At 41.1% G+C, this 138,179-nt stretch overlaps 12 protein-coding genes across 21 annotated transcripts; 6 read left to right on the top strand and 6 right to left on the bottom strand.

The window, feature by feature from the left end:
• Positions 1 to 3,320: 3,320 nt before the first annotated feature.
• Positions 3,321 to 17,713, top strand: ap1g2 (adaptor related protein complex 1 subunit gamma 2). Its single transcript, XM_085253540.1, has 22 exons — positions 3,321 to 3,489; positions 4,105 to 4,307; positions 4,773 to 4,897; positions 5,055 to 5,196; positions 5,582 to 5,678; positions 5,776 to 5,852; positions 5,950 to 6,045; positions 6,269 to 6,349; positions 7,142 to 7,240; positions 7,340 to 7,395; positions 8,141 to 8,254; positions 9,002 to 9,142; positions 10,432 to 10,486; positions 10,880 to 11,002; positions 11,581 to 11,670; positions 12,864 to 12,991; positions 13,084 to 13,188; positions 13,345 to 13,471; positions 14,064 to 14,226; positions 14,470 to 14,621; positions 14,988 to 15,086; positions 16,455 to 17,713. The coding sequence occupies exons 2-22, from the start codon at positions 4,107 to 4,109 to the stop codon at positions 16,551 to 16,553; spliced, it is 2,370 nt and encodes a 789-aa protein (XP_085109666.1). The 5' UTR covers positions 3,321 to 3,489; positions 4,105 to 4,106; the 3' UTR covers positions 16,554 to 17,713.
• A 73-nt stretch (positions 17,714 to 17,786) lies between these two features.
• On the bottom strand, positions 17,787 to 19,452 carry nedd8l (NEDD8 ubiquitin like modifier, like). The gene is made up of 4 exons (XM_085253541.1): positions 19,295 to 19,452; positions 18,470 to 18,517; positions 18,305 to 18,387; positions 17,787 to 18,211 (listed from the first exon to the last, which is right to left on the bottom strand). Exons 1-4 carry the CDS (start codon positions 19,310 to 19,312, stop codon positions 18,088 to 18,090), a joined length of 273 nt encoding a protein of 90 aa, XP_085109667.1. The 5' UTR covers positions 19,313 to 19,452; the 3' UTR covers positions 17,787 to 18,087.
• Positions 19,453 to 21,085: 1,633 nt separating this feature from the next.
• On the top strand, positions 21,086 to 23,488 carry LOC146554143 (zona pellucida sperm-binding protein 3-like). The gene is made up of 9 exons (XM_085253853.1): positions 21,086 to 21,235; positions 21,346 to 21,530; positions 21,619 to 21,722; positions 21,811 to 21,902; positions 21,974 to 22,154; positions 22,239 to 22,341; positions 22,413 to 22,501; positions 22,807 to 22,898; positions 23,025 to 23,488. Exons 1-9 carry the CDS (start codon positions 21,100 to 21,102, stop codon positions 23,144 to 23,146), a joined length of 1,104 nt encoding a protein of 367 aa, XP_085109979.1. The 5' UTR covers positions 21,086 to 21,099; the 3' UTR covers positions 23,147 to 23,488.
• Positions 23,489 to 26,012: 2,524 nt separating this feature from the next.
• LOC146554142 (zona pellucida sperm-binding protein 3-like) lies at positions 26,013 to 27,901 on the top strand. Its single transcript, XM_085253764.1, has 9 exons — positions 26,013 to 26,116; positions 26,213 to 26,379; positions 26,456 to 26,559; positions 26,653 to 26,741; positions 26,819 to 26,999; positions 27,083 to 27,188; positions 27,271 to 27,356; positions 27,487 to 27,578; positions 27,646 to 27,901. Exons 1-9 carry the CDS (start codon positions 26,053 to 26,055, stop codon positions 27,699 to 27,701), a joined length of 945 nt encoding a protein of 314 aa, XP_085109890.1. The 5' UTR covers positions 26,013 to 26,052; the 3' UTR covers positions 27,702 to 27,901.
• Positions 27,902 to 29,349: 1,448 nt separating this feature from the next.
• Positions 29,350 to 41,975, top strand: LOC146554140 (E3 ubiquitin-protein ligase RNF212B-like). Of its 6 annotated transcripts, none has more exons than XR_014889433.1 (13): positions 29,350 to 29,432; positions 30,442 to 30,554; positions 30,677 to 30,726; positions 30,820 to 30,894; positions 31,565 to 31,671; positions 31,763 to 31,865; positions 31,944 to 31,972; positions 32,053 to 32,093; positions 32,206 to 32,230; positions 32,311 to 32,374; positions 35,581 to 35,632; positions 41,203 to 41,457; positions 41,550 to 41,972. XR_014889433.1 is itself a non-coding variant. In XM_085253978.1 (13 exons), exons 2-13 carry the CDS (start codon positions 30,455 to 30,457, stop codon positions 35,977 to 35,979), a joined length of 726 nt encoding a protein of 241 aa, XP_085110104.1. In that variant the 5' UTR covers positions 29,350 to 29,432; positions 30,442 to 30,454; the 3' UTR covers positions 35,980 to 36,172. The 6 variants fall into 6 exon arrangements, 5 of the variants coding, with proteins under 5 accessions (XP_085110104.1, XP_085110103.1, XP_085110105.1 ...); XM_085253978.1 differs by lacking the exons at positions 41,203 to 41,457; positions 41,550 to 41,972 and adding exons at positions 35,766 to 35,796; positions 35,916 to 36,172 and having other exon boundaries at positions 31,580 to 31,671; XM_085253977.1 differs by lacking the exons at positions 41,203 to 41,457; positions 41,550 to 41,972 and adding exons at positions 35,766 to 35,796; positions 35,916 to 36,171.
• On the bottom strand, positions 36,229 to 41,272 carry homeza (homeobox and leucine zipper encoding a). Its single transcript, XM_085253975.1, has 2 exons — positions 40,810 to 41,272; positions 36,229 to 39,612 (listed from the first exon to the last, which is right to left on the bottom strand). The coding sequence occupies exon 2, from the start codon at positions 39,583 to 39,585 to the stop codon at positions 37,633 to 37,635; it is 1,953 nt and encodes a 650-aa protein (XP_085110101.1). The 5' UTR covers positions 39,586 to 39,612; positions 40,810 to 41,272; the 3' UTR covers positions 36,229 to 37,632.
• Positions 41,976 to 42,517: 542 nt separating the features above from the next.
• On the bottom strand, positions 42,518 to 46,890 carry dhrs1 (dehydrogenase/reductase (SDR family) member 1). Its single transcript, XM_085253976.1, has 9 exons — positions 46,738 to 46,890; positions 46,014 to 46,166; positions 45,668 to 45,811; positions 45,462 to 45,541; positions 44,349 to 44,481; positions 44,125 to 44,256; positions 43,964 to 44,033; positions 43,673 to 43,753; positions 42,518 to 43,118 (listed from the first exon to the last, which is right to left on the bottom strand). The coding sequence occupies exons 2-9, from the start codon at positions 46,155 to 46,157 to the stop codon at positions 42,982 to 42,984; spliced, it is 921 nt and encodes a 306-aa protein (XP_085110102.1). The 5' UTR covers positions 46,158 to 46,166; positions 46,738 to 46,890; the 3' UTR covers positions 42,518 to 42,981.
• A 6,402-nt stretch (positions 46,891 to 53,292) lies between these two features.
• Positions 53,293 to 80,674, top strand: LOC146554138 (uncharacterized). The gene is made up of 75 exons (XM_085254603.1): positions 53,293 to 53,430; positions 53,543 to 53,604; positions 53,703 to 53,741; positions 54,087 to 54,111; positions 56,100 to 56,168; positions 56,247 to 56,336; positions 56,420 to 56,488; positions 56,614 to 56,709; positions 56,854 to 56,940; positions 57,067 to 57,168; positions 58,554 to 58,619; positions 58,725 to 58,814; positions 58,902 to 58,988; positions 59,071 to 59,160; positions 59,291 to 59,380; positions 59,490 to 59,552; positions 59,688 to 59,741; positions 59,847 to 59,909; positions 59,990 to 60,058; positions 60,171 to 60,254; positions 60,450 to 60,536; positions 61,247 to 61,330; positions 61,401 to 61,469; positions 61,551 to 61,625; positions 61,708 to 61,824; positions 61,917 to 62,006; positions 62,174 to 62,236; positions 62,331 to 62,393; positions 62,469 to 62,537; positions 62,650 to 62,733; positions 62,833 to 62,919; positions 63,344 to 63,427; positions 63,518 to 63,586; positions 63,727 to 63,816; positions 64,069 to 64,158; positions 64,242 to 64,331; positions 64,415 to 64,477; positions 64,860 to 64,919; positions 65,007 to 65,075; positions 68,262 to 68,345; positions 68,506 to 68,592; positions 68,674 to 68,757; positions 68,861 to 68,929; positions 69,001 to 69,090; positions 69,171 to 69,221; positions 69,315 to 69,404; positions 69,494 to 69,583; positions 69,675 to 69,746; positions 69,880 to 69,942; positions 71,065 to 71,127; positions 71,216 to 71,284; positions 71,395 to 71,478; positions 71,578 to 71,664; positions 72,745 to 72,828; positions 72,919 to 72,987; positions 73,128 to 73,217; positions 73,470 to 73,559; positions 73,643 to 73,732; positions 73,816 to 73,878; positions 74,261 to 74,320; positions 74,408 to 74,476; positions 75,324 to 75,407; positions 75,556 to 75,642; positions 75,724 to 75,807; positions 75,918 to 75,986; positions 76,233 to 76,322; positions 76,414 to 76,503; positions 76,589 to 76,678; positions 76,770 to 76,859; positions 76,951 to 77,019; positions 77,141 to 77,203; positions 78,945 to 79,007; positions 79,100 to 79,246; positions 79,476 to 79,523; positions 79,777 to 80,674. Exons 1-75 carry the CDS (start codon positions 53,355 to 53,357, stop codon positions 80,331 to 80,333), a joined length of 6,303 nt encoding a protein of 2,100 aa, XP_085110729.1. The 5' UTR covers positions 53,293 to 53,354; the 3' UTR covers positions 80,334 to 80,674.
• A 267-nt stretch (positions 80,675 to 80,941) lies between these two features.
• lg18h14orf119 (linkage group 18 C14orf119 homolog) lies at positions 80,942 to 81,901 on the bottom strand. Its single transcript, XM_085254605.1, has 2 exons — positions 81,260 to 81,901; positions 80,942 to 81,175 (listed from the first exon to the last, which is right to left on the bottom strand). Exons 1-2 carry the CDS (start codon positions 81,647 to 81,649, stop codon positions 81,002 to 81,004), a joined length of 564 nt encoding a protein of 187 aa, XP_085110731.1. The 5' UTR covers positions 81,650 to 81,901; the 3' UTR covers positions 80,942 to 81,001.
• A 235-nt stretch (positions 81,902 to 82,136) lies between these two features.
• acin1a (apoptotic chromatin condensation inducer 1a) lies at positions 82,137 to 103,493 on the top strand. The gene is made up of 18 exons (XM_085254604.1): positions 82,137 to 82,305; positions 83,711 to 83,776; positions 83,958 to 84,069; positions 84,160 to 84,215; positions 84,325 to 87,021; positions 91,168 to 91,314; positions 91,465 to 91,550; positions 96,676 to 96,733; positions 99,258 to 99,297; positions 99,594 to 99,736; positions 99,857 to 100,000; positions 100,135 to 100,330; positions 100,681 to 100,826; positions 101,215 to 101,322; positions 101,431 to 101,538; positions 101,629 to 101,923; positions 102,009 to 102,109; positions 102,196 to 103,493. Exons 1-18 carry the CDS (start codon positions 82,168 to 82,170, stop codon positions 102,511 to 102,513), a joined length of 4,959 nt encoding a protein of 1,652 aa, XP_085110730.1. The 5' UTR covers positions 82,137 to 82,167; the 3' UTR covers positions 102,514 to 103,493.
• An 11,815-nt stretch (positions 103,494 to 115,308) lies between these two features.
• Positions 115,309 to 126,931, bottom strand: mmp14b (matrix metallopeptidase 14b (membrane-inserted)). Its single transcript, XM_085253889.1, has 10 exons — positions 126,389 to 126,931; positions 119,922 to 120,070; positions 119,717 to 119,839; positions 119,313 to 119,620; positions 118,717 to 118,878; positions 118,360 to 118,520; positions 118,099 to 118,237; positions 117,852 to 118,002; positions 116,847 to 116,962; positions 115,309 to 116,735 (listed from the first exon to the last, which is right to left on the bottom strand). Exons 1-10 carry the CDS (start codon positions 126,485 to 126,487, stop codon positions 116,245 to 116,247), a joined length of 1,899 nt encoding a protein of 632 aa, XP_085110015.1. The 5' UTR covers positions 126,488 to 126,931; the 3' UTR covers positions 115,309 to 116,244.
• A 1,651-nt stretch (positions 126,932 to 128,582) lies between these two features.
• sall2 (spalt-like transcription factor 2) lies at positions 128,583 to 137,803 on the bottom strand. 5 transcript variants are annotated; one of them, XM_085254689.1, is made up of 5 exons: positions 137,357 to 137,803; positions 135,681 to 135,827; positions 134,364 to 134,417; positions 130,271 to 134,136; positions 128,583 to 129,945 (listed from the first exon to the last, which is right to left on the bottom strand). In XM_085254689.1, exons 2-5 carry the CDS (start codon positions 135,754 to 135,756, stop codon positions 129,643 to 129,645), a joined length of 4,299 nt encoding a protein of 1,432 aa, XP_085110815.1. In that variant the 5' UTR covers positions 135,757 to 135,827; positions 137,357 to 137,803; the 3' UTR covers positions 128,583 to 129,642. The 5 variants fall into 5 exon arrangements, with proteins under 5 accessions (XP_085110815.1, XP_085110816.1, XP_085110817.1 ...); XM_085254690.1 differs by lacking the exon at positions 137,357 to 137,803 and adding an exon at positions 136,913 to 137,347; XM_085254691.1 differs by lacking the exon at positions 134,364 to 134,417 and having other exon boundaries at positions 137,357 to 137,802.
• Between the last annotated feature and the right edge of the window lie 376 nt (positions 137,804 to 138,179).

The raw sequence follows: 138,179 nt of genomic DNA, 5'->3' as shown, positions 1-138,179 counted from the left end.
TAGTTGCAGCATCTCTGCCGACAGTTTGTTTAGTTCATTTATGTTCGTGTTCCTCACAAGGCTGTGGCTGCTTTTTGTTTTTTATATTTTTGTCTTACAGCCTTTTAAAGCTGAGGTAGGATCGGTGCCAGTGGCATTACCAGTGGAGTTACCAACTGACTGTTTTACTGGTAATAAAACATTTTATAAGCCATTCTCAGACCGTCAGTTTGTAAATTATTTTTGTAAACGCCTGATGCTAAAATAGAGAAATGCTGTTTTTGAAGGCACCGCCGTTATTTAGTCCCCTTGTTTCTCACAAGATTTATTATCCTAGCAAGCATGAAAGAGGGATTACAGTCCCTCATAGCTCTTCATCCCACTTCTAATCCACATCCACGCACTGGCCAATCCAACAAACCAACTCATTCATGTTAATGCCCCTTAATGCTTTGTGTGGGATGAAAGACTAATTTGTCTCTTTTTGTCCAGAGTTATTGTGAACTGGCTTTGATTAATACTGACTATTTATGAGAATGTTAAGGCTTTGATGGTTAACAGGAACGTATTAATTATCTGACATCAGTGAAGTGTTTATGTGGGAGTCTGTAAAATAAGAAACTTTCATAGGCTATTGTGGCATATATTCATATATAGTTTTTTATTTTAAAAAATGTAAATGAAAAACTAAATGTCAAACTGATGAACAGATGTCTATTACAAAAAATGAGTTGTAAACAAAATCGATACTCAAATAGTAGCAGCAAGGTTGTGTTTGTCTGCTGCCCTCTACTGGCCTGGGATGTCATGGCAGTGGTGGTCTGGTTTCGTGTGTGGTTCAAAAAGCATGATGTAATTAGTAGTTTGGTGATATCTGAGTATATAATCACAATGCTTCTAATCTTTCTTTGAGACACTTGGAAGAAAATTACTGTGAGTATTGCCAATCTCTGTGGATTTCTCCACCTACGTAGGGGTCAGCGTCTCTGCCTTCACAGTGTCGCAGTCAGTTTGCCCCCCTCCGTTTCCTGCCTGTTTCATTATAGCTGGAATTGCTGTGCTTTAATTCATATTTTTCCATGATGATTTTGGATCAATATCTGTGGATTCTGCACAAAAAACCAGGGTGCAAATAAGAAGCTAAGCTTTATTTTTTGAGTCAAATGGAGAAGACCTGAAATCTATGATTATATTTGTTTACAAGAACGTCTTACTCTGGTATAATGGCCTGTGGTGCTCTGTGATTACTTTCTTTACTTGGTCTTGTTGTACTCCATTTTCTGAACTGTTCCTCCAGTGGTAAGTCCACATGTTAAGCAAACACCATCTGCTCCTGTTCCCAGGATGTTATGTCTTTGGTTCTGCTTTCAGGCTGTGTTTTGCCAGTGCAACAGAAGCCCGTCTACCACGCCTGCTGCCTTTATTTATTGCTTTTGGCCTGTGTGCTCACCACAACCTTTTCCCATCACCACACACTCAGATGGTTGCATTTCCTCTAAAATGAACCGATAAACTGACTGAATAAACTGATTCTTACAGTGAATCTTTTCATGTTTGGCATTTCACCTCTGAGATGCCTGAAAGCACAAACAACATGTAAGGCTTGTGTGGTAGAGTATTAAATACAGGGGTCAAGAGGTGACAACAAATGTTATTATATTAATACTGGTCTGGTTTTTCCTCACAATTTGTTCCAGGAAAATGACTAATCTGTTGTAAAAACGTGGTGGCATACCCGCTAATGAAGGAGAACCTGGGGCTACAAAAGAATTAACACCTGATGAAATGTGTTTTTAATCAACTTTGTTCCCCTAAGTTTTTCTTTATTTGCCAATGAAATCCTTGTGGTTATTCATCACTAGAAACTATTTTTATGTAGAAACACATAAAAAGAGTCACAAACACAAATTGTGTCCTAACTTTTTGACACGACTGTAAACACATTGGTGTGAAGAAATCATTCCTGGAAGATAATTCCTAGAAAGAGGAAACACCTCATAGTGTTCTGCACTGCTGGCGTCAAAAGGCTTAGTCCAGAGCTCTTTTGCTACACTGAATGGCGCAATATCATCTTTATGCATATTCAGTGCCATTTTTTTTTTTTTACCTTAACATTTTTAAACTTCTCCCTTGTGTCCCTGTGAGGGTGTGTGAAACAATGTATTGTTTATAGCATTATGTGCTGGCACTATCACCCCACTATAGTAACAAAAACAAGTCTTTGCACTTTATAATTATTTTATTACATGTATATATTTTTTGCCACATTATAGACGATTTTCCTTTTTTTTCATCTTGTAAATTTGATGTATGTTAATAAAACTTGAATAATTATCACATTTTGATGGTGCTTGAAAATGGGATGTGCTGATGTCTTCATAAAGTCTCTGTTAAGTCTTTATAGCACACGCTGCACGCCATTTGTATTGCTCTGCCTGCTGCACATTCTCATCAATGTTTCATCCACCTGTTGAAACGCCTGACGTAGACTAGGTGGAGTCCACCCACAATGACTGATCAAATTGCGGAAGTAGTGGACAGGTACGGTAAGCTGAGGTGGGTCAAATGTCACATCATCGAAGCTAAAGAGGAAAAGTACTTCTGCCTTCACAATAAAAGCTTGATCCCATGCCCCATTCAAATACTGCATGCCTTTTGTTTGTTTGTTTGTTTGTTTGTTTGTTTGTTTGTTTGTTTTTGTTTGATTTTTTTTGATGAGCCAGAAGCTGACATATGTTATTATTCGCGTGTAATTTTCAGCTTGACTGTCTTTTATCCAGACCTAGATCCAGTCTACAGCTTTTTGGTGACCTGTGCCTGCATGTAAGTCAGTGGCGTACTTGGTGTATTTGGCAGTCTGACATTTGTGTTATAAACTGGCTGTTTGCTAAAGTTTGCATGTTGTAACCGGATCCTGTGTGTCGTTTGTAACATTGCGAATTTTGGGACTTTCTTTAAAAATACAAAAAAAAAAACAAAAACAAAAAAACAACCCCAAAAAACAAAACGGTGAAAAACAAAACCCTTTTAAATAGAATTGATGGTTGATGATGAGACTGCATATGTTCTCGAGGTGATTTATACTTTTATGGAGATTTATATAGAGATAAACAGAGATATATAGAGGTAAAATCTCTATTGTATGTCACGTGTGCGTGTGAGTTTGTGCTAGAAAATAGTTTTATTTTTTTTTTAATTGATTAAAAGTTCAAATATACAATAGCTTTAAGACATTCTTCTCACTTCATTACTGATAGGATTATTAAATATGTATTTATTTAACTGTGTTTCAAGTGCTATTTAATTTTCACTGTTTTTGTTATAACTATCAAATTGACCTTTAATTTGAAAGTTGTGACAGGAAATACAATGTTAACTCCTGCTATTTTAACGCTAACTGTATGGATACAGTAATTGGGTTTCCAACCAACTGACTGCCGACGTGTATTGGAGGGGCGTCGGTTGAACGGCTTTACTTTTCAAAACCTGGCAACTCTGTGAACTGTAGAGGTATGTTGTTATTTTGGCGCTTTAAAACACATACACAAGCAGACTGTTATGCTAGCGTGGCTAGCTCAGTAGCTCGACTCTTTCCTCCATGCCAGGCTTGACAGCATCTGCAAGGTTAGCTCGGATCGGTCAGTGCGCTAGCCTCTGGCTCGTTTCTCTGACATGCATTACCGACCACGGAAGAGTCATGCTAATTTTGTTAGTTAGCCTGTTCATTTAAGTATATTTCCCCAAGTCTAATTCATAAAAGTATTGGTAGATGACAGTAACTTTCTGTTTATTTGTGCTCCATCAGCCTGTCACCAAAGAAAAAAAGAAAGGAAAACACTAGCTGTTGTTTAAGTTGTTTTTGAATTAGCCCATCTGAGTGTTTTTTACTACGTCCTGCGGTGTAGTGACGGCTTTAATAAACGCCTGGAGATGTTGTTACAGGAAATGAAATCATATGTAGTGTTGTGACACTCTTGTTTTCTGTTAATAACATATCATGCTCTTTCCTTCACAAAACAACGCATACTAACACATCTCACCATTCACCCCCACCCACCTACCCTCCCACACACCCACCCACACACACACACACACACACACACACACACACACACACACACACAGCCATGTCTCCATCAGTGCCCCTGCAGGAGATGATCCGGGCCATCAGGTCAGCCAGGACGCAGTGTGAGGAGCGGGGGGTCATTCAGAGGGAGTGCGCAGCCATCCGGGCACAGTTCAGACAAGCCGACAACGGAGGGCGATCGCACAACCTGGCCAAGCTGCTCTACGTGCACATGCTGGGCTACCCAGCTCACTTTGGTCAGGTGAGGGGATTTGGCTAATGCCTGTCATGGGGTTTCTTCGGGTTAAATGAGCCAGGGGAGGTGAGAAGCCGTCACAGTAGCTGGAGGGTCTGGGCTCACTTCGTCACACCATATCAGCCGTGAAGTCGTAATGTCCAGCACGTGCATCTTACAAGGAATGAGCACACAGTGAAGTTAGGCACGGAAATGCTCCCTTGTATTGCTAGCAATGTTGCTGGTATGTGCTTTGTTAAGCTTGTACTTTTACCGTTACTAGAGCACTGTGAATTGTTGTTAATGCCCTCAAGCAAAGTCTGCGAAAGCCCTCGTGTCTACGAGGGTGGACACTGGAACTGGGCCACTGAGGCCCTCCCTGCTGCTCTGGAGCTGAGACTGACCTCCAGTTGAGTGGTTAAATGGTAGGGAACTTTCCCGGGGGCATTACTTCCCTTTCACTTTTAAAAGAGCTTTTGCTGTTCATACTAGATGGAGTGCGTTCGGATGATTGCTAGCCCGCGCTACAGTGAAAAACGCGTAGGATACCTGGGAGCCATGATGCTGCTGGATGAGAAGCAGGACGCCAGCCTGCTCATCACCAACTCTATTAAGAAGTAAGAATAACCCAAACTCGATGCTGTTGTCATTCATATAAGGTGGTGCAGTTAATGACAGATTCCTTAATGTGTAATTGTACATCTTGGAAGGTTTACTGAAATAATGATGATTTAAATAAAACACTGAATATTTTTATCTTTTTGTGTTTTTCAGTGATCTGTCAAACAGTAACCAGTACATACAGTCTCTAGCTCTCTGCACACTAGCCTGCATGGGGTCAGCTGAGATGTGCAGGGATCTGGCGCCAGAGATTGACAGGCTGCTCCGAGCTTCCAACTCCTACATTAAAAAGAAGGTGAGGACTTCTGCGAGGAATCAATTATTCATCCAGCAGCTTTTACCAATATTAATATTACTACCAGTGAGGTGGCAGTTTAAAAGCAAATCTGTATTGTGTTGTGTGTGATTTGGCAAGCTGTATGTTATACTCAAAACACTGACCTAAGCATGTTAATGTCAGGGATAATGTATTATGTATGTAGGATCCATTTGTGCAGGTTGATTGTTAAATATTCATCATAATCATCTAGTGTGACGTAGTACAACTTTTTAGGATGCGTACTGTTCCCTATAGGACTTCAAATCCTTCATGAGCTGTAAAACTTGTAACATCCCACCGTCATGTGCTTAGTGGACGTGTGATGTAACGCTGCTGATGACTTGTTCCGCTGTTCTTTCAGGCTGCTTTGTGCGCTGTTCACATCGTGAGAAAAGTCCACGATCTGGGAGAGCTCTTTACCAAAGCCGCTCGCTCGCTGCTCACTGAGAAGAACCACGGTTAATATACTTTTATGATGTACACAGTGAACTCGTCATGCTGTGAATACTATTTTCAGTTTATTTCTTATTGTTTTTGGTTTTCATTTGTCTTCAGGCGTCGTACACGGCGCTGTGGTGCTCATTACTGAGCTGTGTGAGCGGAACTCAGAAACACTTGAGCGCTTCAGGAAGGTATGAGGGACACACACACACACAGATTACTCTTGATCAGATGTTGTCTGTATTCCTACATGTGTGTTGCAATGTGGTTGTGCTGTGTGTATTCCAGACGGTACCAGATCTGGTTCAGATCATGAAAGGTCTCGTCATTTCGGGTTATTCTCCAGACCACGATGTGGCAGGAATCAGCGATCCCTTCCTACAGGTCGGATTTCATTCCACTAACCCCTTGCACATCCCAGCTACACTTTGTGTAAAGTCAGAGTCGGCTAGCAGGACTTATTTTTACTACTATGTGCTGCTTCATGGCTCGAAATCTTCAATTAATGTAGTTTAATTCTGTGTTACTAATACAAACACTAGATTATTGTCACCTCCCAAAATCACCTCCCATCCACGTGTTCCTTCTGTCGCGTCTCCAAACACAGGTACGCATCTTAAGGTTGCTGAGAATCCTTGGTCGCAACAATGAAGCAGCGAGCGATGCCATGAACGACCTCCTAGCTCAGGTATAGTGTTCACGTTCACCAAAAAAAGCTTTTCTTTGGCTCAGTTCACATCAGTCAGATCTGAAAAAGTTTCCACATGTCAGCCATTTCAGAATGAGCAAACATTTCATTTGACCAGTCACCCGTCTCCTGTTGTTTACATGACCCTGAAAGTTTACCTGAAATGCATTTTTATGATACATGAGAGCCAGCCAGAAAGTTCTTCTCAAAACTGAAACTGTTTCTCATAGAGATAGAGTTGAAGCATGTGTAACTATCTTATTTATTAATATCTATGGTTTCCTGTGGCAAATGGCATTAGTCACTCACTCATGTTGCATGTGTGACTAATTCTTGAGAAAAGCTGCAACCCAAAATCTGGCCTTTCTGCAGAGCAGTTTTTTTTAACTCTTTCCTCCATAAAGACAGCGCCCGTTGACGCCTCCTCTACCTTTATTAATGAATTTGGTACCCCCGTATATATCAGTAAAGACGTGGTTTGATAAGCATTAGAGTAGTTTCTAGTGTTTTTTCAAAGGTAGCTGCGTAGGCAGAGACCACCCTCACTAACGTCTGATGCAAACTCAGTCATTTTGTTCTATAAGTCGGTCGGAAACTTGACAGAAACTGCTCAGTTCAGCTTCACAGGGTGAAGAGTTAAAGAGCTACCAGTGCAGACACGTTTTCAGATATGTAGCTGTCGTCTTTGTTTATCTGATAATTGTAGTTAAAAATACCCTAGTTTTTAACTATACTCTTATCTAATTGGCACTGTACTAGCTGTGTGTCTGCCTGTTTGTGTTTACCATACAGGTGGCGACCAACACAGACAGTACAAAGACTGTGGGCAATGCTGTGTTGTATGAGACTGTTCTCACTGTGCTGGACATCAAGTCAGAGAGTGGCCTCAGAGTAAGAGACTGTGTTTAGTGATGTGAATACATTGAACATATTGCTGACTGATCAAATTATTAATTCATAGACATACACTTCCCTTTACTCATGCTGCAGGTTCTGGCCGTGAACATTCTGGGAAGATTTCTTCTGAACAATGACAGAAACATTCGGTTAGTTCTATTTTCCTCAGATCTTTGTTCCTCTTCCCTGTCTAATCCTCCCCTGTATGCATTCCTTCTCCCTTTCTTATCTCTCAGGGTGATTTCACCTTTTCAGGCTAATGGAAAACTCACTACAGCCAAAGAGCGAAATCTCCCAACAGGCTCTTATCGTCTGAGCTGACTAATTACTTTCTCTAGAGCCATTACTCTACAGCCACACCAGAAGGTCACGCTGCTCACTGCTCAAGCTGAGCTCTCAATTTCAGACCATGTTATTTTCCAGCAGGCGCTGCTGCGGTTTCCTGAGGGTTTTATTGTGTTACAATCTTTTTCTGGGTTCGTCCCCATAAGGGCCCTGTGGGCAGACAGGTCTGTCTAGTTTCTACCCTCAGGTCCTCTGAATCTCTCTGTTGCAGAGTGACAGGTTTATTCCTGCAAGACCTGCCTGACTAGGTAGCGTCTCTCCTGCGTCCACATAAATACTTGATCAGTCCATGAGTTATTTGAAGTGAAGTGATGAATTATTCATGCTTGCAAGCTGAGAAAATTAAGATTTTCTTTTGTTGTTGATCTTTATTGTCAGGTTGAACATTTTTTGAAATCACATTTTAATAATTTATCCACTGGATGCGTTTCCACACACAGTCACTTTAGATGACCTTGGTGTAGCGAATTCGGCTTCATTATAATAGAGAATGATACTTAAAACTTTCAAAACATTCATTATTTTTGGCTTTCGTGTATGTCTGTTTAGCTATATCGCCATGACCTCTCTTCAGAAGATTGTTGGGACAGACCACAATGCAGTGCAGCGCCACCGAGGGACTATAGTAGACTGCCTGAAAGACCAGGATGCTTCTGTTAAGCGGTGATTTTCTTTTTTTCTTTTTGCCTAGCACAGCTGTTCAACATCTGTAGATGTTCTGTTAAAATGATTCTAGAAGTATTTGATTTCCTGTTATGTTTTTGATACTTTTTAATTGGCTCACATTAAGTAGTGATTGATTTTTATAGATGAAATAACAATAAAACGACGTAACAGTGCCACTGACCTGGCAACATTAACATTCTGTATTTTTGGCAGGTGTAGCTTCCCACTGTGCTACTCACTAACAGTCTGAACCTCACACTAAAGCTTGATGCTAACTACCATCTCTAGTTTCATCATGTAGCCAAACAGATTTTATTGTGCTGTAAGAAAAACAAAATAATTAATATATATGTTCATATACAATTAATATTAATATATTGCAAACTAGTATATAGTAGTTAAAAAAAGCATATTTTGCTGACTAATATCAGAAAAGTTTGCACATCCAGTCTGTATACTCAAAACTGTAATGCTGCTCTGGGACTATTTCTCCTTGGTGATATGTTTTCTAGTTGAAGAGTTCCTCCATGTATTTTGATCCAACCAGTGAGTTGTGTTACAGACAGATCAGAGTGTTGCTAAAGGGATTTTCAGCAAACTTGTAAATGTTGATGGACACGGAGAGTTTGAGCAAGCAAACATCTTATCAGCTCAGAACGTTTTGACCTGAGCTGTAACAGCACAGAAGGATCAGCTTGTATATCCAGCATTATCAGCGTTGTTTCTCTTTTCCGATCCATCCAGCCGTGCTTTGGAGCTTTCTTTGGCTCTGGTGTCAGCCTCCAACATCCGCTCTATGATGAAGGAACTGCTCAGCTTCCTCTCCTCCTGCCCCCCCGAGCTCAGGTCTCAAACTGCCAGCGGTATATTCAATGCTGCTGAAAGGTAGGTGAAATGCTGCAGAGAAGACAGTGTAATATACTTCATACACAAAGTGTATCTGCAGCGCTGCTTCAAGGTTTGTGAACCCTTTAGAAGTTTGTATATTTCAAATGAGACAACAATATAATATCTGGTCACTCTGGGGTCAGAAAAATTGTTATTAAATGTCCGTTTTAGCTGCTTCCTTTATACAAAACAGCTTCAACTCTGGATTGTTGATGGTTTACTTATGAACTGGTCACTTCAGCTCCAGCTTTTCTTTTAGATTGTGTTCAGGACTTTGACTTGGCTGTTTAAAAAACATTAACAATATTATTTAACCATTCTATGGTTGAACTACTTGTGTGCTGAGGGTTATTGTGCTGCTGCATGACCTAATAGCATTTTACAAACAAAAGTTCTGACAGTTTTTCTTTGCAAACCACCCACAATTAAAGGCTAGTCCTACCAAGACCAGCCCAAACCATGATGCTACCACCACCATAGCATACCTGCAGCCTTCTCATTTGTCTTGGTGATCTGTAGTACACTGCAGATGTGCAGCAGGGACTTTTTGTCCTTGCTGCCTTGCGTCCTGACTATTACAGGCCTCATTTTGAGCGAGCACTGATTTTTAATTTCCTCTTTTTGTCTGTCTGTTGATTGGTGGAGTTAGAAGTCATCCCAGAGTCCTTTGTTTGTGCTTTGAGTGTGAACATCAGAGTGTGAGGGATCTCCAATCTTTAAATATAAACAGAACACCCACTCACAAGTCACTGTACTCCCACTAAATGAAAGCTTCTTATTCACCTTCATTTCATCTCAATAAGTTCATAACCAGATATGATCATTTCTTACCTGTGTCATGCGTTTTCTTCATCTTTCTTTTAAAAACCTGATGATTTTTTATGTCACATTTAGCCAGAGTTATAAAAAAAAATCTGATGGATTCACAGGCTTTTCATCACCACTGCATGCATGCGAGCACATACACTGTATATTCATGCGTATGACAAAATGCGGTGATGCAGCTGTGTAAGCCTTGAAGCTGTAACAAGAAAAGTGCCTGTGTCTACGCTGTATGCACCCATCTCTCTCTCAGTGTCCGTCTCCACACACACTGATATTCCTGTCTAAGTGGCACCGCGACTGAATAGCCTGCAGCGTTTCTACTGTGTATCATTCAACAACTTGAGGCACTTCTCTTTTTCGATGTGTGCTAGATGCAGTAGCGTGTGTGTGTGCGTGTGTGCGTGTGTGTGTGTGCGTGTGTGTACCACTGAGTTAGCTGTGTGTGTCTCTGTCTCTGTCAGGTATGCTCCCTCCCAGCGCTGGCACATTGACACCATCCTGCATGTCCTCACCACGGTAAATGCTGCCTCTTTTACAGGGTCCTCTTTCATAACTCTTTGTGAATGCATTATGATTGTGTTAAAATATGTTTTTAATACATTAGACTTCTAGATTGTGTGTACCTCATCTCTCAAGCTTTTAGATAACAAAGCTTTAAATGTTACACCGATCTAAGAGAATAGTTAAGTGTAAACTAGTCCTGTGCAGACAAAATGATGCAGGATAGAAAAAGTGCTTGGAAGAGCATAACTAGGAAGAATTAAAGGTTCATAATGTGTATTTATTGCTATGAAAATCTCCCCATAAGGGAGGTTGTTGTCTCTGAAGGAATAATGTAGGTTACCCCCAAATTAGCTGTTTTGTTTATTTTCTAGTATGGTGTTTTGTGTTTGATACCCATTCTGCCAGGCAGGGGGCGACGTGAGAGACGAAACGGTGCCCAACCTGATTCAGCTCATTACCAACACTTCAGAGCTCCACTGTTACACCGTTCACAAGCTCTACCGGGCTCTGCTCAGTGACATCTCGCAGGTCTGTGAGTCTGGATGGTTTCTGTTCTCAGAAGATCATTTCAGAATTCTGAGAATTCAAACACGGAAATTGGTCTCCTGTTTGATATATAATATAAAATCGTTACGGTCTGAGCGTATCAAACAATAAACTCGTGAAAAAAAAGCAGCTCTGACTGCAGATGTGGTGTCGTTAAACATGAGGATAATGATCAGACTTGAGTCAGTGAAAGTGGGTCTCAGTCCACAGCCTCACTGATGAGAGATGGTCATAATTTTGTGTGTTCATAGAGTTTAAAGTTAATTAGAATTTTTTGATAAATTTCCCTCTTAAGAGAAAGGGCTGTAATAGTCCTGAGTCAGACAGAGCTGCTTTGGCTTTACTGCTTTGCTTTCAGTTTGAAATTGGCTGATGCAGACGGCTTTATTTTCAGATCCAAGCTGGATGAGTATTTACGTATCTGCAGCCCAGCACTGTTTCCTATTTTTCCAGCATCTGGGGAAAATGGCTATGATATTTCAAACCGCAATGCAGGCCAGTCTGGCAACATCACATATTTTATGTGCTCTGTAATATTTATGTAATATTTGTATGTGCAGCAACCTCTGGTCCAGGTGGCGTGCTGGTGTATCGGAGAGTATGGAGACCTGCTGCTGACAGGAGAATGTCAGGAGACCGAACCTGTGCAGGTACACAGAGCACAGCAAACACTGGTTTAGGTTTTTATTTAATTCATGCTTGTTGCTCTCTGCTGCTCACTGCTGCAATAAATTAGCAATCCAAATTTTTTGTCAGATGATGTCATTTTAAATACACGTTATCTTTTAGGTTTTTCCATGTAAAAATTCTCCGGCACAAAGATAACAGTGTAATTTGCAGTCACAGCTACAGCTCTGAGCTGGGAATAAATAGGTAGTCGGCACGAGCAGGGAAGAAGGAAGGAGCAGCATTAGCAGAAATTCAAATTTGAAATTCTTCTGAAAATTAGCAATGGTGATAATGACAGGAGCCTTTTTTTTTTTTTGTTCAAATCTCATTAAATATTCATCCCCTGAATATTTTAGTAGTTCATGTCATTGGATTGTCTTCAAAATAGATCTCCTTGATCAAATGCTTCATAAACCCATAATTACACACATTCCAACATGCAGAAAAAAAGCTGATAAAGTCCATTGATTTTTTTAATGAAGCACTTTTCACTGTAAAACTGCATTGTTGTGCACTGTTGCATGGACGTAGCCACAGTGACATCAAGTGGCTTGTGAATTTTCAAATAAAAGCCTGAAGATCGGCGTTTTCAGTGCTTTAAAACCAGACGTGACGAGTAAAGGATGGATCTGACTGAAAAGTCTCACGCTCACTGAACAACTTGTCAATTGCACCATATTAGCCAATGAGCACAAGCATTTTTTTACTCAAAGGATACTTTGAATGAACAAAATTTACAAAATGGGCTTCATATTTCATTCATTTTGTCCCAAAATAAGTGATTTCCCTCATAAACTCATCAGTAAAGTGGTTACAGAGGTCAACCTATCAGGTGACATTTGACTCTGGCTAATGCTTGAGTCAGTCAGCCAGTACGGGGACACATATGCCGACATGTGTCTCTCTGATGATCTGTTTTGTAACACGTCTCTATTGTATAGCAATAAAACAAGTGACCACAACTTTTTCAGTAGCAAGTGTAACATCGCTGATCTAAAAAGACTGAAAAAAGTGTTAGTACAACATTACTTAGTTACTGACTGTGTCTTCTGATAATCTTCTCTGTTTGCTAAATAAATAAATTCAGCTGAAATTACGAGCACTGCGTTTCTTTTTTAGATTAAAAAATGTGCTGCCAGCTGTCAAACCTTGCACTTACATGTCTGTTGTTCAGGTCACAGAGGACTACGTCCTGGACGTCTTGGAAACAGTGCTACAGTCCCACATGTCGTCCCCGTCAACAAGGGGCTTTGCTCTGACCGCTACAATGAAACTCAGCACGCGCATCACTGAGAATGTGGAGTAAGAAACTCTTGTGTAGCAGCAAACAGTGACTGTGACCCTGTGAATCCCCTAACTGCGCCTCTTTCTCTTCATAACTCTACTCCCGACAGTCGAATCAGAAGCATCGTCAGCATCTACGGCAGCTGTATAGACGTGGAGCTCCAGCAGAGGGCAGTTGAATACAACGCTCTTTTCAAAAAATATGACCACATGAGGTACTGAAGGGAGTGGTTAGGTCAACATTTTCTAGAAAATGAGATGTGGAGCTGTTTTAGGCCTTTTATATATTGTCATTATAACCACTGAGGAATTTACTGAATAAAAATGTTTTTTTCTGACCAAAAGAGCTGAAATAGTCCTTCTTTTCACAGGGCAGCAGTGCTTGAGAGGATGCCTGTGATTGAAAAGAATTCACAGGGTCACACCAACGGGGAGACCATCAAGGAGAGTCAAACAGTCAAAGTCAAGCCAGGAGAGCCACAGCAGCCTGCTAACCAGGTACAAGGTGATGGGAAAAATTCAGTTAGGGTCACACTTTAGCCTGTTGAATAGATCAATCCCAGTGTCTGGGTCTGACCTCCTTTTTAGAGAGATCGCCCCTCTGGAGAATTTATTGTTTTAGTTTAGATTTCAAACTTAAGTTAATACTTGACCAAAGCAATAAGCTAACATAAAATTGCACATGTGATAGGGTAGGCTTTACTTCATTTTAGCTTGTCATTCTGTAATGGGCTGTGATTAAAAATATTGGTTTCACATTAACTCCACAACGCTTTATGAACATTAGTGGTTGTGTTCTCAGATCCTTTGCTATATTGGTATGTTTGCGGGCTTTTCTCTTGTCTGTTTTATTATGCAAATCAAATTCCAGTAAAGCTAAGTTTAACAGCTGTGGTCGGGTGTTAAGAATAAGGATTGAAACAAAATGGGTGGGTCTTATTCATTCAGCCACTTTCATTTTTATCGTAGTATTTTGGACATTTTTCCAGAGCTGTTTTTAGATAAAGTTTATTCTGTTAAGCTGTCTTTTGCATATAATAATAATGTGCAGTCAGCTGGATTATCTCCTCCCCTCTGTGGTGTCTCTCAGGTGTGTGATCTGTTGGACCTGCTGGGTGGCTCTGAGCAGCCTCTGCAGCCCAGCCCGGCATTAGGCAGCGCAGCTCCTCCCATTCCTGTCAGCACACCCAACACTGTTGGAGGAGACCTCCTGGATCTGCTTGGAGGGTTAGAGCCCACTCCCATCACGCCAGGTCTGACCTTCACATATACACACAACGAACTACAGAAACAGGAAACAGGGCGTGATTTTTAGGCACACAGCTAGAGAATTGGTTGAATCGGGTCACTGGATAATCTCTGGAATGTCACGATAATTAGAAGAAACCAGGTGGATAGGGTTGAATTGAAGTTTGCTCTTTAAGGGACTGATGCACTCTCCGTGGCTAAATACTGATTTTAAGCTAATGCAGCCTTCTACACTGTATTTTCCATAGTTGCCACAGTGACTGTGTATGAGAAGGACGGTGTGACTGTAACACTGAGTTGTGAGAAACAGTCCGATTCAGGCCTGACCGTCACACTCACCGCCTCCAACTCCACTGAGTCAGACATCAGAGGCTTCACCCTGCAGGCTGCAGTGCCCAAGGTTTGTATCAGTACCAGCAATAAAATCCTGCTAATCATTCACTGATAGATGATTAAACTGCTGTTCAAGAGCCACCGTCTGCCACACATTTAACCAGTATGTGCGGATTATAGCAGGAGCGCAGTGGCTGCTGTGAGATTACTGTTTCTGAGGCTCTGAGATTTTTTTTGTGCAGCTTGTTTAGTAAAACCTTTAGAAGCAGGACCTCTGCATTTCTAATGTCCTGCCCTACAGCCCTACTGATAGGTGTCACTTTTAGCCCCTGTCACGTCTCATTGGTAAACACCAGTGCAGCAAATGGATTTGAACAACGTGTGTGGGTTTGGGTGCTTTCAACTTCAAAGCTTCATTTGATCCTCCTTCCAGAGTGTCCAGTTACACATGAAGGCCCCCAGCGGGGACTCTCTTCCTGCAAGAGGCACAGCTAAAGTGACCCAGATGGTGGTCCTCAACAACCCCAATAAGGTGGTGTAAACACACACACAAATAAAGCTGGTATTCACCTTCGGCTCCCAAAATATCTGAGGGTTTGTACTGCTTGCTTCAAATCACCTGTAACATTTCAACATGATTCAAATGTGGAATTTCTATCTTGCCTAAGCTGCTACAATTCCTCTTCCTGAGGCAGTCCTTAGTGACTTTGCCAGTGTGCTTGGGCTCATCATGTTAAAAACGTTCACGGCTTTTAGACAGAGGCTCAGATTTGCTTTAATCAGCCTTGAACATCAAAGGACTAAACAGGCCCGGCCTTGCTTAGCTTCCAATCAGTTTAGATCAAGTGTGCTTGGTGCGAACCTTTTTGATTCTCAGTGGGCAGCACCTGTAATGTCACGTGACAACACAGCCATCTTGGGTTTGAATCCACTGGCCAGCTAGGCTGTGTGGGGTTTGCATGTTCTCCCTGTGTTTGTGTGGATTTTCTCCGGGTTCCTCCCACAGGCCAAAGACATGCAGTTGGTGAGTGTAAATTGGCCGGTATGAGTGTGAATGCTAGTGTGATTGGTTGTTTGTTCCTTTGTATTAACCCTGAAACAGACTGGCAACCAGTCCAGGGTGCACCTTACTTCCCAGTCTTTGACAGCAGGTATAGTTCCAACCCCCTCTGACCTTGAATTGGATAATCAGAAGAGAATGGATGGATGGTGTGTGCAAGAAGACAGGAACCAGAAGCAAAAACTCCAAACCATAACATTTCCAGCACCCTGTTTCAACTTTCTCTCCATTCATTGGACTTCAAATTGGGGTTTACTCGCATCTATGCCATTTGTACATGAGTTTCCTTATAGTCATGTGATTTATTTCAAAGAATCTCCTATGCTCTTATACTCATGCTCACTTTCAAGGACAAAGAGAAAACCAGAGCCGACATGTCAGAGGTTTACGAAACAAAGGTTTCACCTGTGACTTCCTAAAGAGAAACCAGTTACTGGCAACTCATCTGGAAATACTGGGTCATATTCATTTTTTTCACATTTTAGGTGTGATTAATGCAGAGGTGTATTTACTGAAGGTGTTTTTCATTTAAATCATGAGCACGACAACAAAAATGTGTTTTTATATCAGGCACTTTTTAAAGAGATCCAAATTTTTGCTTCCTAAATTCTGTCAAAAAGCCAACAGGTTCAGTGGTTGCACTTACTTTTTGCATGACTGTATCTGCAATCTTTCTGTGTCAATGCTAAAATACGAGGTGTTTTCTCATCTTGAACAAATATCTTGTATTTGACATGATCATTGCAATATGTGCCCCACGTCAGGCTTATTGTATTCTAATCACAGGAGACGTAGTGCTCAGTGTAGTAGTGTGTATCTAAGTCCTGCTTCTCCTTTCAGGTCAATCTAAAAATGAGGCTCCGCATCTCTTACACCAGCCAAGGATCAGCTGTTCAGGATACGGTCCAGATCGACTCCTTCCCTGGACTCGGTCAGTGATCTCAGCCAATCAATGCAACAGGACTGAGACACCTGTCTGTGGGTGAATGAGCGGGCGTCGTTTCTCTCTGACGCAGCCTTTCTACTGACACACCCTACACACTGCCGGTCCTCGGTTACCCTGATCTCTTGTTTCTATGTGTAAGAAACACGGTTCTCTCAGAAGCCTCGTGTATGGAGTTGCATCTGTCCATTCCTCAGGAATAGATCAAGGAGATTATTGGAGTGGACACTGGAATATGCAGGTACAAAATGGAAAAACATAAAATACTTTTTTTAAATGTTGCATCGACAACTGTCTATTAGATATCATTCAGGGTTTTTGTTTACAAGCTGCTACAGCTGATTGTATTCAGTGTTTCACTCCACAGTAATATAAACTTTGAGGGGCTTCTGTCAGTCATCCACCAGATCAACACACACACACACACAGCAGTTTATGCATGCTTTTAATAAATTTGTCTTTACACTGATTGAGAGGAGGCAAACACTAATTAATGAGCTACTACAACTAATTTATTATATCAGATACACATCATTTTATTAGGAAACGCAAATATATGAAATTTGGATGAAAGGAAGCTTTTAAACACAACCTTGAGTCCTTCATCTTTTTTTTCCCCCTTTATTCACCTGATCAGCAATATCCATGTCCTGAACCATTCCTGTGCCTTTCATCCTCTCTTAAAATGTAATATTTCGCTTTTGAGGCCAAGATTATTTAACTTTGAGTTGTTTTGTTTTTTTAATCACTCCCATACAAGGATTTTCCTTAATGCTATTCTTTGTCTGTTGTTTACCAAAATGAGTTATTTTCTGATGTAAGTGTATGGTGACGCAAAAGGAAAAACACGCATGATGCTGTCTGGAAAATCTATATTTTAGATATTCAAAGTATAAGCACAAGAGTTTTATGACTGTAAACAAAGCCAGCATATGACTTTGATAACTCATCTTAACCCCTTTTAAAACCACTCCGCGTACTGGATGTCAGCAACGGTGCTCTACATGGATTTCACTGGAGTCTTTACCAGACTGTTTGTATCACTACCTTAACTAAATTATAGACACAGAAGGAATCATTTGACAGCAGTTTGGATTGTCTTTCAATCTTCAATTTCATGTCATTTTCTAATTAAAAACTGTTTCCAGAATCCTCAGCTGTGACTTGATTTCAGTGTGTGTGTGTATATATATATATATGTGTATATATATCAGAGGACAACACTTAGATCAACTTCATCATTTATTCACAAGCAAAAAGACCACAGTGTTGTCAAACTGTCTCTTCATGGGTGCCTGCATTAACTGGTCAAACTCAGAAAGCCAGTGTGGGATTTCAAAAACAAGTACAAAGGAATTAGAACGTCCTTTTTTCTTTTTAATGTTTCCGGTTGATTTTTGTTTTGTTTTGTTTTCTCGTTTCCGTCGGCCTGGAAACGGAGGATTTCAGATTTCTGCGTTGAAACATGGTTAGACGATGACAGACACCTAAAGCGTTGGCACTCGGCCGGCTTCCCATGATGACAGCGACTCATGACGTGGAGGACAGGGGTAAGCAGCAACTGTGGTTTGTTGATCCTCCTCTTAGCGCCAACACAAGATGGAGCACTGAGCCTCCCTGGATCTTGTAGTCTGCTGCCGTCTTCTCATCATTCCTGAGGTTCACAAGACAACACAGGAGATGATTAGAGTTCGCAGGAGAACACCTGGAGATCATATGCAGATAGCTGCAGAGCAAAATGCCTCACATCTGTTTTCCACTGTAGATAAGTCTCTGTTGCTGCGGTGGGATCCCTTCCTTCTCTTCCACTCTTTCTTTAATCCGCTCCACCTTGATTTGAGCAAAAACAAGAGATTAAGCAACAAAATCTAGCAGCTGCATATAACAAGGACTATTTATCACAAGATGTTACCTTATCTGTGGGCTCTATGTCAATCTCTATTTCTTTTCCAGTGAGAGTCTGAAACATAACAAAACGATTATAGAAACACTGAACTTTCACAATCCTAAATGGTTAAGAAGAAGGAGGAATTCACCAAGGATTTTCTCTGGGCTCGAGCCAAGCTGCCAGGGAATTTCAGCTACTATACTATTGTACATAAACACTGTCACACAGTTACGGTTAAAATAAATGTCTTGGGACTTTTTTGGAAATTTTTGATCCAAAATTTGATGTAATTTTGCCAGATGATTTGAACTCTGGATTTGCATACAGCGGTTTCGAAAAGGATGCCCGTGCCGGTTAATGGAAAAACTGATTATTTTCACTACTAGCCAAGTCGCCATATCTCTGTTTATAGACTCTGTTAAACTTTAGAAACACGTCAACATTTCGGTCGCAAGTACACAATGAAGTCTCGTGGCATCGGTAGCGTAAACCCTAAACATTTTTTGCCCTTTTTGCTTTGTCACAACTATAAAGTATTCACTGGTTGTAGTACAGCACGGGCTAACCTGTTTTCAGTCACCAAAACTAGATGTTAGCAACGATGAGTGTTAGCAAACGTCAAACAATAGCAACTTAGTGAAGAAAGAGCAGTTTCGCTTGAATGATCGGGTGCTTAACACTGATCTGTTTCACAGCATGTCGGGTGTAAGTTGGGTTTTCTGTTGCCCCAGGCCCTGAAATAAATGAGCGAACCGGCTCTGTGATATTAGCGGGATATCGAGAAACAGAGACGGGACTGAACACCACCCATGGAGCCCGGGCTAGAATCAAAGAAAGTAATGTTCTTACCTTGACTTTGATCAACATGCTGAATGAAGAAAATAATACTAACAAATTTTATGAACAGCTTGGTGAACTAAACAGCAAATTGCCGAATAACAATCTACTTCTTCTGCTAACCGGACTTTACTTCCTGTGTCACGGGCTAACATTCCGGACATGACGCCGTCACAACACACCAGCATTTTTGTTCCTCTCTGACGTATTAACTTCTAAATACAAGATCAGTTATTTCAATATATCTGTTATTTCAATACATCTATTTCTAAAGTCGCAGGCAGATTTCACGTGAACAAAAGAATGTACTTTTGTACGGCTTGAATTATACCCCATATGTACAAAAGTTTTGGTAAGTAAAATCATGGCAGCTAAATAAAAGCAAACTTCCAAAAAGCTATACCATTATAGATTTATGTAATCGATTTTCAGTAGTGATGCAACATCATATAAAAATATTGCCTCCGACAGCTGAATTGTACTCATCTATACTTTATTTTGAACTGCAAAAAGAACAAATATAAACAGTAGTCCTTATGTGCAAAAGTCTTGAATCACTCGTCATTTCCGCATAATTTCCCAGGAAAATGTGATTTATTGAAGCACACAAAATACACATAAATGCAGAATATAAGGCAAAAACAGTTTGTACAATTCTAATGAGCTTGAAAGTTAATATTTGGTATGACCATCTTTATTCTTTATCACAGTCTGAACTCTCTTAGGCGGCTTTTTTGTCATTTCTTCAGGTAGCCTTTAAGTTGAAGAACAGTCAAAGCTCTTCTCTGGATGTCGCCTGCCTTTTGTCCCATTCTCTGTCATGGTGATCCCACACTGCTTCACATATGCTCTTACTGCATTGTCAGCGTGTGTGTTGAAAAATAAAACTGTTGCCATTCAGATGTTTTCCCATGGTGGATTAAAGTCTGATGGCACTTTTCTGCATTAATGGTTTTGTCAGGATCCCCAACAGCAGTGGCTGAAATACTGACCCAAACAATGACAGAGCCTCCACCATATAGACACTCACTATTTCACCTCTCTCCTAACCTCCTCCATACATACAGACCATAATTCCAGTCAGAATGACTCATCACTCCAAGACCTGTTTCATTGATTTTCAGTCCAGTTGTTGAGCAATTTGGTATACCTCACCCCTTTCTTCCTTCCTTAAGAATGGCTTGTTGACGGCCACCCTTCCTAAGGAAATGACTTTCAGGTACTGAATACCAGCTGTAGATAATCTTTTAGTCCTCCCCCTTCTTCTCTTGTGCTCTAGCTGTTCATTAAGGACACTGCCCACTGTGCTAAAACTTTTCAGCTTTCTTTGGGAATTATGTTGTTGGTGCAAAAATAAAATTTTAGACAACTGCCAACTAAACGTGCACATGTAAGTTTACCTGATTTATGCTTTCTAGGATATTTCTTCCAAGTCTTGCATGCATGTCAACAAAAGTAAACTCAAATAAGCTTGTCAAGTTACTGATCCACATAGAGTTTGTAAGCTTTATGGAAAGTAATACTCTAAGTTTCAGTGGCCTATGATATGACACGTGTCACTTTCTTCTAAGACTGGGCATTTCCAAAGATAACTAGAAAAAACAAGTCTAACATTAATCTTTTCTCATGATGAAGAAAGATGCTGATTAAGAGGAAGGAAATGCGTTAAACTTAAATTCTGTCAAGCAAATGTAGTAAGAAAAAGAAATGTAAAAGTAAAGATACCACTCATTCAAGGTCCACCCGATCACACAGTGATGAGCTCATAGAGCACTCTGAGTCTGTGATTCGTGGGCTCTGCTTTCACACAGGTGTTGATGGTTGAGGTCATTAAGCAAGAAGTTCATAAAGCATGTTGGTCCCAATGTGTACAGGATTGTTTAGTCATGGGGACTCATCTCTACCTAGATTTGCTTATCCTGGCTGTTTTTGCAATGACTGTTGCCAATGCAGGTATATATATTCTTTTTGGGGGAGGATTTCAGACGTATAGACACAAATGCATATTTTTAAGTGTTTCTGTCCACATAAAAGATGACTGTGATTTTGTTTTATTTTTCCAGACATCAATGTGGTCTGTGCAAACAACTCCGTGAGGGTGACATGGAAGGTGAATGCGGAGCTGGTGCCGTATGCAGCTCGACTGTTTCTTGGAAACTGCATGGCATCTCAGTGGAAGGTTCTGCCCTCTGGAGAGGGGGAAGCACAGTTTAACTATATGTTTTCCGAGTGCAAGTTTACTAAAATGGTACTGTACTCTGAGAGATGCAACTTCAGTAGCTTCCACTCACTTGTGAGCTCTAATTTAATCACTTGTTTGCTTTCCCGTCTTGCAGGTAAAGGGAAAACGCATATTCTATCAGAATGAAATGAGCTACAGGCCACAGACAAAGCCAAACCCTCCAGATTTTGTGCATCCCATTGAATGTGTTTACAGAAGGTTTGTGACACTTGTATTTTTTTCTCAAACTGAAATTGTATGAAATGTAGAATCTTGCCATTCTTAATATTTTTTTTTTTTATTTCAGACCCAAGGATTGGATTCCCCGATTCGTGAACCCTGGATATGTGGTTTCCGAGGGTCACGGCAGGCTGGTCTTCCACATGGCACTTCTCAATGGTAACTTCTCACCATGCCAAATTACAAGCACGTGTTAAAACGCACACTACTTAGCATTTACTTTTCCACAGAGGAGCTATCAAGCATAGCAAAGACGAACATCATTCCTCTGGGCTCCCCCATGCCAATATGGGCAGCAGTGGAGCAGAAGTCTCATCAGCCACTGCTGTTGCTCATGGAGGAATGTGTCGCAGCCCCCACAGCTGAGCTGCGGCCCGGCAGCCAGGTTTACCCAATCATTGGAAACAAGGGGTAGGGTTCCAGTACTGTTCAGACTTTGTACTCAGTGTAGTGGAAACGATGCGTATTGGTAATCTGACTTACCAATTTCTCCAGGTGTCTTTTAGAAAGCAAAAAAGAAAATTCGATGTTTCTGCCTCGGTACCACTCGTCTTCAATCATCCTCTACCTCCAGTCCTTCAACTTTGGTTTTAGAGAGGTGAGAACAGGTTAAATTATTTCAAGAATAAATATTTAAAGGAACTTTAATTCGAGCCCTGTGTTCCTCAGGTGTACATCCACTGTAAACTGGCTGTGTGGGATCCTCAAAATTTTGCCGAAAGCAAGAAGGCCTGTCATTATATAAAGGGAACTAACAGGTGATTATTGAGTTCAACAACTTGTACTTCACAAGTCTTTTACCTTTTTTCCTCAGTCTCTGGATAAATGGAAATGACATTACTGTTACACTCATTTAATAAGCTTTTTAGCATCGGAACTCTTAAAAAAGAGATTTACTTAAAGTGTTCAAGTGTTCTTGAGCAAAATTGTACTTAACTGTATTTCATACTGCTGAACTACAGGGTTTTGTGTTTTAATTCTTCATTTAACAGGCTGAACACTGCTTGCTGAATATGGAAGTTATGCTCCACATGACTGCTTTTCTTTTTGTCCCCATCTCCAGATGGGAGCTGCTTGATGACCCATCCCGAAGCTCCCTCTGTAACTGCTGTGACTTGAGCTGCAAGTCTCGGTCCAGGAGGGGTGTTGAATGGGGTAACCTCATGTGTCTTTAATGTGACTGCATGCTATCAGACCTGTACTTTCAAAGGGATTCAAATGACATCTGATTTAAAGAAGCGGGCTGTGCTTCACCACTCATGAATTCAACTCTCCTTGCAGCATCAGACGGTCCGAGTCACAATTCTGTGTTGGGACCCCTAATCATTGTGGACCGATCTGACTTGAGGGACAGTGACACAATGATGGAGTCTGCCACTACAGCTGACCCACAGCTCAAATAAGCTGTGCGACGAAGCTTGGTCAAAACGGATATCGACTGCAGTATGACTGAAGGATCTGATGGCGGATAACCTCCGAGGACGTCACGATTGTGTGATTTTTGTTTTGCGTATTCATTATTCTGGGGTTTTTGCTGTAAAATGATACTTGTTCTTGATATAACTAAAACATTGTAAACTCTTACTTGTTCTGTCAAACACCAGCCATTTTTATGTGATACTGCTGCTTTTCAGAGATGCTGTGCATCAGTAGGAAGGTGGGCCCTACTGTCAAATGCCTTCTAAATGTAAAAGTCACATTTCTGGAATTGCATTTGAATCCAATAAATGACTATTCTGTATAAACTGACAGTGTGTGCTCTTCAGATACTTGTATTTTCAAAACCTCATTTGGTGTATCACTATTGCCTCGGAGCAAGAAGGTCCTTGGGTCAAAACAATAAGCTGGGGCTTTACTGGGGTCCGTTCTTCGTACCTCGCTTACTACATCCAAGATCAAATCATCGCGCTAACTTTGAGCGAACACACCTGTTGACGATTAGTACAGCTGGATGAAGTAATGATCACTGGGTGGCTTAACAGGGGCTACGCATCGATAGTAGAAACATTGATCGGCAACCCTTTGGTCGCGAAAATGTCGAAGGAGCGCGCTCAGTATTTTTCGGCAGCAGAGCAAGAACTCTTGATTGAGGGATTTCAGGAGTTTCAGAGTTTAATTAAAACGCAAGGGAACACTGCAAAGGCTGCAAAAGCAAGGAGAGAGGGCTGGCAGAAAGTTGCTGACAAATTAAACTAGTAAGTCATTTAATAATAATAAAAATAATAATGGATTGGATTTATATAGCGCTTTTCAAGGCACCCAAAGCGCTTTACAATGCCACTATTCATTCTCTCACATTCACACACTGGTGGAAGCAGCTACAGTTGTAGCCACAGCTGCCCTGGGGCAGACTGACAGAAGCGAGGCTGCCATATCGCGCCATCGGCCCCTCTGGCCAACACCAGTAGGCGGTAGGGTAAATTTATTATATTACACTATATTATATTATATTACATTATATCCTCTTTCACATTAGAGCCACGACAGGACCCACTAGAACATGGGAACAAGTAAAAGTGAAATATAATATTCTACAGAATGGTAATATTTATCACTTGTATTGCTTTTAGTCTCTTGAAAAGAGACCCTGAAATAATCTGTTTGTTTATAACAGCAACCAAGAAAAGGGCAGAGCAAAAAAAGACAGGTGGTGGTCCTGCACCCCCTCGTCAACAAGTTGGTTAAGTAAATAATACCCTCACGGGAAAATCGATATCTCTCAATGAGCACACTGTCGCGCTGAGCTAAAGGATCCTGTCTGTCCCGCAATATACGCTGAATTCTGAGAACTCTCCTTATCAATCTTGCACCTTCCGCAATGGGCTGCTCGCGTATACGGACAGGACATGGCTGCGACAGACTTCCCAAATCCACCTTCGCTTTTATAGCCGTGGTCTCATCTTGATTACACGAAGTAATTTACAATTACAACTCTAAAATATGAATTACATCTGAAATAATCAAATACATGAAATAGAATGATTAATAGTACATTTCCCTTTTTTTAGGAAATGACCTGTATGTATCTGTATGGAATCAATAAAAGAATCAAATCCATTATCTTTAGTTACATTGATAATATTTATTTATGGAAAAACAGTGGTTAAATATCGCTGTTGCTTTCTTATACATGAAGCGGACATACCTGAGTGGCCGCGATCTAATCCTGTTTACATAAAGTGAGCCTGCTCCCGAGCAGGTTTACGCTTACGGATCTGTTGCTATGACAGCAAGTCCCGGATGAGCTTCGGAGATCACGCGAAATCGTCAACAATCAAATCCAGCTAACTTACTTAGCGAGGTACGAAGAACGGACCCCTGAAGTTGACTTGCATGTGTTCAGTTTCCTTGTGGATATTCTTGCTTCTTCCCACACTTCAAATGTGTGAGCGTTAACAGGTGTGAATAGTTGTCTTTCTCTATTAGCTCTGACTGGCTCAGCCCCTCTACAACCATGAATTAAACTGGATGGATGTTTTTCTGAGCTTGGTGATCAGTCTTGGTATAATATTTGACTGTATATGCGCACACACCCCCACCCCTCTGCTCCATATTGGAAAATTAAGGCTTTTCCATCTGAGAGGCATCCCTCTCATTTGGACTACACTGCAATTGACTTTACTGTCTCTTGCTTGTGCAGCTTTTCCTTGGGTCCTCACAGCCACCTGTTTTAGCTTCTCTCTGAGATTCAGAATTGATTTCAAAATCCTCCTGTTTGTTTAGTCATTCATGGTTTAACTCCTTCCTACATCTCTGACCTCTTAGAGCCCTGTGATGCTCCAGGTCCCTCCAATCAGACCGTCAGATGTTTCAGACTGTCCCTCAATCTAGAGTTAAACTCAGACATTTTTTGCCCCCACACTGTGGAACAGCATTCCAACATTAAAACTAGATTTAAAACTTATTTTTATTCCCTGGCATTTGACTCTGTCTGAGTTTAATACTAAAGCTCTCTGTGAGATGACGTGAAACAAGCCGGCTGTAAATGTTCCGGTTTTGTTTTCTGAATTTGACTGTCTAGATCTGAAATTGCCACATACTGATATAACATCTCGTTACCTTCTCAGACTACAGTACTACTGCTTTCATGATCGTAATGTGATGTGAAACTGACTAAACTGGACAAATATTAAGATTTGCATCATGTGACTCACATCACATCAAAATCAACTGAACTCTTTATTGCAAACACCTTGTTGCTGCTGCACCTGTAGCTGCGAACACACAGCAGGTGAACCTGGTTTTGTTGATTAGCCTGTAGTAAGAGAATAAAAACACCAGTGGCACCAGCACCAAGTGTTCAGTCATCATGGCCTCCCTTTGGTATTGTGTAGCTGTTTTGGGCCTGGTGGCAAGAGGTTCAGTAAATGCAGGTAATGTCTAAATGAGAAATAGCTTCTTTTTTAGAATTTAAGGGTAAGAATTTTATGTTTTTAATTATCCCCTTTGCTGCCTCCCTCTCTACTTAGACATGAAACTGGATTGTAAAGGTGGTTTTGTGACACTGGTGTGGACAGACGGTAGATCTCAGATGGACACTTCACTGCTCCGTCTGGGCAGCTGCTTTCCCACAAGCCTCACAGACAGGGAAGCTGTTTTCACTGTGGACTTCAATGACTGTAACTTCAGGAGGCTTGTGAGTAGCCCAGAACTATGTGCATGAAAGAACAGTCTATCCCTACAGGTTGGTGACTCATCTTTCCTCCCCACAGGTTACTGGCAAACGACTAATCTACGCCAATGACCTGACGTACATTACCCCACCTAATTCTGTCATCCCTTCGTACATTGACTTGATTGTCTGTGAATTTGAGAGGCAAGTGGACATGTTGTAACATGGAATGCTGAACAAAAAAGCAAATGTATGTTTAATAAAAAAAAATGCAACCTTTTAACCTGTTTCATGCAGGCCCAGAGATTGGTACCCCCTGGTTTATGAGCCAGTGTTTAGTACCTATGGTTTAGAAGAACTAGTATTTCATATTGGACTCATGAATGGTGGGTATCTGAAAGTGCCTGAAAATAGAAGCAGTCCTAAACATTCCTGCGACTCACCTTGTTCTGTGTAAATCTAGCTAACTTTTCAGGCCCTGCTGAATCTACAAGATTCCCTCTGGGCTCAATCATCGCCATCATGGCTAGCGTGGAGCAGCAGACCCATCAGCCATTGCTGCTACTCATTGATGAATGTGTCGCTGCCACCACACCGGAGTTGCAGCCTGAAAGTTCTCTATACCCATTAATCACCAACAAGGGGTAAACTTGTGCTATCAAGAAGCACTGACTTGGGTATTCTTGTTGACTAGACCTTGAAATAATCTGTTTCTCTTGAACCTCAGATGTCTTGTCGACAGTAAGAAATCGCGCTCAAAATTTGAACCCAGGCAAAAGACTTCAGAGATCCGGCTATCCCTTCAAGCCTTCAAGTTTGCTGTGGGAGGAGAGGTAAATGTCTTTAACTGCAAGAACTGAATGTAGGAAACGAAGCAGATTGTTGGTTAATCGTGGAATACTATACATCCTGCAGGTGTTTATTCATTGCAGCCTTGTGGCTTGGGATCCCAACGGACTTGGCAATACTAAGAAGGCCTGCCACTACATCAAAGATTATGGGTAAAACGCATACTTGACTCTGTAGTTTGTAGTACTGGATATGTTGTAGTTCAGCTTGAATGCTGAGCTATGACTAAATTGTCCTGGAATCGGCAGAAGCTCAGTGATTATTTCTTCCTGCCTACTTCAGTTGGGAGTTGCTTGACGACCCTTCACACAGCAGTCTATGTGACTGCTGTGAGTCCAGCTGCAAGGCCAGAAAGACGAGGGATCTAGTGACAGGTATACATTTCTACACTTTTATAACTGTGCTCTTGCTGTACAGGACTCAACACTGTTTTTTCCACAGGGAAGCATGGTGCAGTACAAAACGTAGTCCTTGGTCCACTCACTATCACAGATTAGAATGAGTCACTAAGGCAAGCTTCTCCTTGAAATAGTGGTACAGACATCCTCTTCTCGGACGGCTCTCAAGAATGGCTCCATCCATGTGACTTCAGGCTCAACTGAGGTTTTTAACTTCCAGGCTGTCGGTGCTTCTTTGCATTTCAGATCTGTGCAATTGTATCAAAGCTGCGTAAATAAATGACTTTCCTTTAAGTATTCATGGGTGTCTTTTAATTCAGTTATTCAAAAATGTACTGAGCGATCAATGTTCAAATACAAACTAGCAAAATCCAAAGGCATGCATTTTGCAACTAATGGGACAACTAATTCTAAGAAAGCTGTAGGGGAGTTGACTAAAGACTCCAGTACATGGAATAAAAGTGACTATAAACGAGGCTTGTAAAATTTTATTTTTAAATATGCTATATGAATTCTAGGCAATACCACCAGCATACTTGAACTGCTGTCCACGCAAGAAGCAACACTGACAGTCAATTTCACATGCTGTTGTGCAAATGGAATGGGCGAAAGGTGGGAAATAGGCAATTAGCAAGACCTAGGTTCTGCAGGTGGTGACAGCAGACCACTTCTCAGTACCTATGCTTTGGTCACTTTTGAATGCTGGAGGTGATTTCACTCTAGTGGTAGCATGAGATGGCGTCTACAACCCACACAAGTGGCTCAGGTAGTGTGTGTGTGTGTCTGCTCAAACAATCAGAAACGGACTCCATGTGCTCGCCAGAGGTAGCCTGACTGCCATTGGGTACAGAGAGGAGATCATCAGAACACTTTGGAGACCATATGCTGGTGCAGTTGGCCCTGGGTTCCTCCTAATGTGAGACAATGCTAGACCTCATGTGGCTGGAGTGTCAGCAGTTCCTGCAAGAAAAAGGCATTGGTGCTATGGACTGGCATGCTCGTTCCCAGACCTGAATCCAATTGAGCACTCTTGGACACGTCTTGCTCCATCCACCAACGCGACGTTGCACCACAGACTGTCCATGAGTTGGCAGGAACTTTAGCCCAGGTCTGGGGAATTCCTCAGGAGATCATCTGCCAGCTCATCAGGAGCATGCCCAAGCGATGTAGGGAGGTCATACAGGCAAGTGGAGGCCACACACACTGAGCCTCATTTTGACTTGTTTTAAGGACATTACATTAAAGTTGCATCAGCCTGTAGTGTGTTTTTCCACTTTCATACTGAGTGTGACTCCAAATCCAAACCTCCATGGGTTGCTAAATATGATTTCCATTGAAAATTTTTGTGATTTTGTTGTCAGCATATTCAACGGTGTAAAGAACAAAGTATTTAATAAGAATATTTCATTTATTCAGATCTAGGATGTCTTATTTTTGTGTTCCCGTTATTTTTTGAGCAGTGTATTTCTAGAGAGATTCCTGGGAACAGAGGGCACTTACAAGCTTCACAGCGTCCTCGTGTTCCTCACGTCTTATGTTAATCGGACAGGAAATTCTTCCGAATATTTATAGCCAAACAGTGATTAAACTGGAGATGGTAGGCATGATATCCTTGACTGCTGTTTGAGAAGCAGAACTTGTGTATAGTAAATCCTAGCACGGTTATTCTAAACGTTTCCACTTCGGATCTTGGTTTTAAGAGAAAGTGTACGTAATACAGACTTCACGTACGTCACCATTCATTAGCCAATCACAACACAGACCGGGTTCCCGAGGCGGGGACTGCTGAGCTAACTGCTCCTGTGTCAAAGCAGCGGCTCCGTGTAGCAGGTAAGGTTAGAAAGACACCTAAAAAAAAAAAAGGAAGCCAATATGAGGGTCCTTTCTTTTTAGTGTTTTGCCAGTGTCCAGTGTTTCCAGTTGTTTGGCTGACTGAGCGCCGTTTTCTACAACTTAAGCTAATTAGCTAGCAAGCTAATACTTTGTGACAGTTTGAGTTTAACTTAGTTTTCAGTGAGTAAAGCCATTTTTTTTAGCTTAATGTCAGAGTCACCTTTGTAGTGAGTAATTGAGGAAACTGAGAGGGATTCATTGAGAATATATTTTTAAATTACTTCTGTTCAGTATTATTTTTTAAATGAAGGGATACAAATTGATAAGTTAATATAAAGACTGAAATGTGCATTGTTAAGCTCGAATAAAATCCTGACGTCTCTCGTGAAAGCCTCTGCAGACTGAGTATTTTGATTAATAAAGTTTTAAAAAAAAAAGATTCCACTGTACACGCAGGAATGACGTTAAAGCATACACAGAAGGAAATAAAAAATCCCCTCAAAATGTTTTGTTAACCAACCACTCCCAGAAGAAAAACATGCTCTACCACAGTTGGACATGTTTCATCTGAAATTACTATTCTTGGGCTTCCTCTTCTCATGCTACTCCTTTTCCATCACCTTTTATCCTTCCTACCTTTGAACTCTGGTTTGGCTTTTATGTAATTATTTCATGTGAGTAATGTTGAGTTGTGTGCAAGACAACACATAAGTTCTGTTTCTAAGTTGGACTACCTGCAGCTACCAGTGTGTAATATGAGGACGGAAAAAAAAAAGCTGTACAAAAAGAGTGTGGTATAAAATTTTGCACTGATGGGGGTCTTGCAGATAATAAGATCGCAGCTGTTTTTTTAAGAGTCCCATGAAACTATTAAAGACAGGTGCGTGTGCAACAGTTTATTCTGGCTCAAAAAGAAGGGGAGGTAAATAAGGGCCAGTTCTTCTGCAGTAAACTGGGCAATAACCTTGTGTCTGTTTGATTGTTTTGTGTGCATGTGTGTGTTTAGGAAACACACAAAAATGGTCTGGTTCCACTGTAACCAGTGCTTCAAAAGAAGAGGATCCACGTTTGCCGCGTCCAGCTGTGGCCACATTTTCTGTGAAGCATGCGTTAAATCAAGTGAGAGAGTTCATTTGCTTCTGAGCTGTAACTAGACTTCCTCATGAGTATGTCTCCACTGTGATGCAGTGCAACTCAAAGTTTGAGGCTGCTAAACCCCCCCCCCTCCCCATCTGCTTTAGATCCGTGCACTGTATGTGGGGCCAGCTGCAGCTATCTGGCTATCAATGAGGTTGGTGAGTCTGACGTAATCAGAGCAGCTTACTGTTTGACTTTAATTCAGACATCCAACATTCTTTGTCATGTGGATGTATTTCTGCTTCAGATGAAGCCGCAGGAAAAAATGTTTTTCAACGACCCAGTGAAGCTCATCCAATCACGGCTAGAGCACATGTGTCAGGTCTGTCCCTGCCAGGCAGCATGCACTTCAAGGGATGATCTGATATTGTCGTGTTGGTGTTGTTCCCACATCATCATAATAAATGTTGTTTCAGGTTCAACATTGCAAGTGACCAATCACATTGTTGTGACGTAATACTTTTGCAAGCCAAGCCATTCATTCATTTATGAAATTCCAATGTTGCAAGGACAATATGTATAATGCTTACCGTTTATTAAAGAACAGCATCCTGAAATGCAAAGAATTCAAATTGCTGGATCGGCGGACAGAGGCGGTTTCTCGCAAGTTATGTAGATTTTTATTTACAGTGTTTTTTCCAAACCCGCAAAAGTATTACGTCACAACAATGTGATTGGTCACTTGCAATGTTGAACCTGGAACAACATTTATTATGATGATGTGGGAACAACACCAACACGACGATATCAGATCGTGCCACTTCAAGCCCCATTGCCTCTTTGCCTTTTAATTGTTATAGCGGGTTGTTAAATACCTGTGTATGCAGTCAATTACTATTAACTTGGTATGTCATTAGCTACAGATTGAAAAATGAAATGCATCTCTCTGCTATGATTATTTGGGAAACTCGGAGCTATTACCCACTAGTCAAACTTGATTTGTTCATTTTTCACAGAATTATCATTTAGTAACAATGTCTTCATGTTCCCAGATTGTCATCTTTCAGCAGATGCAGATGGAGAGAGTCATGGCACAATTCAAGCACAAGTCTGCTGAATTGGAAAGACGCCTTAAAGAAGTCACCGAGCAGAGTTACAGGTGATTTTAATGTCTGCTATTATTTCCTCTGTGGCAGTGTAAATAAAACCATCCAACTGCAGTGATTTTCTTCTTCTTCTGTTATTTCAAGGCAACTCTCAGACCTGCAAAGAGAGAATGCTGACTTAAAAAAGCAGCTTTTAGAGGTGAAGAAAGAAACTATGGAATTTAAAAAGCCACTTTCACAATGGAGGGTAAGTCTTCAAAAGCCTAATTTTTAAAACAAGAGTACCAAAAAGATTCATCTGAATGAATCTTCTTCTGCTCTGCAGCTCTCTCCAGGACAATTTCAAACTGAAGGGTAAAAGTTCTTTTTCATTTTAACATGTTCACTTCATTTGTAGTTTTTAAATGAAGCAGTAATAACCCATTCATTTACAGAACTCAGAGGATGTCCCTCCCTGTGGCTGTCACCTCCCCAGGTAACCCCAGTGATTTGTGTTGATTGAAGTGTTACAGTTTAACCGCTGATGCTTAGTTTAATCATTTCTGGTTCATGTTCATGTTGAGCTTGTGTTTTTCTTTTTTTTCTAGTTACGCCTCGTTCAAGAACCACGAGGTAAGCATCTTATTGTCATGTTGTAGTTGATTTCTTTCTTTGTATCATGTGACTGTTCAAATATGATATATGTGTGTCAGTCATATAGGCTCAGCAGAGTCCCAGAGGTGGAACATGCACAGAGGTCCTAGTCTCTCCCTCAATGTAAGTCTCCAGTTTTACCCAGTGTATTATTTTATTGAACCTAAATTTAATGACCAAATATATCAGACTAAAATTTCATATAAATGTGTGCTCGCAGTGCACTTGTGAAGGAAATACAGATCAAAAGTGAAAATATATCAAGACATGTTTGTCTTAAAAAATAACTGTAAGGTAAAAAGTATTAGATTGAGTTTGACAACTATGATTATATTATAATAATAATAAACCTATATAATACAACTATTATTATATTATATTTATTATTTTATAATTATTTGCTCTCCTATGAAAATTGACAATTTTTTAAAAATAATTTCCCAAGTGCTGTTAAACAAAGAAATGCATTTCTATCACAGCTTATTCAAACTTTCTAATTTTATTTAGGATCCCTACATTATTTTACTTTGCACACAGAAACACAATTACATCACAGACACCAAAAACTACCAGATCAGCATTATTACCTCTCCTTATAATAGCTAATAGTCAGTTACTCAGATAAATTGTATTTTATTTATATGGTACCAAATCACAAAAGTCACCTTGAGGCACTTTATATGCCGCGACTGATTGGAAATAAGGGGAGAAGGACGGGGCAAAAATTGCGCTGTGGAAGAGAGCCAGAGAGGAATAATGACTAATAATTAAATGCAGAGTGGTGTGCAAACACATAGTGAGGGGGAAAGGTGAGTGACGAAGAAACACTCAGCCCATCATGGGAAGCCCACCAGTGCAGCATAACGAAGGGAGGATTCTGGGTCACCTAATCCAGCCCTTACTATAAACTATCAAAAAGGAAAGTTTCAAGCCTTTAAAAAGGATTCTCAGAAAAAGTTACTTTAAGCTCCTAAGACCCAAACTCTTTCATGGCATGCATTTTTAATATCTCTTTCCGATTTGGGCTGATTGGCACCTGATGAATGTAAAAATAAAGAATTGTCTTTTTACCTGATGTCGTTTCTGATAAAAATGATAAGAGGACATTCGTTTTAAATTTCAATAGAACAGTGGCAGTATAATGTCCTTGTAAGTGGATATCAGGCCCTTGTAGAGCAAAATTTAGTATTGTGGTCTAGACCAGTGGTTCTCAAACTGTGGTACGCGTACCACTAGTGGTACTTGGGCTCTCTCTGGTGGTATGTGGGAAATCTCCCAGTTTTTTAAAGATTAAATAATATACCATTGTAGAGGTATGCAAAGACGACACGAAAGTTCCCGAGGCTCTTCTGGGAGCCGGAGCCAGAAGAGCCTTGAGAGCGGTGTATTTCGCTTGGGTGGGCGGATCCTGGAGGAGGGTCATCACACAGCGGGTAGACAGCGAGGCCACCACATGATGCTATTTCGTGTCGTCGGCTGAAACGCCACGAAGAGCAAAGTGAGCTTTGACGTGCACGAACCACGAAGGAGGTTCAGCAGCTTAACCGCCACAGCAAAAATTAAGACATACAGCTCTGCTATCACTTCCGACATAAATGAAGACAGAAAACTAAACAGCAGTGGTGTTTGTAAGGTTACTGAAGTTGGGCTAGCTGGTATATAATGATGTGTGGGCTACACCGCTATGGTTAGCATAATATAAACACAGTAATACTGGAGGATGAACTCCAGTAAATGGACCAAACTTCAGACAGGAGAACAACTGCAATATAAGGCTAGTCATTAATATACTGCTGCATGGGCTGGGCTGTTGTTACATCGTAAGGTTTTTTAAAACTGAGCTTTAAAATGAATAGTGATGATAAAAACTGAGAGAGGCCAACAGTGATAACTTTTTTTATGGGCTTGTTCAGATTAAATAGAACAAGATACAAAGCATTAAAACATGTTAAAAACACAGCAGACATAATAAATGAAGAGTAGTTTGGACCCGGAAGCAGGTTTCATCAGGTCTTCACTTAAAGATTGGACATCCCACCTGCTGTGAATGTTTTAATACAGTACAGTTGTTATTATTATCACTCGTCACATCCTGTTTATGACAGTTAAAATAAATAACATTCATATAAGAAATAAAATTGTCTTGTGTAAACTGTATGTGGTGTTAAATAGGCCTATACTACTGTACTTCAATTTCGGCCGTAAGGGTGGTACTTCAAGAGCCATATATTTTATGAAGTGGTACTCACTGTGAAAAGTTTGAGAACCACTGGTCTAGACACCCCAAAATGTGATGTCTATATATGTGGATGCCAGGTCCTAGTAGGTTAAATTTCATAGGAGAGCTAATAATTTGTTCTCATCTGTTTCGTAAATAATGTTGAATGCAGTCAGCTTTGTGAGCATTTTCAGGCTCCAGCTTTAACTGCCAAGCAGCAGTTTCTGTTCTCAAGGCATAAACTTACCATCTTCATCATCAACGTCATCTTTAGGGTTTACACAAGTGTATTTCAAGCCCAGCTGGGCTTAAATTAACCCCCTTCCTTGGTTTAAACATCACGGATTTGAGCTACAACTGTTAATAAACCTAATGTGTCGTCTCATCTACTGTCACCACACAAATAAGAGCTGCCTGGAAGGGTTAGTTGAACTATGAAGCTAAAAGGCACAGCTTAAAAGCGGGTTTTCTACTTTCTGTGTCCCTGAGTCCAAGGACGCTTAGGTGTCTGTGACATACAGTAAGCACGAGGGTCCACATGCCTGTCTGTTTTTTGAGGGGGGTTTCTGTGTCTGTGGAGACTCATCTGTGGAGAATTTACATTACTATGCACCAGGCACACATGTGCCCAGATGTAAAGCAGGAATGTCTAATCGGCTGTCGTTTCTCCAGCTGTCTGTGCCCACAGCCGACTATAAACCAGGCAGTCACACTTAATGATCTAAATGTTTTTGCTTGTTTGTTTGTTGTTGAATTGTTTTGGGGTTTGTTTGTTTTTTTTGGGGGGGGGGATTATGTGTTTGAAATTACTAAAGATTTGACTAAACCTGTAAACATATAAGTCTGTCTATGGACCTGTACGCAATTGTTGAAGTGGCTGAGTTGCTGATAAAATAAGGGAATGGTGTTTTCCTTCATGGTACCTCCATGATAAAAAAACGAGCTTCCATGAGATATAAAACCTGAAAGTTTTTTTCACTCATTACCAAAAATCAGCTTTAACAAGTACATCAAGTATTTTGCTATTAAAACTACTGAAGGTTCCATTTAGAATGTTGAAGTTACAAAATTAAAAACCAAAGGAAACTTTCTTGTGCTTGTGTTTTGTCAGACTCCTGGATCAGCTGCTTCAGTTTCCAGCCATAGTTCTCTTCATGAATACAGTAAGTGTGGCTGCAAACACACTCTTTTAGCTCTGCCATGGATGCTGTGATCAAACTGGAAAATGTGCTGTATCAAATTGGATACTGTGCGCCTCCAATCCCCAATCAAAATCTTTCTCTTTGTTTTAAAAAGGAACACCTACATCATTAAGCACACCTACCAGGTGAGGGAAAAGTTACCTGGCAGCTACTTACAAATTCTAACTTTTATCAAACATTGTAGCAGATTTATAAAAGCTTTTGATATTTTCACGTTACTGAGTCAGTTCATTTTCATCCCCAGAACCCAGACTCCTGGTCTTTTACAGTTCATAAGTGGATTATCAGTTCAGTCACCTAGGCACTGATTAAATGTCTATTTACACCCCTGGATGCGTTCATTAGTTGAGATTTGTGCATTAGGACTATGAAATTGTTGTGTGGTTTTGCCCTGATAACAAAAAGGCATGTATAAATTGTTTTACTTTTAATGGAAGTTGATATTACTATGTTGTTCTGTTAAGGAATTAAACTGACAACTTAGTTGGAGTCATCGTAATCTTTCTGCAAGTACACTGCTGATGCATTAATTTCACGTGGTTCACACTCACAACAAAACTTAACATGGATTAAAAATAAATAGTCAGATATATTCATAGAGTACATTGAACAACAAAAAACTTTGCACACAGTTATAAAGGTCAATGCTTTACTGGTTTCCAGTGACACAAATGTGCAAATAAGAAGTTTTCCAACAAGGGGGGGGGGAAAAAAAAAGAGAACATCAACCAAGGAGGACACTACATGTTATGAACATTTCCCCAAAGTATGACACATTAGCTTTTTCCTGACTAACAGGATGACAAAACAAAGTGATGCACACTGCTTCGTAACATTTCCAGCCTTTGTCCAGGCATTTCTAAGAAACTAAACGGACTCTGTTTAAAGCCCACTTCATTCTTGGTATGTCAACTAAAACATTTTTCATCTCTCAAACACAGCCATGAAGGAAATAACTAATAAATACATAAACTGATAAGACAATTTGATAATGCTTGGGTTATGAATCATAATGTTATCTGAAAAACAAAACTTCTTTGGATTACACAGTACTGTTTTTGTCTATATTATAAACCTGAAAGTTAACTACTAAGACAGAATAGGGGTGGGGGGGGGGAACCAAAGAAAAAAACAAAAAAAACCCAAAACTGAATCAATGAGTGGGTTGGTGTTTGTATGCCATGGATGTGTCTGCTGCTTCTTAGTACTGTTGACTGTTACTGTCACAAAGGTGCACTTGTATGCAAGCTATTTATTTACTAAGAATTACAGCAGAGAGACTAAATGGATATTGAGGAATGTGTTTCAAAAATACGCTGTAGCTATTAAATTTAGCTGTATTTTCTGTAACTTAAAAAGAAAAGTGAGGAGTTTAAAAGTATCAAGAACAACACTGTACAATTAGGAATTTATGTTCTGTGAAATAATTGGATTTAATTAACATAACGGCAGCAGGATCATAAACCAAAGTGCAAGACATCAATTTAAAGTGTACATGTCCAGTGTGCTTTTCATGATGAGGACTTGTTGGCTATAAAGGAATGGTTACACACAGTGATCAGTCAACAAATTTGTCAATGTAGACATTTTATGGAGCAGTAGGTTGTTTGCTACAGTCAGGTACCAAATGTACAACCAATTTAAATTATAAAACTACATAATATACTAGAAATTCTGTAGTGATATCTAAACAAAAATAATAAGCTCAAAAAATAAAGCAAACCAGTGTACAAGTTGCTGCGCTATTTACAGTAATGTAGGCAGCACAATGGTATTTCAAGTCCAAATATATTAGGGAAAGCAGGGAATGCAGCACATATAAAACACAAACCTCACTTTGGGCTTGTAGTGGGAAGACTGAATGTTACAAACCTGCTCAGTTAAAGCAATATTAACCAAAGTAATATTTATGCTTCATGGTGCAAATTATTTGAAGAGCACCTCAACTTGTAGAAATGTTATTAAGTAACAACAATAGATTCCTGCTCAGTTTCCCCAACGTCCTGAGCTGCAAACCAATCCCGCACCTGCTGGTAGCTCATTCTCGATTTCTTGCATAGAGAATCAAGGTCTTTTTCATGTAGTGTGCCATTTGAAAGGTAATAGTTAACCAACGGCTGGATATCTGGGGAATCTGCACTCCTTCCATTTGCTTGAGATTTTCGTTTACGGCTACCCCCGGGCCGAGAGGATGTTCCACTTCCGTTTGTTAAACCGCAGCTGCTTTGCTGGGAAGCCAGCTCTGCCAAGAACTGATCACGGACCCCCTTTACCCAGCGCAGCTGGCCATTTTTGACAGCATAGCGTGTGTCCCCAAACCACTGAATAACATCTGCCCGTGGCAAACCAGTAAGCTTAACAAGTTCAGTGTAGTCTTCACTCTTAGGCCATTGGCAACGCAAGAAATGCTGCTTTAACACATCCAACTGCTCCTTGGTCTTTCTTGGTCGCCCAGCAGGAGTGAGGGCAGGGGATGTAGATGTGGAGGGACTGGTTTTGGCTGACTGGCCTAGCTTCTTTGATGTGGTGATTTTATTTGAAAATGGTTTGTTAGGTGAGACAGACAATGGTGGGCTGTCTGAGGGGGAAGAATAAGGAGAGTATTTGGATATACTTAATGGTTCCAGGGGAACATCTGGCTCAATCTTGCAAGTCTTTGTCAACTGTAAGGGTCGTTCATCACACTGTTCCTCATCTTTGAAAGTGTCTCCTTCCCCTGAAAGATCCTCAATAACATCGTGCCCTTGTGCCTCAAGAACCCTTTCCCCAAATGCCTCCAGGCTATTTGACAAAAAGGTCTGGAAGAAGTGTGAATTTCTAATCCCATTGCTACGTGCTGGCTCATGGCCTTTCGCCCCATTCAGCTGACGAGACTTTTGAGTAATAAGTGGAAGAGGCTGAGACTGTTGATCATGTTTACTTCCCACAGCAGCTTGCTGAGAAAAGTTCTGGGCTGCTGCCAGGCTTCCTCGACCGACGCGCAGCTGGTAACGACTGTCACTGAACCATTTACGAATGTCGTTACGGCTCAGCCCCGTTTCTTCCTGCAAGCGTCTAAGCTCTGCCTCTGCAGGCCAGTTCTCTCTTAGAAAACTTTTGCGAAGGGCAGCAAGCTGAGCTTTAGACTTTTTGTAGCGTCCATGGCGGTGCTGTCGTGGAGAAGAGTCTGAAAGGTCAAAGGAAACATCGGCTGCTGGCGTGTCTGCTGGTGGGTGGTAGAAGTACGAATCCTGAGGCGGTGGGAGGGTTGAGCTGAAACATGGTGTGCTGGATTTGGCTGGCTTGTATGAATCTAGTGACTCACACTTTGGGCCGTTTGTCTGAGGTGGGTAGTTAGAAAGAGCACTCTCCTCTTCTTCACTATCCTTGTCTTCAATTATCAATTCCTCATAACTTGTGTTGTTTTTCATTTTGTCTTCCTCATTTGTTTCAATTGAGTCATCACAAAGCTCCGGCACTGCCAGCTTTCGCCGTGTCTCCTCAATTTCTTCCGAGGACCAGCTAATTCCATATTTAATTCTCTGCACCATAAACCACACTTTAACTTTGTCCAGTGGCAAGGCACAGACCCGGGCTAGAGCGCTAACCTCCCGAGACGACGGGTAGGGAAATAAGTTGAAGGCTTTGACCAGCTCTGGGATGGTGTCGAGTTCACGGGTCTGATCAGACTGTGTCCATACCAGTTTCAGTCCCTCTGACACTAGAGGCAGGCACACAACAGAGTTGTGGTTGGTGGTGAAACTAGCCACCCCACTTGTGTTGCTTTCAGCTGAGCAGGGAGAGTCACGCAAATCCTTGGATGAGCATTTGGATTCAAGGTTTTCTTCACATTCTGTCTTTACTTTTTCTTCTAGCATCTCCTTCATGTCCAAAGGTAGTCCATGTCTGCCGTTATGTTCAGTGTATGTAGCCATCTGGGCTATCAAAATGTGTGCTTTCACCTAGAAAAGAATCAGAAACCATAATTTAGTATTGTGCTTTTCCCAGCTGCCAAACTGTTTAAACTAAAGACAAGATTATCGCAAAAGGAAGGCCTACGTCCTCTCAAGAGTACAGACTCAGATGTTTTAAGATCGCCATGTTCTCATTCATTCTCAAAGTCAATTATGGGACAGCTGCCACCCCCACCCTGCTCTCCTTATTCTGAACTCTCAATGAAACTAGTGGTACACTCTATCCAGACTGGGTCTCCCCTCCCCCAGAGTGTGATGGCTGACTTTTGTTTTGTATGAGTGGGGGGACTGGCTGCAAAGGGTGGGGGCAGAATGAGCAATCCATCACAGTCTGCTTTCTCGCCCCTTCCCACTCAGGCTTTGTTCCACTTCCAAGTTCTCAGTTCGAAGAGATAAGTGTAGCCTCTTCACAAAGGCAGCCACCAAAACATTTGCATCGTCGTACTCGAGTCTAAGTCCAGACACACTATTAACAATCAAATATTCCTAGTTAAAGTAGTTCTAAGGTGATTAATACCATTATTATCAAATTGCTTTTAAGCAACAGGTGTTGCTTCCAACTATTCACAAAAGCTTCTATTACATACATGAAAGAGTGATTCAGTATAAGTGCTAGACCACTGTTTGACATTTTGTCCCACTGCAGTCTTTATTCAATTATATCAGTCAGGGGTGGAGACACCTCACAACGTACAGTTTCATAATATGAAGGCTACTCTTAATTTGGAAGGCTCTAATCTTCATTTGGAAGAGCAATAGTTGCGCATTTAGTTGCGAGGTTAAGCCACTGCCGGCGATTAGGTCGCCTGAACCACAAAAGAAATGCTGAAGTGTAACACAAACATTAGCTAACAATTATGAAATCACTGAATTACTCATTGGTGGTAGACTAAACCCACGGGGATGAGATCATGTGGCGACCCCCACAATCTTTTTTTTTTTTTTAAATATATATTTCATGTCTTACTCATCCCCCTACCCGCTAAACCGTTGGGAGTTTAGACACCATGTTTTTGTTTTCGCGGAAGAAAAAGCTCCAAAAGTTCAAAAATGTTGACCGTGTCAGCTACAATAGCAGTCCAGCGTCTCCCCCCCTCTTTATGGCGTACTAACTAAAACGCTTCACACTGCACAGGCGCACTTCGTCGTCAGACACGCTTCAGTGAAACATAAAAATAAACTTACCAAAAAATGCCAAACAAGCCCTTTTTTTTTTTATTCCCGAGGTCCGTTTGAGCGAAAGGAAAAGCGAAGAAAATCAGGTTTCCCCCCTGGCACCTCGCTTTATATGGCCGAAGTTTAAAGGCAGAGCTGGGAAACGATACCGTCCGTCCGTTTGTTTGACCCTTGTCTTATTTATCAAGCACCTCGACGGATTACGGTCAGGATACAAAGATCCGAGGCGACCAAGTTTGTCGCGTTTTCTAGGAGTTCAGTCGTCGGCTAATTCCTGCCGAAGACGGCACAAAGCTCCAATCCGTGAGACTCTCAATCCGAGCCGCCGTTATTTCGTGCCACTCGGTCCTCCCGTTGTTGCTTTTGTTCTTTAACTGTGAAGTGGTTCCCCTGTCCGGCCAGATCGAGGCGAGGCGGAGCTGAGGACCAGGAAGACCAGAAGGCCCAACTGACTCTCCAACAGTGACGGCGGGGTGTGGGTGTGCCAGTCCATGAAAAGCAGGCCTTGGATTGGAGGGAGGAAGCGCCTGTATAATATATCACTAACAGTAGGCTAAACAGTTTCACGTCAACCACCCATCAGAGCTCCCCTCCGCCCTCCCGCTGTCCTAAGCGGCCGACAAAAATTTGATGTGATTTCCGACTACAGTCATGTTGGTAAATTTGATCATTTGGTCATCCATCAACTCTCCCCGCCTGACTTGGAGTACTTCTCGTCAGCATCTTTTTTTGTTTGTTTTCTCTTCCAGGAACTCCCGTTAGGAACCGGCTCTTTGATCCTGGTTTTACAAACTATTTAGGATCCTTACCTTTGGCCATCTGTGGGTTTACAAGTTAACGAAACACAGAGAAATGAAGTAGAACAGTTCACTGAATATTTAATATTTAGTAAACACAACAATTCGCATTGCACAGACTTGATTTCGGTATATATATTTTTAAAGTGGCTCTGTGTGAACTCGCAAACTAACAACAGAAGTAAGGGTTTATCTTACTGGTGTACACGTGTTTGAAGTTCTTGAGTTCATGGTCTACACTTATCTCTGAACAGCTGTCACGTTTCACACCTCTCATGTTTTGTGACTTCACCTTGTAACACTGTTGTGTTAATAAAGTCTGTCCACAGATGAAATTCACAGAAACACTGTTCAACATTCTCAAAACCATCTTTGTGATACTTGCAACTGCAGACAAGTTGGAAGTACACAGCTCTGTGGTATCAGTCCTTGCTTAGGGAAGTCCTGCTGTGAAATCTCAAGCTGTGCATTTCTAGGCATCATGAGCACAGGATGGATCTGACTGTGAAATTTAGGGAGATTGTTTGTTCTTTGGCTAATGACGAGTCAATCACATTTTAAAAACTAGCTTGTCCTGCTCTGTGATTCTACTGGGGACCATGAGAGTGTTGACATAGGCACAGAGCAAGGGAAATAATGGCTGTATTACCATAGAATATCACAGGAGGTCTTGTTTTTCTACATGTAACAGTTGCCCCCTCTTGGTTATTAGAAAGAAAGGCATTTCCACATTGGCTTCACTTGTCAGACCTGGAAGCATGAATATTATAAAAGATGGGCATAGCTGCTAGATCGGACAAGTAAAGCCAAGATAACTTAAGCCTTCATTCTTTTAAATGTCTGCAAATAAAAAAATCTTCAATTTAGATTTTTTTCAATTTTGATATTTTGAAAAAACAAAACAAAACAAATAAACAGCAACAGGTTAGCACTCATTTATTTAACTGGTTGTTATTTAGCCAGCCAGGTGCAGTATTAGCAGTACTGTGTGTCCAGAATACGTAATACAGTTTTTATAAAATGCAAAAATAAGTGCAAAATACACTTGTGTTTCTGAAATATCATTCGTAGCTTCGTAATATATAAGAAAACCATAATATGTAGTTATAATAAGACATTCAGGTTTTCACATTGTGTCTTCATCTGAGGAAAATTATACAGGGACATCCTTTGTGTTTACTTCATTTACCTCCACCACCACAGAATCACAGTCATTAAGTACTTACACAGGGGTGTGTGTTTGTGTGTGTGCACATATGTAAAATGATAAACATTCCTTTAAAAAAAAGTGCTCATCTTAAGTCTTTCGTCACCCTTCAACTGTTAGTAAACAAAATGGCGACTGTAGACAACACTGCCATTAGAGAGTTTATGTAGGAAATCTTTAGAACCGGCTGAATGCCAGGGTCATCACAAAGCGTGGCACACGTACGAATGAGGGCACGGCAACCGACAGCCAGGACAGGTACGGGACCTGGGACAGGAGGTATTTAATCGAAGTGTAATCAGCTACACTTCGCCCTGTGGGTAAGCAGACAATAAGTTCAGAGTACGGTTCTTAATAAACTTTATTAGACCACCAATATTTAAAAGTCTGTCTAAAACTTGCTTAAAACAAATAAATTATGGTATCTATTAAGAAAATAACAAAATAATTCACGTGTTTATTCCCAAATTTGAGCCGCTACACTGGGTTTCTCTGAGAAATGAATCAAGCATAACATTCAACCACTAAAACTAATTTTCCCGTTTAAGGATGTTAGTAAATAACTGTAATTTGGCCTGTTAATCAAAAAATAATAATGTGCTTTACATTTTTTTCTGATTTTTGTAAAACAGTACACTTGAAAGTTAATGGACAACAACAATAATTATATTTTAGCATTACAAATATAATTTCGATTAAAGAGCTTGTGCACACTGGTGGATTGACCATACATTCAAAATTATTTTGCTTATTACCAGTACTGATATGTTAGAGCAACTGGGACATAAAGCTTGCGTAATAGATTTGTTAAGCGCCAAGTAGTGAGGTTTAAGATATTCAAATCTTAAAAAAGAAATCACAAATTTACCATCGACATCTTTTATTCCATAGCGTCTTGCCAGATCAGAAGTCATGAGTATTTTCCCAGTCAGTGACATCAGATTTTTATCTGTCGGCCAAAAAGGAAATCAAAATATGGTTTCTTTGCGTGCACTTAAAAAAGCATTTTCAAAATACTCTTGAGAATTCCTCAGCATTTAAGGTATCTGTTTCTTAGGAACAATAACTCCCAGAAAGACATTTTAATGTCCATCAGGGGGGTGTTGGTGTCTATTTAACAGTCTCACTGTGAGGTGAGCACCAATTTCTGAAGTTGTACCTTTTGCCATGTTAACAATGCACTTCCCGCTCAGTTCTGTGGTTTCTCCATCAGCAAAAACGTTTTTAAACTGTTGGGGAGAAAAAAAAGCAAAAAACACAAGTTTAGCTTACAATTGAAGCAGCAACCAGAAAAAGGAGTTTTCATTACAGGGAATCTACCTTAGACGGTGACTCTTTCGCCAGTATCAACTGAGACACCAGTTCTGTTTTTACCGCTCCTGGCCACAGGCTGACAGAAGCTACACCTCTGCGGCGTAGCTCGATAGCCATGTCTGATGCCAGTCTGTCGCACTGGGAACAAACCACAAAAAATAAAGGCCTTTAAAACAATCAGAAAGTAATATCAGTAACACATGTTATACTTGATCAAGAAGACAACTTACAGCAGCTTTACCAACACCATATGGCACATTGAAGAGGTACCGCATCCCTCCAAAAGAAGAAATGGTCACTATCAAACCCCGACCTTGAGCCACCATCAACCGGGCTGCGTAAACTGAGAAAAAATAGTGCCCCCTGCCAGATGTCGAAAAACTTAAGTAAGTCATATAATATTTCTACCATTTACTTTATTTCAAAACATTTCTAGGTTGGATTGTGTGCATCATGTGATCTCCTGCTGAATTTGTAAGTTTGCTCACTTCCAAAGAGTTGAACAGTATGGTAGTGGATCATGTAGTGGATCATCTCAAAAGACACCAAGAACACCAATGGTAACACACTATGCTGTAATGAATTGAAATCTGCCCTTCTCAAGAATGCACATGAACAGGCCCTTAATGAGTCTAATAAAGCTTGGAGGAAGTACTGTAGTCAGATGAAACCAAAACTTAAGGTCTCGTTGTGTTTGGAGGAAGAAATATAAGGAATATGACCCAAAGAGATGGTGACCAATGGTCAAAAACACAGAGGTGGAAACATTATGTTTTGAGGCTGTTGTTCTGCTAAACATGCAACACAATTTCACTGCAATGAGGGGCCAATGGACACGACCGTGGACTTTAAAATCCTGAATGAGAACCTCCTTCCCTCAGACAGAACACTGGAGATGGGTCATGAAGGGTCTTCCAGCATGACAATGATCCAAATACCACCAAGCCAACAAAGGAGCGGCTAAATAAGAAGCTCATTAAGGTCATGTAGTGGCTTAGCTAGTCGCCAGATCTCTAAGCTGAAGCTCTGAGTTGCCAAACAGAAGTCATTTGTGTAAAGAGAAGTGGGCCACAATCCCTCCTGAGATGCATGTATACCTGGTGTTTGCCTACAAGAAACATCCTACTGCTGTGCATGCCAACGAGGATATCTCCACCAAGTACTCAAGTTTTGTTTGAGGATCAAATACTTATTTCATTTAATGACCTGCAAATATTATTAATAATATTAATATATAACTTTTTTTTCTAGCATCTGTGTATTGGCCAGTTGTTACATGATAGGATGCCGTTTGCTCACAATGAGTGAGTTATCTCATGATTAAACATCCAAGCACACAGTACCTGAGGCCTGCGTTGTTGATGGAATCCCAAATAGAAGGCTCAGTTTCCCAGAACTTCTTACCCATGTTCTCAAAGATATCCTGAAACAATACCACGTGTTTTGTTAAAGTAAAGCACATATGTCATTTCATTCACGCAGATTTACTCCATATTAGGTGCTTCTGAAATAATTCTACCAGGAAATGATAAAGCATTAGTGATCCAACCTGTACTCCAGAATAGGCATTATTAACCAGTATATCCAGTCTGCCGTTATGTTCCTGTCTAATTCGCTCAAACAGTCCTTGAATGTCGGTCTCCTTTGAGGAATCGCAGATAACTGGTACACAGTTCCCACCCCTTTCCGTCACCTGTGTCAACAGTGAAAAAATAATAACATAGCAGAACGAGCCAACACTTTAGCTGCAACACTGATATGGGACATGAGGGGAGGATCTGCTTTACTTCAGAACTTACTCCACTAATCACAAATGAAAGCCACGATACAATAAGCTGCATTTAAAAATGCCTCCCTGTCTAATTATTAGAAGACTCCAAGTGTTAAAAGCCCACCTGTGCAGCAGTTTGCTTCAGAGTCTTCTCCTGGCGTCCTGTGATGTAGACTGTGGCTCCTGCTTCAGACAGCTGTAGAGCTATTCCTCTGCCAATGCCCCGGGAGGCACCAGTTACTACGCATACCCAGCCAGACAGGGACATCTTCAGTGTCTGGAGGAGCAGTAATAACACCATATACAATCAGCAGTGAGATCCATTACACCATGTGAGCAAAATACCCAACATGAAGGGTTACATGTGATCAAAAGTCAGCTGGAACTTTAAAAGGCGTTGCAACATGATTGCATAATAGAACCATTGTCCAGAGTTTATCTGGAAGTAAGAGCAGTGACATCATTCCTTACATGAGTGTTTTAGGTCCAGTCAGTGTTACACAGCATTTTGCATAAGAAGTTTACAACCAACACTGATGATCATAATAGATAATCACTCTGATATATCTGCAATAAGTTAAAAGACTATTTACACAAGGATTACATGAACTTTACCCTGATAGCACAATAAAAATCTAACAACGAAGCTGATGTTGATTTTACCAGAGGAAAGTTCAACACGATGTCAAAGCGCTTCTAACTGACGTGCATTAACATTATATGTAACGCGCTCGCTGTCACGCTATCTCAAATCATAATGAGTGTCAGTCCTGTGCAGTTATTTAGCAGGGCACATAGTTAAAAATAATAATAATAATAATAATAATAAATAAACCGAAGCCGCTCACCTGTACAAAATGATACCGTCCAACACAGCACGCGGAGGATCTGGTTTGTCAGGTCTCAATAACAACAGGACAAGGAAATGTATGAGCGATAGTACCGCAGCTCGTCGGCACTGCTTTTTTATGTTGCCGTAGAGACTCAACTCTGCAATAACCAGAGTCAGTCTACTGTAATATCGCGAGAAGATGACAGACGAAAAAACGAATGCAAGAGGATTCACTGGTACTAACTTCCGCCTTCGTTCGAATAGCATCGTCCAGGTTCCCCAGAATACGCTCACCGCGCACTACTTTAGTATATTTAGTACATATGACGGGACAGTACGTAAAATATTTGTCATATTAGTGTTTTGATATGCCAAGGAGAGTGCAATATTAGGTCTGCAATTTTTAAAAACTCCGTGAGCCTATCTGATTGTTGTGATGAGCAACAACACTCACAAAACACTTATGACGATATACATACAACAAAACACATAAATAGAGTCAAACTCACAGAAACTCATACCCACATAGGAGATGGAATAAAGAAAGAATAAATTAAGTTGTTGAATTTTATGCAGATCCTTCACGATTTAATTCTGTTCATGATAGAAACATGAAATTCTTTTGTTCAAATTACAAGTTAGGCTCTTGTAAATGTAACAGTCACCCATTTTGGCCTCTGGTCGCTTCTCTGGGAAGCGCCCGTATCAGTGAACCACATCGATGGAAGCAATAACCTCAAACGATGTTTGTCTCTTTCACAGATGCAGTTTTGCAGATTTCTTTTACTTTGGTGTGAATGTTCATATCCGTTTATCTCTGCCGTGCTGTACTGCTGCAGATTCCATTCCATTCATTTTCAGATCCTTACAATAATCCTGTAAGTAATCAAAGTAATCCGTACTTTGATCCATACTTTGATTTATTTTGTTAATTTTGAACGTGTTGACTAAGACACAGATTATGTTATCTTCAACCTCACACAGAGACAGTTCACTAGTGGTTTCTTTGGTTTATCTGGTTTACCACTCTAGATCAGTGTGCTGGAGAAGTCCCTCAGTGGTTAGACCCACAAGAGCTAGAATGATTCATACTAATGTTTCATTTTGTTTTCTCTTGATAATTCAATTTGCATGTTTGCTGTTAAGTCATCGACAATGGAAGTTTGCCTTTACCTTCCATGCTATGATGGAAGTTCACAAAAGTTAGCTCCAAGACACATTGCAAGGAAAGGAGTTTTCTGCAGGAAATGCTGCTGGTAGCTGTAAACACCATACCATACCATACCATACCATACCATACCATACCACCTTTATTTATAAAGCACTTTAACATAAAACCAGAGTTCACAAAGTGCTGTACATGCTAAAAGCATAAGTAAAGAAAATTAAAATGAATTAATGAATTAAATAACTAAGGTAACACTTAAAACTGCATATCTGAAACATAAAAAGGCCACGCTGCAGCTCACTCTAGCGCCATTGTGGTCAAATAATAGATTTGTAGATTTCTGGTTTAGTTGGTGACAGTTTACTTGGTGATAGATCAGACAGGGTGAATGTTCTTCTTACCGCACAACACCACACCATGGCGCCCTCGTCTCCTAAAACTTACACCATCCAATTTCTGAGTTGACAAAGCTAAAAGACATTCTGAACAGCGGTATTGTTAGCACAAATATATTCAAATAGAAACGAGTGCTCATTAATCAAAACTGTGTCATTAAAGGACTTTTGCTATCGAAATTGTTTGTGTCCTTTTAAAAGGAGAAATATTGGTGTCTGTGTACAATTGATTGTCAGCCTCATTGAGATGATATTAATTTGTTATCAAATCATGGTAATCATCTCTGTAGTTGCTGCTCTTTTCATGAGCCAGCATTTTTCAGCTTTCTTTATGTCTTTTACTTAAACTTTCCTTGGTGTTGATTCCAGTGTACGTATAAACTCACAAGCTTTCAGAGTTCGTATACGTTCTCATTTCTGCATCACCAAATACATTTACAGTAGCTAAACTGTAAAAAGATCTCTCTGGATTGGTTTTTAATTTCAAAGTTGTTTTTTGGACTAGATGACACTGTTTGCACTTAGTTTCTGAATGTTTGCTAAGTGTTGTCAGTTCACTTAAAATGACCTTGGTTAAAACAGATCTAGTAAATCATTGTCAGAACCTGTCAGTTCCCAGCATATCTTCACCAAGAACCAGTTATTTTCAGTTAATAGTTTGTAGTAAAAAGAGCAACATCGTCACAAACACTATCAATAACACTTTACACTTTGTAGTATTATGGAATATTTTCTCATGTTGAACTGGGTTACTTTTATCAAACTGTTTGCAGCGTTGCCAAAATTCTAATTACTTGTAGAGTCTTTGTTTATTTCACATTGCAGCTTCTGAAATATGCACAGCAGGTAAGTACTTATTGAACATGTCAACAATTGTGTAAGTAAATATATTTCTAAAAGTCCTCTTGACATGAAATTCTCACCAGATGTTGGTAACAGCCCATCCAATCCACACATGCAAATTAATCAAAGAATAGATGTTCATGAATTAAGTTTTGTGTAATAGTGAGAAATGACACAGGAACAAAAGTATTGAACGCACTTATTGAAATTAACTTTGTACAAGGTCGTCTTTGTTGGTGACAGCTTGAAGACGCCTCCCGCATATAGACTAGTGGCATGCGTTGCTCAGGTGTGATTTTTGTCCATTCTTCCTCACAGTCGTGAAATCCTGAAGGTTGTGTGGGTCCCTCCTACAAACTCTGAGCTTTACTTCTTTTCAAACCCATCTGGCATAGCTTTTCATCATGACCTTCAGACTGCCCACTGGAATCATCAGGGGCATCATTAAAAACTTGCCATCTAACAAGAATGGGGGAAACATTCTGTTGAACTCTGTATTTCCCAAATACTCACAGTGTTTCCTACAGAAACACAAGTTTTCTCTTTTCATTGCAAACATGGTTGTACAACATATCATCCTGAACTCACTCGCACAGGTCGACATGGTCACAAGTTACGTCTAGCTTTGCTCTTTTTGTCACTTGGTAGTGGGGCATGAACCCAGTGATTCTTGATTACTGGCATTATTACGAAAGCTGAGCGGAAGAGATAACCAAACTCAGACTGGAAGTTGTATTTAATCAGCCAAACTATTCTCATCAGTGGGCCGTGCTTTGATAGTGCCTCAGGGCAAATGTCGCAAGCTTCTATTGTCTTCCATTCCTCATTCTACGTGTGCATTTAGGAGAAAATCCTGATAGATGTCTACATTGCAGAAATTAATCCTAATAAACTGCAAACCTGCCACATTTGGTATGATGTTTGAGTTTAATTCTTCCCTCAGTGTTCTTTCTGTTCCCTTGTGCCAAGTCTCCTGTATTAAGTTCATCCATTATTTAGTTGTTGCACCTTCTGCTTTATTTCTAAAAGAGTTAGCCTTCCCTTTGATTTGCTTTTAGTGTTTGCTTCCCTTGTCTCGTTGTCTGTATATATAGTTGCTGTCTCCCCTTGTTCTTTAGATCATTTTAGTGAGTCTCCAAGTTTTAGGTTTCCCTTTTTGTGTTGCTCGCCTAAATAAACAGCTTGTTTTCAGTTCAATGCTGTAAGTTTTCATGCTTCTGCTTTTGGATCCTCAGAGTGGTCAGTTGGATCTACTGACCTTAGAAGGTGAACCTTTGGGATTAGTTGTTCAGCTTCCAGGCCTCTCTTATGTGGATCCAGCTCTCACTTTGGATTTGGGAGAGAGGCATCCTCTCTACTTTTAAATTTAGCCATAAAACTTTCCTTTTTGATAAAGGACTGGATCAGGTGACCCTGAATTCTCCCTTAGTTACACTGCGATAGGCCTAGGCTGCTGGGAGATTCCCACATTGCACTGTTTGTTCTTCACTCACCTTTTTCTACTTTCTATGTTTTTACACACCAATCTGCATTTAATTATTAGTCATTATTAATCCCGGACTCTTTTCCATAGTGCATCTTGTTCTGTCTTCCACCCCTCACCTCATATGATTGTTGGGGTTTTCTGTTTTCTTTGTATTAAATTAAATTAAACATGTTAATATGAAGACGAACTCCCAGTCTAGTGCTTTCAGCGATGACAGATGTGAGAGTGAGTGTCTTGTTTTTATTTAAAGAAGATTTCTCAGTGTCTGATCTACACGATGCATGTTTGTGAAAGTGAATCATGGCATGAACAAAGGTTATTTCTGAGTTGCTGATCTTCACCATAAAGCAGCGGTCCCCAACCCCCGGGCCACGGGCCGGTGCCGGTCCGTGTGTCGTTTGGTACCGGGCCGCGAGAGTTGAAGCTCGGGTGTGAAGTTTAGCGGTTTTAAGGGTTCTTATCATTAACTCGGTTTCCCTGGGTCTTTTCCTGTGTTTTAGTTGTGTGTCTTATTTTGAAAGAAATATTTATGCGTTACCATAGTGACCAGAGAGCATTAAGGGACATTTAAGAAGTACGCTGCCAATAAAGTTACACAATTACACAATGAATTTGCGTTTATTATTATATTTACAAAATACACAGTTTTTGTCTTGGTCGTATCATTTTATTTTTTTGTATTTATCCGCGACACCTTAAAGGCCGGTCTGTGAAAATATCGTCTGACATTAAATTGGTCCGTGGCGCAAAAAAGGTTGGGGACCGCTGCCATAAAGGGTTATAGAAGCATCTTGTAGGACTTGGGTCACTTAAGACTTACCCAATCCAGAGGAAAGTGAAGTATGCTGACTCTTCTGTGGTCATTTTTTAAAATTTAGGAATTTTACCTTTGAGGGAGGGAAGTATGTTAAACTCTGGGATGAGCAGATTTATCTGGGTTTAATCTTCACAGCACGTTTTGGTCAGAAGTGCATTATGGCACAAAAACACAAGACTCCTGAAAACTTCACACTTTAGCATTTTTGATTCTCATCAGGCTGGAAAAGGTCACAAGGTTAACACATTTGGACTACACCAATATACAGTCAGGTTGCATAGATAATAGAGGAAGTTTTTTCAAACTTCCTTGTCAACCACTTCCCAAGAAAGACTAGGGAGTCAACCACTCCTAGGGAGTCAACTAATACCCAGAATTTTTGGGGGGGTAAGTGGTTGACCAAGAACGTTCACTCAAACTGTAAGGAGTGTTGCAGTTCAGGAGGTCACAAACATTCATTACCAATGTCAGGCCATTTGGAAATATAGCAACATTTTCATAACAAAAATGTCAGCACATTTTGTATCTCAATATAAGAGGAAGCGAGTCTTGCACCTTACATAACACATGTTGTTTTTCTACCAAGGAAAGGTCAAATAGTCACAGTCAGGTTAATGTTTTGGATTGACCCAGTCATTTGGTTCACCTTGATCCATGAAATGTTGGTGATGAACCTGATGCATAGTTCATATGAAGAATCCCACCAAAGTACGCAGGAACAGAGTCAGTTTCTCCAAGAGGTCATCTGCCTGTGCAGTTCAATAAAGATCAAGCCAGAAGACTGTTAGAACAATGTCTTGTGGAGGGATGAGAGCAAAATCTGACTTTTAACTTCAAATGAGTTGAGAGAAAGGAAAGCATTTCATTCCAGCATTACGGTGCCAGGTTAGGCCGGATGTCTTACTGTTATTGATGGAACAATAAATCCTGCATTCCACCACAAATGTAATTTTAAAAAATCACATCATCTGTCATTTCAGCATAGACCAGAGACACACCTCAATGCTTCACCCTGCACCTTCACCGTGTTGGTGGTCATAAAAGTAGCTCCAACTGAACCTACAGGCGTTTCTGCTTTAGAAACAAATGCGTAAAATCCATTACACAGAATCTTGTTTTTTTTGTTTTTTTTGAAAGGCCAAGTCAACGTCCTGAACTTCCAATTCAAATGTTGGGGAAGGATCTGAAAGCGACCAGTTCATATGAGGAAACCGAGCCCAGAGTTACACTTAAATGTGTAATTGCAGAAACACATGAATGAGAGGAGCCTATAGAGCGTTTGCAGCGCTAATCTCGGAAAAGCAAAATGTGTCTGATTGCAAAAGCTCCCTGACAAGACAGGGTGGAAAAAAAGAAAAAAAGATCATTTTAATTATGTTTGCAAATGCAAAAATAAAGCAAAGGTTCCTCTATTTTCTTTACTTGCACATATGCATTACTCATTTCCTCAAACAAAGATGATGACGTTTGTATGTTTATCTATTTAGGTTTAATAAGTTTATCTTTTATCTTCGGGAGGGGGGGTTGTAAGCTAAGAGTGGAAATTGAAAAAAATCCAAAGCAATTCACAGACTTTGAGGCATTGTATGTGATTAAAAGTTCTCGTACTGGTACTTTGAACGTGATTGATTTTTATTTGAGCTTTAGCGCAATGTTTGTTTGAGACAAATAAAAATGTCAAAATAAATCAGACAATAAGGTTTCTCCTTTTTGGCAAGGAATTTAGACACGGTTGCTTATTTGTTATTATTTGTGTGCACAGTTGGCTGTGTTTAACTTTTGCCATTTACAGCAAATTAAGTCATTTATTTATTCCGCCTCTTCTGGGAAGTCATCACTACCCCTGGACATTGATCAGTCAGAGTCTTATAAAAGGCCCGCTGACTGCTGCTGACAGCAGAGGAAGGTTTTGGAAGGAAAAACCATGGCTGGTGGTTCTCAATTCATTTGGATTCCGCTCCTCTTCACCTGTGTACTCTGCACTTCTGATCCCAGAGCTGGTAGGGGGAAATAATATCGTCCTTTTTATTGTCAGTTAATAGGGGTTGAATTAAACAAATACCTGTAACAACAACAAAAAAGTAAATATTTATGTTTTCTCGTTTATTTCAGGCCACAACAGGTTGGTCAGAACTGGGAATCCCGACTTGGACGCAATCCTTTCCAGGATCCTTGTAAGTCCCAGAAAATGTGACTTAGCAAATGTTTAGAGATGAGCAGAAGTTTGGCTGCTACTACTAATGATACATTTCTTCTTGTGCATTTACCTTAGCTATCCACTGACTTTCAAAACAGCCCTGTAAATGTGACGGTAAGTAGTAATTATTAAATAGTTATTACATCATGTGATTTATCTCTATAAATATTGTGATCAATAAAAGTTTTAGTATATCTGTATCTCCCACTGAGCATAAGATCTCTGTGCTCAGTAGCTTCTTTCAAAAAACAACTAAAAACACATCTTTTTAGAATTGCTGTTTGTTAACTGTCATCTGTTTTGTTTTATGCTTTGTTATCCTTGTGTGAAGCACTTTGTGATCTTTTATCTAGAAAGGTGCTATATAAATAAAGTTTTACTTACTTACTTACTTACGATAGATATAAGAAACTTGTTATATTATCTTCATCTGATCTAAGATCAAATGTTTTATTACAGTCAATTGTCATCAAAACTTGCACCGGTAAGTGATTTTTATTTTTTATTTTTTTTACATCTATTTTATTTAACAATACACTACAATCCAAAAACATGTTCCCAGTAAGCTGCTTCTGCTAATCTGGAATGTTTTATTCACTCATCCAAGCGACGTCCAAATCACTCGGATAAGTGATGTAAAAAATGTTTCCCACTGAATATGCTGCATCCACATGAACAGAACCAAGTTTCTGGGATTTAATAACTGGATTATTGAGCGTGCATTGCACAGATTCAAAATGTGATGCCAGTATTTAGCTGAGCGAGTGTCTTAGTGTTGTCTCTACATTATTAGTCAGATAAATAAAGATTTGAAAAACTAAATCTAAAATCTTACATTTAAATGTTTACCTCCTGTCACATTTGACCTCTAACCCCAACTTTAAGGTCAATAGATTGACTTGATAATATTCCTATATAGAGCTCTTTAAAACTAGGTTTCTTACTACTTACTACTTTCTATAGGCGTGTAGGAAATGATATACAGTATGGTAAATGGCCTGCATTTGTATAGTGCTTTACTCAGTCCCTAAGGACCCCAAAGCGCTTTACACTACATTCAGTCATTCACACACACATTCACGCACTGGTGACGGCAAGCTACATTGTAGCCACAGCTGCCCTGGGGCGCACTGACAGAGGCGAGGCTGCCGGACACTGGCGCCACGGGGCCCTCTGACCACCACCAGTAGGCAAACACGGGGTTAGTATCTTGCCCAAGGATATTTGGCATGCAGCCAGGAGGCAGCCTGGGATCGAACCACCGACCTTCTGGTTAGTGGCTGACCTGCTCTGCCACCTGAGCTACAGCCACCCCAGTATGGGGATTTTTAACAGGTTATAACCATTTGAATACAAGTACAATGTTCCCGAATACTTTTTTGAAAACAAAATCAACTCGTGTGCAAAAGCTCTTTTCCACTTGATATTTATTTACTAAATATTTAAACAAATTTTACTGAAATTAATGTTGCACACATGCTATAGCCACATAAAAAAATAATTATAAGTAACTATATATAATATATAATTGTGTAAAACTAATTATAAACAGAATCATGTCGAGTATATTAAAATGGGTTTCAGCAGGGCGAATAACAAAAGGCTGCACGTTGCTCTTGTTTTTACTGCGCTACTAACTTCTTAAAGTACATTTAAAAAGTACAAAGAAATTAAATATATATAAAATACAATACAATTTCCCTTAAGAGTAAATACTGCACAGAAAGTGAGCTGCCTTGGCAGATGTCTGCTTATTATTATTATTATTATTGTTGTTGTTGTTGTTGTTGTTGTTGTTATATTACCTCTGCAACTTTTAAGGATATTGGATGAACTTCTTAAATTTACATAAAAAATTTGTGTTTGATTCAATCAATCAATACATACATATTTAATACATTAAACATGGTCAAAGTAAGAAAAAAAAAAAGAGGTCAGGTTATAGAGAAGTTATTTCAAATGAGCCAAAAACTTCAGACTGCTCTAAGCCCTCTGTTTTAGCCAGTTGCCCACATTTGGCCTTCTCAGGTGGAGCTCTGGCTGTGAGCAGACATGCGCTACTTACCTTCTGTTCAAATCTTCTGTTTGCAAAGCGCAGCCAGTCAGAAGAAATTAGTCTTAAAGAGACAGGAGGGGAGGAGCTGAAATACTTAGTTTCAAACAGTGGGTGAGCAGTGAGACTGTTTATCTTGCTGCTTTAATATGTGGCATTGCTAACAGTGGCAGGGTGGGGTTTGTGGCTCAGCTGCAGGGGAGGGGTGGAGCAGTGGGTTCAGGTTACGGTGTCAGGGGAGGCTGACACACACCTGAGCTCCATCATCTGATCATGTCTCCCCTATAAAAGATGGTGGGGTGTTGTGTGTGGGTGGCAGCTGCAAAGCTGGGACAGTGTTGGTGAAAAGTACCGAACAATTAAGGTGAAAGCTGTGTGTGTGGGTCCTCATTCGTGTCACCCTAACATTTCCTTATCAGGTATGAAAGAAACTTTGGAGGTGTTACAAAGGAAACTTCAGCAGGCGAATCACCGTTACAACCAACTCGGTGAGCATACATCCAGCGAAGAGTTTAAGTAGGCCTACTTTTGCTTTGGTTTGTTGCAACCTGTACACTTTCTTACAGGTGACGAGGCCTTTGGGCTGAGGACAGAGGTCATACAGCTGAAAGTGGAACTTGCTGCATGCATGTCAACAGCATCGTCTACATCTGGCAGTAAGCCTTTCCTTGCACATATGTAACAGTTGGAAACAATTTATATCAGCAAAAGTTAAAATGCATGTGTGATTTCCTGACAGCGTACCAACCCAATCTGCAGCTCAAAATGAAGCAGGTGCTGGAGAAGCTTGATGGTGACACACTTCTCCGTAAGTTTTTTGGAAATACAGTAAAATCTCTCGCACAGGTCACGATTTAATCATAATTAATTAAATTTTAATCATATGACGCTGCACAGTTCAGCTTTTATGTAAAAGTGTTTTCTTTCTTTCAGTTTTTAAAATAATGACACTCACCGGGGAGGTGAGCACTTTGCAGGAGAAGATCAAGCTTGCTACTAATTCTAACAGAACTGCAGACGAAATCGCAGGTGAGCTATTTTATCGTTAGCATGATGTGCTTATCTTGCAGTACTGAGAAATGTTTGAATTTGCCTCCACTTGAGCGCTATTCTTCTGGTTGGAGCCACAGAAACTGAATGAAGATGTTTCATTTCTAAACTGGTTTCCTGCAGAGCTGCAGAAAGAGCTGGACAAGACGACGGCTGAACTCAAAGATCAGATACAGGAAGCTGAAGAAAGCCTTTCAAATGCAACTCTCAGTAAGTGTATTTTTGAACCACATTTGAGGAACGGAAGGTCAACCGAAGGCGCTGGTGTTGTGCGAATGCATATATAAGCAGAAGGAAATGGCTCATTGCTTTCTTTTTTTTTTTCTCTTCTTTTAGTACTTCAGATAATCTCCCTGCAGAATCAGCTCTGGGATTTACAAGAGGCAGAAACAAGAGGGGGAAAACCAAACTCTGGGAGTTCAATTGGCATGACTCTGGGTAAACTGCGGGCTCTTTGATTTAACTACAAAAACTTTTGCTTATTATGTGAAAATTGCTTGTCCACAGTTCAGGCAGAAAAATTGACACATTGTTCAGTAACTATACCATTCCTTGGTAGCTAATTTTTTAAACTTCATTTCACATTCTCTATTAGTGCTGCTAACAACAGCTTAGTATTTTGTCTAAATAAATTGCAATTAAAACGTAAAAGTTCTTACCCTTTAAATGTCAGTTATTCATGAAAAAGTGTTTGTCTTCATATAACATCAGACATGTTGTAAATAACAAAGAGCATATTCCAGTACAATAATAGCGAGAAAACCCCAACAATCAAATAACCCCTTATGAGCAAGCACTTGGCGATAGTGGGAAGAAAAAACTCCCTTTTAATAGAACCAGGCTCAGGAAGGGGCAGCCGTCTGCCGTGACTGGTTGGAGATGGGTCCATAGATTAATAATAACTCGTCATTAAATGCAAAGTAGTGTATAAACACAAAGAATTTTAAAAAAAACATGAGTGAAGCTAGGCCCATTGCAGTATAACAGCAGGAAGGTTCAGGCTAACATTTGTTAGACAACAAGAGGCCTTGGGTACAGAGTTGAAGGTGAGCAACTTTATTTGGCCTTGTAGCAAGTGGTCACCCAGTCAACTACACTAAACTAAAGCAGCACCTGAAACTATGCTTTTTAATGCTGTAATGTAGCTACTGTAGCGAGTGGCACTGTGGTTAGTGGCTAATACATTTACCCCCACGCAAAAGATCCAGGAGAGGATATAAACCTCGCATTATGGGGTTACAACGTAGAGTATTTCTAGTACTAGCTCCAAGTTGAGATAAAGGGTTGTGTCTGGTATCTGTAGTAATTCAAACATATTGATCTGGAGCTGATGGCTACCTCTTTGGAAAAAAAGATGCAGCAGAAGTGTCATCAAAGTGTCCCAATCTCTGGGAGTTGGTTCATTTTTGAAGCCACAGCTCAAGTGTGGCTTTTTTCCTGTGGTACCATTTTAACTCCTAAATATGCATAGCTGTGCACTGTGGTCTCCCACTTCCTTCTTTCTTGGTCACAGTCGGTTTCTGCGTGAAGGTTGCATAACACACTGTTATATGAAATCCATTTAGTTTTTTGGTAACTTTTTGGTTGCTCAGGACAAAATGGAGCAAAGAAGTGATGGTTGCTGAAATTGATCTAATGCATGGCTGCATATTCCGTAAAAAAAAAAAAGAATCTTAAGGAATTTACAATAGGTGTTATGAAATATTTAATAATTATTTAGATTTCAGATTAATATAATGCTAAACTGGGAGAAAAGGTCATCTTCTTTCATTTTATTATGTTATTATATTTCTGTATCCTGACCATTTTCTTCTGCTGCTCAGTGAAAGAACAGCTCAACAGGAAGATCGTTCTGCTGCAAGAAAAAGGAGGTGGCTACTCTGCTAATTGTAAGTGAATCTTTCTAAACAGGCCTGCATTTCTTGTGTGAGTAATAACGTTAAAGGCTTGTCTTTCAACATTTCCCAACACTTCGTTCTCTGCTGGCTGTCCAGTGCTGGAGCTGATTTATGTGCGCACGAAGATTGCAGAGTTGAAGAGGATGATCATCGATGCTATTGAGAAATCCAAAACCTTCGCCGCTGGTGAGTTGTAGATCCCGTCTCTCCTTTGTGGAGCAGCACACGTTTATTCTTTTTTTTACTTTATTTATTTAATTTTTTTAAATTCAGATGCCAGGAAGCAATGGATGCAAAAGACTGCTCTCCTCAGAAAGCTGATTATACAGCTGAAAGATGACGAGAACAACAAGGAACTAAGTAAGTGAACATTCAGCGTCGAGCACGTCCTTTGTGTAGTTATTGCGCCATCAACTCGACACCCTCTTGATTCTTTCGACAGCCTTGCAAATTATGAGAGTGCAGGCCGAGGTGCTACATTTTGACCAGCTGATGAGAAACGCCAAAAACATCACTGATTCCCAAATTCAAGGTAAATGGCAGCACAAATCTTTGAAACTTTACACTACGAAGTCAAGTCACATATGTACTTGTCTTATTTGGAACTACCAAATGATCTGCTAATTGCAGTAGAAACATTAATAGCTGTTTATTCATCCTAGGGTTCCGCGTTTTGTTGGACAGAGAGAAGCAAAGGCATGACGTTTTACAGAGGCAACTGGAAGCAGTGGAGTATGTTAAGGCACAGCAGAGTAAGTATAAAGGAGAGGCGGAATGATCACCTCACCAACCTCACCACGTATAAATGTGCTGCTAAGGCCCAACACTCAAGACAATGGTGTTTTCTTTGTCTTTGAACAGTCGTGCAAGTCATCAGCCTAATAGAAGAAATGAAAAAGCAGCACCTGACAGGCCAGCCCACCAGTAAGTCCACCTGCACTAACTTTAGTGTTAAATTCAGAAAAACATTTAACATCATTTGTTTTCTGAGCAGAGAATACTTTCTTAATCCTTGACATTAAGATTGCGATCTTACATTATGATACTTTAAATCTGCAGCTGTGCGTGGAGTTACAGAAAAAGAATACATCGAAGCTCAGGCCAAAATAAGAGGTGAGTGCTCGGTGTGTAGTTTGTTTTTTGTTTTGTTTTTTTAGAAATTTTGAAAACTGTCTGATAAGAGCTTCAAGTACCTGATTTTATCCTTTTATACAAAAGAGCTGCAGAGGAAACTGCGACTGAAGACTGAATTAGATTCCAAATTTGTGAAAAGATATGAGCGTAAGTTTTTAAAATGGCTTTCAGCTACAACCTCTGATTATTCCTGCTTGATTTTAAAGCATGTGTCTCGTTTCTGTTAGAGGTGAAGATCGACTTTGACCGCAAGATTGCTGAACTGAAGAGAACCGAGGACTTCCAACCAGCTCTCAGTGAGTCACGTTGCCGTACGCAGTGTCCAGCGGTGTCTCTCGCTCGGCTTGTAATCTCGTTGTGTTGAATTTGTAATCTGTGTAGTGATGTTTCTGTTGCTTTCTGCTCCAGTTGTAAAGCTGATGAGCCTGCATGATGAACTCAAGGCTTTGAAGGATCAGATCTCTCTCTCAGAAGACAAAGACTTGACCTCCGGTGAGGGACAGAGGCCACAGATATATACCATACCTTTGTTTTTATTCTATTAATTAAGTGGATTTTTTTAAAGCAATTTTTAAACAGTTTTGCGCTTGAGACAATTAAATTACATCTTTACATTTTCCTTGGGAAAACTGGGAATTTCTCTGATATTTTTAACATCTCTTAATAACCCCTATTTCTGTCCAACAGAGCTACGGAAACAACTGGAGAGAAAACAAGAAGAACTGAGCTCAGGAATTGCAGACATAGAACGTCTGACTTCTAGCCCAGGAGCAAGTGAGTTTCTTGACTTTACTTTATGTGAACCAGAATTATTGTTTGAACGCTAACCATTGTTTTTAAGCTAAACTCAAACTGACATTCACAGTTATGTACATAAAGTGCATATTAAAAAGGGACATAACATCCAGTTTTAAAGGGAAAACTAGTGTGGAAGAACCTTAAACTGCTTCCTTTCTAGTGGCCAGCAGAGTTAAGGATTGTAAAGTATAATCATTTAATGTGAAGCTGCTAATAAACGGCTGAAATGCACGACGACTTTCTGATCCTTGTTTTAGACAAATCCACCAATAGTCGCCCTGCTAGGTCCTTGTGCTTTCAGCTGTCGTGCTATTAAATCACAAGCTAGTCAAACACAAACTGAATACAGATGAGACCTGGACTGTCACATATCATGGCTTTTATGGTTAAATCTAACTCAGGTCACATGTAAACCTGCAAAAACCAAGATTAAAGAAAATGAATTAACAGCAGAGTGAAAGAATAATGTTGTGAGAGGCTTTGCTTGATATGCTGGATGTTTTGGGGGTTTATGTTTTATCAATCATTAGTTCAAAAGAGTGTAAAGTAGAGACTTGTTGGAGTGGCACAGGGAAAGAAGGGAACCAATGAGATTCTGAGTTGCTTACAAAAAGCAAAAAATTGGTAGACATTGTTGCAGTAAGATTCATTTTCTAACTTAAAGACTGCACGTTGCTTTGCTTTAGTTTTAAAGATCCTTGAACTGCAACATGAGTTATGGACCCTTCGGAACAAAGCCACCAATGGAACCACAAGCGATCGAGAAGAGGGTTAGTGTTGTTTAAAGTCAAGATAGAACCTGCAAAATATAATCTAAATACATACTTTCCTTTTCCTCAGACTTACAGGACAGACTTGACGGCTTCATCGATGAAATCAACAACAGAGCCGGTGAAAACACAAAACTGAGTGAGTCTTGTGAGAAACTCTAAAACTCTCTGCAGTCGTATCTTTTGCAGTCAGCTACATTTTTTTTAACCTTTTTTTCAGTTCTGAAAATCATCAGTCTGCAAAGTCAGCTGGAGCACCTGGAGACGCTGCTGTCACAAACTTACAATTCAAACTGTAAGTATCTCACCCAAGACCTCATGTTAGCATAGAGTGTCATAATGTTACTGTAGCAACTTGACATGTGTGTCACTTTCAGCTCCAAGCATGGTGATCATAAGGAACACTCTAACAGATAAGCTTACACTGAAGAGAGCCGAGCTACAGAAATATATCAATGAGCTGAATAACAAGAATCCGGCTAATGCCAGATTAAGTAAGTCCAGAAAAACACTTGGATCAATCTTGATTGTTGTGAAGTAGCCTAAAACATAATTCTGTACACCCTGACTTTTGTATTTTCTGTAGTTCTGGTTATCGCTGAATTCTACAAACATCTCAAAAGAATTGAAAGAGAAAATCGTGACGATAACGCAGAATCCTCTTTAACATTAACTCGTAAGTATGTCCTACAATCACTGTATCACTTCAAGCAAAATGGGCTTTCATAGAGCGAACGGAACAACATTCATGCCACATGCCTGAGATCGAAAGCTGTTTGCTGCAGGATGTTCATGTTGCTAATTTGCACCATAGTGTTTCAGTCCATTTCTTTTCTTTTAAAGTCCTTCAGATGTTTCTTCAAAACAAAAACAGGGAATATGCTCTTATGAAGGATAAATTCGCAGGTGAGTTGATTTTGTTTTTCTGAATAGATCCATAACTAACAGTTTGTGTCAGAGACAGTTTTTGTTAACTTGGATTTCCTTTTTCACTGAGCAGAGTTGGAGAGGCAACTGCTGTTAAAGACACATGAGTGCTCTGGACTCGAGCAACAACGAAACCGTAAGTTGCGAATCTGACTTTGACCTCAGAGTGTCTGAGACTGAGTTTTGATGTGACTGATTTATTTTTTGTCAGAGCTGAAGACTGAAGTTGAAGATAAGATTGCAGAACTGAACAAGACAAAAGACTTCAAAACTGCTCTGCGTGAGTGCGGTGCAGTTAAAGTCTCTCCTTTTTTTTTTTTTTGCTCACATCCTCACATTATATTTCAGAACTAATCTGTGCCGTCATATCTGCTCACGTTTGTCTCTGTTAGTCCTGAATGTGATCAACATGAAGGCTGAAGTGAGGGCTTTGAAGGAGCAGATCTCAAACTCAAAAGATCCAGAAATCATCTCACGTGAGTATCAGCTGTCATAGTCAGCACACTTCCTGGAGGAAAAATGTGAAACAAATATGACCTCAAGTCATATATCTGTTTCTCTCTGATTCCCCACAGAGCTGCAGATGCAACTGGAGAAGAAGCAAGATGAACTGATTACTAAGACTGCAGAAATGGAGGAATTGCTTGCCAACCCGAGAGTGGGTGAGTGCACTGCTGTACTCTGTGATCAACACTGTTTAAACAGTCTGACAACCCGCTGCCTATTATTGCAATACTAAGCCTCTGGGGGCAATTGACAACATTTGGGGGCCAGGATTTCCTGCTCTGTGCGTTCTGTGCAGTGGATACTTTTCACATGGGGACCTTCTCTACTTGGAAAAGGCCTATAAATCAGTTAGCTTAATGTCTGCATGGTGTTAAAGAACAAATGATCTTGATGGGTGTAACTTTGCATAATTTTAGAAGAAGCTAAGATTTGTAAAATCACCATCATACTGGGAAAAGAATGTGTTTCTGTCATGTTTTTGCAATTTGGTTGCACTGACACACATTTCCATTTAAAATATCCCTCTAAATGACACAACCAAACCTTACCTGTCATTCATCAGATGTTTGTTTGTTTCAGTTTTACAAATCATTGAGCTCCAGAATGAGATATGGGACCTGCAGAACAAGGATGTGAATGGGACAGCTGGTGACCGGATAAAAGGTACTTTAAGGTTTAAGGTGCTGATTGAGGGTGACACAAAGTCATAGTAGATGACTAAATGTTATTAATACAATTCACTGTTTTTTGCAGCGCTACAAAACAGAATAGACACACTCATGGCTCAAATAGGCAGCAGTGATGGAGATAACACCAAACTGAGTGAGTATGAAGTAACTGTGAGCACAAAGGTTCACTGACAAGTTGAATTTTCTTTCTTTTTACCTTTTTCCCTCTCATGAAGTAATTCTCTCACAGCATGTCTTATAGCAAACTACTCTTTTTGCTTCTTTGTGCTTTAGCACTGAAAATCCTGAATCTGCAGAGTCAGGTGAAGCACCTGCAGAATCTGCTGTCAAACCGCGAATCTCAACAAACCAGTGAGCTAACTGGTAAGTATCTCCCATTGTGCTTTTCCTCTAGTGATAAGAGTGTGACAAATACAAGTGAGCAGGCAGAAGCACAGAGGAGTCAGATGTGGGGCAAGTGAGAGTTTTAGTTTTCCCCATCCTTGTAGAAAAAACAAAATAAGTGTGAGAGATAAAGAAACTTGGTAGCTTTTGTAATTCACAGTACAAAACGTGTACGATGATCTCTCGTGTCTGACCAATAAACCTGTTTTAACTTCTTTAAAATGACCTCAGAGATCACAAATGAGCTTGCAGCCAAGAAGGGAGAGCTGGAGAAACATGTCAATGAGCTGAAACAGAAGAACCAGGAAAATGCCAACCTGAGTAAGTCAAGAAAGACTGCAGTGTCTGCAGAAATGATGAAGGAAAAAAGTTCTGCTTTGATTCTTTCTTCCTCTGTTCCTCAGTTTTGAACATCACTGATCTGCAAAGCCAACTTGAAAACCTTGAAAAAGTTAAGACAGCTGAGGATAAAGAAAGTGCTGCTACAATTTCTAGTAAGTATTTTTCTTTTGATCTCTAAAAGCAAGTATCACCTCTGATACCTTCTTCACCTGAAGCTAACTTTACATTTTGTTAGATCTCAGAAAACAACTGAAGGTTAAAGAGTTGGAGCATTCTCGTGATCAGGAAGTGATCCTCGGTAAGTTCATCCGTGGCATGTTTAAGTTTCTGCAACAAGAAGGATTAAGTTGATTTTAAGATGCTTGCAAGTTTCGGCCGGTCTCCGCAGATTGCTGCCCCTCCCTGGTTCTGCCAGAGATTTGTTCCTGTTAAAAGGGAGTTTTTCCTTCCCTCTGTCACCAAAGCACAGCGCCTTGAGGCAACTGTTGTTGTGATTTGGCACTGTATAAATAAAAGTGAACTGAACTGAATTATTGGAGAAACCTGGAATTAATAGTTTTACAAACTCATAGTCAAAACCCACTGAAAGCCAACAAAATATAACAATATGAGCTTTCATGCTGACCTGTATCAAAAAATAATGCCTAGACTATTGCTTAGTAATGTAACCTTTCTCTTAGACTTGCAGGAAAAACTGAACGAGACAGAAAGCTGTTCAGATTATGAGCAGACAATTACAGGTGAGTGTAATCTTTGACTTGCTGTTCTTTCTCAATATAGAAAACTGTTGTCTGTGATCAGCACCCATAATAAATGTCTCTGTGCAGATCTGCAGCAAAACCTGAATGACAAAATCAAGGAGCTGCAGTCCAAATCGAGCTCTGTTACTTCACTTGGTGAGTGTTGAATCTGTTAGCTGTACTGTATTAATATGCTCCATCTTCCACCATCCAGTTGATCATATTTAACCAATTTATTTCTGATCTCGGTGAAATTATTTTAAAAGGGAAGATATTAGAAGCCGTTAAGAAGCTCACAGTGTTGCAACACTTGATACATTACAGGACAATAATAAATAATACATCATGATACATGTAGGTATATTTACTGATTAAAAACCCTGAAAGACCATAAGAATAACACCAAGATATTTACTGCATTGTGTATCATCATTAGTGGTGCATGCCTAATAGTACACAATGATAGTGCTATATTAATGTTTGCCATGTTTGTGCACTTGGCCAACAGATATAATCATATTGAGCAAAGTTTTCTCTTTTAATGCTTGGTGGTTGGCAGGCATGCCTAATTCAGCTCTGTGGCTAAATAATGCTAACGTGCTTTTTGCTTTGCTCATGTATGGCACAGAGATGTGTGGTTAGTTTCTCATCATTCTTAACATTTTTGTTATGTGACTATATAGTCATATTTGGTTTCTAAAAAATTCTTACAAAGAGCAAAAAAAATATAAACATAATATACCATTAAAAATGATATTTGTATTCTTTGGAGACAACATAGTCAATGAATAAGTTGCCCTAAATTATTAAGTAAAAAAGTAAGCTCTTACATTGTTTTGAGATGATGAGTTGGATGATTATTCGGTGTACATAGTACGTTCAGTTTTAAAAACAAACAAAACCTGACCTGTAAAGCTTGGGTTTGACATTTACGTGGACTACTGTAATATTGGCATGGCCCCTGACTATCACAAAAACGTACACGTGAAAACTGTAGCTTTAAAAGAGAGACTTAAGGAGTATAGAAAATGTATTGATATCTTTGGTCAAAAAAATGTAAGATCCAAATTGTAATATACAATGTACACTACAGCAGGAATGATTAACAACAGCCACAAAACATTTTAAACTAAAAATGTAGTTTTTCATAATATTTAGCAGTAATGGTGCTATGGTTCCTGCAGTCCTCATGGTCAAATGTCTTCAGCATTACCATTGTCTGCTCATGCTGATTTTTAAGGATTTTATTTCTAATTATTCATTCCTCGTGTAGTGGTGACTTGAACAAATTTTCATGACCTCTGAGTGACGTACGGGTGACATACACAGAAAGAGGCAGGTGAAACAAATGCAAATGGAAAACGTGATATTGGGGTGGGAAATGGAAGAAATATAATACATATGGAAATCCAAATAATTTGAATGTTTTCTTTAAAAACATATATAGATGTTAATGATTGATATGACGGCATTTGTGCAATTATTATAGAGACATGCTATTATTCTGGAATGGAAATAAGGATGTTTTCACAAGGTGTTAAAGCTGCATAAAACCTAAAAACAGGTCATTTTAGCCCATTGCAGGGTTGTTTGCAGATTTTAATGTTGTGTAATAAAAATGCTTTTATGTGGTCTTACAGGTGCATAATTGCAAAGAAAGGGACACATAAGTCCTTTGCTAGGTGGTTGATTGGCAATATGATGAGGCCAAAATATCTGATAAGTTAGAACCTTCAGGAGCTTGAGATGTATTTGTATGCTAATTTTTAATGCTTAGTTCCAGATGGTCTAGTTTGCAGTCAAAGAAACAAACACACAGACAGAGCATTTTAATATATTAAAAAAAAAAAGGTTTTAATGATGTGTCACTAATATAAACTGTCTCCCTGACTTGTTTCATCACACTCTCAGTGTTTTATTATACTTCCTCACAGTTAATGAGTTTGTGGTGAAGCCAACCTGAGAGAGATGTAATGTAGACACTAAAGCCGGTGAGCAAGAATGTCATACTAAAGAGGATGGTTCTTTTAAATACAGGGGGGGGAGCGAATCAGAAACCCCGGGCACAATGATGAAGCAGGCCTGATCAGAAACAGTTTATTCCCGAGACGGACAGTAGGAATAAAACAACCCAAATACTAATAAGAAAAAAGTATACAATAAAATGTTATTAATATACTAAAATCCCCCAGGAATAAAAAAAAACCCACTTCAAAAACTGCTAAAAATATAATTCTCTGCATGCACTAAAATCCCATCCGGTTCCCTGATGTAACTGTCCACAGTCCAGGATGAATGTTTGTTAGGTGTTCATGAGCTGGACAGAAATTCCCTTTGCGGAGGGGGGTCCACGCCAGCCTCGTCCCAGGCTGACGGGGAGGAGCCTCCCCATATGGAAAAGAAATAGTAAAAACTTATAAAAGACTTGCATAAGATGTGGCCTACTTCATATAGTGAATCATATAAGGCTTATAAGATTTACTCATGAAAGTGGCCACTTTCATATATTGTTTTAGTAAGTATCCAAAACATACAAGTTTCATTTATATAATTTTTCAAGGGATCTTACATCTGTTTTTACTCTTGTATGCTTTTCATACAAGTTTCACACAAGACAGATGCAAACTTTATAAGATTTATATATATCTTTTACATATGGGTCTATCCCCCTCTCGTCCTCTCACTGGGCCCATCACACACTGGCGTCCGTCGCTCGATACCACCGCGGCTCCACTTGCGTGCTAGAACCATCGTCCCGGAAGCGGCCCTGGCTTATAGCCATGGCAACCCTCTGCCAACACGGCTGCACCCAGTGAATGACAGTGGAGACACTACTCACAAATGTAGGCAGAGGTATACCTCTCCCCTGCTACTAATCACACACGTTGTCTCCTACTGTCGCCGTTCCTGCTGTCGGGACTGGGTTGCCATGTCATGCTGACTGGTCCGTCTCCAGATGAGGCACCGCACCCCCACGATCAACCAGCGGGTCCCTCTTTTTCTCCTGGCCTTCGCGCGTTCCTCCTTATATCTGGGGCCTCTCTCCTCCAGTATCCAGCTAGCTTCCTTTTAATAGGTGTTTAGACAGCTGATAGGCCACCTCTGGACACACACATGCCTCAGCAGGTGATCCAGCTAATTTGCCCCATGCTCAGCCTGTCCAAATAGAAAGTGTCCTAGCTGGTATTCACAAAATTTCTTATATGGATCATAGTTGTTAAAATCAGAGCCTTTGCTAAAAACACAACTTACATTGGGCACATGCACAGATGTTGTGCACATTTTCATGTGTCTTAGATGAGAACAGTGAACGCTGATGTTTATTCTGACTGATTCTTTCAGCTCTACAAATTTCTACATTAACTCAGCAAGTGGAGCAACTGAAAGCACAAATGAACAACTCTGTGTCCAAATCCAAGGTTGATGGTGAGTGTGTTTCATTGTCAAGTCAAGTAAGCAGCGCTACTGGGGTCCAGTATTCACATGGTGTACATTAAAGGGTTGTTGTACAGCTTTAATATTAGCTAAATAAATATTTACATTTACGCATAAATCCCCCCCAAACAAAGTTTTGTCTGATCTGCAGAGCTCCAAAAAGCCATAGATGAAAAGAACGAGGAGCTGGACAAACTAACAAAAGAGCTGAAAGAGAGAAGCACTCAACCACGTAGACGTGAGTACAAACAACCTGCTGAAAGAATCCAGATTACTTACTCAAGTACAAATACTTATAAGTGTTCCAACCTTCTTTCAGTTCTGCAGATTATTGCACTGCAAACAGAAATCGAGAAACTGGACACTGTGGCGGAAAATGATAGAGATGACGAGAAGATTAAAGGTGAGTGACATATCTTACCTGCGTAAAGTAACAAGTGTAAAGCAAAAATAGGATCATTTCTGTTTTGTCTTTTCTTCTTGAAAAAATCATCTTTTTTTCCCAGTACTTCAAGGAAAGCTCACTTATTTGATTGATGGAGTTAAAGATGAACAGGGTGAAAACGTTAAGCTGAGTGAGTAACAGTCAGAATAAAATACTTCCCTCACTCTCTTCTTGTTATATATGCATAAACCTTTTTTGTAGCATTTCAGATCTTGAATCAGCAAGCTGAAATAGCAAGACTGAAGAAGGAAGAAGAAAAGAAGAATCAGGCACAAGAAGCAAAAATTAAAGGTGGGCTCTCCTCAAATGCGATCATAGTAATACTACAAATATTTAAGGACATAAAACATCACTTTTGCCTATTTTTGTAGATCTGGAGAATCAACTGGAGGCCATGAGAAATCAGAGAAACACAAGAAGTGGTATGAGTTCAGTCATGAGTTCTGGTTCAGTCAGCAACAAGGAGTGAAATATCAAACAGCATCCGAGTCCATAACGTTTGTGTTTTGTTTTAGCTGCTCAGATTATGGAGCTTGAAGTGCAAATTAAAGAACTGGAAGATAACATAGCAGCCCTCAAAGAGGCTCATACTGAGAGCCTTGCAGGTACAGAACAAACTTTGAAATGTATATTGCATGAAGTAACCTGTATATTAAGCTAATGGTTGTGTTTATTAATCTCAACTCACTTTCAGACCTTCAAAGGAGACTAAAGTTGAAAGAGAGGCAGCTGGATGACACTGAAAGTCAACTTGAGCATATAGATGCAGAGAATTTTAAATATGGTATGAATATTGTTGAATTTGCTTTTTGGTGTCATGCTGTTCATGTCCTTTTAGTACGATATAATATTCCAGTTTTTTGTATTTCCACTAGTGATGGAGATTGCTGATCTGAGGGTGAAACTGAAAAAGGCGGTGACGCAGACATCTGACAAAAAAATCAAAGGTTTGAGATTTTTGCAGTCATTTAACAATTTAGTGCATGTAGAGTCAGTCTCATAAATATTTTGAAGACCTGCAACACATTTCTGCTTGATCTTAAATCCTGTTTAAAAGTACTTTTTTACTTTCTTTGTCAGACGTGGAGAAGAAACTAAAAACACAAGAAGCTGAGAATAAAAAACTTGAAGCTGCAAACAAAGGTTTGTATTTTATTTTTGTTGGGCGACCGTGGGAAGCGTATCTGTAACCGGAAGGTCGCCGGTTCGATCTCCGGGTTCTCTGTCCTGGTCGTTGTGTCCTTGGGCAAGACACTTTACGCCTACTAGTGTTGGCCAGAGTGGCAGATGGCACGATATGGCAGCCTCGCTTCTGTCAGTCTGCCCCAGGGCAGCTGTGGCTACAACTGTAGCTTGCCTCTACCAGTGAGTGAATGAATAGTGGCATTGTAAAGCGCTTTGGGTGACTTGAAAAGCGCTATATAAATCCAATCCATTATTATTATTTAACTCTTATAGTATAATGCAACAGCTCATTAGCTTAGCTTAGCACACAGACTACAATTAAAACCCTTCTGAGGCCCTGGGACCATTTTTGTACATTTTAGTTTTTCAGTTACAAGCCATTTGCACTGTGTTGAATGGAATATAGCCAAATTCTCTAAAAAAAAGTTTGGTATAATTTCATTTCAAAATTCAAGTCTGACTTCCTTAAATTAGCTTCAGTGGCTAAGCTAACAATACACATCCTCTTAATGAGCAACAGCTCGCCTGGATTTATCTGCTTACTTCTATTTTCCAACTCTGTTTGGCACATATGGATTACAGTAATTGTTGAACATGAGCAGAATAAGTGTGACATGTAATTCCTTTGCAAGGCTTTTGCTGTAGATTAAACAAAAAGTAAAACATGTTAATTTGTCTTTAGGATTCATGTAGTTAGCTTTAGGGAGGCTAGCTGTTTCCCCTTCTTTCCAATCTTTATGGTAAGCTAACATTCACATTATATAGCATTTTATATCTTGAGATAAAAATTTACAACATAATCTTTAGCCCCTTATAGTACCGGTATCTACTCGGATCAACTTGCCACGGTTTTCAGAGTTTTCCATTAGCTTAATTACCTGCAGTCATGGCGAGCCCATCCCAGTAGAGACTAATGGAAAAGGCGCTTTCAGTCCTTTTAATTTGTTTTGAGTAAGTCCTCCAGATCTCTTTTTTAAAAAGACAAAGACACAAATCAGGGTTTTTTTTCTGAATATATCCATCATATTAAAGAGTTTTGTGCAGAGATCCAATTTTAGTTGTTTGTTTCTTTTGATTCAGAGTTGGAGAAAAAACTGCAATTAAAGACTCAAGAGTGCTCTGGACTCGAGCAACAACGAAACCGTAAGTTGTAAATCTGACTTCAACCTGAAAGTTTCTGAGCCTGAGTTTTTGATATGACTGTTTTTTCTTTTTTTCTTTTTTTAATCAGAGCTGAAGACTGAAGTTGAAGATAAGATTGCAGAACTGAACAAAACGAAAGACTTCAAAACTGCTCTGCGTGAGTGCGGTGCAGTTAAAGTCTCTCTTTTTTTTTTTTTGCTCACATCCTCACATTATATTTCAGAACTAATCTGTGCCGTCATATCTGCTCACGTTTGTCTCTGTTAGTCCTGAATGTGATCAACATGAAGGCTGAAGTGAGGGCTTTGAAGGAGCAGATCTCAAACTCAAAAGATCCAGAAATCATCTCACGTGAGTATCAGCTGTCATAGTCAGCACACTTCCTGGAGGAAAAATGTGAAACAAATATGACCTCAAGTCATATATCTGTTTCTCTCTGATTCCCCACAGAGCTGCAGATGCAACTGGAGAAGAAGCAAGATGAACTGATTACTAAGACTGCAGAAATGGAGGAATTGCTTGCCAACCCGAGAGTGGGTGAGTGCACTGCTGTACTCTGTGATCAACACTGTTTAAACAGTCTGACAACCCGCTGCCTATTATTGCAACACTAAGCCTCTGGGGGCAATTGACAACATTTGGTCCAAACCATAGTTTCCATGTGATGTCAGAGCTACTGGGACATGCCCACCTGTTGGACAAAACAGTACAGTGGCCCTTTGACCTCCAGCCATCCTTTGATTATCTTCAAATTTAACTTAGCCAAAATGCAGCAAAACATGAGCACACCTCTCCTAACCACACCTCACAGTCCAAATCACACAAATCCCTGCTTCTCCACTGAAATCCGGACTGTCATTGGCAGTCATTTAAGAGGAATGATTTACCTGACACTGGAAAACTACTTTGTTAACTTTAATGTTATATTATGACAATAATATGACATATTAATACTACTAGAACTTTTCTGGCTCTACACTGTAAATGTCCAGGTCAACAAAACATAAGATTTACGCATGGTACTTTGTTTAAGCTAGCTATATAGCACTTACCTTTGCTTTAAAAATAAATTTATTGTTCTTCAGCTCCCACACGATGCCATTATTTACCCATCCTGACTGAAAATACATGTAGTCCCTTGGTTTGGACATGTTAACTGCTGTGTCTTAAGAAGCATCACAGTTGAAAAACTGGGATACTTTTTAATGGTTTCATAAAGAATTTGCTCACCTGTCGCATCTGTCTCAAAATACTGTGTAAGCACAGTATATGAACAATCAGAAAACAGCACTTGGTGATGGTGGAAAGGAAAAACTTCCTTTTAACAGGAAGAAACCCCTGGCTGAATCAGGCAGAGGGGAAATCATCTGCCATTACCGGATGAGGATAAGGAGAGGGAGACAGAACAATAACTAATCATTAAATGCAAAGTGGGATATAAGCACAGAGAGCAAAAAGGTGATTCGGGTTAGTGAAGATGAAACACTAGCAGCTTCAGCATGTTGCAGTGTAACTGCTCAGAGTCATTTGATCCAGCCCTAACTATAAACTTTGTCAAAAAGGAACATTTCACAACCAAACCTTACCTGTCATTCATCAGATGTTTGTTTGTTTCAGTTTTACAAATCATTGAGCTCCAGAATGAGATATGGGACCTGCAGAACAAGGATGTGAATGGGACAGCTGGTGACCGGATAAAAGGTACTTTAAGGTTTAAGGTGCTGATTGAGGGTGACACAAAGTCATAGTAGGTGACTAAATGTTATTAATACAATTCACTGTTTTTTGCAGCGCTACAAAACAGAATAGACACACTCATGGCTCAAATAGGCAGCAGTGATGGAGATAACACCAAACTGAGTGAGTATGAAGTAACTGTGAGCACAAAGGTTCACTGACAAGTTGAATTTTCTTTCTTTTTGCCTTTTTCCCTCTCATGAAGTAATTCTCTCACAGCATGTCTTATAGCAAACTACTCTTTTTGTTTCTTTGTGCTTTAGCACTGAAAATCCTGAATCTGCAGAGTCAGGTGAAGCACCTGCAGAATCTGCTGTCAAACCGCGAGACTCTACAAACCAGTAAGCTAACTGGTAAGTATCTCCCATTGTGCTTTTCCTCTAGTGATAAGAGTGTGACAAATACAAGTGAGCAGGCAGAAGCACAGAGGAGTCAGATGTGGGGCAAGTGAGAGTTTTAGTTTTCCCCATCCTTGTAGAAAAAACAAAATAAGTGTGAGAGATAAAGAAACTTGGTAGCTTTTGTAATTCACAGTACAAAACGTGTACGATGATCTCTCGTGTCTGACCAATAAACCTGTTTTAACTTCTTTAAAATGACCTCAGAGATCACAAATGAGCTTGCAGCCAAGAAGGGAGAGCTGGAGAAACATGTCAATGAGCTGAAACAGAAGAACCAGGAAAATGCCAACCTGAGTAAGTCAAGAAAGACTGCAGTGTCTGCAGAAATGATGAAGGAAAAAAGTTCTGCTTTGATTCTTTCTTCCTCTGTTCCTCAGTTTTGAACATCACTGATCTGCAAAGCCAACTTGAAAACCTTGAAAAAGTTAAGACAGCTGAGGATAAAGAAAGTGCTGCTACAATTTCTAGTAAGTATTTTTCTTTTGCTCTCTAAAAGCAAGTATCACCTCTGATACCTTCTTCACCTGAAGCTAACTTTACATTTTGTTAGATCTCAGAAAACAACTGAAGGTTAAAGAGTTGGAGCATTCTCGTGATCAGGAAGTGATCCTCGGTAAGTTCATCCGTGGCATGTTTAAGTTTCTGCAACAAGAAGGATTAAGTTGATTTTAAGATGCTTGCAAGTTTCGGCCGGTCTCCGCAGATTGCTGCCCCTCCCTGGTTCTGCCAGAGATTTGTTCCTGTTAAAAGGGAGTTTTTCCTTCCCTCTGTCACCAAAGCACAGCGCCTTGAGGCAACTGTTGTTGTGATTTGGCACTGTATAAATAAAAGTGAACTGAACTGAATTATTGGAGAAACCTGGAATTAATAGTTTTACAAACTCATAGTCAAAACCCACTGAAAGCCAACAAAATATAACAATATGAGCTTTCATGCTGACCTGTATCAAAAAATAATGCCTAGACTATTGCTTAGTAATGTAACCTTTCTCTTAGACTTGCAGGAAAAACTGAACGAGACAGAAAGATGTTCAGATGATAAGCAGAAAATTACAGGTGAGTGTAATCTTTGACTTGCTGTTCTTGCTAAATACAGAAAACTGTTGTCTGTGATCAGCACCCATAATAAATGTCTCTGTGCAGATCTGCAGCAAAACCTGAATGACAAAATCAAGGAGCTGCAGTCCAAATCGAGCTCTGTTACTTCACTTGGTGAGTGTTGAATCTCTGAATAAAAAACTTTCTAAGCTGTCAAATTCATCATAATATATTCATTTTTTTTCCTATGATATTGATTTAAAAGTGAAGATTTTAGAAGCTGTAAATCATATTTTACTTAACTTTTTATCACCTTCAACAAAAAAGGTTTAATTCATGATGATGCAATTTTGTAGTTATTAGGGGAACGCCTGAGTCACTCATGGTCAAGCAAGAGCTGCAAATGTACTGCATTATTTATTATAATTACTACTACATGGCATGCCCACGCTACAGTAGTGCCACTGTAGTGTTTGGCCTATTTGTGCAGCTGGCTGATTGATATACTTAATCACATTGGGGGTTGGGGTAATCTCACAAGGTCCTAGGTGGTTGGTAGGCATGTGTAATTCAACTTTGTGAATATAAATAAAACTAGCTGCCTCATAATAAGATAATATCCAAATAAAAGGAGGTGCATGTAGGTGCATAAAGGCAAAAAATGTCATTTTTAGCCACTTGCTAGGTTTTTGCAATAGGATGGTGTCAATCAGACTTTTTGAATTTAAACTAGATGTTAATGTTGTGCAATAAAAATACATTTATGTTTTTATAGGAGCATAATTGATAAGAAAAGGAACTTTTTAGCCCTTTACTGGGTGGTTGCTATGTGATATGATGACATCATACTATCTGAATATTAAAATATCTGAATATATCTTAATATGTCAAAAAAAATATATTGCCATGATTTCTTTCTCCACATTCTCAATGTTTTACTATTCGCAGATGTTGTGCACATTTTCATGTGTCTTAGATGAGAACAGTGAACGCTGATGTTTATTCTGACTGATTCTTTCAGCTCTACAAATTTCTACATTAACTCAGCAAGTGGAGCAACTGAAAGCACAAATGAACAACTCTGTGTCCAAATCCAAGGTTGATGGTGAGTGTGTTTCATTGTCAAGTCAAGTAAGCAGCGCTACTGGGGTCCAGTATTCACATGGTGTACATTAAAGGGTTGTTGTACAGCTTTAATATTAGCTAAATAAATATTTACATTTACTCATAACAAAGTTTTGTCTGTTCTGCAGAGCTCCAAAAAGCCATAGATGAAAAGAACGAGGAGCTGGACAAACTAACAAAAGAGCTGAAAGAGAGAAGTACTCAACCACAACGACGTGAGTACAAACAACCTGCTGAAAGAATCCAGATTACTAACTGAGGTACAAATACTTATCAGTGTTCCAACCTTCTTTCAGTTCTGCAGATTATTGCACTACAAACAGAAATCGAGAAACTGGTCACTGTGGCTGAAAATGATAGAGATGACGAGAAGATTAAAGGTGAGTGACATATCTTACCTGCACATAGTGTAAAGCAATGACTTCTTAAAAAATAAAATACATGCATTCGGTGGGAAAAAAAAAGTCATTCCTCATCTTTTTTCCTCCAGCACGTCAAGAAGAGCTCAATTCTTTGATAGAGGGAATTAAAGATGAACAGAATGAAAATATTAAGCTGAGTGAGTAACAGTCAGAATAAAATACTTCCCTCGCTCTCTTCTTCTTTGTCTTTAATATGTATGCACATGTATGTTTATCACAAAAAGTCTGTTTATCTGAATGTAGTGCTTTCAGTGAGTGTTTTCAAGTGACGGAACATTTCTCCCACTGAAAACGCTACGTCCGGATGAACAGACTTAATTTTTCGGGGATTTCCTTACCTGGATGCACTGATCATGCATGAAGATGATTTTCTTTTTTAATAGCATTTCAGATCTTGAATCAGCAAGATGAAATAGCAAGACTGAAGAAGCAACAAAACAGGAAGAATGAGACACAAGAAGCACAAATTAAAGGTGGGATGCAGTGGGCTTTCCTCAGATGTGATCATAGTAATACTACAGATATTTTAAGGACGTAAAACATCACTTTTGCCTGTTTTTGTAGATCTGGAAGATCAACTGGAGGCCATCAGGAATGAGATACAACAAAAGACAGACCTGCTGGATAGAAAAGATATAAATATTGCTAATCTGTGTAAGTATTTTGCTCTGGTTCAGTCAGCAACAAGGATGAAATATCAAACAGCATCAGAGTCCATAATGTTTGTGTTTTGTTTTAGCTGCTCAGATTATGGAGCTTCACGAGCAAATTAAACCACTGGAAAATAACATAGCAGCCCTCAAAGAGGCTCATACTAAGAGCCTTGCAGGTACAGAACAAACTTTGAAATCTATATTTTGCATGAAGTAACCTGTATTTTAAGCTAATGGTTGTGTTTATTAATCTCGACGCATTTTCAGACCTTCAAAGGAAACTAAAGTTGAAAGAGAGGCAGCTGGATGACACTGAAAGTCAACTTGAGCATATAGATGCAGAGAATTTTAAATATGGTATGAATATTGTTGAATTTGCTTTTTGGTGTCATGCTGTTCATGTCCTTTTAGTACGATATAATATTCCAGTTTTTTGTATTTCCACTAGTGATGGAGATTGCTGATCTGAGGGCGAAACTAAAAGAGGCTGAAACGCAGACATCTGACAAAATCAAAGGTCAGTCATTTAACAATTTAGTGCATGTAGAGTCAATCTCATTAATATTTTGAAGACCTGCAACACATTTCTGCTTGATCTTAAATCCTGTTTAAAAGTACTTTTTTACTTTCTTTGTCAGACGTGGAGAAGAAACTAAAAACACAAGAAACAAAGAATAAAAAACTTGAAGCTGCAAACAAAGGTTTGTATTTTATATTGCAGGTAGTCACAAAATTAATTTGATATTTTGTCGCAAACATGTATCAGGGTTGGATTTAAACATCTGTTTAACTCTTATAGTATAATGCATTCATTTAGCTAACAGGAACTGAAAATTATGGGCAACAGCTAACCTGGCTTTCTCTACTTGTTATGTACTCGACTATTTTCTAACTCGATGTTTGTCATGTATGGATTAGACAAATTGCTGAGCAGAAATAGAGGCGGGCAAGCTGTTTTCCCTTTTTTTGCAGTCTTTATGTTAAGCTAACTAGCTAGTGGCAATACAATCAGTCAGTGTAAAAAGAAAGTATTGGGTCTTAAATACAAGCACAGATGAACTGCAAAACATGATATATTACACCGTCATTGTTTACCTAACAAAACCTAAACCAAAAGGCAGAAGCACTGTATGGAAAAACAGATGCATTTATGAGTGACTCAGTGACTGTGAGGTGCCCGGGTCCTGTGGCTGCAGTAAACAAATAGGGGCTTTTATAGCTGGTGAATGAACGTTAACCTTGATAACTCTTACTACGCTCGGCAGTAACGATACTCTGTTCTCGGCCCTTAGACAGATTATCAGGCTGTCCCGTATTTCACAATAAAACTCTCTCACTTGAGTCTTCTCCAAACAACTTTTTCGGTCTTTTTCTAGTTTTACTGTCATGAACTTTAACATTTAACATGTGAACTGAGGCTTATAGAGTCTCAGATGTAGCACTTTTTGCCCCAGTTTCTCTGAGTATAGCATGGTAAATTTGCTGCAATATCCTAGCCACTGTCTTGAATATTTTCCACTTTCGCGATTCTCTCACTGTAGAATTAGGGACTTTTTTTTTTTTTGGAAATGGCCTTTCAACCCTGCCACTTACCCTCCTAATTCCTATGGAAGCAATAAGGGTGTAGTTCTCCCAAAGTTGATTCTGTTCATCTGGATGTGGCGTTTTTTGTTTGTTTTTTTTTAGTGGGAGAAACGTTTCGTCACTCATCCAAGTGACTTCTTCAGTCTCAGCTGACTGCAGGTTTCCCCAATCTTATAAACAGTACATTTGCATAATGACTGAAACCAGCCCACTGAGGAACAATGGGCTGGGAGGTCAGTTCCTTAATCTTAATTATGCAAATTCTCATGACCATTGATCAACCACCACTGATCAAAGACCACTGACCAATGGCCATGAGTCCCATTCACAGAGAGTTGGGGAATGGCTGCAATCACAGCATTGTAAGATGGCAAAAGATGTACCCTTAGGCCCCCTTCTCGATTCAGAGATGATTTTCCCTTTTCACTTAAATGGCCTCCTTGACTCCACGCTCAAATCACCGTTCCTCCCTGTCCAGGATGTTACATCCTCATCATTGAAAGAGTGGTGTAGTTCACTAATGGTGTAGTTCATTTTCCACACACTGCTTCTTGTTTTTGAACTACTTTTTGTCCATCTGAGGTTGTATTTACTTAATTTCTGTCTGGTATGATAAGAACCAGATTTTCTTTATGTCTGGAAACATCAAACCTTGGAACTGACAGAGAGTGTACTTTCTTTGGAGCATGTTGCGACTGTCTGTCTATGAAAAGTGCTTAATAAATAGACTTTACTTTCTGACATCTTTTCATCTAAAATTAAACAAGGACAAATAAATGCACTTCTCAAAACATCCAAAACTATCCAAATGTGACTCTCATTTAGCTGGTTCATGTTTAATCTCTCTCCCTCTGTCAGACCTAAAGCAGGAAGTCACAGAGCTGAAGATGTGCTGCTCTCAACTGCCAGAGGAGTGTGAAGGTAAGATTCCCAATGTGACCACATTATTATTGTGTGGATATATTGTACAGATGCACTCCTTGAGGTTCTGAAGTATGTATTTCATCAAACAGACTTGCGAAGAGATTTGCAGCAGTGCCATGATGATGCAGACCGCCAGCTGCAGGAGCTACATCAGAAGGATGCCAAGCTCAACCAGTTGGAGCAGGAGTTACAAAGACAGAACAGGGAGAATAACAAACTGCAGAATAATATTGACAGTATGTTCAAGCCACAGAATGAGCAGATTCAGTATAATATGGGAAAGTGGGTAGTAGTGAATGTGAGATTCTTAATTGGATAATTTAATCTTCTTGTTAGACCTGCAAGCTGAGAAAAACAAACCTCAGGAAATTGTAGAACTTCTAGTTTAGCCCAGAAACATACAAAGAGTAAACTGTTATGACACAAAATCCTCTGACAGACATTCTCTTCTTACTCTGCCCTCAGGGCTTCAAAGGGAACTAGGTCATATAGAAGAAAATACCATCCATACCTGTGAGTCACACACGAAAGTTTGTTTCTTTTTTCTTTTTCTTTGCACTTTTGTTTAAAGCTAATAAAGCTGCACAGATGCCATGAAAAAAAATACACGACTACTCACGCTGCATACAACAGCCTGTTGTGTGAAAACGTCTATATAACTTTAAAGCACACCCTTACATTTTTCACATTAAGGTTAAATTATGCCATCTGTGTTATCAGGGTTGTTTCACTGCATGCTGATTTCAGATGGTGTTTCTTTTAACAGCAAAGATGACCTTCGATCCAGACACAGCGCACCCAAGAATAGTTTTATCTGATGATGAAACCGAGATGTCCACTGCAGATTTTATACAAGACGTCCCCAACAATCCAAGACGGTTTGATGTGATTCTGGGGGCCCTAGGTGCCACTGGCTTCTCATCTGGCAAGCATTACTGGGAGGTTTCAGTAGCTGGAAAGACCTGTTACCACCTTGGGATGACCAGTGAATCTTCTCGAAGAAAGGGATCAATACCCTTCAATCCAAACAATGATTACTGGACTATAGTCCTGGACAAACAGGGTCAGTACAGAGCTATAGAGCAGAGGAGAACGGTTCCCATTCCTACTGAGATACAACCAGTTACCCTGGGTATCCTGCTAGATTACAAAAAGGGAACCATCTCGTTTTATGATTCAGGGTCCAGAACTCATATGTATTCTTTTGTAGGTCAGCACTTCACAGGAAAAATTTATCCATTTGTCAATTTCTGTGTAGAAGATGGCAGCGCTCCAAATCCAGTAGTTTTAATTACTCCTGGAGCAACTGACTGGATAAAATAAGGGTCACGAGAAGTTCTGTCCGCACCCATGTCAAAATGTGTGACATTTACGAGTATGGGAAATAAAATAATAACTGAAGAATAAGTGCACATATTTCTGCTACTGTTGCTATTAAATGCTTCAGACAGTAAAACAAATATACCATGCTTGCAACATTCTCTCCCTGTCTTTAAAGCCAACCTTAAGTCTGCCTACTCTCTTTGATTTGAATCATGCTGTTAACTCTATGGTTTTTACCAGCTGTTATTTTTATCAATACTGTGATTTTGATATTTGATTCTATGTAAGGTGTCCCTGAGTGTCTCAGCAGGTGCCTATTAATAAAATTCATTACTAAAATATTTTGTTTATTCTCGTTATCAAAAAAAAGTGTTTCTTGTCCATGTTATTCCAGATGTGTTAATTGCCTCACAGAAGAGCTAAGCCTGTTTAGATATTAACCCACAGCTAGATGTTAAACCTGTTTATTTACAAATTCGTGTCAATCAATTAAAAACTTAAAAAAAAACCCGGCGGAGCAGGCATGCAGAATTTTATTTACAAAACGTATACGAACACTACGATCTACAAGAAGGCTAAATTTTCTACAAAGAGACTCAGAGAATGTGTTTTCCACACCACACATCACCCCTTTATTACTTGCTTTTCTATCACAATGCAAACATTGCTCAGTCTCTTCCTGCTGTACCCGCTACACTCCTGTAAAAGTGGGTAACAAAATCCGGGTCCCGCTCTTCCAGCATGTGTAGGAAATGATTCCTCTCCTCTTCTCCCCAAGACTCAAACCACTGCGTCCACAGGCGGAGCTGGCATTCAAAGATGTTTGGAAGTTTGTCTTTAACCTACACAGAGGAAGAAAGCGCCAGTTATTTACTAGAAATGGCACTCCTCTCCAGACCATGTGTTTGCAAGTTTGCATAAAGTACCTGGAGAGTGCTGAGTGAGTCTAGGAGGGTGCACACTTTCCCCGGCACAGCTTTCCCCAGAAGGTCCTGGAGAAACCGCTCCCTCTGAACGGGAGTCCAGCTCTGGAACCAGCTCAGGACACACCGCTGCTCCTGGAAGGTTACGTAGGAGATGGGTTCGGGCTCTCTAACTTGACCTGCACTCGGAGAAGCGCAGGACAGCTTCTCGAGGCTGGGAGGGCTGACTACACCTTGAGGAGCTGGGGGAAATTCACCCAAGCTGGGAGAAGGGAAACTTGCAGGGCACGTGAACACTGGGTTGGGAGAACTGCACAGGATGCCTGCAATTCCTTGATTGTCAGTGGGCTGGTGTTGACTTGAGCTTTGACTGACATAATTAAACCACGACATCTTAAACAGATCAATAATCCATTTAGCTTAGCTTAACGTTTTGTTTAAGGAGCACAAACGGGCGGGCTCTGACTTTAAAGTCGCTATTGCTAGCTAATAACTACCTTTAAGATATGGAGTTGTGACTCCCCATTATTTTAAAACGTATATCAACTCACTACCGACATAGTCGAGGTGCAGAGAAGCCGAACGACAGTCACGTAAATCCAGAGCTGCTAACAGGAAGCGGGGTGCAGTTAACTAGTTGTGCTGTGTAGGAAGTCAGGTTTGCGCAGATGTTGCGCAAGATGTGGCGCATACAACATCTAAATATAAATACCATAATTTTTTAACGATGCCATTTCAAGTAATACATTTGGCTTATGAAAGTAATTTTGGCTTAGTCTGGGATTTAAAATATTTATAAACGTTTTATTTTATTTGATATTTGATTTCGGGGGGAAGTCGTCGGCGATGACGTGACGTCGATGAAGGCGTTGATCGTCGCTCTCGCTGGGAACTGACAAGAGGAACGGAAAATGGCGGACCTTGAAGACGTTACGCTGGACGGGAGACCGCTCCAGTCCCTTCGAGTAGCGGACTTAAAGGCCGCTCTCGAGGAGAGGGGGCTGTCGAAGAGCGGCCAGAAGAATACTCTCATCAAAAGACTCAAGGGGGTGAGTTTTACTGCGATATATGGTGCCACGGTCGCTGCAAGCTAACGTTAACGAAGAGACGGGCTGATGCTCTCTCGAGGGCCGACAACTGAGTATCGTTACTGCTGAGCGTAGTAGAGTTATCGAGGTTAAAGCTCATTCACCAGCTGTAAATGTCTTTATTTTGTCAGCGCTGTGGTTATGCAGTGCTGTGGCCCTGTAGAAATGTTCCAGCTACGGAAAGGCTGGCACTTCACTCAACTTATCGGCTAATCCTAAACTGTGTCTCGGGTTGATGTTGTCCCGTTAGCTCGTTAGCTCTCCTGGCTAACGCTATGAGTTGATCAGTGGCCTTAGCGACTCGCTTGCTGCTGTGTATGCTGCTTTTAACGATGTGTACACTGCTCTTGTGAGTTTGTCCAGCAGATTAACATTTCACCACTTAGAGTTAATGAGAAAATCGACAACTTTTAGCGGCTAACCCGCAATTTTTAATTAACGTTCTTGCCGTTTTTGTTGGTAAACGCATTGGCTAGTTTTAGGAGTAGTTTCCCTCAAAATCTGCAGCAGGCCCGTGAGCTGCCGTTGGTCTTGAGCTTGTTTGTTTTTCATTGCGACAGATCGTCAAACCTTATTAAGATAGCTAAGGCGTTCTTTTCTTTTTGTTACTGGGCAGTCCCGATTGCATTATTTCACTGAGCCATCAACGCTTTACTGTTTGTTTGCGTTGCGTTTATATAACCTATATTACGCCAGACAGTGGTTCTTTTCTCACAAAACCCAGAATATGTTGATTATTTTAGTCGTAGTTACCAGCTAACGTACTTGCAAAGCTCATATAAAGCCATTGGGTTATTAACAGTTTCGTCCTACCAGCATCTGATAATGACAGTGACATTATAATGGACATAATAGCAACGTAAAAGATCAACTATGTCTACGTGCAAAGTAATAGATCATGAATAAAGTAGTAGTAATAGTGCATAGATTTATACAAGGTGTTTCATTGGTGATCAATGAAATTTAAGATAAGTTGATCACTGGTTGGTGTTTGACCACAGCTTTAGAGTAACCTTGTCAATTATTGTTTGACAGACTCCCATGTCCTTTACCATCTTACATGGGAACATTGTTGCATATCATCCTCCTTCGTTTGTCAACAAGTTTTGTAGTTTCTCACAACCGCAGGCTTTCTAAAAAAAGTATCAAAGACAAAATTCTCCAAGTCTAACATTATTATAAAAGAGGAGCAGCGATGCTTAAGGATATTTGTTACATTTAGTACATAGAAACTCATTATATTTTGTCAAGGGCGGAAATATCAGCGGATGTGATAAAACATACTACTGAATAGAGTGCAGCTACAAGGTTGCCCATGAAAGAGTGTTCTCCTTTTTTCTAAAAACATCTCTTATCTCACTAACAGGCTCTCATGCTGGAGAACTTGCAGAGGACCTCCACAGCTCATATTGGACTACAGCCAAACTCTCAGGTGTGAATCTCAAAGATAGTTTTAGTTTCATATAAAAGGCTGAAGTGTCTTGATAAGTGATGGCCTTTTATGTATATATGGCAAACCGTGCATTTACACAACCTCATAAATGTCTGCAAAAAGTATGCGTTATTAGCCTTGAGATCTTGCATTGTATTTCAAAATTTCTCTGTGTGTTTAGATTGGTGAGGAAATGAGCCAGAACAGCTTTATAAAGCAGTATCTGGCTAAGCAACAGGAGCTACTGAGGCAGCGTCTGGAGAGAGAGGCTCGTGAAGCATATGATACAAATGGCAAGTTGTGTTGAATAAAATACTGTACACATTATGGATGGTTATTGTAAAATCTTGTGATTTTTATGTTTATTTCTCTTTTGTGAACAGAGCAAGAGGAGCACGCAGAAGTCAACAATAGTACACCGTGTCCTCCTCCAGCCCAGGTTAGATTGTACTTTCTCTTCTTAAGTGTTAGGTGTAAAAGTAACTTTCTGATTAAACTTGTGGGAGGGGATAATAAATAAATCTGCGCTCCCTTTCTGTTCTTGTCAGGATGTCACACCAGCATTACCTGAGCAGCACAAGCCAGCTGGCACCTCTGGTGAAGAGGGATTGTTGGGTGCGGTAAATGAGGGCCAAGCAAACAGAAACCAGGAGGCTGACATGTCCAGTCCACCTGCTTCTGGCTCTGTGCCCATGCGTGTTCCTGCCGCTGAGCAAAGGCCAGAGAGAGGCTCTGCATCAAGTGAAGTCCCAGGTGACAGCGACGATGACGACAGCGAGGATGGTGACGAGGACGGTGACGATGACGACTGGGACAGCAGCGCTCGAAGGAGAAACTTCAGAGAGCCAGCCAGGGGACCCACAACAAGGGAGAGGTCTGCAGCGTCCCGTCAACCGCAGCAGCAACACATCCCTTCTCTTTTGTCACCTCAACTCCGCCAGCCAACACCGCCTCCTTCCCCTCCACCAGAATTATCATTCCCTTTGCCTGACACCCCTAAACAGAGTCCACCTAGTCCAGATGTTCCCCAAGCCAGGCGTTCCCCCAGTTCTTCCAGCTCTGGTTCCTCCAGCGGTGGTAGCCGTAGTAGCAGCCCTGAGCCACAAAGGAGTGGACATGCTGAACGCAGGCCTGGCCCACTAACCCTTCTGGCACGTAAAATGGAGTCAGAAGGTGCTTTCTCCGGAGGAGGATGGCATGGCACTGATGGCGAAGCTGATAGGCAAGAAAGCAATTCATCCTCAGCTACATCATTTCCTGGCAGAGGACCACTAGAGAGCCTGGTATCTGCCACCACTCACACCTCTAACACTGCAGAGCATGTACCATTTCCAATAATGCCAGGCACCAATCAGGGTGTTACAGGAGCACATTCAGCCCATATTCAAGTACCTGTGAGTACACTTGAGCCCACTGTGCCTGACGAGAGGGTCAGAGAGATGGAGTCTGACCTAGAAAGACAAGAGAAGCTGAGAAAACGTCGGCAAGAACGTACCGCGGCGGAAGAGCGAGAGAGAGCCCTAGCACTGGAGCGAGAAAGAGAGCAAGCTTTGGAGAGAGAGAGGTTTGAGCAACAGCAGGCCTTAGAAAAGGAAGAGAGAGAGAAGGCTTTGCAGAAGGAGAAGGAACTTGCTCTAGAAAAAGAGAGACAGGAGAGGGAGCAAGCTTTGGCTAAAGAGAGGGAAGAGCAAATGAGGGCCTTGGAGCTTGAAAGGCAGGCTGAGCTTCAAAGACTTAAACTTCTGGAGCAAGAACGGCTGCAGAGAGAAAGGGAGGAGAGGGAAAAGCGCGAGAGAGAAGAAATGGAGAGAGCAGCTTTGGAGCGTGAGCGAGAAAGGCTAGAAAGAGAAAGAGCTCTGGAGGCTGAGAGGATTGAGAGAGAAGAGGCTCTGGAACGGGAAAGGTTAGAGAAGGAAAAGGCTTTGGAGCAGGAGAGGATAGAACGTGAAAAAGCCTTAGAGCAAGAGAGGATCGAGAGAGAAAAGGCTCTAGAGCTAGAAAGGTTGGAGAGGGAGAAGGCCTTGGAGTTGGAGAGAAGAGAAAGAGAAAAAGCTTTAGAGCTAGAAAGGCTGGAGAGGGAGAAGGCCTTGGAGTTAGAGCGAAGAGAAAGAGAACGAGTTGAAAGAGAGAAAGCTTTAGAGCGAGAGAGGATAGAGAGGGAAAAGGCCTTGGAACGAGAGAGGGTGGAAAAAGAGAGGGCAGAGAGACGGGCGGCTCTTGAACAGGAGAGAATTGAGAAAGAGAGAAAGGAAAAGCTAGAGAGAGCCCTACAGCAAGAAGAACTAGAAAGGGCAAGAAAAGAGATGGAGAGAGCTCTGGAGCAAGAAAGGGAAAAAGCTCTTGAACATGAAAGGCTGGAGAATGAGAAAGCAGTGCAGAAAGAAAAGGAGGAGCGGGAGAGGAAGCTGGAGCTGGAGAAAGATAAAACTGGGGTGGCTGAAAAGGAGAGTGAGAGTCACCTTTCTCCATCCAAATGTGGCCTTGAGGCTGGTCTCACACCCCTGCCAACTCCTCACCCCCTCTCCACAGGACCCGCTATAAACTCGTCAGCAGAGGCAGGAGACCGGGAACAAATCCGTGCTCCAGAACCCCAGAGCGAAGGCCAAGCAGCAGAGTGTAGTGCAACCATTTCAACAACATCTCTTTCACCACACTCGTCATTTAAAAAATTCCGGTTCGTAATGGACCGAGCACAACCCTCATCCACGTCTATGGTTATTAAGCGGCCCCGTACATTTTCTGATAGCCCACAGCCTCGCACCTCACCTGTCACTTATCCCACCACTGTTGGGAAAGGACAGTCTGAAGGACATAGGCCCTCAGTTAAACAGGAAGATTCAGAGCTACGGACAAATCAGCAGGTTGCTGCTGCACCACCGGGATCTGTGAGGATCCAGTCTGAGGAGGACACTGCTGTTATTACTGAAATGGGTCCCAAAGAAGAAAGAGCCACAAGGCTAGTGTTGGAGGATAAAGAACAGGCAGCTTCAGGAAAGACTGAACAGGCTGCCAAGGAGTCCATCAAAAAAGTAAAAGAAGCTGATGAAAGCAAGGGTTTGTCAAGCTCAGTGAGTGGAGCGGAGCAGAGAGGAAGAGATTCAAAGAAGGAAAGGATACGAACAAGACAAAGATCATCATCCGATTCCTCTTCCTCAGAATCGGACTCTGGGTCCTCATCTTCTCAATCTTCCGGTTCATCCTCGTCCTCTCAAGAGAAAAAGAACTCCACCTCCAGAGTTACAAAGGTAAGAATAAATGATCTGTCTGTCTTTGGCATTAATGCAAAGTTGTATTAAATCTATATAAACCAAACTAAATTAGTTCCAAAATGAACATATTTGGATAAATATCCATCACCTTAATAATCAAGGTATAAAATCCACCTGTGTTGTTTCCAGCAGTTGGACATATTCTGAATTTACATAGAGCTTGAACAATGGCACCATACACATTTGCAGTCATTAATCATGATTTGGCAATGGTATAGATGCTTGACTATTTATTTGTGTCACACTTGTGACTATAAAGTTGTATAATATACCAATTTATTTATCTTAAATCATATTGTTGCTCAGATTGCATTTCTCCACAGTCTGCTGAATTCTTTATGCTAAAATTATTATTTTTTAATCATTTAAAAAGAAGGCTACTTTACTTTTAAAGGGATCTGTATTCATTGGGTGTAGTGGGCTCTCAGCAGAGTGGTATTAGTCTCTGATCACAGCAGGTGTTTTCTGGCAGTATCTCTGAATACAAGCGAGTGGGTACAATTTTTCAATTTAATTTTTTTTTATCTGTTAAAACTGTCTGGTTTGCGTTTAAGACGCTGTTGGCTATAGTTCCTTACCGTATTTTCACGACCATAAGACGCACTGTACTAAAAGGCGCAGTCTCAGTTATGTGTGCCATTACTGTATTTAACACACACATAAGGCGCACTGGATTATAGGGCGCATACAAGTACCGTATGCGTATTTAAAAATAAAGCGGGAGCAAACCTGAGTTCGGTACCTTACTCACATTTCTATTACCGGTAATCATCAACAACACACAAGCATACAAGTGTGCGTATTTAAAAATAAAGCAGGAGCAAAACAAAGTTTGGTACTCACATTTTTATCATCAATCAAACCCATGGAAGTCCTCATCCTCTGTGTCTGCTAAATCTCCATCAAACATTCCAGGTTCACTTTCTTCACTGTCAGAGTCACTTTCCGTGCCGTGCGGCTCCTCGGAAATGATGCCGGCGTTTGCGAAAGCTCAAACAACAGTGCCAGCAGACATGTTAGCCCAAGCATCTACAATCCATTGGCAAATTGTGGCGTAACTCGCCCGGCACTGCCTTCCACTCTTGGTGAAACTGTGGTCTCCATCGGTCATCCATCGCTCCCAGGCCGCTCGCAGCCTTACTTTGAACGGGCGGTTCACACCGATGTCCAGCGGTTGGAGTTCCTTTGTCAGGCCTCCCGGAATGACAGCAAGCTCACAGTTCATTTGTTTCACTAGTTTTTTCACATCGGCTGTGAGATGGGCACGCATAGAGTCACAGATTAAGAGCGATGGATGGTGATGCGTGGAAAAAAACCACCTGGTCTCCTTACATACACCTCCCTCAGCCAGTCTTTCATCATTTCCTCATCCATCCAGCCCTTTTCATTTGCCTTAATGATGATTCCTGCTGGAAACTTCTCTTTAGGCAAAGTCTTTCGCTTAAAAATCACCATAGGCGGCAAGCACAACAGTAAAAGAAGACTTTTCGTGCCCCGTTGTGCGTATCGCTACCGTGCTGGTCCCCTTCTTCTCCACAGTGTGACTCACCGGGATGTCAAAAGTGAGCGGGACCTCATCCATGTTTGTGATGTGGCTGGGCTGGATGTGTTTGTCGGCGATGTGTTTGCTGCAGTAGGAGCGGAAGAATGGCCAGCTTTTCATTATAATCCGCTGGAAGTTGCTGCGCTACCGTAGTCCTGGTCTGGATGGAAAAATGGCACCGTTTCATAAAACGAAAGCACCAGACGGACCTCCTTGGAAATGTTCAATGTTCATCTCTTCAGCTAGTGAAACTGCTTTTAGCCGAATGGTGACCGTAGAAACGCTTCTCCCGCTCGCTCTTTGCTCGATGATCCACCGCTCGAGTCTTTCCTCCAACTCAGGCCACCTTGCCTTATGTCCGTGGAAACTCAGCTGCGTTTTCTTGACCTGCCGGAGCTTGTTTTCTAGCTTCCTCCATTTGCGAACCATCGATTCGTTAATCTTAAATTCTCTCGCCGCTGCTCGATTTCCATGTTCCTCCGCGTAGCTGATGGCCTTCAGTTTAAACTGTGCTTCGTAAGCGTGTCTCTTTGCCATTTTCAGGGTTGTTAAAACAACGATGTCCTGCATAATGCACATACCTGTATAAAAGAACAGGTATGTGCGATTGTCCCGGTATATACAATCAACGCCCACACTTCACCCTTTAGCGCTCTCATGGTGTTCTCTACTACGTCCTCCTTACAACACACAGGGCGCACTGCGCTATAGGGCGTGCCGTACTTTTTGAAGAAAATCTAAGACTTTTAAGTGCGCCTTATGGTTGTGAAAATACGGTAGTTTAATACTTGTGGGGCTAAATCCAAAGTTGTGCTTGATGCATAAATAGCACAAGTCAGATGACAACATTTGTATCCCTGTACTAATTTTATCAATGTTTAATCATCATGTGAGTTGCAAGGTAAATAAGAATAAAAGGTAACTCAAGACTCTGTTGACTAGGCTAGTAACCAATTTTTATTTGGTATAGTATTGTTTTTTTTCCTCGTCAAACTTTGTTTTTGCAAAAAGAAAAAAGAGAACTTCCATTTGCATCAGTCACAGCCTCACACCCATTTAGTAGTCTATTTGTTTATTTGCTGGGGTAACATTTCACTCTGTGTTGCCTGAAACATCACCATTAATGTGGATCAGTGTCTTAACAGTTAAACTACTCTCTCACCTGCTCAGTACAGTTAAGATACCTGGAGAATGCTAACCACTCCGTTGTGAATAGTAGCTTACTGCTTCTTCTCTAATAGTTTTCTATAGTTTGGAGCTGTGTCTTGGGTCATTGTCCTGTAAGGCAATTGGCTCCAGTCAAAGGCAATGGCTCACGCAGTTTTGCAAAAATGGAGTGATGGCTGTCCTTGTTCTACAACTATTTCATCCTGTGCAAAACTCTTATTTTACCAATGCCAGAGCACCCAAATTCATCCGTTTTATCCGTCATGACAGGTGGCATCAAACACCCCTTCAGGTTCTTTTACAGATGTTCTTCTGTGTTTTTTCTACCCAGTCACCTCAAACTTGGAACTTTATGTTCAAAAGCTTTTCTTATTTTGTAATTCTTCAGTAGCTGTGCTTGCCTTGCCATCTTAATCTTTTCCTTTTATTGGCCGCTCTCAGATATAGCTTTACTTACCAACTCTAGTAATGATCAGCATCTTGGATTTCATTGATGTTGAGACTGTGGGTGGGGGTGGTTCTGCGGGCGGCTCTTTTTAGAGGCGCTGCTAATTTTGTTTAACAAACCAGCGACTCAGATGCCCTGTTCTGTACATCACTGGGGCCCCTCGTTTCTTTTTCTTTTTTTTTTTTTCAGTTTGTGTCTGTAGATTGTGAAAATATCATAAACATTCTTTCATGAAGTCGACAGTTTTTTCCTGTGTTTTTAGGGGGGATAACAGCCTTTATCAAGGACAGAGTTTTAGAATCAAGCTATTTCCTTTGCTGTTTTGCTATATAGTCCTCAATTCTGCTAACTCTGATAAAGCCAAAATTTTTGCTTCTTTAAAAAAAATGAAACAATAAATCAAAAAGATTTTAGTTGTGCACACATGGTGAAATATTTTTTTTCCTGATAATTAATTATTAATACATGAAAAGGATTAACAACCACTGAGGAAAGCAGGTGGAATGGTGTCCATCTCTTTATACTGCCACGTATTATTAAAACTGTATATGTAACTGTGAGTACTTGCATGACTAGCCCTTAGCATAGTGGTTAGCATAAGTAGGTGCAGAACCCTTGGAAAAGGGCTTCCAAGGAGATTTTGCTAAATCAAATATATACAGAGCTATATCCTGTGACCCGTGCTGAATAAAGGAGCAGACAAAAGCAGCTAGCAATAAAGGTTGTCATTTATTGTTTCCATTGATTTTTAATGAATAGAATAAAAAGATTAATTGCCATTTACCATTTTTGAATAATCATATTATTATAAATCATATTATTTAAACTGAAAATGTTTATTTTTTTAAAAAAACTTACCATGCCTATTTTGTAAAAATAAATTCAAAGTAGACTTTATATATTTTTGCTCCAATGCAAAAAAAATAAAATAAAATATTGAACTGCTCTCTTTTTTTCCTTCAAGGAGGAGACATCTAAAAGAGATTCCTCAACACAGCACATGTTGGCTCAGCATGAGGATGTAAGGAAATCCTCAAAAACCTCTACCTGCAAAAGAGAGACGTCTGCAGAGAAGGCTAACACAACTGCAGATGGAGACAGTCACAACGTGGTAAGTTGCTTAGAATAAGTTCCCCAGAAGATTCACCTTGTCACAATATCTGTGTCAGAATGGGCAGGTCTTTGATAATAAAACAGATTTGCCATAAATGAACCACACTGTCTGCTCTTCATCTTATTCCCTGCCCTTTAAAATTCCCAGGCACAGTTTTCCAAAGCACCGACTGGAGAAGAAAAACATGGGAAGAGAACAGACAGTGAGGAAGAGGAGGAAAAGGACAAACAAAGGTCTGGTTTTCAGTCCCAGTTTTCTGAAACATATCTTATAGTTTGTTTGTGTGTCAGATTTACTCACTGGGATCAGTGTATTTGTGCTCTTATTAACATGCAAGTATAGAGGCTGTTAACAATGCTCAGTAACTATTTGACCTCTTCTGCATCATGAGTGGGGATTTGCCAGTTTGGCCCTGTTAGGTGGACGGTGGGCCAGTCTGTTCAAATTAGTTTTGTTGCTCTGTATACCACACAACACACCAAACACTAATGCACTCGCTGCTAATTGAAGAGCTACAGCAAAGGCTCAGTTGTTTAGGGGGTCTCTCTCCCTCCCCTCCCCCTCTTTATATTCAGTTTAAAACTGGTTGGAAAGATATATTTTATTTTTACTTTAGAAAGTGTTGTTGTCAGCTAGATTTATAGTTTTCATTTCACCAGTCTCTTCAGCTCCATTCCACATGTGCCCGTGTGACTTGGAGTAAAGAGCTGGAAAGAAGAAGCTAGTGGGACAGTAAATGACAGCCGTAGGCGTCAGGCTGATGCCCACAGTAAGCTGAAATGAGACTAGTGCAGCTAATTAGGTGAATAACAAATATAAAATTTTAAAAATGTATTTTGGTCCTGAAGCCATTTATCATTTTATTTACAAATAAATATAGGAGTTGTATTTATTTCATGTATGATGTTCTCTGTACCTGAAGTGATGGCATTAGAACTCTCAGAACTGGAAAAATTTGGACTGATAGTTCCTTAATTGTCAATACAGTCAAAATAAACATTTCTTGAAACATGAATTGATTACATTGCTGTGTAGAGGTTTTCCACTTTCTGAAAAAACAAACAATGGATAACAATGGCAAAGAAGTTTCATCTCCTATGATATATTATGTCAGTTAAGGTTCTTAAATCTAAACTAGGGACAAGACCAAATTTGTGAATAGCCTTGATCTTCAGCCCCTCCGGTGGCACTGGAGTAAAATCAGACTTGAGTCTGTAGAGGAAATTGCTGCCTGATTTTGTATGTCAAAAGTGTCAAGTAACACAGTTTGTCCCAAAATCCACAAATACAAATGAAAAGCATCATAGAAAAACAATATGATAGATGAGCAACATTGGGTAGGAAACCTTTTTCACATTCCAGTGCTTGCTTTACCCTTTTGTTTTACCTTCTTCTTAAGGACCTTTTAAGATGTCTCTTCTTATTACAAAAAAAATACAAAAACAAAATGATAGAAACATGTTTTTGGCAGATTTAAAAATAAAAAAAAAAGTTTAAAAAATTTAAAAAACAAAACAAATTGTAATAAAACACTGGATTAACTCCACATAGGTCAACACATTCACCACTCCAAACATACAAAGCTACTAATAAAATTACTGCCCCGGGGCCTCCTCCCGGTGGGACATGCCTGGAACACCTCACCCAGGAGGTGCCCAGGGGGCATCCTTGTCAGATGCCTGAACCACCTCAGCTGGCTCCTTTCGATGTGGAGCAGCAGCTGCTCTACTCTGAGCCCCTCCCGGATGGCCGAACTTCTCACCCTATCTCTAAGGGAGAGGCCAGCCACCCTTCGGAGGAAGCTCATTTCTGCCGCTTGTATCCGCGATCTCGTTCTTTCGGTCACTACCCACAGCTCGTGGCCATAGGTGAGGGTAGGGACGTAGATCGACCGGTAAATTGAGAGCTTCGCTTTTACACTCAGCTCCCTCTTCACCACGACGGACCGGTGCAGCGTCCGCATTACTGCAGCTGCAGCCCCAATCCGTCTGTCGATCTCCGGCTCCCTTCTCCCATCACTCGAGAACAAGACCCCGAGATACTTGAACTCCTCCACTTGGGGCAGGAACTCATCCCCGACCCGGAGTGGGCACTCCACCCTTTTCCGGCTGAGAACCATGGCCTCAGATTTGGAGGTGCTGATCCTCATTCCCGCTGCTTCACACTCGTCTGCGAACCGTTCCAGTGCGAGCTGGAGGCCCTCACCCGATGAAGCCAACAGAACCACATCGTCTGCAAAAATCAGAGATGAGATTCTGAGGCCACCAAAGCGAAAGCCCTCCGCCACTTGGCTGCGCCTAGAAATCCTGTCCATAAAAATTATGAACAGAACCGGAGACAAAGGGCAGCCCTGGCGGAGCCCATCACCCACCGGGAACGAGTCCGACTTATTGCCGGCAATGCGAACCAAGCTCTTGCAACGGTTATATAGGGATCGAATGGCCCGTAGCAATGGGCCAGACACCCCATATTCCCGCAACACCTCCCACAGGAAGCCCCGAGGGACACGGTCGAATGCCTTCTCCAAGTCCACAAAACACATGTAGACTGGTTGGGCAAACTCCCATGCACCCTCAAGTTGTCAGAACGCAGCCTTATTCCAACATGGAATAAATTCATTTTCACACAATACCCCATTATGACAAAGTGGGGGAAAAAAAGGTTGCTTGTAAATCTTGCAAATGTAATAATAACATTTTTTAACATGTAGATAAGTATTCACAGCCTTTGCTCAATATTTTGTTTAAGCACGTTTGGTAGCAATTATAGCGTCAAGTTTTGTTTTGTTTTGTTTTTTAAAGTAAGCTTGCCGCACCTATTTTTGGGCAGTTTCTCTCATTCTTCTTTGCAGATCCTCTAAAGCGCCATCAGATTAGGTGGGGCGTGTCAGTGCACAGACGTTTTTCAGATCTTTCCTGAGATGTACAAGCAGGTTCAAGTCTGGGTCTGGGTGGGCCATTCAAGGACATTTAGAGCGGTCACAAAGCCACTGTGTGGTTATCTTGGCTGTGTGCTTGGAGTCGTTGTCCAGTTGAAAGATGAATGTGATGAATCTGAAGATTAATCAGATGTACAGAATGCTCTGGAGCAGGTTATGAAGGATGTCTTTGTGCATTGCTGCATTCATCATTCCTTGACCCTGACAAGGTCCCAGGTGTCAAAAAACATCCCAACAGCATGATGTTGCCACCACCATGCTTCACTGTAGGGATGGTAGTGGCCAGTTGATGAGTCATGCTTGGTTTCCTCCACACACAAGAGGCTTGGCTTTTTTTTTTCATCAGACCAGAGAATTTTGTTTCTCGTGGTCTGAGAGTCCTTCGGGTGCCTTTTGACAAACTCTAGGTGGGCCGTTTGTGCCTTTTACTGAGGAGTGGCTTCTGTCTAATTGCTGGAGTGGTGCTGAAATGGGTGTCCTCCTGGAAAGTTCTCCTCTCTCAACAGAGCAACACTGGAGCTCTGTCAGAGTGACCATCGGGTTCTTGGTCACCTTCCTGACTAAGACCCTTTTACCCTAATTGCTCAGATCGGCTGGGTGGCCAGCTCTAGGAAGAGACCTGGTGGTTCCAAACTTTTTCCATTTACAGATTATGCATAATCACTTATTAGCATCAGTCTTTGATTAACTCTTATTTACAAATATGCATTTTTCTTTCTATTGCAGCATGCAGATAACTAAAGAATATTTTTTTAACATAACAACGACATAATTGTAACTATAATGTAATTACTAAATTAAGTAAGAAGTAAGTAAGATGTTAATGCTAGTACTCTAGGCAGTTTTTATTGTAAGTTTCATCAAGATGGATGATCAGTGTAAAAGAGAGGCCTACGATCATCATAGTAAGATTTCAGGTTGTTTCTCCTACAAAATATAATGTAGCTTTATTGTGCTTAAACTGTCCTTTAGGCGCAAAGCTAGTGAAATGACCGAAAGCTTCTTCTTTTTTTTTTTCTTCTTTTTTTAAATCTCATTATTTCATAAATATTTCTACTTAAAAAAACAACAACTCCTCAACGGTAAGAGTGGAGTAATTATTTTGCACATCGCTATTTACATATTGTGGAAAAAGCACGTGAAAAAAAGCCAGTTCCGTGGACATTGTTTTATGAAATGACATACTGATGTGTTCACTTTAACGCTTCCATGATGTCATTATAATGAAGACCTGATAAAAACGGTGTAAGAAAAAAGGCTGGGCATTGAATTTCCCATCAGGCGATTGATGAGACTACCTTAAATCCGGCGTGCTAGAAAAGATGTGGGTCCTTTTTCTTTTTTTTAATACAAGATCTTTTTTTTCTTTATTCGTTGCAACATGGCTGTGCTCAGTCGGCGGGTTTAGCAGCCTATGCCGGCCTTTGGCTCTCCACACCGCGGCTCAGCTAGACAGCAGGCGACACTTTGTCCGCTGCAGGTTCCGGTTGACAGCCGCTGCGGTCATGGACGTATTCACAGAGGAGTAGTGTTCGGAGAGAGGAAGACAGCAGGGAGGGAAGAGAAGCGGTTCGTTGCGACGCAGTCGTTTTAACGGCAGTCGCAGTCTGTGTGCTGCGTGTGGAGCGAGCACGGCGTGGTCTCAGTGGTGTGAAGTTCCCCAAGTTGATTTCAGTCGCAATGAGTGGACTTGTTCGCGTGTGCTTTCACGAGGATGGTGTGACGACGTGAGGCGTACGCTCATTCGTCAGGTACCGTGTAGCTGTGGTGCGTGTCGGATCTGGACGGGCGCAGCTTGGCTAAATAAGGAGTGTGGTAACTGCGTTTAATTTCTGTTTTATTTTTCTCGCCTCGGCTCAGTTCTTTAACCCTGAGGGGGACGATAGCAGCGCATTTGATGTGGTCACCAACGTGTGATGCGGTGAAGGCGCAGTAATTTTAGCATCTGCTGGTTGCTGTTTGTGCATTACATTGGAGTGGGTCCACTTGCTGAGATTTTAACGCGTTTTTATGCTGTGTTGTGGTTCCTTGACACGTGTTTGAGAAAACGTGAATTTTTGAATTATGATTGCAGTGTAATGACATTTAAAGGACTAAAGTATTAATTTTGCATGCACTGCCCAGCTACTGGCAATATTTACAAAGGCATATCCATTTTAAATCAGTTTTAATTTAGGAATCAATTAAGTTTCTGATTTTAATCCTTTTGTTCCTATTGCTAGGAATATTTTTAATACTTTAGATTTGACATGTTTTGTTTTTGTTAAACATTTACATAGTGTTTTGATTGCTTGTGTTAAGCTATTAATTTAATATTTTTAACATCTTATGAGTGAGTTTTCTTTCTTCATACTGATGATCTTTTTTTCCTTTTTTTTACCTCTTTTCTTTGATGTGTATTTATTTTTAACAATATGCAGGCAGATGAAGGAGACTACCATGGCAGATCCAGAGAAATTTCAAGAAACCAGTGAGGAGGTAAGGCACCTGGAGAATCCCAAATCATTTCAGTTCTGAAGGCTTTCATTAATTAAGTACTTTGCAGGGGAGATGCAGTTTTTAGGGATGTTCCTCGTGACTAATTTACTAGTTGTTTAAACAAGAGAGAAAGCTTAGCTATTCATCTACTTGAAAAGACAGAAAACTCTGACTATATTAAAAACTGGACACAAATTGATCGACAAATTTCAACATTGGCCCAAAAAGTATTGCATGTGTGTTTGTGGAACTATATGAACTATAGTATGAACTGTAACAATGTCCTGCACCACAGTGCAGTGTGATTACTCGGGGGTTTAGTTCCAGTTTATTCTGACACAAACGATATTTATTTATTTTTAAACAGTGCTGAAGAACAGCGATGGTTCGCTGTCTCGGCTGTCATCTGTTTACTTTCCCCCCCTCGCTCGTTACTTTCCTCCACAGAGATAGGTAGAGAGACGGAGGCATAGCTGGTGTTAGCGCTGCAGGCAACATGAGTGGCCAGCAGCATCTTTGAAATGGCAACTGCTGTTGTATAGTAATAACATAATAATACATTTAACTGGCAGCCGTGTTTAAACGTCTAGTCAATTAGTCACAGGCATCCATAATAGTTAGATTTTTTTAGTGCACTTTTTGAATTATTCCTAGTTTTTAAACATGTTACATTTTACTGTAAGTATTTAGATTTTTGTTTTGTTTTTAAACAACAAGAAAGGGTCATTAGAAGGTTTAATGGGCCATTTTCAAACTTGGTAGTATGTTAACCTTGGGTACTGTCATAGGAACAAACAGCAAGGGTGTTTTCTCACTGTGGCTGATGTTTAAACCCCAAATGATTCCTTTGTTATAAAGGTGCTCATGCTTCTTCCATTGCCCCTATTGGTACCTGCGTACTACCTCTGGCACTACTGCTACTGCTGCACCTGTTCCACTGTCCCCAAGAATCCAGAGTTGACCACAGATAAGCCCCAAAGTCTGCACTACAGAGGGACACCCCTGGCAACAAAGTCTGCCTCATTTTCACCGATATGGCTGACAGAAACTATTAATTGGACCAGAAGTTTTAAAAAGGGGGTTGGCTAGTCAATGTTGCCCACATCTTGCAGCCTGATTTTTACCAATCTAGCCCCACACCCTTAAAGTCTACATCGAGAGCATGAGGAAAGAAGCTTGCTCACTTAAGCCAAGTTCAAGGCTGCTGTGAACAAGTTTAAAGAAGTTTTTTTTTTTTTTAAATTATTATTATCAAAGACATTTTTTTTAAATCTCATAACGATCAAAGAAAGTGGGCATTGTGGATTATGACCTGGAGAATGGTATGAAGGACATTTCGAGTTTTTGTGTATCTGTTGGAAGAGAGATCTGCTGCTTGGACACTTTTTCAGATAGCTTAAAGCAAATATCTGGACTGCAAGAGGCTGGGAATGTTTTCACCTGAAAAAGGACTTGCCATTTGTTGCTAGAGTTTTGCTACTATGTGACTGCTTCTTAAAGCAGAACTTTTAAGTCAAACTTATGGAGTTGTTCCACAGTGACTGTTGACAGCATTCATTATCTGGTCTCAATTTAAGTGGACTGATCACTCTCTTCTGCCAGTATAAAAGTCTGCCACATCTTTAAAAGGACTAACATCTGAAGACGACTGCTTTGGCCAAGAACATTTGAAAGCCCAAACCCAAATGAACTATTGAGCCCAACCTACCAGCCAGCAAGATTTCAGATTTTCATCCAGCCACCATTGATTGGACCTTTTGTTCCCTAAATACAGTACATGCAGTCGTGATTGGGCCATATCCAAAACAGTAAGGATCAGGTGTCAGGGAATAAGTAGATGTTTACTCAGTGCTGTATTTCATAGCTTATTTTGAATGTGTTTAATATTAATTTATATTCTTTTTAATCACTGATGGAGAATGAGCTTTGGATTTTTAATTGTGCCTCCTGCAGTTTAACAAAAATATTTCTAAACCCCTATTTGGTGATCTTGTGTATTAGTTTACTTTTAGCTGACTAAAGTAGTTAAATATTAGTTTTGTTGAACTAGTTGGAGTTTGTCTACAAACATTTAAAAAAACAAAACATTTTAGTGCTTAAATTGAAACATTACAGTTTCCACTAGGTCCTTGTTTTTTGTTTTTTGGGGGGTTTTTTTGGGGGGGGGGGGGGCTTGTTTTGGGTTTTGGGTTTTGTTTTTTTTGTTTGTTTGTTTGTTTGTTTTGTTTTTTTAGAAAGTTCAAGTTTGAGAAGTTCAATCTTTAAAAGTAAGAAATATTTTCAAAAATCTACAGGTGTAGAGCTTCAAAAGTTAGGAGAACACATCATAAACATAAACAAACGCAACATAGCTTGCCATCAATAAACAACGAGTTTTAAGGCGAGGTGTTGTTTTCAGTTCTCTTTACCCACTTCTTGTTTTTATTCCACATTTTCTTCAACTTGACCATTTGTCTCATTCCATGGTGTCGGCGTCTCACCTCTCCCATGTATATCGGGTTGTTTCTATCTTCTTGTGTTTCAGAAATCAAAGGCCTTCTCAGCTCGTAAGATCTCTCTTAGCAGTGAGTACAACCTTTCACCTTGTTCCATTCTTTACTAACATTTGATTATTCATGTTGATATTGTGGCTTTTTCTCCTCATATTTGTATTAATCTAGTTTACAAATATTTTTGATAGGCGAGGTGCAGCATTGATACGCTAAGGTTTGAGAACACAGCAGCGTTAAAAAATTCTTAAATTTGGTTATTCAACAGAATATATAATTCAGTAATCATTCAAAAGACCATTGTCTGTATATATTTCCAGTTGATGTGTTGCATAAACGTCGAGCATTGTATTGATTCCATTACTTCCCAGGCAGTAAATCATCCCCGGGCACCAGCAGTGCAGAGGGTGAACAGGAGTCTGGGACAGTGGCTGGTCGCAAGAGGAGGTGGGGCTCCAGCACAGCTGTCACTGCCAAGAAACCTTCCATCAGCATCACCACTGACTCACTCAAGGTATTTGCAGCAAAGCATAATTTGTTTTACATTGTAGTTAACAGTAATTCTCACAGATGCATTGTAAACACTGTCTCGTAGAAAGCTTAACCATGTTGTTTCCTCACGCTTTGCCTGTAGTCTCTGATCCCAGACATCAGGCCATGTCTAGGACAGGAAGCAGTAGTTGACTTGCATCCAGAGGAAGCTGTCCTCTCTGGGGCTGATGATGAAGACAGGGAGCGCTCTGATCAGGACCTTCAGATTAGACGCACAGTTACACAGGTCACTGTTGTTAGTGTTTAACTACTGATTAACCTGACGCTAGTATCTTCACTTTCATTAAGTGTAAAGTGCTCTTTAAGATTGTTCGAGGTTATCTCTCAGTTGATTGCTTGGTGTGATATCTTGTATTTAAGGTGGTGCATTCAGAAAGCCAGGAGAATGGGCAAAGAGAAGCAAAGAGGAGCAGGCAAGAGGAGGCAGAGGAAGATGATCTACAGGTAGACCAAGAAAGGACAAAGGCTCATGAAGAGCAGATGGATACCTCTATTCCTGTAGCTGTTGAAACTCATTCACCAACACATACCAGCCATGATGTAGAAATCAACACTGGTAAGATATCCACCGTAAGATGGCTTCTCTGCAGAAATAAATTCATCAGAATTAATTAATGTATTCCTGAAATCTAATTTTCATATTACCTTATGTTTAAGAAAGTCAAATGGGTGCATAACAGAAAGGCTGACAGAAAGACTTGAATGATTCTTTATATGGATTCAAACAACTATTTTCAGTCGGTGCTGATTTCTGGCATGCCATCTTGGGTGTAGCAATTCAAATAGTTTAATTATTTGACACTTGATACAGATCTCTTGTCTCGGTAAAGGAAAATATGTTCTATTATAAGAACTACAAAGACAGTGATGTAATGGAGACACTTTGCTCACTGTTTTTCATTCTAGTGACCCCCAGCGACACCCTCATCCGTCGCTCCATCAGCCAGCAGAAAACAAGTGTTTCCATCACAATTGATGACCCTGTTCGCACGGCCAAGCAGCCCTCACCACCTCGCGGAAAAGTCTCCACTATTGTTCACATCTGCAACCTGGTGAGAGAATAGGACCCATGAACAAACCCATGTTGGGCTCAAATTTCTAAAATATGAGCTATAGGACATGGATTTTTGTTTTCTTTCTTTTGGGGTTGATTTTAGATTTTTATTTTTTTTATTTCATTTTTTTTGTTGAGGTATAAAACTTCCAGAATATATTGTCTTCTACTGTCATAGACCCAGTTAATTTATAATAAATCAAAACAATTAAGTTAAAAGAATAATTGTATGGAAAGGTTTCAGTTTTTCCTCTTGTAATCTTGCTGACTTCTTATTGCATGTGTTTTTATTTAATTGTTCCACTGTGTTTATCTTGTTTGCAGTGTGTAAATTGTTAGTAGTCGCACTTTATTCATATTGTAATGGAGTCTGTGACACTGTTCAGGTGAGGCCATTCACTCTGGGACAGCTTAAGGAACTGCTCAGCAGAACTGGCAGTCTGATGGAGGAGGGCTTCTGGATTGACAAAATCAAGTCCCACTGCTATGTCACTGTAAGTTATTAAAAGCATTGAGTTATATATCTGCAGCTCAGACTGCTTTTAGACATTGGAAGTATTTTCTCTCTCTCACGGGTCCTCCACTATACTTTCCGTGTCTAGTATTCAAGTGTAGAGGAGGCAGTCGCCACACGAGCAGCTCTTCATGGCGTGAAATGGCCACAGAGCAACCCAAAAGTTCTCACTGTTGACTTCTGCCAGCAGGATGAAGTAAGAATATTTTTGTTTTGAGTTTTTTTTCCCCTCCATAAGTGTTAAATGTTTGGCTATCTGTAATCTGAACATGTCTCTGCCCTGTAGTTGGACTTCCACAAAGGTTTGGGTGCAGGTGACAAACCTGGAGCAGAGGAACATGGTCCTGGCTCCGGCCGTGGTCGAACATCGGGCTTGCCCTCTCTCCTTCCTGAGCGAGATCAGTGGGCTGAACGGGAACGCGAAATGGAACGCAGGGAGCGAGCTCGAGCAGAGCGGGAGTGGGATCGCGACAAGGTTAGAGAGTTTGGAAAACACGGAGAAGAGAAGGAGGGAGGTCCTCGAAGGTCGCGATCAAGAGAGAGGCGACGCAAGGAGAGGGGAAAGAGCAAGGAGAAGAAAGGTAAGACGTGGATTTAGACTCAGTGTACCGGGTCCGCTGCCAGAGGCCTGTTCTCTTGTCTAATGTTGTGTGTATTCTCTGTCAGAGAAAATAGCCGAGGATCCCCCTGCAAAGCTGCTTGATGACTTGTTCCGCAAGACTAAAGCTGCCCCTTGCATATACTGGCTTCCACTTACAGATGAACAGGTGATGAAACAAACCACTTCATACCTTTTGGGGGTTTTGGGTTTTTTTTTTTAAAAGCATTTTTTTTTTTTACATTTTCATTGTAGTTTGCCCAGCGGGAAGCTGCCAGAGCAGAACGGGCAAAAGAACGTGAGAAACGGCGAAAGGAGCAAGAAGAGGAGGAGAAAAAAAGGGAAGAGGAGCGCAAGGAGAGGGTGAAAACTGGAGGAGGCACAACAGAACGCAGTGAGGGTGAGAAAGACAAGGACAGAGAGAGAGACAGAGGTCGAGATAGAGACAGGGAGAGAGAGAGGGAAAGGGAGAACGACAAACGCAGGGATGGCTACCGTAGGCCCGGGGGCAGCGGGGCGGGCGGAGGCCGACGCTCACGCAGCCGCAGCGAACCACGAGAAAGGCGGCGCTAATGGCCAATCAACTGATGGAACTGTCCTAGAGACCGCCCTCCTCCATTTGCCTTTCACTACATGTACTTTGTTACAACTAAGACCCAACAGAGGACCAACCGATGTCGCTACCATCTCTCAAATTGTCATCTTCTTTTTTTATTTTAAAGCACATTTACACCTACACACATTTATGCTTTAAGGGGACCATGATCTTTTTTTTGCAGTGTTGTTTTTCAGAGCGCTGTCCGTGGCGTTACTGTCAAGGTTTGATATTTTTCTTTCTACATTTGCCTCTTTTTCTTCAGTTTTTGTCTTGACAGCATAGCTGTTTGACTCACTGGGTAATTTTGATTATTTAGCCCAACGTGCCCCATTTGCCTCATAGTGTGGGTGCCAATTATGATTTGCAGTCACTTGTTGTCGCCTCTGTGTTTAACAATTTGGATGAGGAATCCTTTTGTTGCTGCATGTAGTACAAGGCTCCTCCTGCCAGTCCTGCCTAAAGAGAAGACTCGGTCCTCTGCAGAGAGGACTGCATAAATCAGACAATACTGAAATAGGTGTGTTTGGCTTTTTGTACAGACTTAAGATTACTTCAAATCAAGTCTTTAAATGAGGCAGCTCTGGGGTATTTTTAAACAAGCGTGGAATAACTACTAAGGCAATGCAGTGTTCCTCTGTCTCTGTTAAGAGATGAGTTTATTCTCTGTGGGAGAGAATCTGTCTGTCACAGCTGACACAGATTATGTTTATGTCCTTATTGATTCTCCTCTTCTCCCTTTCCTCCTCTTCCTCCAGTACTCTGACCCTGTAGTCAGTACAGGCCTGAGAGGGGAGGTTGCATTATGAGTTTTCTCACCAATGGTTTTAATTATTTTATTTTTTTTTTGTATCTTTATCATTTACAAAGATTTGTTTTTTGTTTTTGTTTTTTTAATTTCTTCTTGAGTACGCCTATCAGTGGTGAATGTACAAATAATAAAAATTGAAGTTTGAAACGACTGTGACGTTTCTTTCCGCTCTCCATGCTGATTGAGTTTGAAGTCAATTTTGTTTCTCTGTGATAACAGTTAAAAGTACTGTAGAGATGCAATACTAGGAATATGTGACTTCAGCAGTTATCCTTGGAATCCACAAGGTGTCAGTCACACCATGCTGTGGCTCAACTCATGTATCACTTTGGAATGAGAATGATCTAATGCTATTGGGTGACTCAGATTATTAACTTTTACCTGCTTTCTTAGTTGTTACAGTTTACTCAATTTACTAGCTGTCTTTGTGTCGCCCTGACTTTCTTTGTCTTTATTGTAAATGTGTCCACATTTCCCCTCTTCAGTTGCTTTGTGCCATCTCTCTGGGTCTTGACGTTTATCCTGCAGAGCTCAGCACTGCTCCTATGTAATTACAGCCTTATGGTCGCTGAGCATAACATTTTTTTGCCCTGATACAACTCAGTGTGGCTGGACTCTGCGAGGACCAGCAAATCGCTTGAGCTGGCATCTCTGGCAGACCAAGAGCAAAGTTCTAACTGGGGCAGCAAAGCTGGATTGACAAAGAGTTTCATCTGTAATGATGACATTTCACTTTTCAAATTCCACCCCTCTCTCACACAAGACAGCTCATAAACATCAAACAGTTCAGTATATAGTAGTTTATATTTAAGTATAATGACATTTTATTTACGTGGCACTTGCATAGTCTTACTGATCACTCAAAGCACTTATGACTGCAGGTTGGATATTTAACCATCCATTCACACAGCAACTTCTAAATCATTTACAGATCATCCTTGTCCAATTTGGAATCTCCACTTAATCTAACATGCATGTGTTTGGATTGTGGGAGAACCCCCACACAGACACAGGGTGAACATGCAAACTCCACACAGAATGGCCTCAGCTGGGCTTCAAACTAGGAGCTTCACATCACCATACCAGCTCAGGGGTGGGTCTGCAGTACTGGCCAAAATATAAAAAAAATCATGTCAGCCTTTTGAACCCTGGATTAAATAATATACTGTATTTTTCGCACCATAAGGTGAACTTAAAATCCTTTAATTTTCTGAAAAAAAATAATCGACAGTGCTTTTTTAATCCGGTGGCCATATGTATGAATTCTGGTTGTGCTTACTGACCTCGAACCAATTTTATGTGGTGGTACACTCAAAAATCTGTCAAAAAATGTTTTAGTACGACTTTGGTAAGCAATTATAGCTTGATAGTGCTTTGGAGTTGAGCTTGATAGTGCTTTGGAGTTGATTGTCGGAGCATTACGGCTACCGTAGTCAGGAGCCTCGCGGAGTGATCTGGGCAGTGTTGCCAACTTAGCGACAAATCTGGCGACTTTTTCTGGTGTTATTGGAGACTTATTTATGACGACTTTTTGACGTGAAAGCGCATATCGCTTTTACTCTCAACAAGCAACGGGTGCTGCCATGGGCACTTCGCCCGTTCCAAAGCGCTCACGGGCAGAGCGCTATCAGGGCAGAAGATGTTCACACCTATGCGTCCAAACTAATTTAATTAATTTTAACTTGTATGTCTGATCTTACTGTAAAGCACTTTGTGATTTTTATCTGTGAAATGTGCTATATAAATAAATTTTACTTACTTACTTACTTACTTACAAACAGCAAATGAATCGCGCATGAGCGAAGCCGCTGCTTCCGCACTGACTGTAACGCAGTCAGTTCTTCTTTTACTCTTATGCTGTTTTGTGGATCACAAGGTTTAAACGCTAACAAAACGCTTGGACACTGCTAGCACGGGCGGCCACAGAAACGCAAAGCAGGAGCTGAAGCATAACTGAATATGTTTCCAAACCAACTTCATTCTAAGCCAAAGACTAGAAAATATGGTGTAGGTCTCCCCTGCAGAATTGGTCTTTCCTTCGTCAGGAGCACGTGCTGGACTTTTCAAATCACGGGCAAACAGTATCCCAGATTCTTGATTTTTAGTTCACAAACACTTGTTGTAATGACTAACTACTGACATTTTGGAGAAGTTAGCTCTTTATACAGTAAAGTTACAGTGGGATACAAATAATATCAGGCTGATCCTGCCACGATTTGTTCCCTCAAATCACGTGCAAACATTGTCCCATAGTTGTTTATGTTTTTAAACCCATTTTGCAAAGAGAGGCATTTTTTTGAAAAATGTATTGATAGCAATGTTGAATATTATTACACAGGAAAAAAAACAAACAACTACACGTAAATAGCCTCTGCCTTTCTAAAGAGGGACAGTAACTGCGTGTGTATATGTAAGCGTGTAAAAACTGAAGATAGTCAGATTAACAGTAACAGTATTTCGTCTCTATCTGTCATTCTGCAATTCCTCTCATGTAAGCAATAACGTGGCGCACTGCCTGTTAAAAAAGGCATACCTTTGACGTTGCATGACGAACTCTGTATTTCTCGTCCAAACGTAAACGCAAAAAAAGAGTTTTAAAGAAATCTCAGTTTTCGGTGATTCGAAACGCCGTTTATGTGTGGACAAACAGCTGGGTTTTCAAAAATACCCGTGCAGACGTAGCATAAAAGAGTTAGTAGTTTATTTTATTACTACCTGTCATTTATTGCAGATTACTTGTATTTGCTTAATTGTTTACTAAATGTTTGAGGTGTGAAATAAACCGCAAACGAGCAAAATATGGATTTGTGTGGTTGGAAAATGTGTGCGTGTGCGAACATTTTTCCTGTAAAACAAAGGGGGGCCTAGCAAAAAAAGTTTGGGAACCACTGGTGACAAATTATGCAAATTAGGCGATGATGTCATTTAGCAACTTTTAGGACAACCAATAGCGATTTTCCTTACTGAGGCGTTGGCAACACTGGATCTGGGTCCAAAACTCTGTCTGATTCAGGTCCCAAAGTCAAATGAGCACTGCGGTGTCACTGAGCGTTAGAAACTGTCTAAATTCTGTCATCTTTAATAAAATGATTAGCGTTGCTCCTTTACCAGGTGTAACAATTAAGTTTAACATCCAGGCATCTATGAAAACAGAATCTATTAAATTTAACGGAGTTAGAAGTTAGCAGGAAGTTAGCTCGCTAGTTTACACCTAAACATGATATACCATGTTCTGACCGAGAGATTTCTGAAAAAATTAAAACCTACAGCTCTGCTATCACTTCCAACATAAATGAAGACAGAAAACTAAACAGCAGTTACTTTTCTGGGGTTACTGAAGTTGGACTAGCTGGTATATAATGATGTGCTACGTGATCGCTAGCAACACAGCTATGTTAGCATAACATAAACAGTGCAACTGGAGGATGAATGTTAACTTTTTTCCACTCGATAAAAGTTAATGTGAGGGTTCCCGATGGTCAGGGACAAATACAATCGCATGGCAGGATGCTGTAAACGGATTAAAGGTCAGTCAGGAGAACAACTGAGATAATCCATTCACAATACAACGCTAGTCATCAATATACTGCAACAACATGGGAATAGAGTCGCTGCCAGAGAGTTCAGCATTAATGAATCAGTGGTACGCAGTGTTGGGTAAGTTACTTTAAATTAGTAACTTAGTTACATTACTAGTTACTTCTATCAAAAGTAACTCAGTTACTTCAAGTTACTCGTTACTTTCAGAGTAACTAGTTACTAGGGAAAGTAACTTTGGTTTTACTCAGAATTCTCTTGTTAATGTGTTGCTTCCGTAACTGGATACCCAGCAAGATTGCCAGTCTTCTAGCTTGCTTACTTGCCACAAGTGCACTGTGCCACCTACCAATAGAAAGGAAAAAATAATGTGCACATTTCCACGAGAGAAATCCCACACCTGATTCTATCCTAGCCTGCTTTTTACATCCAACACAAAAACTGCAGTCATGGTGCTTTCGATTGTACTCAGAACTCGGAAATTCTGCCTTCTGAATAGGAAGATGTAGGCAACACCAGACGAGATGAGCTGCATACAGGGCTGGACTGGGACAAAAAAATAGTCCCGGGCATTTTGACTAGAGACCGGCTCGCCATTATAGGAAAAATCATAAAGCCTTTGAATGAAAATAAACACTGTTGTGACAGTGATGTACACTGTTCTGATGGTATATATGTATTAATCTATCAATTGTTTGTTGTAAGACTCAGATAATTTTTTTTTTTAAAGTGAGACATTTTAAATGAGAATAAGAAAGTATTTCCTTGTGCCCCCCTTTCCCTTTTAATGCCCTACATGGACCCCTGGCAACACTTTGCTAGACCCGCCCCTGCACAGTTACCAGCTGTCAGCTACTTAGAAAAGGATCCTGGTGTTATTTGTCTCCCAGAAACAGTTCATAACTTCCCTTCAACTCATTCATGTTAACTAAAAGGTAAACCTGTTTCTCCATCACCTGTTCAGCTCTGATGATCCAGTAAGGACATCTCCTGGTTTCATCTTCATGTTTCCCTCTCACCACATAACCAAACTGATATCATGACCAGCAGCTTTTTTGCAGCTGTGGCTCCAGCAAACATCAGCTGATAGTAGAAATTAATATTAAATAAATTCTAACAACAGCTGATCAAGCTTAAACGTGCTGCTGTTGTTTACCGCGACATCCGCTGGTTTCCTCTTTCTGGCGCAAAGTGGGCGATAAAAAAACAAGAGAGAAAAGCCGATCAGCTGATCATTGATCAGTTTTATGATTGAAGTAGAAACAGGAGAGGGAGGGTGAGAGGATGAGAGAAGAAGAGGCAGCTGTGCAGCGTAAACACAGAATAACTCCAGCTTTGTGTCTTTTTCATTGTAGCTGAAGTCCGGGACAAACTGTGTTCCTTTTCACCTAAATACGAAACGCATAATATTTTCTCTGAATACAAGACGATTCCGTTTTTTACGGGACGGTTGGCAACTCTAATAATTAACCGTATGAACAAAATAAAGTTCAACATCATTAACTTCATAGCACCCACCCAGCTGTATAGAAAGTCCGTCATGCGAGCTAGCACGCAGTACGAAAAAGTCAGCATAATGAAAATAAACTCCACCTAAACTTGGTTCATATCTGACCCAGATGGACTGCAGGTCATAACTTCTTACCTGAAGTTCAGTTCACCTGACACTCTCGGACCAGCGGCCGCTTCGGGTCTCTCCTCTTGCCTCCCTTTTCCTTCATCCACCTGCTGGCTTCCAACACTTGCTAATGTTACTGAATCTGTGGAAGCTCCGCGATAGCCACCACACGAAGTAACGAATAACGCGCCTATCTAAATCCCAGTAACGAGTAACGTGTTCCTGGTTTTGGCAAAATAACTAGTTACCGTGCTCGTTACCACAATAATAACGTAGTTACTGTAACGCGTTACTTAATAACGCGTTAGTCCCAACACTGGTGGTACGCAGGTGGCGGAAGCAAGAAGAATGAGCTGAGTAAAGTTTGACTTATCTGACTGTTTGGTTTCGCTTAATGCGCCTTATAATCTGAAAAATACAGTACCTGTAAACTGTGGGGAGACATTTATTTTAAGTCTACGGTTTACATTCACTCTTGTACTGTTGATAGAAAATACTGATTGATTAAACACACTTTAATATTACCTCTCCACTGAAAGCTTATACAGTAACCAGCAGAGGTGGGACCAAGTCATTGTTTTGCAAGTCTCAAGTAAGTCTCAAGTCTTTATCCTCAAGTCTCAAGTCAAGTCTCAAGTAATGTCAGGCAAGTCAGAGTCGAGTCTCAAGTCACTGGTGTAAAAGTCCGAGTCAAGTCACAAGTCTGAAACTTTGAATTTCAAGTCCTTTCGAGTCTTTAAAAAAAAAAAATGAAAAAATAATGTTGCAGTTATGCTAAATGTAAATGTTAGACCATGTAATTTTAAAATCTGTGTTTTTCTCAACACATGACAAAATAGTGAACTTAGAAAATATACACAAATTGTGAAATTGCACCTCTTTAAAATGCAGCTCAATTAAACCTAGCTCCAAGAATAGTTTTCACCGACAGTTCTGAGATAAGCTGCATGTTATTCTTGGATGCGGTTGTAGGACCGGCTTTAAAATCGCATGACAAAAATATCATACACATTAAAAAAACTGCATCACCAACGTAGCCTGGACAACATTTGCTAGTTAGATGAAGTCAGCTATCTCATCTTAGCATATTTATATGCATATTTATAATCATACGGTTCTTGGAGTGAGTGCATACACTCATGAAGTTTAGTAACTTCAGGTCACTGCAACAAGCCCAGGTACAGTTTACCGACGGATGGGTGCAGGACCTTGAAATGCACCGTGTAGAACGAAAGACCATCAACTATCATAAGTTTACCAGTCTCACAAATCGTCTTCATAAATACACATTCGTTAACCGTTTATTAATAGGACCTTTGAGCTCAACGGTAATTAATTAGTAGTGGAAATAATTTCTGGTACCTGAAGGAAATGGTTTCCAGGGCCTAATCCGTGGATCGACTTCCTTCGAGGCGTGGACGTCTATCAGCAGAGAATGTCCCTTAGTCTGTAACACAGTCAAATATATTCTCAAGTAATATTCAAGCATGCCATTCAGCGTGTTAGTACGAGCTCGGGAGCAGCTTGGGAGAACAAGAAAACAGAGACTGCTTTAGATTGTCTTCCCAAAGTGACTCAACTTTATTCACAAGTACAACAGTTTATATAGAGGGTAAAATTCATGAGACAGCAGATTATCAGTTTAAACCAGTACAGACCAAGATAAGGCAGCGTCTTCCTGCCCTTGGGTGAAGAAGCATCCTTTGTGTAGTTTATCAGTTCAGCTACAATTGTGATTATCTCAGCGACATATTTTCAAGGCACAAAACGAAGAGTTCTTTCATTAGTGAAATCTGAAACAAACCATTTGGCCTCAACAGGCGTCTAAAAGATTAAGAAACTAATGTAGCTGAGGGAGTGATCTCTGTGGTATTTCAACCTTGTACCAGCCTGTGATTCTCACACATCAATTCTTGGGTCAAAGAGAAAAATAACTAAAACAAAGGGGCCTTATTGAATGACAGAGTTTTCCTGCATAATGTCACTATAAAACAATATCCAGTAAATGCTCCCATGGTACTAAAATACCTAACAGTACCCATCACAGAAATGTAGCAGTGACAATAATACTGTATGCTGTAATCGTACTGGGCAATTAGTGATACAAAAAACCTGTTTTATCCTGTGAATAAAAGTATATGTTTTTGTCAATGTACCATAATAACAGAAGCGAAACGCAATATTGTGTCAGGACAATTCACTATTTATGCACAATAAATAAAGGAGCATAGCGCGACAATTTCTGTTCAGCGCCAGACTTGCTTGTAACCTATATCACCAATTATGTTAAGAAAAATGACGCATTAACTACAACAGCAGACTGACCTTCGTGTAAATGCTTGGAGCAGACTAACCTGTGAGCTGGAGTGTTCTGGGACGTTATATTTGATCTTTGAATGGCTGCAATCCAGTCGCCTCTTTGTCACTTCGGAAACATGGCTCGAACAATTTCTCTTCAACGACGTAATCCGATAACAACCGATCTCTTTACCCGTCGGCTTCCCGTGGCTGTCATGCGACCGGCTATTGCAGTTAATAATACAACAGCTTCTTGACATTTTTGTGTTTCTTTTTATCGCTGTGTGACTGATTTCAATTGAAAGCCTGCGTGCGCTAGTACCTCTTGCCATGAGTTCCCAGAATCCTTTGCGGTTCTACCCGTGAATGACGTCACATTTTCAATCTCTATATAATATGCATGTTAAGTTTTATATTTGGGGTGAAATATCAAGTCTTTTCAAGTAAACCGGTTCAAGTCCAATTCAAGTCCCAAGTCATTGGTGTAAAAGTCCAAGTCAAGTCACAAGTCTTAGAACATTTTTTCAAGTCAAGTCTAAAGTCATAAAATTAATGACTCGAGTCTGACTCGAGTCCAAGTCATGTGACTCGAGTCCACACCTCTGGTAACCAGTGTATGGATCTGTCCAGAAAACTGGCATCACCAAACTGAGCTGAACATCTTTACTTCATCCACAACCTGTCTGCTGGAATGGAGTACTATACCCTAAAAAAATCCTATTTTACTGCCATTTTAGGCCATCGGCAGCTAAGCCACTGAATGTTGCTTTAACCTAAGTTGAACAGAGATCTCTGAGTTTAAGTCGTGGCTTCATAACTTTAGCCAGCAGATCTGAAGTGAAGTGGCTGGACTGTGCAGTGTCCACATATGTAGAGATGACTCAAAACAATGTTTCTACAGCTGTGGGTCTTTTGCAAAGCTGCTAACAGCAGCTGGAGGACCACAGTAGAGGTCGGGTCACTGGTAAAACCCTGTCAGCTGAGTGAGTCCGCTCTTACCGGTGTTTAACAGGCAGTAAGAACAATATGTTTTCGCTCTGTAAGCAGTCCCCCTGACTGCCCTTCTCCTCCCCTCGTCACTGTAACCACATAAGGTATTCGTATCCACCGCTGTTAGGATCTTGGCACAAAGAAATGCCAGGCTCCCCTTTCAAAGGCGATGTCTGATGTGGCCTCTCTGATCTCTGCGTGATTCACTGACTCTTCTCAAAGAGCATTTCTTGCTTTTTTATCCCGTTCCCCTGGTTTCCTCATCCTTACTGTCTTTTGCACGTGCGTACTTGCTGATGGCAGTTTCCTTGTATTCTTTATTGACAGGAAGCTGACCCCGGCCACCTCATATCATGCGAGAAGAGGTTTGTGAGAGTTTTAACACTCCTTGAAGAACAAAATTCCCTCAGTATAGATCCACACAACCCTTCCCCCTCCTCTTCAAGTCCTTACCTCCTTTCAGCCCCCTCCTCTTCTGTACGATGACATGTACTGTATATGCTTATGGAAACCAGATGTGGCCTGTTGTGATGGAGGAGGCAGTGAGTTAAAAAAAACTAAGCATGAGTTTGTATGCTAGTTCATTAGCACGCTGCAGGAGATGTGGGAGACTGAGGAAGAATAAGGAGTTGTGGTTGTTTTGCTGCTTCACTTTGGTGATTTAAAGAGCTCAGATAGCAAATGTATGCACATTTGAGTGTCATGGGAAAGTGTGTGTGTGTGTGTGTGTGTGTGTGTGTGTGTGTTTGGGGGGGGGGGGGGGGGTGTCCTTGTGGCTATAGCTGGGTCGGGGCGAGGGTAGTCTGGTTTTGTAGAGCCTGAATCAGCATCTTCTATGATGTAGGTGTTTTCCTGCAGTGCTTGGGAAAACCACGCCACATGAGAATAAGAAGTGCATTAAAATGTTGATTATTCAACTTCCTTTTTTTCACTCATACAGCACCTCACTCTGACATAAAAAAAAGAAAGTCCAGAGTGACTTGAACCACCCATTTCAAAGTGCAGATGTTGTGATAAGTGTAATACAAACAGGCGTGTTGAAGCACCGATGGGCCAGAGTCTGGCAAAACTGCGCGATCAAGTAAACGAAGATCGTTAAAGCGAATGCCTGACGCAACGCCAAAATATGTTTAAAGGGAAGTTTTTTCCATGCATAGCTCCATGTGTAGCTAAATGGAATATTAATATGGAGTTGAAATGGGAAAAAAAGAAGCATACGGTATTAATCTCTCTTCCCATGGCAGTGTACGCCACAAATAATAAAGTGATCAGAAGCGACGCGATTGCCACCATGTGTCTGTTTGTGTAATCCTTGTGTGTTTGTGTGCGAATAAGAGAAGTGCAGCATGTGACTGAGCTTCAACTGATGCAAATGAAAACCATGTGTAACCTATATAGACACTCACCAGCTGCCACCTTTCTGCCCACATCCTTGTTACCAGGCAGAATGCTGTTGCTCATCGTTCTTTGTCATTCAGCGGGGAACTCGCAATTATGGTGTAATGGCTATTATGGAACACAATAGGTCCAAGCAGGACTTCCCCTCTTTGGGAGTTTTTCTGCATTCATCAGCCTACAGGCCACACAGCTGACAGAAGGACAGGAAGTGTCCAGCTCAGAGAAATATAAAACATAAAGCCAGCTTGTTATTGAAACCTGCTGACTTAAAAACTTGATTGAATTAAAGAAGGAGATTAAAATAGTACATGGCATGGGGGGGTGGATAGAAGAATTTGTCAATCAGCCTTTAAAAAAAAGACAAAGTGGAATCAGATGCAGGAATTAACCTTTGCATTTATATGGGTGAAATGTGAGCACTGGAGGATGGGAGAAGGCTGGAAGAGGCCGGGGCATTGTGGTGTGGTCTTTTGTTGGGCTTTGTGAAGTCATTTTGCAGACAGTGAAGAAAAGCTCTCCGGTTACACACACACAGAAAAGAGGACTGTGGGGAAGAATTATGCTGAAGCATTTCTTTTCTCTTGCAGTCTGCAGTGTCAGCTGGGTAAAGAGAGAAAACATCAAATGTTGACCCACAGCTCAGGGTCTGACTTGTGAAGAGGACCCCAGAGATAAGCAGAGCAAGTAAAACAGTGTGTATAAAGATATTACACTAAAAATCCATTAGAGGAAACTAATCTTAAACACAAACAAACAAACAAATAACACTTTTTCATGTTTATTGTGTTTTTAATGTCTTTCACCTAGATAAAGTTAAATTAAAATGAATGAAACACATCCTAAAAAAGAAAAAATCCCATCCCCCATTCCCTCATTGCCGTGTCCTGCTGTGTGTCTGGCTCACATGATGCAGTTGGAATTCCAGATGTTGTGCATGGAATTCTGCTCCATATCTGGCTTCCAAATGTGACTTAACCATCCTCACTCCTCCTTCATCTCCTCCCACAGCAATCCTCGTGACTTCTCTCTTAAGTTCCAAGTCTTCAAAACACTGCAGCGAGAAGTGGAGAAGAATGGGCGCCCAGAATCTCTTAAACACAATAGGAACAGAGCAAAAGTGCACAAAACCCCGTCGGTGTTATCATAGCAAATCATAGAAGCGCTGCCTTCCCGGCTTCCACCCTCACCCACTCTTGTTCTGTTGCAGTCAGTCGTCTTTACGGCATGTCTCGTGTCTGTATGCCAGTTGTTCATTAGTGGAATCATTAAGGAGTGGGGAGACGCCTAGGCTTGGTGTTTGAGCGTTTATTGGCTCGTGTTGGACGGGGGTGCACACAAACACAGTGGATAACACACACGTACAGGCATTTACAGTTTTTCAGAACATGCACGAGTGCTTGTTTGTGCCAATGTGTTTGTCAGGACCTACATTAATCAAATTGTGAAACTACTTTTCCAACTTCAAAGTCTTGATAATAGTTTGATAGTTTGGGGGACTTTGCACGCTTTTCCTTGTCATCTTATACTTGCAGAGGCTATGTGGTCCTCATAAGAATAGAAATATACCCAAGAACACACACGCATGCACACCCTCTCCCTCTAGCTATATAGTTAAGATATGTTTTCCTGCTGTGCAGCAACGGGTTTATACAGTCATCTTCATCTCTGTTTCTACTTAAGCTCTGGATCCAGTCCGTGTTTTCCAACCCAGTTTCTGGCTTGCCAGTTTCCGAGCCCCAGTAAAGCAGAGCAGAGTGGTGCGGTCGGGGAACAAGAAACCTGGAGGTCCGGGGAGACTGGGGAAGGCCAGATGTAAAACAGCAACGACCAATATGATCAGTAAAGGTGAACAAGGCAGGCGAGAGAAAGATTTTATCAAAGTTGATCAAAGACTAAGTGAAGATCAAAGCACATGAAGCCTTTTGAAATTACTTTATTTTTGTACGAAAAGCTTATAAGTGAGTACACACACACACAGTTCTGATTGAGAAGGCTAGATGGTCATCATTATCACTGTCACTAATGTTATTATTATTATTGTTGTTAATCTAACCCCTGACTAGCAATGTAGCACCATGATTCGAAAAACTGTACAAAAGTAAGTACGATGACAAAAAGGAGTCATTTTCAGGTCTTCAATTTATTTTCATTTGAGATGGATTCAAGGTATAAAAAAAAAAAAACAATCAAGTTTCAAGAATACATAACCCCATTTCCCCATTCACTGTTCCCACATGTATAAAATTAAGGCCACTTTCAAAACTGTATGTCACTGTCCAGCAGGACTTTTTAATGACAATATACAAAAAAAAAACATTCTTTACATGGTGGACGACAACAACAATAATAGTAATAGTCATAATAGTAATGACAACATCATTTATAATAATAACAATAAAGACATTTAAAAAAAAAAGAAAATACACTGTTGCATTTACTGCTTTACTCTGATAGGAGTGTATCTCATGCTTCATAAGGATGCAAGCTAATGTTTCCCTTTTATTGTCCCTGCTGGCTCCTGACATGTTGCTTTACTGGAAGATTAAGAAACACAGATGACTGTGCCGCCGTGGTTTCCAGGATTTTGTGTTTAAGTGAGGGTGTGCAAATTAAAAAAAAAAAGGGCACTTGGCCGAGCGATGAAACAACGGCGTCTGCTTACGCACAGAAACATGCTGAAATGGATGTCATGAAGACGCAGGTTCGAAGTGGAAAATTCACGAGAACACAAACACTGACCACTGACAAAAACTAAAAATATGACATTGAAAAAGGCTAAAACAAACAGCAATGAGCTGGCGTCAGTAACCGCGAGAAGAGAGGCAGAGTCAGAAAGGAGAAAATTGGAAAGAGCTGAGTGGTTGAGAGATAGAGTCAAAGGAATCTGGAAGTGGTAAGAAGAGTTGAAAATGCAAGTCTGACAGTTTTCCTTCGGCTCTTTCTCCTGTTCCGTCTCTTTCTGTCCTGCTCCCTTATCTGCGTCGAACGTTCTCCACCGCGTTTTCTTCTTCTTCTCTCGCCTTCTTTCTCTCCTCTCTTCTGCCCCTCCATCTCTAACTACACCTTGTCCAATAGAGATCGTTGGCAGTAGAGGAGTCGGCGGGGGGTACCGTAACGACGGAAAAACAGCAAGGCTGCCAACGTTGCGATCACACACACTACCAGAAACAGCGGCACAACAAACGCCGCTGCCCCGCTGCCACTATCTGTCTCAATAACTTTCACATCAATTTCCTCCTCCCTCTCAATCACCTTCTCCCTCTCTCTATCCCTCTCTCTATCTCTAGTTCTGTCTCTGTCTTCCCTCTCTCTCTCCCTCTCTCTCTCCCTCTCTCTCTCCCTCTCTCGCTCCCTCTCTCTCTCCCTTTCCTTCTCCCTTTCCTTGTCCTTGTCATGTCCACCTCCGCCTCTTCCTCCATCTGTCTTGGGGTCTTCATTGGGGCAGCCCATCCAGTCACGAAGGGCTGATTTGGGATATCCAGGCTCCACTCGCATCACCTGGTTGTTGAACTTCCAGTATTTGTTGGCTTTGTAGAAGTAGGTGTACGCTGAAGGGTGGAAGAAAGACGTGTAAGTAAAAAACAACATGTACCAATAACTATCCAGTCACAGTAAGATGTGATGAATAATCTAGATAATCTGACACATGCCACCCTTACCTTGATCTTTGCTCATGAAGGCTGACTTGATGTTATCAGGAACGCCCTGCCACACGCTAATAGATTTCGGATAGCCATCGTCAACTGTCTGGGACGCTTCATTGAAACGGTAATAGCTAAACAGGAAACGAGAGGAGGAAAAAAAAGAGATATGGTGAACTGATGATTCGGCCAGAGCTAGAAACTCTCCTCTTTACCCACATAAACAGTTGTGGATGGACTCTGGTTTTTCCTAAAAGACCTGACATTACACTTATCTTGGACTTGTCTCAAACTAAATACACGACTCGGTTGGAGTTGAGAACAGACATAGACTTGGGTTTAGTTTTGGATAGCTTTAAACTAGTTCAATTAAATTGAACCTGCCACAGATTACTCAGAACTTGAGTTTTCTTTGCTTTAAATGGTTCAGAACTTGGTGTTGATAGACCTGTTTGTGCCTACAGGACTTGAAGCTAGGCATTAGTCTTCAAACTGGTGTAGACCATTTGTAGTTGACTTGTGTAGAGTGACTTGACTTAACTTAAGAACTGTCCTTACAGACCTTAACTAACTTTCTTGACTTGCTTTCTAATGTAAAAACTGCACAGCCACAGTCAGTGTTGTCTCTGCAGACACTGCCGCTCAACTACCACGAACTCTTCTAGAACCAAAACGACCGCGAGCTGAGGTCTTAGGAAAAGTGCAGTAACTATAGTAACTATAGTAGCTATATTCACTTTATAATCCGACTGCTACAATTCAACTGCCACATGTCATCCACTTTTTATACCCATGGAAAAGCTCAGCAACCGTAACAGTTCCCTCAAGGTGAATTTTCTTGTTTAACTGAGAGGCAGATTTGGATTGGATGGTAAGTGTTTGAGTTTACATGTTTTAACCTCATATGGTCAAAACATATATTTTACTGGCGGTGATGTCAGGGGGAGTTTCCTTGTAATCACCTACTTTTGAAACTTCTGCATATGATAAACACACGCACACACAAAACGGACAATGACTAACTTGTTTCCTCTGAAGAAATATGTCTGTCCAGTGGGGGTGTAGTAGAGAGCAGCGTCTATTCGATCTTTGGGAAGCCCTGTGCCCATCTCTTTAAGACTCCTGGGGTAGCCAGAGTCAAGAATTGATTCGGTGAACACCCAGTACCTGTCTCCTGTAGAGCAATAAAACCGAGGACCCGAGAGAAGTTTTTTTAATTTCATAATAATAGTAAAATAATTTCTTTGCAATATGTTAAAGCCAGACTTACCTTTAAAGAAAGCAAATTTCCCATCATCCCTTTCAAATGCAGCATTAATATGAGTGGGCAAGCCCCTCCAAAAGTGACCAATTGGCATTGGGTATCCATCCAACACGTGGTTATTACGCACCCGCCAAAACCACTTATCCTGATAGGGGGAAAAAAAGAAAGAAAATTCTCAGAAACTTACAAGATGACATAGACAACAAGATAACAATCTATAAATGATATCGCTATAAATGGCCCAAACTTTCTCCAGCAGCTTTTTACCTTGAACACAAACATTTCTCCCCTGAGGATGGCGATGGTGTCAAAGTGCCCATCGCAGATGTTGGGGCCGAAGTGAGGCTTGTCAGGTGAATGTGGGGGATCGGGGGGGTTGTAAGGTGAACGCGGTGTTACAGGTGGGGGCTGTGGACCTGAGCCTGACCCTTTGTGAGTAAGGACATCGAACATTTCTTTAAACAGCAAAGCCTTAACTTTAAAGCAGCAAAATAATCTGTTTTTATCCATCTTTGGATGGATAAAAACAGAAATTACTCATGCTGTAATTTACAATGTAATTTTTCGGGTTAGTCTTTAATCCCTAGTGTAGAATGATAATGATTAATTGTGATTTGTACAAACCATAAAGCTGCTGTATGCCTCTGCGGTCATCATCTGGGAGCTGGAAGTTCTCAGTGTCCATCCACTGGTAGAACGGAGCCATGATGGCTGAGGGGTCGTTAGAGTGCTCGAGACCCATGGCGTGACCAAGTTCATGCACAGCAACGAGGAAAATATCATTCCCTGAAACAACATCAACAAGAAAAATTACAGCAACTTTTTAAAAATTAGGCCAAAGTGTTAGACATAAAGTGGGAGGATTTTGAGACAGAGTCCTAAAGGAGAATGAGGAAAAAGTGCTGTTTCCTTATTTTCAAGTGACTCAGAAGCACACAACTAGACACCAAGTAGTTAAAAATAAAATCATCAGCAGCTCATGTGAAGATGTGTTAGACTCGAGGAGCTGACGCTGCAGTTTGTGTCTGCTGCATTTTCGCACACAGGTATTCACTGCCTGAAGTGCACAAGCACAAGCTGGGGCCTGTCGCGGCTTAGGTTTTGCTTTTGACAGCAAAACAGAGTCAGAGAGGTCCCCTCCCAACATTTAAGTTTTTCTTGTGTCAGGTTTTGGGGAATTAGTCATCTATTGAAATTTCAGTTTCAACATGAAACTTTACCTAACAGGTCCCGGTTTCCAACTGTCCACGGCTCAGCCGAATCAAAGTGAGTGTCTCCACCGATGCCAATGCCAGGAAAATAGGCGTGTGCCAGGAATCCCCCCTCGCCATCAAATGGGCTGCTGTCACCGTGGAAACCCTCAGCAAAGAATATCATGATGTCAGCAAACTCCTCCACTTTGTCCCGTATGTAGCTGTAGGGAATTTCCCGGAAGCGAAGCGGGGTGACGCCCTCCCACACCTTGAAGGCCTTCCTGATGGCCTCGTAGGTCTCATACTCACCCACCTTTGGGGTGTAGTTCTGTATACTAAACAGTGTGTTAAAAAGGCGAGACAGTTAATTCCTTTTTACAGAGACATAATTGCAGGCTGCTTCATGTTTATTTCATAACTCTGTGACTTACGAGAAAGTGATCTCTGTCTTGGGCCACTTCAGGCCCTGGATGGCGTACCGCTTCCTCCTCAGGTTGCTCTTGAGCTCAGCACCAAACTTATCAGGGACACCACAGCGCGGTCGCTTCATGGCCCTGCCAGACAGTAAGACACACCGCGCTCATGACAACGTACGCTTAAATGTGCTTGAAAAAAACGACACTGCGTGATACTCACTTGACGGTGTCTGCGTCAAAGGTACCACTGACAGTGAGGCCGTAGAACCTCTGCATGGCAGCGATGGCGGAGGAGATGGAGTTTGGGGAGCGAAGGGCATGGGTTCTCAAGTCCCCTGGGGGAAGGTACCCATACTGTTGTAGCCATGACTGCAGTGGAAAACAGGATAAAAAAGGAAAACATGATGAGAAGTCTTGCACAATATAGTGAGGAAATTCCACTTTTAGCAAAGAAACAAAAATGAAAAACAGACACAAAAACACTCCGCACGTCACCTGAAAATGTTGATCATTGGTTACTCGGAATATGAGAACAGGATGTTTTCCTGCGACTGCGATGAAAACACATTCCACGCCGACAGCAAGAATAAGCTCTTAAATAACTTCTTTCTGTGTTTTTGTATCTCGTAGCCAGAGGGAGCAACATCACTTTCAAGCAACTGGCACGTCTCCATGTCGTGACTAAACACAAAAGCTATTCAACCATCAACACTGGACTCTCCAGTATGTGTGGACTGAAAGTAGAACTGGCCTGAGGAGCCAAAAAAAGCTTAAGACAAGGACGGCTCAGGTTTCATCCAAAACCCTGACACAGACACTGAATGAGGACACAGTTAAAGTTTAAAACTCATGTTAGTCTGTACCTACATCAGTTCTAGCTAAAGTCATCGAGTTTGTACAATTCATAAATGAAAGCGTTTTTTTAAAGCATTTGGAGAGCATATTATGATGGTCACCGAGTTCTCTGGTGCTCCAAATCCCTCACTCTCAGCTAAACTTGACCTTATTTTCCCCTGGAAACCCATTTGCCTGCGGTGCTGGTTTGACATTTGGACCGGTGCCGACAGCTCTGCTACGCACCTCTCCCACACAGCTTCTCCTGAACTCCTTCCCTCTCAAGCAAGAGACGAAAAATAACACTGAGGCTATTGTGAGCGTGGTGGAAACCAAGACCGCTCTGATATTCTCCTGTACAGTGACTTTGTGAGCTTGTCGTGGCACGTTCAGGATGCGTTTTATGGTTTGGAGCTGCTAATGACTTTTGTCTTTGTTTGGCAGAGCCTGACGTGACTTTGCAGCTTAGCGGGATCTATTATTTCAACTGGATTCAGAATTATAGGCGCAGTTGCTGTAGAGTATGTGCAGAGAAGGACATTGGGAAAACAGAAGAGAAAAAGATAGGGAGTGTCCCAGGGTGAGACTCAGGCCTTGGGCAACCTCAGTCGAGGTCTCCAGTCAAGCAGTAAAGTCAGTCAGTAATTTAACTGGGAATTTCTTCCTCGTCGCATCCAAACCTCAAAGTCAAACTCTTCCCCCCACGTTCATGTCTCTGTCTTCGCCTCTTCACTCCACCCCTTCTCCTCTGCCTCATCCCTCTCTTATGGAAAACCCACAGACTTGAGGGTAAATACTCATGAACAACCACACCCTGAGCCGCTCGATTATTGTTGTTAATGCCTATCTGCTGCTGCTAATGGATGTTAAACACAGTTAAAGCTAAATAAATCAACTCGCTTATTTTAGAGTTTTCCACTGAAAATGTACAGTAAGTGAATGTGCTGACGTGGTTGTCCGACTCTGGGCTTTAGGTCAGTATTGATGCTCCTGATGTTCATTCAGCTTAACTGTTTGGCCCTGAGCTGAATGGCAACTTTGGAGGACGTTGCAAGTCTAATCTCTGCCTCTCTGTCTGTCCTAGAGAGACATGGAGGTCTACGTGTTTAGACTTTACTCCTGAATGAGCCCTTTCTCGTCTTGACTCACCCATGGAGCTCCAGTGGACACATAAAGAGTCACTGTTACAGCGCGGCTGCATGAGCGGGAAAAAGAGGAGCACAAGGAAGGAAAGATGAAGGCTAGTGGGATTTAGAGGTTGTAATTAACGGTCATAATGAAACGCCTGCAGTTTGCTGGGATAAACAAATAAAGGTTTTGCTTGTACCAGAGTCAAATACAACCATTAGCAACTTGGATAATTTGCCACAAATGTAAGAGATTTTAAGACCTGATTTGAGCTCGAAACCATATTCTTCCAGTTCACACATTCCCTGTTTTCTTTTCTACAAAAGGCCCAATTTTGCCCTCGGCTCAGTCAAAAGACTTCTGTTGAATGACACCGAACACTTGTTTTAACTTTAAGGCTCCCACGCCCCATTCATAGGTCCCACAGGTGACTCTGACAAAGTCTTATTCACTGTCGCACCACGCTATTTTTGCCCACGGTAATAACTGGAGCAACTAAAGCAGCAGCAGGAAGAGGAAGTGGTGAGTATTTAGAGAAGAATAAGAAAGGATAGTCTAAACTAATACAGTCTTTTGATGTGAAGCAGTGGTTTCCAACTGCCCCCCCCACACACACACACACACACACACACATCAACTTATTTACTACCAATGATTTCAAAGCTCAAATGATATCATGTTTCCTGTTCCTTTACATGTTTGTGGAAAAACATGGAGGTGTGACAACTGACTTAGTGTTAGGCTGTCCATTTTACTAGATTTTTACTACAATTTGAGTAATGAGCAACACTTTAAACTGATGCCTGGAAGCACTTGTGTTAAATGTAGTCATCACCCCTTGATATTTACCCATGCACAGAGGGAGTAGGAAGCAAAGGAACCTTGCCAGTCCAGCACTTTGATGTAAAGCTCACTCATGTGCAGCGACTGACTTTATTGTTTAATGGAAGACCTACAAGAAGCAGACAATGTTTGCTGTGGATGTTTCTAGGCAGTGTGCTCATTTTGCATAGGATGAGGAGGAGAAGAAGAAGGCATAGTTAGTCAGTTGTTCCATTTGCTGAAGGCCAATGGAAAGAAACTCTGGTCAACAGCGATGGGAGTCCAACTGAGGCATGCTCAGTATAAAGCGCACACACAGGGCAAGAGAGCTCATCATTACATATCCACCCACTCCATCCAGAAAGCTGTGATATTCTGTCACATGTCTTAAATGTATGAAATTATGACTCCCACTTTATGTGCAACAGCAGGTTATGGCGCCCGTGTGTACTTCAGGGAGTTTATTGTGGGTAGGTAACTTTATTAACTTTTTTTTTTTCCTCTACTTTATAGGCATTTTCCTGCTATGCTCTTGGCTCAGGAGGGCATTTACAACCTCTCTGACCCCTCTGGCCAACAGCTCCTGAGCACACACAAGCAGAAACCCCTTTGGTTGTGTGTAATCCCCCAGCTGGTGTCTATTAAACAACCTCTCTCTAGCCAACACCAGAAAGAGCCGATGACACAAGAGTGGAAAAATTCATCTCTGCCAGTGTCATTTGAGGAGTCAGTCAATCCCAGGAAAAAGGAAGAATTTTATCCTAAAAAAAATTTGGCCTCTTTGTTTTAGTTACAGGAAATGACATGATGACTTTGAACATTACCTTATTTTCAGTTAACACCTTTCCCCAAGGAAAGACCACCCACTGCTGATTATTAAAACAATGGCTTCCTGGAAACGATGCACTCCTGCTAGGGCTGCACGATTTTGCATAAAATGAGAATCACGATTTTTTGGCTTAGAATTGAGATCACAATTCTCTCACGATTTTCTTTTCCAGTATAAATATGTATTGCACTTATTAACTGCACATCAACTGCTTCCTCTAAACGACTAACAAGACTAGTCCAGCATGGGACTAGTATCAAGTTACCTGTGTAATTGTTCTCTTTGGGAACAGAGGGAGTGTGACATCCAGTACACTCACACAGGATGTGTGCATGACAACTATGATCTTTATCCTGTCTCGTACAGTTGGACAGTTGCTTCATTTTCCGTCTTTTCCAAAAAAGATTGCATCACTCCCATCTCCACAATAGCCCCCTTTCTGGTCTGTGACAGGCTCCTCAGTGTCCTCCCTGCCTCGCTTTCATCATCTCATTTCATGACAATTTCATGACAATTAGCTACGAGCTGAAGTCATTCTTTGTACTGAATGACCTCGGCTTGCAGCCATTTCTGCAGATTCGAGCACAGGGGGGAAAAAAAAGATGTGTGTGTGTGATAGGCAGGTGGTTGCTGACACACCAAGCTGCCCACTTCCTGTCTCTACCACACGCCACAGGAAATGAATTGTGTCCACACAACCTCTATATCACAAAACAGACCCACTGACCAACACGTAACCACTGATCTAATTTTATTTATTGTCAATAAAAAAATTAATTTAAAAAATCCCGCTGACTTGTGGGTTTGTGGAGGCAGCATATGAGGTCAGATTTCCTCAACTGTACGGAGAGTTTGGTCTTATGTTAAAAAAAGAAAAGAAAAGAAAAAAAAGCACTTTTTGACCATAACTTAACTAGCGATGGAAAGGCCCGCTTCCTGCGGTGCAGACATTTCACGTTTATCATCCTCATTAACTTCCTTATTTGATTGCACACTGTTGACTGATGCTATTCGTGATGAATGTGATGACAGAAAGGGGTTTTTTGGGGGGGGTTGCATGACTTATTATTTTCCAAAGAAATAAAATAGGCAAGACATGTTCATCTAATTAATTGAAGTTCTTCACCGAAGCCCAGATGATCTGCAGCATTACTCGCTTTAATTAAAGAGGCTTATTATGCTCTTCCTTATTTATTTATTTTATCCTGTTATAGCAGTGCATACTCATATTTAACAAGGCCAAAGTTTCAAATGATGAGGTCAGTGTTTACACAGGTAATCCCAGTTGAGCAAAAGCTCAGACTGCTGTAAATACTGGGTTTCAAATCTGTTTTCTCCTCATGGTTCTTTATGATGTAATTGCCAGGGGATATCCCTAATATGGGCATTTCAGATACACAGCTCTGCCTGAAAAAGTTAGTCAATCAGAAGAAAGCTGACTGAACAGAACAGAGTCCTTGGAGCTAAAAGTGACGTTTTTTCAGCAAGCAGATGAACTGGGTGACAAATAAGATTGAGAATGTGAATTATTTTAAACTTGCAGTCGTGCAAAGTAACAATAGGAAATCAACCTTCATACTAGTATTTTGAAATTATCAGGTCAAATATCCACTTTATATCTGGCCTTTATCGTACTTGTGGTTCACACCGGTAGCTAATGCACTTTTTTATGAGAAAATTCTGCACCGTAGAGTATTGGCTGTTAAAATGTGCTGATATGAAAAAATTCCTTGAAATCTGCTTGCCTAAAAGGAGTTGACTTAACCACAAGCCCATCTTGACAAAATGTAATCAAATCTTTCCCAGAATAAGAAAATATTAATCACTTAGATTTACTGCTGCACAGCGTGCGTGTGTGGAGTGAAAGCGAAATTGTGAATTATGTAGGCGACACATTGTTTACATTTTTAGCAGATGGCGCTTTGCAGTCTCTGGTCTAAATGTAGGTCAATTGAGTAACTTTGCTCCATTTTCTTCCACTGGCATAAAGCTGAGCTATAACTGCATTGGTCACAGGCAGGATACTCCAGGCGCTACTGTATGTAAAAAAATATGAATTCTTTGATGTCCTGTGTGAGCAAGACCTTGCCCTATTTTTTCTAATGGCACTGAAGGAAGCAGGTGTGTAGGAGTATCATCACAAAGTCACTTCCTGGAACATTAACACAGAAGTTCCTAACTTTGCTCTGGTTATGGGATTTGAGAGCTGCTGATTCTGCAAGAAGAACAGACCTAAACAGACAAATGAGATCAGAACAATACAAAAGAAGATGAGAAAGGAACAGATGTGAACAGCAGGGGAAAAAATCTCAGCTGTATCTGCCTTGATAGTAGCCAGCGCTGTTATTGGAAGATATTGGAAAACTTTTAGTGCTCAGTCTGTTGTATTTTTCCACAGATGAGAAAGGGTGAGATGCTGCAGAACCTCTTTCTTTCTGTAACCCCCCCTTTGGTGCTGTACTCAGACATAACTCAGGACAGATGTCAACAATTACATCTCCCCATCCCTCAGTCCGTTCCCACAAAAATTGCCTCAGTCTCTGCAGCGACCACAATACAATTGAATGCATTTCTTTTGCTCTGGCTCCGCTGCTTTTGCCCTCTCAGCATTTCTGTGTTTTCACGAGCGTTATCATCATTAAGGGCTGCTTCCTCTAACCCAGGGTCAGAGCCCATTTCCCATATCCCTGTGCCAACAACAGTCAGCTGCAGAAATTATTATCAGGATGCAAAGTTCTAAAAAAATTCTGCATAGGAGTCATAAAAAAAACAAGCTCCACACAAATTTGAAAGATGAATATAATAATAAACAAAAAAATTGCTATGTATTATTAACTCATAGATAGAAAAAGATCTCCTTAACTTTAATTATATGTCACAACTGTCTAACATTATTAACTGTTTTAACTGAGTGCATTTATTGGCGATATACATGTTCCAAGTGTACAATATCTATGCCTTTATGGAGTATTCATCCAGTTTTAATCCAGTTTATATTTATCCAACTTTAATCGTTTAATGCGCATTTAAAACTTTATGTGGTTTTAGTTCTGCATTCTGCATGTTTTCCTCACCTCTGGATTGAATTGTCGCTCCGTCGCTCCCTGCGCGCTCAGCTCCCACACCACCGCCAGCAGCAGCAGCCGGGCTACCGATTTCAGCTTAGGTGCCATCAGTCAATTCTCAAAAAATTTAACAAACGAAGATGTCCTCGGGAAGGTTGCTCGATTCTCTCTCTCTCTCTTTTGTCAGAACATTATCTGTGTGGGGGAGGGAAGCATCCCATGCGCAAAACTTTGGACTTCGCGCAAAACACACAAAAACTGTTTCCCTGTGGTTGCCAGGACGATTTAAACTATTAGACGTGTGTCTCCAACATGTACATTCTTCTCGTGTTTTGGTGAATTGGCAAGATTACAATCGGACGTTACTTGAAACGAGAACTGTGTAAAGGGGCTCTGGAGCCGCAAGCGGTGCGTACTTTATGTCCAAATTCAGCTTGCGGTCTGCTCCCGATGTTGCAGCCGACTTTGATGGAACCGTCCTTACTCCTCCTGTCCTATCTTTCTTGTCGGTTTATTTTGACCCCCTCTCTCCTCTGCAGACGTGGTAGTTGATAGCCTACTTTAGTTGGAAAGTAAAGCGACGTGAACCACCCCCCTCCGAAATAAGCCCGCCCCTTCAGAATCAACCGGATGACCCATCGGACTTGGCACGGCTCCTCACTGGGACTAAAGCGTTAATGCGCCCTAAACTGTAGGAACCTTGTTGTTTGCAGAAGCGAGCAGCTCAATCTGTTCCAAATAAGGACAAAATGCAAAAGTTTATCTGGGAATGTATTCAAGATTTTAGTTATTTTAGTGTGATCTGTCAGTACAGTCATCTACTTCGCTTCCATATATGTGATAATAACCGATCATCTATATCTGCCATCTGCCATCTCTTCAGCCAAAATCAGCCTTTTCCCTAAAACCTCGTTTCAAGCCGAAGATGGTAGACTATTATGTTGCTGCTTTTTAAGTCTTCTGATCTTTAACATATTAATTTTCGCAGATTTTTATAAAGGGTGTTCAAAAAGTGCTCAAATGCACTGTAAACATCATATAATAATTTAGCTACACGAAGCAGCAAACTGTGCTAAAAAAGGGGGGGAATTGCGCCCTCCAGTGCGCTACTTGTACACATCCAAATGTGTGCCTTTTGTCTTGCATGCTTCTCATTTCTTTTTCTTTGTCCTCTGTGAGTGTTGCATTTGTTTCCTTTCATAACTGCAGTCTTGTTTAGTGTGCATGTGTTAAATTCCTCTGTTTTTTCTTGGCGTTCATATAAGATACAATAATTAAACAGGAGCACTCCGATGGATTAAGGGCTTTACTAAAACGTTGATGTTTTAGGCTGATGTCAGCACTGGTAATATGGAAATCCCCAATAATGCCATCTGTATTGTTTCACAGATCATTTGTGCTGATGTCAGTATTTTTAATATAAATCGCATATAAATCATTTTGTGTCATTGTAAAACATGTAACATTGTGCTGTAAATATAAAGTTTTAAAGAGCTCAAACAAAGAAAGTGCTTGTAGTTAATATATTGCTTTAAAGTTTGGAAATGATCCTATGGAAACTGAAGTGTTTTCCTAATTCATGTGACCCTGACCTTTGACCTATGACCATGAAGCATTACATACTAAAATGGTGTATTTTGTTATCTTTTTCCTCATGACTGACGCAGAACTGGCTGAAATCTTTGGCTTCTAAAAGCTGTAAAGACCTGAAATTTTATGATATAGTGCATGAAACATTATGGCGTCACTGTGACGTTGTAGGAATTGAAAAAATATAAAGTGTGTTGTACAGCTCTATCCATGCCCTTTCATATCGTATATTACTCAATATGGATTCTTGAAATTTATTTTCAAGGTTAACTTTGACCTTGGGTGCTAGAAATGAAGGTGAAGGTCAAATGCTTAGCCAACCTAGGTTCTCATGTCCCCCATGGCCTAGTATATTGTTGTGAAGTTTGAAGATGATCCATAAAAAGTTGTGTTTTATAGAGTTTTTACTGATTTTCAACATTTAATGTGAAGTTGACTTTGACTCAGTTTTCCCCTAAATTAAATCAGCTGGAGATTTTATTGATCTCTAGCATCATACAAAGTCGGAAAATAACATGTTGAAGACTGTGGATGCTAGAGTGCTAACAAACAAACAAACTGAACCGACTACATACTCCCTCCCTTTGGGGGAAGAACAAGACTGAACAATATATATTTTTTCCCAAATTAGTTTTTAATGTGGAGATACTGAAATAACAGCGTACAACAAACAGACAGATTTCTTATACATTCTATACACAAACTTAAAGTTTTAGTAACTTTAGCAACTGAAAGGGTTTTACAGATAGTACTTTTGGACTAAACGACAATCATAATACTCACAAAGCTGAAGGGCAAGGGTCACACAAAGGATCGCGCCCTCACTGGGCTCACAAAAACTGCAGGTGTGCTTCTGGTTTGACGGGACAAGGTAGTGAAAAGGAAATCACAGCAGGAGCAAGTAGTTTTAAGAGCCACAGGACGGGGACAAAAGACTCCATATACACCCCCCCCTCCCCCCAGTAACACATTCATATTGTTCACCTTGTTGACTTTTACAAAGCAAGATGTAGTTTTAGATCCAATAATTTGTTTACTCATCCCTATCAGCAAAAGAATTCTCTTCATATGAAACACACATGAGTTTGCTGTAGTATTTTCCAAAATATTTTCTTTTGGTTGGCTCGAGTCTCCTTTGGTGTCAGATGGATGAGATTTGGTACATGCCACAACAGAACAAAAGTGTCTACATGTTTACAACACTACCAAAAATGGTTTAAACTGGTTATTGTAGCTTCATTTCCTATGACTCAAAGCCAGTAATATCAGATTTATCTATCTGAGCCTGTTGGGATGTTTAAACGTAATATGAATTATGACCCATTCTCTTTTTTAATAACCAAACATTTCAAATTTTACTCTGTTAAGAACGTCAGACAGACAATGGTAGTTTCACTTTTTAACAAATCCAGCTATAACTGGGCTAATTTTGTTACTTTGAATACACACTTTTTTTTTATTTGCACTACAGCTGTCTCTTTTTTAATACAACAGGACCAAGCTGATTGACTCACAACTTTAAATATACAAACATATTATTCTGACTATCATTGACAGGCAACCTGAAATGTGTTAAGGAAGCAGTACTAATGATATGCCCGTACAGTTACACCAAGACGTAAACAACAATCAAAAACACCGTAACATTTACCAGCCAGTTACGGCTATGCGAGTTATGACCCTTCGCTGGACTCTTCCCCAGCTTCCTCGTGGGCTCTTGGATCCATCTGTGACAAAACAGGAGATTTTGATGATTCGTTTTCTCCTCGGCCTGCAGTGGTTGGGTCATCAGTTGGCTCAGCGCTGGTGTTGAGGAATGCTTGATACTGGTTCCAGAAGCCTGCTGAGCTCCTAGTGGCTGGAATGTTTGAGGAAGTCATAGATGTAGAAGAAGGAAGTTGGTCAGTGGAGGAACGGCGACTCCGGGCTGACGGACGTGATGTTTTGGATACCACGCCGTGATGCTTCATGTGCCCCTAAAATTGAATAGATTTGAAAGATTTTTATTTATAATCATCATCTTGTAAAGACAAATCTTAATAGAATTTGGGTAGGCTAAAATTGCACAGCAGAGGTAATTTTAGAGTCCAGCTTAATTCAATTCAGTTTAATTCAATTTATTTAGTGCCAAATCACAACACCAGTCACCTCAGTGTGCTTTACATTGTACAGTAAAGCACTTGGTGACAGTGGGAATGAAAAACTCTCTTTTGTGTAGGACAAAATGCTCTGTTCAACACAGTAATTGTGCAAACATAACTACACATCTTATTGATATAAATGATGGAACTTGTTCCTTACCTTCAGCCCACTGCGACTGGCGTACTCTTTTCCACACTCAGCACAGCAGTAGGTCTTCTTCTCAGGACGAGACATCGGAGACGGGAGGGTTGGAGCAAGGTTGATGGGGCCAGAAGCATCCAGTATTGAACTTGAGCCGAATCCACTTATGCCATCTGCCCGTTCTTCCCTCCCATATGAACTAAAATGAAAGCTTTGACGTGTCTCTCTTACAAAAGTGGCTGTTTTCTGGGGTTCGCCTCTTACTTCAGCTCCAGTGTTGTCTGTATCCTCCAAAGCTGACGTCAGCTTGGGTTCTCCTTCTGGCACAGTTGCTTGGTCTTGCTTTGGTGTTGTGGGTGGAGATGAGAGCTCTTTATCTTTATTTATGGGCTCTGGTGATTGGGGCCTTGGAGAGACTGGGTCTGATTCCAAGGTTGTTGTTGTATTACCGTCACAAAGATTGGGGTTAGAGGTGGTGCTGGGACAGGTGTAGGAAAAGGGATCATCGAGAGCAGGTGTGCTTTGCAAGTCCTCTACGTTTGATTTAGAGCCAAGGAAGGCATCGGAAGAGGTAGATACTTCATCCTCTCCACAGTCCATCTCAGTAGCAGTAGGTGATTCTGTGGTTTTGGTAACACTGGAAGTAAATGGTGAAGGGGTAGATTTTGGAAGATTGAAACCAACAGTGGCTTGTGGAACTTGGTTGTCTTCGCCAGTTGGTGAAGCTTGATCTGTCTGCTGGGATGCAGGCAAAGGGACACTGACAGTAAGCACAGGGGGGTCTGCACTGCCTGGTGGTGAAGTCTGTGTGGTGGGATTCATAAAGGGGTCAGGGCTTAGGTCAGAGGGGGGAATGTGGTCTGGGCTGGAGGGTGCAGACTTGCCTGGATTTTGAGTGAACTCAGCTGATTTCATACTGTCAGAGGCAGGGACAGAGGCAACTGTTGCAGTATTAACTTGTTGAGTTGGAACCATACTCTTTGAATGGCCTGCGAGGGGAGGTGTATTACTTGAAGTAGCATTTGGGTCAGTGCACTGGGACTGAGATTGTACCAAGGATATGGCTTTAGATTCAGCTGGCATCTCATGTGCAGAATCCTCTGTGCCATCTGGAGGCAATTGTCCACCAAGGTGCATACGGATATGGTGCTGAAGCACGAGAGCATTAGTGAACTTACGTTGGCACAGTGGGCAAGAGTTCTGTACACGTGCATTGGGGGGCCGGGCATGATGGGTGGCAATATGGGATCGCAGACTGCCTTTGGTAGAGAAGGATCGTCCACATATCTTACATGGAAAAGGCCGTTCTCCGAGGTGTGTGGCCTGGTGCAGCCGCAATGCTCTGGGGCAGCTCAGCACTCGTAGACACACCCCACACTGATTGGATGTAAGGTTACCAGCTGGATCTGTAATCAGTGATGGTAACATGCCTCCTGCCATGGCACTTGCTCCATTGGCACCCATGCCTAGGGCAGCTACCATTTCGCGAGTGAAGTTTGAAACCGAAGTAGTAACAAGGCTAGAAGACAGTGGAGATGCCATGACATATGTGGTAGAATTGCTGGCATTTGTGAAACTACTGTTTGCTGAAGTTGCTAAAGAGGTAGTGGTACTGCCAGATAACATTTCCATCACAGAATTGGAAGTATTGGAAGAACTCCATGGAGAAGAGGAAGGTCGAGGGGCCTTCTCTAGCTTCTCGACCAGCCTTTGCAGCTTAGAGGTTTCCGATGTAGGAGTGGGGGCTATGGAGGAAGGCAGGGAAGATGCATTGGTAGTTGTGGGTGGACCTGTGACTTTAGGAAAAGAAGAGAAGGGAAAGGAAAGCTGGGAATGGCTTGAAGAAGCATGTTGGTGGGAGCCTGGAGCAGAAGGTAGAGGGGTGCGGAGCAAGCCCAAAGCTGGATGGTTGTAGAGGGATGAGTGTGCAGCTGGGGTAGAAGAAGGTGTGGAGACAGTTGGGAAAAGAAGCTTAGGTAGGTGGGCTAGCTGGGAATAGGCAGCAGGGGAAAGCACTGGGGCATGGGGAGGAGTGTTTTCATCAAAGTGATGCTGCTTGGCACCCTTGAATAATCCTGTGATGGCAGAAGATGAGGACAAGGAAGGGTTTGAGAGAAGGGAGGTTGCGAGAGATGAGGTGGAGGAAGACGATGAGGAGGATGAGTTGGATGAGCCAGTTGTGATAGATGCTGCAGCAGCTACCACTGCAGCTCTGTTAAATTGCAGGAGAGAGTGGGAAATCAACGCTAGATCAACACTCGGGGGCAGGGGTAGGGAAGATGGGGTCGACCCTCCAGAAGCCCCTAGTGGTAGCCCAGTACTAGAACCACTGATTTCCAAACTGTCTCCAGATGTTTCATCCTCAGCCCTATTTTTTCGCTTCTTCTGTATCGTATTCATGGCACTAGTACTGCTACCGCTGCTCATGTTTTGTCCCATATCCGATCCCGCAGTAGTCCCTAATGCAATCCCAAACAAAGACGGTGGCAGAAGTGACAGCGAAAGCTCGGGGTTTTGTTCTCTGTGCCGTAGGAAATGAACTTTGAGGTTACCTCGTGTAGTGAAGCGGCTGAGGCAAACTGGGCACTGGTAGGGTCGTTCCCCCGTGTGTGAGCGGAGATGTATCTGCAGGGCTGAATCACTGCTGAACATTTTTCCACAAAAGCGACAGGCATGCTGGAGACGGCCGACAGTGTTGTTGGAACTGGATGCAGAAGAAGATTCTCCTCCGTTAGAAGCAGATTGCAGAGCATGTTGTGAGTTTGGGACTATAGGTACTGATGTGGGGAGGGGTGTGTTAAGGAAGGAGAGACCACTGTGCCCGCTCACTGAAGTAGTATTTGGAGACTTCTCATGAAGATACCGACTGGGTAGAGCTAATGACAGTGCTAGCGGATAGGTGGAGGAAGCCACTGTGGTGGCAACAGAGGAAGAATTCAAGGGAGCTGATGAGCGAGAGCTCACCCTTGTGAGACCATGAGCACCAGCTGCCCCACCTGTTTCCTCCATCTGCACCTTGTTAGGCTGCAGGATTTGAGACAAGGAGGTGCATTGCTGTGTGGGCTTGTTGACTGCTTGGGAGGGAAGCAGGGAGGAGAAACATGCTAGAAGAGGAGCCATAGAGGTGGAAGGCTGAGATGCAGTTGGCTGGGTTATTGGACTAGATGCCCTTTTACTGCCTTCCAGGCAGAGCTGAGGTACAGAAGGGAGAAGATGTTGGGCAGGTGTGTCTATGCTATAGGAGGCTCCACCAAGGCGCAGGACCTGTCTACAGATCTCCTCTGTTATCTGCATCTGGTGAATTTGTCTTTGCTGCAACACCCGAAGCTCCTCCAGGATCAAAGCTATGCTCAGCTGGGTCCTAGAAGGTGCACCCGAAGCAGATGACACTCCAGGGCTTGGGGTAGGTGTAACAGGACTCGGAGGGCCTTCGGGCACACGACTGGGGCTTCCAGGGTGTGGTGGAGGACATAGAGAAGCAGAGGATGAGGAGGAGGAAGAAGAGGTTGTGGTGGTGGCTGATAGTCCCAGCTTGGGAGAGGCCATTTGTGAGCTTCTGGGAGGGTAGGTAACAGCACTTACGAAAGCTGCGGAATTGCTGGCAAACAACTTGAAGCCAGGTGAGAATTGTATGTGGGATGTGAGAGGGGAGTAAGGGAAGTCTGATGAAAGGGAGGGCTGTAGGTCTTTGAGAGGCTGCTGGTGGGGCTTTATCGGTGAACAAGGTAGGGATTGACCCTCAGTAAGTTGAGAGGCGATCTGAGAGCCCTTGAGAGATGAACAGAGCGTATGGGGCAGCTGGGAGCTTTGAGGAGAAGACAAAGAGCACAAAGTAGAATCCGTGATAAATGAAAAGAAGTGTGACTTCAGTGCCGAGGTGTCATCTGCAGGTATTGAAAAAAAGGAAAAGAAATTTAGGTGGCTACTTCACGTGAAGGGTATGAAAAAACAAATGGTCTGTAGGAGGTGAATTTTGGCCTCAGGGGTTAATTTCCAGCCAACTAAACTAAATGTTTTTTCCTGTTCTCTTTGTGCTGCTTCTTTACTGCTGTCTGCACACAGACACACATGCTTGCACACAAACACACACATGCACTCAGAATATACTCACCCGCAGAGGAGACCACCTTGTTTCCAGGGAAACACACACAAGACCTCCACTTCCCTAAAATAAAATAAGACGCATCCTAAGGCAATCTTTCATCTATGCCTTTCTTTCTTTCTTTCTTTCTTTCTTTCTTTCTTTCTTTCTTTCTTTCTTCCTCCATTCAGTCTGTCTTACTGAAGAGCCCATCCCCCACTGGCCCAGTAGGGGTGTCAAGAGTTAGTTCTTAGTCAAGTACTGAACACTTTGCAGGGTATCTGACTGGCTAGTAAAACTGACTTTAAACAGTTGGGGGTCCCATTCCTGATAGGCCAGCCAGAGGAAGAGTTTGTCGTGCAAGCAAAACAAAAAGGCCATGACAGACATGACGACTCAGCAAATATGTTCTGCAAGCAAACTCCGTAACACTTTGTATACTCACGTGCACCCAAATGCATACAGAACTTCCTGCTGTTAGCTCAACAGCTACAATTTTGTGACACAATGGGGTCCCTATTCCTGTAACTGAAGTGGACAAGCGGACACAAATACACACAACTGTGTGTACACACACACACACGCGCACGCCTTCACACACACGTCTTTGTGGGCATGTTCATGCTTCAGTGGCTAGCAACAAAGCTGAATGGGGACAATGGGCTGTTGCAGTTAGAACACCTTATACAGTGCCCCACAAAGTTTCTTTTTCCTTGACCTTCTCGTGCTCACGTCTTTGCTTCAAACCCTAACCCTTTTCATAGCACACGCCTTCAGGTTCACCTTGCATTGTTTTTCAGTGATACTGCTTTTGATTTATTGTGTTTTTCTGAAATGTGGGTGGTCTGTGTGTTTGAAACTGGCAGTGTGAGAGGAGTGAAGATACTTGGGTTTAATAGGGCCAAGGAAGCAGCTTAAGGCTTAAACCTGCACAGAAGGAATTAAAGCGTCTGCACTCAAATTATTCCAGCAAGCCATTTTCTTAGCACAATGCTATAACATGCACATTTAACTTTGGTTAAACTTTTAGCGCAAATGAACTCAATTGAAACACTTAAATTGAATTAATAAAAGGCTGATTAAGAGTAAATGATTACATCTCAGTCAACAAAGCTTAAAATATAAACAGTAAAAACATATTTGAAGTCCCAAAGGAGCTAATAGTCATTTTAATTTAAACTGTAAATGTACATCCTAAATAAGCACTACATTTTAATGTACTTGTGTAAAAGGCACAAAGCGCATACTAAGAAAAGGCTAAGTCTCCTATACTACGGCATCCAATGTGAATATCGTCTTACTTATTATTGATCATTGTTCTATTGATTTATATAGTCTATGTCTCACCATGCTCAAGTTTCCGACAGGCACCCAGGGTCAGGCTCATAAGCTGCTGGGGTCGTTTCTGTTTCCGACGGGACATGCTTCAACAGGATGGGACCGACGCAGGGGCGCATTGGCCAACACACAACTTTTACTCTGTCTCCCTGCGCACTGAAAAAAGCAGGTAACTAAATTACTTAGACAAAAAAAAAAGAAAGAAAAAAGAATTAAATAAATAAAGACAAACTACAGTATGGTTTCCAAAAATCTGACACCGGGTGATCCGGTTCGATTAGACTTAATAAAGTGGCTCCACGTTTGTGGCATTGTGGAGAAGAGGGGGGGAATACAAGAACCAAAGAGGCATGTGTGACAGTTTCTCTCAACAAGTCTTTCTATTCTGAAAACACGGCGTTGGCCCTCCTTCTCTGGACACACACACACTCGCACACACGCATACACACAGCTCACTTGTTCATCCACTACTTTGCATTCAAATGGCGAGTGAACACCCCATCTTTTGAGCCGAGAGTCCACTGCTTCTGTTCGGTAAACCCTTACACATTTACGCACAAGTTCATCACATTATGAGTCCTCCCCGAGCAGTCGATTGTTAAAACGTAAAAGCTAATAGTGCGCAAGGAAGGAAAAAATCCGTATCCGCTAAAACCTTGTTTCCCGAGACTATAAATCAAACGCATCCTGTCACGGGGCGTGTTGTCGAACACCGACACTTCAAAGTGTGCGTGGGCTGTGTTCCCCCCTCCCGACACCTCCACAAACAGCCTCCTGCGTGAGCTCGGTGAAACAGAGCGCCTGAAATCAGGTGAAATTTGCAACAATGACGTCGAGGGAGCTCAGCTGAGTGAACATCACCCTCTCCGAGCCTCTCCAACACATAAGGCCACTGACTGGAGACACAATGCTCCCTTTTCAAACCTCATCACGGCTGCTTAGCACGTGGAGTTGGAAAAAAACACAGCCATGGTGAGGAGAAAAATACATTTTCCACTTGGGCCCCGTGACAGTCCCCCACCCAAAGAGCATCCACCTTCTTCCCTCTCTTACTGGGGCTTGGGCAGAATAATAATGGAGCCAAAATTCTAAATCAGTAATTAATACGGGTAATAACCATCCACTAATCTGACGTTCTTAACAGCAAGATTATATTGGGAAAAAGGCTTTCTGTCCAAACCAGGCAGTGATTTCGGAATATTGTAGGGATTAAAAAGGAAATCATTTGGCTAATAACCTACGTGTCATTGTGTAATCGCTGGTGTCTTGTAAAAGAGAATGAAGCCATTACTCTAATAGCAGACAAACAGTCGAAGCGGATAATATCATCCCTTTTAACCTGGTCTCCATCATTCCAACAAGGCCTTCTTATTCTTCTTAATATTAGTATGATTTTCGTGCCATCTCGCCAGTTTGATCGCGTATACAAAGGCTGAACGCGCGCCCGTGTGTGTATGTGAGCACCAGTGTTTGGAAACCAAGCTCAAAATCTGGCCCTGAGATGCGCGTCCCCGCTACTGTACGGCGACCTGTTGCACGCCACGCGCGTTCCTACATCATAACAAGTTATGATTCATAAATATTATGACTTCTCCGGAAAAAAATGCAGTCCCGGATGTGCATTTCCCCCACAGGCCGCGCGTCGCCGACACAAGCCCGTTAAATATAACACAAAGAAAACTTACCATGTTCGAAACGATGAATTTTTGGCAGCGATATTGTGTAATGACAGGAGAGAGAGAGGGAGAGAGAGAGAGAGTGGGGAAGCCGGGGAGCTTGTGTTGGGAAAGATCGGCTCCGTCTCTCAGCCGGGACACTGGCGCAGCATTTTCCTATTCACTGCCAGGGATGCGCAGTCACACAGCCGCATTTTTTTCAATTATTTATCTCCGTAGAAAACCGCGTTCTTTCTCTTATGACAAAAGGGTTATTATGCCTGAGTGTGTTCACCCAGAGTCCAGGGTCAGGAGCGAAAGCAGGACCGGTGCAGATAGCCGTAGCCTGCTCGCTACAAGGGGAGGATTATGTTTTTCCCCCCCTTGGCCGTAGATTACGTGTCGCTCTTCCTCCCCTCTTTGTATTTGTCGGGGCCTGCTCCTGTCCGGCCTGTCTGCGCTAGCTGCGGTACTGTCTGTCTGTCTGCTAAGCTGGCTCGGTGTCTGTCTTCCTGTCTCTTATAATTAATGGCCCTCGCCGCCAGACGGTCCTTAGGGAAACTGTGACCACGGTTACCTCCACATTGGCTCTCAGTGTGCATGTCACATAAGAGTGCAGGCCCGGGAGCGCGCACACCTCTGATGCAGACATGAATCCATGTAGGATTTAAGTGACAGAGGTTCCCATTGATAAAAATAACAACCACTACTGAGTCATATTATTACCCTCCTAGGACCTGGCGTCCACATATGTGGACATCACATTTTGGGTTATTTAGACCAAAATACTCAATTTTGCTCTACAGGGGCCTGATATCCACTTACGAGGACATTATACTGTTACTGTTCTATC

Source organism: Mchenga conophoros, linkage group LG18 (assembly GCF_057382185.1).
Source record: "Mchenga conophoros isolate Kocher_MC1m ecotype Shallow Benthic linkage group LG18, M_conophoros_male_GT1.1, whole genome shotgun sequence".
Taxonomy (NCBI): domain Eukaryota; kingdom Metazoa; phylum Chordata; class Actinopteri; order Cichliformes; family Cichlidae; genus Mchenga; species Mchenga conophoros.
This window is presented reverse-complemented; position numbering and strand designations above follow the sequence as displayed.

Bases quoted from the DNA above. Each gene is read 5' to 3' on its own strand.
- ap1g2 (XM_085253540.1), top strand. From the start codon at position 4,107: ATGTCTCCATCAGTGCCCCTGCAGGAGATGATCCGGGCCATCAGGTCA. The intron at 6,046-6,268 runs GTCGGATTTCAT...CTCCAAACACAG, and splicing joins TCAGCGATCCCTTCCTACAG to GTACGCATCTTAAGGTTGCT. The intron at 12,992-13,083 runs GTAAGAAACTCT...TACTCCCGACAG, and splicing joins CGCATCACTGAGAATGTGGA to TCGAATCAGAAGCATCGTCA.
- nedd8l (XM_085253541.1), bottom strand. The intron at 18,388-18,469 runs GTAACATCTTGT...GCTCAAATCAAG, and splicing joins ACATAGAGCCCACAGATAAG to GTGGAGCGGATTAAAGAAAG. The intron at 18,212-18,304 runs GTGAGGCATTTT...TGTGAACCTCAG, and splicing joins ATCTACAGTGGAAAACAGAT to GAATGATGAGAAGACGGCAG.
- LOC146554143 (XM_085253853.1), top strand. From the start codon at position 21,100: ATGGTTGAGGTCATTAAGCAAGAAGTTCATAAAGCATGTTGGTCCCAA. The intron at 21,531-21,618 runs GTACTGTACTCT...CCCGTCTTGCAG, and splicing joins AGTGCAAGTTTACTAAAATG to GTAAAGGGAAAACGCATATT. The intron at 22,342-22,412 runs GTGAGAACAGGT...TGTGTTCCTCAG, and splicing joins TCAACTTTGGTTTTAGAGAG to GTGTACATCCACTGTAAACT.
- LOC146554142 (XM_085253764.1), top strand. From the start codon at position 26,053: ATGGCCTCCCTTTGGTATTGTGTAGCTGTTTTGGGCCTGGTGGCAAGA. The intron at 26,380-26,455 runs GTGAGTAGCCCA...TCCTCCCCACAG, and splicing joins ACTGTAACTTCAGGAGGCTT to GTTACTGGCAAACGACTAAT. The intron at 27,357-27,486 runs GTAAAACGCATA...TGCCTACTTCAG, and splicing joins CACTACATCAAAGATTATGG to TTGGGAGTTGCTTGACGACC.
- LOC146554140 (XM_085253977.1), top strand. From the start codon at position 30,455: ATGGTCTGGTTCCACTGTAACCAGTGCTTCAAAAGAAGAGGATCCACG. The intron at 30,727-30,819 runs GTTGGTGAGTCT...TTTCTGCTTCAG, and splicing joins GCTATCTGGCTATCAATGAG to ATGAAGCCGCAGGAAAAAAT. The intron at 31,973-32,052 runs GTAAAAGTTCTT...ATTCATTTACAG, and splicing joins GGACAATTTCAAACTGAAGG to AACTCAGAGGATGTCCCTCC.
- homeza (XM_085253975.1), bottom strand. From the start codon at position 39,585: ATGGCTACATACACTGAACATAACGGCAGACATGGACTACCTTTGGAC.
- dhrs1 (XM_085253976.1), bottom strand. From the start codon at position 46,157: ATGTCCCTGTCTGGCTGGGTATGCGTAGTAACTGGTGCCTCCCGGGGC. The intron at 45,812-46,013 runs GTGGGCTTTTAA...CTGTTGACACAG, and splicing joins TGAAGCAAACTGCTGCACAG to GTGACGGAAAGGGGTGGGAA. The intron at 44,034-44,124 runs GTAGATTCCCTG...TCTCCCCAACAG, and splicing joins CGAAAGAGTCACCGTCTAAG to TTTAAAAACGTTTTTGCTGA.
- LOC146554138 (XM_085254603.1), top strand. From the start codon at position 53,355: ATGGCTGGTGGTTCTCAATTCATTTGGATTCCGCTCCTCTTCACCTGT. The intron at 53,742-54,086 runs GTAAGTAGTAAT...GTTTTATTACAG, and splicing joins ACAGCCCTGTAAATGTGACG to TCAATTGTCATCAAAACTTG. The intron at 69,943-71,064 runs GTTTGTATTTTA...CTTTTGATTCAG, and splicing joins ACTTGAAGCTGCAAACAAAG to AGTTGGAGAAAAAACTGCAA.
- lg18h14orf119 (XM_085254605.1), bottom strand. From the start codon at position 81,649: ATGTCGTGGTTTAATTATGTCAGTCAAAGCTCAAGTCAACACCAGCCC. The intron at 81,176-81,259 runs GTACTTTATGCA...TCCTCTGTGTAG, and splicing joins ACTCACTCAGCACTCTCCAG to GTTAAAGACAAACTTCCAAA.
- acin1a (XM_085254604.1), top strand. From the start codon at position 82,168: ATGGCGGACCTTGAAGACGTTACGCTGGACGGGAGACCGCTCCAGTCC. The intron at 84,216-84,324 runs GTTAGATTGTAC...TGTTCTTGTCAG, and splicing joins CGTGTCCTCCTCCAGCCCAG to GATGTCACACCAGCATTACC. The intron at 100,001-100,134 runs GTCACTGTTGTT...CTTGTATTTAAG, and splicing joins TTAGACGCACAGTTACACAG to GTGGTGCATTCAGAAAGCCA.
- mmp14b (XM_085253889.1), bottom strand. From the start codon at position 126,487: ATGGCACCTAAGCTGAAATCGGTAGCCCGGCTGCTGCTGCTGGCGGTG. The intron at 119,840-119,921 runs GTGAGTATCACG...ACTGTCTGGCAG, and splicing joins TTTGACGCAGACACCGTCAA to GGCCATGAAGCGACCGCGCT. The intron at 119,621-119,716 runs GTAAGTCACAGA...CACACTGTTTAG, and splicing joins AAGACAGAGATCACTTTCTC to TATACAGAACTACACCCCAA.
- sall2 (XM_085254689.1), bottom strand. From the start codon at position 135,756: ATGTCCCGTCGGAAACAGAAACGACCCCAGCAGCTTATGAGCCTGACC. The intron at 134,418-135,680 runs GTGAGACATAGA...ATTTTATTTTAG, and splicing joins CTGTCGGAAACTTGAGCATG to GGAAGTGGAGGTCTTGTGTG. The intron at 129,946-130,270 runs GTAAGGAACAAG...ATTCAATTTTAG, and splicing joins CCAGTCGCAGTGGGCTGAAG to GGGCACATGAAGCATCACGG.